The following is a 125,763-nucleotide window of genomic DNA, read 5'->3' as shown; positions in this document are numbered from 1 at the left end:
TTAAATCATAATCTTTATAAATATAATTATCACGTGTGATTTTATCTTTATAATTTTATAATATTAGATTAATAAATCTCATATATCAAGTACAAATTGAAATTTATATTTAGTCATATTCTCGCATTAAATATGAGAAGAGAATATGGACCAAGATGTTCTCGCAGTAACGCAGCATCGCGATGAAATTTTCGACACTTCGCGTGAAATTCGAATGACAATCGGAAAAGACGGAGATCGGCCGGACCTTTCTCTTTCCGATTGAGCGATAAATCAAGCGATATCCCGGAAGGGAGGAACCCTCTACCGAGACATTTGCATAGGGGAGATTTTGACCCTTCGTCTTGGTGAACGAAGTTACCGGTCAGTCGTCCAGTTTTAGGATCACCTGTCCCATGATTATCCGGGGTCAAGATTGCGAGAGGGATTTTGCCGGGAACGGGACCCTTGCACCTCGGTGAAACCCCCATATGCCCCCTTCTTCTCTGGTCAGTAGCATTCCTCCCCGTCGGATTCACCGGTCGGTCTTCGTTCGACGCGTTTACGATAAATTAATGGTTTTTCGGGGCTCTGGTCGGTCTCACGAAAATTCAAATCGACAACTGTCTCGTTATTATTTACGGCCGCCCGTTTCGAGTCATCGACCGTATGACATTGACGCAAACTGCATTCTTCGTTAAAAAGTTAAACATCTTCAAAAATTAAAAGAATTAATATGAAGTATCGATGTTGATTAAATGCAATCCATAAAAAAATCACAAAACTTATATTTCTTCCCAAAAAAGTAGCAACACATTTCGCTAATGTCGCAAAAAATAAAATTTAGATTTCAGACAAGTTATCAATATAATCATAGTGAAAAAATATATTAATACTGTTATTATAAGTTTAAATTACAGAATTTTAAATATATAATTTTTATACATTGTAAAGTATAATTATTTTCAATATTAGATAATATTAAAGTGTCGTGAACAGAACAAAAATAAAAAATAAATATAAATTATAAATAAAAATAATATTTAATCTTGCACATTTTTTTAAACATCTATATTTACCGGAAATTTATAAAATAAACTGTGTCGCGCGGGATCCTATTTACCTTTGATGACCCGAAAATGGACAATGGTTATCCCGTGCACGATCATTAACGATTGAGCACAAACCGGCGAGAAAATTTCACGATTCCGAGAGAGCTGAAGGAGAATCGGATACCAGTTCTGGAGGGAACGCTAATGGTTCTATATCAAACACCGGCCGGCCATTTAACCGCGCAGAAACTTTCATAGAGTTTCATCATTAATCTCCCGTGAAGTTCTCTCGTGTGTAAACAGCTTTATTGGCAGCTCCGAGGAAACAAATTCCATGATGGTGCGAACCAAGCGAATTGCAAAATTTCACGGAAAATGTTGCGTCGACGCGAGTCCATCGACTGCAGATGCCAGATGCAGGTGAGATCCGCATCAGTCATCCGTCGGACGAACGTTTAACCTTTTCTACGCGCTCTCGACAATGCTAAATGGAAAAGCTCCAAAGATGAAGAAGGGGGCAGCTGGTTAAATAAACGTTTACGAATAATGTCGGAAAAGATCGTTAACACATTTTTTAATTGATTGAACTAACTTGATTGGCTCCTTGTGCTTAAGCACAAGTGTAAATTACTGTAAAAATATTTAATCACAATCGTTATTTAAAATATATAATTAATTTTTTAAATTTAATTAAGAGACTAAAAAATCCGTAATACTCTTGTTATTTTGTATTAAATCTTGCGTTGTATCTCTATATCATACGATTAATTGTGAATTAGCATAAAACATTTTCACTACATTTTTTGGTAAGTAAAAAATTCACTATTTTTTCGTATAATTTTCTTTTATATTAAAAAAAATGCTTGCAGATTCATATATATATATTAAAAACTAAATGACGAATAATGCCCTTGTCGAGTGCCAAATATGATGCACCGGTAATGACTGAGATTCACGGGACACAAGTCGGCGCGAATGAGAGAAATACAGAGAAGACACGGGGGAGTTTTTCGAGTGGTAGAATGGCATCGGGGGAGACACGCCGGAAGGGATCGAATCGCGTTTCCCCTCGATTGACGACGCGCGTAACGTCGCCCGAGCGACATATGGCCGTCGTTGATTGCACCGCGCGGTTTCACTTTCAACCACGCTCGGTATACCGCGAGAGCGCGGTTTCGTATTCGTGGTAATGACCCGTTCTGACCCTCCTGTAACCACCCCGGCTTGAATAAATACACCGGCTACATGTTTCTTGAGCAACTATTTGATACGCGCGGGAAGGGTTTTCTTAAAATTTCTGAAATTATTTTAAATCGATTGCTATCATTGTCATGTGGATATCATTGTTTTAGATTTTAGATAACAATTAAAATCTTTTGTTATCTTTACATAAAAAATGTACCATCTGAAACTAACAACTGCAAAGATTCTTAAATTTAATTTAATTTAATTTAAAAAAGAAGTATTAATTTCTTTCAATAAGCAACCACTTTAATTTTTAACAAATAAACCTAATGTATTATACCTTTTCTCGCATCTTGACAAATTATTTGGTCATTAATTAATTATTTTAATATTATTTAATATAATTATACAAATAAAGACATATAGATTCAATTATATTTACTTGTGCAGTTACTCTATTTCTTTTATCTATTATGTACCTGATCTGGAAAATAATATCAAACTCTCATTTGTAATCAACGCATAATAATTAAGAAAAATTATGAAAAATATCAGTGATCTCTCTTATAAAAAAAAGAATATTAGAAAATATGAATAGAGAATTCCTTTATTTCGTTGTTTAAAAATTCTGCTCATAATTATAATCGAAAAAAGTCAAGTATTCTCATACGAGAAAATACTTCTTTTCTCTGCGCTTCTGCATTGATTGTAACGCAATAAATTGTGCGAAAGAAAAATTACTATACTATCAACGATACAGGCCATGCGTAATAATAAGAAACTCCTCGCGCACGATGGGGTGTTCTGAGGCACCTCCGTACACGAAGGGCGAAGAAAGGTACTACAAGGGTGGTTGCTGCCCCCTGGGGAGCCCATTGTCCGGAACACCCTGATTAAAAACCCATTCCCCGGTTCTGCGCTTTAACCGGATGTTCAAAACCGAAATCCCGAGACCGTTGTTCGATTTTCGGTACGCACTCTCGCAAAAAAGGAGCTTTGTAAATACAGGATTATTATTCAAGAAGCCCATCATTATTTAATTGCTGCTTGATATGAATACGTTAGGCAAATTTTCAGGATTTTTACACACATTGTAGGATTATGCATATAAGTATTACAAAAAAGCATGTATGAGAAAAACATTTTACATTCTCCAGAATATTCTGTTTCATACGCTATTGTTGGCAAGAATTCTAAATGTATGTATTTAAAAGAACTTGGTTGAAACAGTTAATATAGAATTATGAGATAAAATATCTAGAAGTTAAAGAAGCAAGTTATTATTTCTAATGTGCAAATTTTAGTTTCTTGCTAAAAATTGAAAGTCAAGTGTAATTTATGTCAAATATTCATTATAATCATTATCAATAACAATATTTGTTACAAAAATGTATAATACTTTACATAGAAAATGTAATAACACTATTTTTTAAAATTATCCCAAACAATCGCTTTAAAAGCAGACAAAAGCCTGATAAAATTTGTTATTTATTTAACTTCTGTAGTTACGCGTTTTGCTCGTTTAATTAAATCAAGAAAGAAATATAAAATCCAAATAAATATTATTTGCGATGTGCAGTAGATGCAGTACATCGAAGACGGCGGCAAAGATAGTCGATGTATAATAGTAACCCAAGGCAAAAGGAATATGAGCGACTCTGACAGACATAGTACGCTGCATGCCATACGTTAATTCCGGCGATAAAGCGCAATCTGTCTGATCGACGCGACGATCGCGCGTGATTATGATTGAGGATGATTAGCCGGGGAGAGAGGAGCGAGGCGAAAGAGAGAACGACGCGGAATCGTTGCGTCAACGTGACGAGCAACGCAACCCGTCGAAAGTGCTCGCCATCTACGGACGTCATTAGTCTCGTTGACACCCCTCGGTAAATAATTACCGGCGCCTCTCACGGTAGCCTAGCCTCCTTTGACTCTCGCATTATGTGCACCGAGCTATTATTTCGTATTGGAAAATTACGCTTACTACCGCGACGTTATTTTTGAATTATTTTATGAAATAATTGCACAAGAATTGTACTCACTTTTCGGTGATGCTTATCAGGCGGCTTGGCAGGACGACAATTACTAGTTGACTGGTATCTGTACAGAAAACAAAAGAAATGGTTTAGATTAGTTTACAGGAAATAAAAAGTATTATTATAAATTATGAATTTCTTTATATAAAGCGATAGATGTTAATATAAACTATTTTCATTGTTAATTTTAGCAGCAAAGTTCTTTACTTTATTCGTCCTGAAAAATTTATTGATATAATTTTCTTCGCACAGAGATAAATCTTCCGTAAGATAAATCCTTCCTTTCATAACATAAATACCCTTTTCAACTAAAAAAAAAGTTGTAAAAAAATTTGATGAAATTATTAGTAATTTTAATAATCTCTTCCCACATGAAGTGTATCAAGATGAAGAAGTCTTCCCATGAAAGTTTATTGGTAGATCATATATACGACGGCAAATTATGTGTAGATAACATGGCGTGAGTTGTCCATACTACTATATGGAAAATGTTCGCGTTACATGTTCCATAGTAATAAACTCATGATCTCGTTAACCAGATTAATGAACACAGTCCGCGATTACGTTCTCGCTCTTCGGCAAGAGAGAGTACTACCGGCACTAAAGTTCACAAAGACTTTCGAGCAGCGGAGTCTGGCGAACGGCTCGCACGATAAATTCCATTACTCATTGTGGCCGATCGTTAGTAGATACATCGCATGGCCGTTCGCGCGAGCACGGTATTAAGGACGGCGGCCCTATTTGTGGGGAGGCGCGAAGAGAGCGCGCGGGTCCGGGCCCCGTTGTAATTTGCATCTCGATTCAATTCCGGCTGGCATACCTTAAGGAGAACTTGTCCATCATTAGGTGTCCGAACGTTACTCGTTAACGTCGGGCGCTGATGAGCGTGCCGGTATCGATTGGGCCCCGCGAGAGTGAGAGAGAAGGACCCGCGCGATAAAAGGTACGGCGCGCCACGCGAGATTGCGGCGGAGAAATATTAACGAACCACCAAGAGAGGCTGACAGTAATGCTCCTTTAGGATCGCGCACGGCCGTGCATTAACAACAGGTGTTGCGATGCGACCTGACCCCATCCACGGAAATTTGGTTATCGATCGATCGCGATCGAGCATGAATTTGTTGCAAGTAAAAGGGAATTTCAAGTCAAAAAGATATTGTCTAATAATTAAAAAATTTCCAACTTCAATCTTAATTTTAATCTCCAGCGACTTTGCTCCGATATTTTTCTCGCCATGCTTCTTTGGGAAGTATTTTTATTAAAATAAAAATCTCGAATTGGAGATTTATTTTAATTATTTAATATCGAACCAAGAAAATTTGTGCCTTGTGCACAACTAATGAAAAATTAATTTCCTTTAAAACTGATGCACCATCCACGTTTGGCTTTCTAGTCTATTAAAATTTACATTTTCATGTTGAGAATCTTATTACATTCTTAATTGTTAATTTTCATTTTTGATCAGTTTCCTTCTCCTAAACTATATTGACATATTAATAATTTCAAAAAACATTTCTAATATCTGTAATTTTTCATTTAAAAAAAAAAGAAAATATCTTTATATATAATTAATTATATATAAATTAAATATAATCATATTTTTATATATGAAGAATAATATTTCCACTAAGTATAATAAATTTATTCATTTTCTCTTTTCTATAAAATATTGTTAAGTGCGTGTTATAACGGTGAATTTATTGAACGTCGTTAAAAAATATCTATGATTTCGCGATTATTACGCGTGATTTATTATAGGTGAGAAATCATGGATAAAAGACCCATCGCCGTGTAAAGGATATCGATGTGGCGTGCAATAAATAATTATCATGGCGCAGCCGGTATCGTAAAATAGTTCGACGCGGTTAATTAGGCAGCCGTGTAATTGATGAGAGGCGATCGTTCGAGTGCGAAAGCTTCTTGGCGTTTCGTTCTTCGATTTGTTGCTTCCTTCGACTAACGCGCCTGTCTGCTCGATTTTAACGGCTATTGAGGACAACATTCTTGACTCTAGCTTTCTCTAGTGTTATCGCTATTTTATACAAAAATGCGAAGCAACTTTAATAAATTAAATGTTTTCAAATGAAAAATTTTTCACGGTTTATTTTTAAAATATTTTAATAAAAATAATGTATCCTTTTCTATTTTTCTTTCTATAATTTATTGCGTAAATTGATTTGATTAAATAAAATGTAAAATTATTCCTCTTTGCGCTAAAATTACATTTATATAAAAACAATAAAAGAGGACATTTAAGAAAGATTATTTTAACGTGACTAATCAAGATGAAAAGAGAATTCAACATTTAAAATCTAGAAATTTTAAATTCAATCTTTATTGATCATATTTTTTTACTCATTAAATATTCCTGAATGTGTGTGTTTAAAATGTCAAATTATAATATAAAACATTTTAGGAAGATAGTGACAGTCTGAAATGTTTCGAGTTAACTTAATCGATTTGACGCGACAAACGTAGACTTAAACAGAAATGTTCCCTTGTTTCTAATATAGGGTTTTAACTTTATAAGCGTGACGACGGCAAACGGTCATGTTATATTCGTTGCAACGACATACAGTATACAGCTATTAGAAAGTCAATAAAGCTCGTCGAAGCCTAAGAGACATTCCGTTGCTCAACCCTTCGCGTCGTCCGTCACAATCTCCACGTCCGCGCGTCTTCGGCAGTATTTCATAATTAGCTAGACAATGGCGGCGAAGACTCGTGACAAAATCCTACGTAACAAAATCCCCTCCTATTATCCTTCCATCGCGCGGGAACGAAATGCGCGCGCGAGTGTTTTTCTGCTCCATGAATCTTTTAGTCGACGACGACGAAGACGACTCGCCAAACCCTAGCGGGAACGCTCCCTTGCGACCCTCGAAAAACGGTAAGCTGATTCAGTTGTTTACCGTCTACCTGTTCACCTGTGCGACTAAAAGACATCTTACAAAAGCTGAATTAGATGCAAAGAGAAGCGAAGAGCGTTAGCGCGTCGCACAAGGGGATGCGCATCTAAAAACAAGCGTAAGCACTTGTACCTTTTCTCGAGCACGTAACTCGTCATCTGACGAGGCAAGACAATTTTATATAAAAGAATTACATATAAAAAAAATTATGTACAAGAAATGCTATTAGCTTTTTTATTTTCGGAATATAACTATTTTGAGATGGTATTCGCGTATAGAAAAAAAATATGATGAATCTATAGCCGTATTTTATTTTCGGAATATAACTATTTTGAGATGGTATTCGTGTATAGAAAAAAATATAATGAATCTATAGCCGTATTTTTTTCATATTTAATCTCAAATATCTGATTCTCAAAAAGTCGGAGAAAATCTGTCGCTGAGTCTGGATAAAAAATAAAAAATATTTAATATTGAATGAAATACACTCGCTTTAACGCTTGTGTATCTCGACATAAGAGTTTGCGGCATGATCAAGCGTTTAGGATAATGTAACCAGCGCTTCCCGGCCGACGAGAGCAAGCGCGTACACGGGGAAGCTGGTAGCTGGTTTTCGGCGCAAGAGGTCATCGCGCGGTCGGCTCTTCCTTTGAGAGTGGCGAACGTTAATCAGTCGGCAGGGGGAGAGAAGGAGCACGGCACCGGGAGATTAATTAAGCCGTAATTACTGGACAGCCTCTCTAGTTGCTAATGGGCAACCCGATATCCGTGAAAGGCCGCGTAACACCGCATGAATAGACGGCCCGACCGCTGACCGTCAGCCTCGCCGATGATTATTGAGCCCGCTTCGATATATTAGCGAATATTCTGAAAAGTATCTATGATCCTCTTTCTACTCCTTTCCCTCCTCTCCCGTCTCTTCCCCCTCGCGGTTCCTCTCGATCGATCGCGCGAAGAGTTCTTGACTAAAAAAAATTCCTCTTAGAGTCGAAGATTAAAACTTGTAAAAGTCGATAATTAATTTCGCTGAGTGCAAATTTTGATGCTACAAAGACAAATATAATTTAATCGAAGAATATTACTTGATTTGAGTCTAAATTGCGTAAAATTAAAATTGTAGAAATAATTGCAATAATTGTATGAAAGTACGAAACTATACAAATAATATTCTCATTCTTATAAAAATATTAGACAATCATCATACTAGTGTCATAAATAAAAATGCGATAATTATTACAAGAATGTTATAATCAAGTCATATTAGTTTTACGTATATAATCTTTACTGATAATCAAATCAACGTATTAAAGTCAGGATAAAATCGAGAGATTCTCGCCGGATAGCGTCGTAGTCGAGGGTAGAAACACAAGGGAGATCGATTATCCTTAAAGAAAGGGAGGGAGAACAAGAGCCCGTAGGTCTGGAGAGAAGGAAGGGACCGTGGGTCCCTGTGGCGGACAACGACAGCGGCGACGACGAGATCCCGAAAGGTAATTACTCCGTGCTATGTATAAACAATGGCGCCCGTGCCCCTTGTTGCTCGTGAGAAACAAAACCACGGTCAGTCCGTGCGCGCCAGGTGAGGCCCCAATGGATCGCTCCGTGCAAATACCTGTCCGCAGTAACTGATATGCCCGAAGGAAGGGGAGGGAGACGACGGGGGCCGCCAGTTAGGTCGCGGAGATTATGCCTTTAACGTCTCGTGCAATGAATTACATAAGCATTAATCAGCAGGGTGGCCCGAGACCCGGCCAAAATCGCCCATAACCGAAACAATATGCCGGAGAAAAGAAGAACGGCTGGTCGCAGTTTCCGCTCGAACGATCTCGTGGCTACTTTCCAGTTTGTATTTTCTTGATTTATGAAAGTTGCGTGGTTAGAATTATGCGACTTGTCAGTTACATTATTTATAAAAATAATAATATTAACGAGACAATTTTATATCGCAATCTTTGTATAGATTTTTTAAGTAAAAAGTTGAATTTTAATTAAAAAATTAATATAGTAATTTTGTTTTGATCAAATTAGTTGCTAAATAAAAAAGCATTATAATTGATAACTATCGATATATAAAATTTATTCGTGAGAAAGGTGAGACGGGAAGGGAAGAGACATTTCTTTCTTTTGTGCTATCCGGAAGTAGCCAAGCGAAATCGACGAGGATCCAATCCCGGATCAATGTGAAGAAGCGGTACGCGATAATGCCCTGGTATACGGGGCCCGTCTTTGCCTTCCCTTATCGCGCTCCCATTTCTTTCCCGTTCGGCTGCATCTTCCGGCCGTTAAATATTCAAGAGAATCATTCCGCTGCTCTCTCATCGCTGTACCGTAAGAGGCCCGCGCCCCGACTGGCAACAATGAAAACGGTTGCATACTAACCACCCACACGTTAATCGTCAATCCTGTTAACGTCGCCGACAGGGCGGGCGCCTCTCCCGTGCCGAGGGATCATCCCTTAATCCGTTCATTCGCATCTCTGCAGCCCCTGAGAGCTATACCTACACCCACATGTACTACGAGCGAGTAGCTTCGAAACTTGCACCCCAACATTCGTCGCATCCCTCTTTTGTGTCTCTCTCTCTCTCCATCTCTCTGTTTCTCTTTCTACAGCCTCAATCTACAGTTTTCTCCTTTCATCTCTGGCTCTGTGGCCATCCTCACCCCTATTCCTCTTCGGCGTGTAAGCGCGTACGCGCAAATGCGTACCGTGACATCGACAATTCGTATTATTCACGCAATCTCGCTTGTATACAGAAGTGCTCTAAAACACTCTTGTCGAATTCTTTGTTTCAATTCAAATTGAATTTTTGCAGAATGACGACGCTAATAGTCATATCAAGTTCTAAGCGATTAAATATGTGAACAATTGTCTGATAAATTAAATTTCGTAGACAGTAAATAAATTTAATCAATAAATTATATTGTAATCTAATTAATAAATTTATATCAATTATACTTTGTTTTAATTTTAATTCGCGATTTATCGAGATATTTAATTCAAAAAATTATTATATTAAAAAGTTCTATAGAAAAAATACATTTGATAAAATGTTTATTATATTTAAATAAATTTTTAAGCAGCTTGTTCTGATTAATAAATAAAAACTGTTTTAGTTTATAGCATTAAAAAATAGTCTTCATTATCTATATCATTAAAAAAATACATATCTAATTAAATAATAATTTTATTATCAAGCGCTTGTTCATCGCGATTTATTCCCCATGCGCACGATATCTGGTTGCAATCGTAATCTAAATCTGGATGTAACATCCGAAGGCCTGAATAAACATCTCGGGATGATTTTATAAAATTTTATAAAATTATCAAGAGATCGGGATACAAGATTGACGACGTCGCATCGTGCATGTTATCGATTTCCTACGCTGAGCGCGATCACGTTGCCGCGAAAAATCGATTCGGGTGCCGGTGAAGCTCGCAGGTGAAGGCGAGACACCGGCTTGGAAAAAAAGGAGGATCTCTTTACGCGGCATCCTGCAAACGGCCCGCGACGGGTCAGCCCCGTGATGAAATGCGCACGCAAGTCATCGTCCGGGTCTTGTGGACCGCGCGCGCGTTTCGACCCCCGGGATCCATTCAACGTGACCTCCGATACGGGAGGAGGCAAAGGATCGAGAAGAAGAAAAAAAAAAGAGGGGAGAGAAAACGGGGACGCGCCTTAATAAACACGTCTTACAAGAACGCCGGAGTGCATAACCTGCACGAGCTAGAAACCGAGAGCGAGAATAGATACGCCCTTTCTCATTCTTCCTTCTCCGTCTCTCTATTTCGCTTCTCTCTCTTTCTCTTCTTCGACTCTCCTTTCACCGGGTAACACGGAACACAATGGATAAATGAGATTTTTTGCGAGCGATTGAGATCCGAGAGCGGAAAGAGGAGAGTCGCGGTCGGGATACAGAAGAGAGGGAGGATGGATCGGGGGGAGGGCATCATTGTCTCCCCGGGGAGAGACCGAGAGTGTACCGATGATAGGGTGCATCCCCCGGGAGCGAGGGCTCGAAGAAAGGGTTGACAGGGGAGGCGAAGCTTTTAATACTTGCGGTACCGTCCTGCCATTGTCGATAAAACGCATCGGCTGGATTACCATAAGTACACCATACCGAGAGAAAGAGAGAAAATGAGGAAAACAAAAGAGAGCGCCTTTACGTTTACCAAAGACATATCTATCGACCGATCCAAAAATTGTGCGAGATTTTCAAATACACGATTTATCCCGCTAGTCATAATTTTCAAAATTAAATTATTAATTTTCATTACTTTTCGTTTCAGAATTTAAAAAAATTTGGCTGTAAATAAGGGCAAAAATAAAGAAGAAAATCTTTATAATTAATATCTAATCATAAAAAATATATATATTTTTGCTGCATTATTTTTAATTTAACAAAAAAAATATTTCACGCAATGTAAAAAGAATATTTTTTAATGGAAAAATAATCTTTAAAATTTCATACTCTGCAACTTTTCATATCATATCAAATTTGCATGTTATACATTTAAGTTTTCTCTTCATGCATTCCTTCTATTAATTTTAATTAGCAATTCTTTTACTTGAAAGAAGAAGAAAGTTAAAGACAATTCCAAACTTCTTTTCTCTAACACATCTTTTGTATCTGTTTTATTACGTAATGTTGTTATTCATTCAAATGCGTAACACAAACGAATAATTATAATATAGCTCTACTACTTTTCTACTTTTTTTGATAATCATTTTTATGTATCAATATATTATCCCCAATATTTATTATACGATCAATGAACTGAATAAAATCGATATTTCTTGCAAATTTTAACATTTGGCATAAGCACAATGATTGAGGGGAATAATATTTATCTGTCATATTTTATTAGATCTTGTAAAAAATTTATATATATATGTACTATATATTCTTTTGTTGTTGCAGTATTCTAAATAATAATCTGGACAATATTTCGTGCGGGCAATAATAATTTAGTTAGTGTTAGATAAGCGTCTAACGTTACGAAGTGGGTATCCCGACCCAGCTCGAGGAGGAGATTTAAAAGGACCGTGATCCTCGCGTAAGGAGACGAGAGTCGAGCGGCCGGTTCTTCTCTTCTTTCTCTCTCATTCTCTTTCAGGATTGCCAAGGATCAAATTCATTCGCTTGGGTCCGTGTGCACGGCTCGTACATCAACCTGTCATAATTAATAGGGCCTTTTTGTGCGCCCCGAGTCTACCCCTGGATCTTAACACTTTGTCTTATATACGTGCGATGCAACGTACCGTGCGGACGGGCTATTTATGCTATTATACTATCGTCCGTACAAAAGTCGCGGACGGATGGTGGGAATGGGGGAATTTACGACTGCTCGACGTCCATTTCCGTGTTGCAGCCCCGCCAGAGTGCATCGTGCGTATTTCTATCTATACTAGACGACGGTGTTTCTCGGCGGAACGAAAGATCCTCGCGGGCGAAATCGGAGCAAAACAAACGGCGTTTTCTTCTTTTATCGAATTGCAAACTGCATCATATTTTATATAACGTTTTTTATAAATAGAAATTAAATAAATTATACTAATGTAATACTGTATGTATGTATGTGTGGGAAAGAATCTTAAATTATTAAATATCATACGAGTCATTTTTTTTTCTTCTTTTGAGAATCATAAGGAAGATTAAATACATGTTATAAATATACGATATTCACCCTAACATCAAATAATAATTTAATATAATTAAAAAATTTTTTTTAATGTTTCATTTTGACTTTTTAATTTACGAAAACGTGAAAATAAAAATGATTTATAAAAAGAGAAATATTCGCATAAAGCAGTGTAAATTATTCAAAACACTCAAAAGATTAATCAATGTGACATAACTGTATGCTTGCGCGATTATGAACATTGCAATTAATTCTATATGAAATTAAACATATAGCAACGATCGATCTTTCTCCTCTTCTACGATAAAATTCGCGAAGGTTGATGCCGCAACAGAGAATTTAAATCTCAATTCTCGGACCTGCGTGTTAAAGCAAATCGTGAAACCGTACTATTATAAATGAAGGTTCCGTGCTTTCTCAGTTTCGAGTTTACAAATTGGCGAACTGCCGACACGACGACAATAATGATGAAGTCGACGACGACGATAGTGTAAGAGCCCCACGGTGCAAGATTTCGACACCGGCGAGATTCGGGCACGGCTAATTAGGGGAGCCCTCCGTGTCATAGCGAGTAAATTAATTAGAACGCTGATTAATGCCGGGATATTAATCCGGGCCCCAGAATCATACGGCTTCGCGGTTTACTTGAGAGAGGGAAGATTATTTTTATTTTCCAAGTGTATACGAACATCTGTAATTATCAATGTGTCAGATATATTCAATAAACTGAAGACGAAGGAAGCTAATGATGCAACTTCCGCGCTAAACAGTTATTTTAGCTTTTGCATTTTCGATCTCTACTCAACTTATTAAATCATTGTGTACATTTTTTGCAATAGTAATTTTTATCTATAAAAATATTTGAATTTTGCGGCAACTAAGCAATTCGTACAATTGAACTTAGAGATTCAGAGAGATTTTTCGTATTCCCTCGAATATAATTTCCTCTTCTCGCTTATCTACGCGAGATCCAAGACTGCGAAAGGAAATTGCACAAACGGGCCCTCCGTATATCGTCTACACATCCGCATCCTCGGCTTTATCTTTTAAAAGTAATGTGGAAGGTGAGACTGCGCGTTTCTCGCGCTTTTCCCTCGCGTGCCAGCCGCCTCTCTTTCTTCTTCATCTTTCTTCTCCCGGCAATCGTCGCTGCTTGATGCAACGACCACTGACGGATGTACGGACGTACCGCAATCCGCGAGGATACGCCGTGGCATAGTACGTACGTACGTACATACGGTGTTACAACGTGCCATATGCCATATGGCTAATGGCTTCCGCGTTGCTAAGCGTCATTGATAGCAGCCGAACCTATAGTGGCGGATTCATGCCTGCCCATCTTCGTAAAACCGCGATAGCGTCCCTTGTTAAGCTTACACATCTCGGTTCCTCGACGAATAGGATCGAGCCTTATTTTCGCGCAGATACCGGCGATCAGATATCATCGCGGATATACCTTTGCCGTGTACGAGTCATCTCGGAAAGCGTAATAATAGACGCGATAAGATATAATGCGAAATAATATGTACATTATAATATCACGATACAATCGTATAGAATGATTAATAATTATGTGTAATGTTGTTGGAAGAGTTGTATGAGATTAACTGTCATATTGTTAGTCATATATACGTATATATATGAAAAGATATGCTTAATGTAATATATACCAATTGGAAAGAAAAAGAAAAAGATTGATAACATTGACGTCATCTTATTAAAAATTAAAATTAAAATTAAATTAAATTAATAAATATATGATATAATTAAATTAAAATAAATTGTTGAAGAAAACTATTTATAGATACCAAATATCATTATATCTTGAACAGATGTTAGAAATATTTTCTGACATATTCAATATTGCATTAGATATAGATATGAATAACAATGAAAAAATTGTAATAAGTTTCTTAGTTAATAAATTAACTAACTATTAATCTTCCTTATAATAGTTTGTTTTTTTAAAATTTATTATAAAGTACAAATACTCTTTCAATAATAAGTTATAAAATTATCTAACATGCATTCTCATGTGCACATTGCGCGCTAGATCGTCTTGAGCAAATCATTAATTTGAATTCGTAATAATTGATTCTTAAAATCAGCAATCTCATTGAGGGACTTGACGTTATAAATATTTCCGCAACTCATCAGATATGCAATCGTTTTTGTAAATCTAACGATTGTAACTCGCGACTCTTTCAGCCCTCAACCGCGAGCTTATTACGCAAATCGTCGATCGTAAAATACTCTCGCGATGCAAGCAACGATCCGTGGGAAAGATCATAGAAACTGTCGTCCACTTTAATCCCTATCGTTTGTTGCTATCTACGGGCCGGTTCGAGTCGCTATGCACTTCTATTGACTCGCGTCACGGTTGGACGTCGAGCTGGACGATACTATTCGCGTCGACTTCTTACAAACGAAACCGCGGTGTCATCTTCCTCTTCGGATTCCTCGACGGCGTGAACAATAAGCATCGACGTGACTATTTTCGGGCCTGATACGGCCAAGCTACAACTTCCGCCGCTTGATCGGATACATCGAATGCATTATTATGCATTTTATGCATACGTGTGTATGAAGTATTCAAATTCGCACATAGTATATATGCACATATGTACATTCGTGGAATAATTTAAGTAGTAAAAAATTCGTGTATAATTTAGACTTTTTTTTACACAGAATGCTATAAGTAGATCAAAGATTTTTTTTGTTATTTTATATTCATGTATCTCTACTTAATCATCTGTGATTTATTCTTCTATTTGTCTTTCATCTTAAAAAATTTTATTTCTAAAATAAATAAAATAGAATAAAATAAAATAATTATTTAAAGAAATATAAAATAAATAAAAAATTTTAATTTATAATTCTGGATCTTCGCAAATCTATCTATGGAAAAAAATGAGTTTTCGGACTTCTACTTGTCAGATCTATCGGCACGAGGAGTATAACCGTCGCGCGCGCAGTGACAGCCGATCGTTTCCTGGTATAAATATGCAACGTGTCACCCGGGGGGTCAGCAGCTCGGATTCCTCGATGGTCGGGTGCACATGCACATGCGTGCATATTCCACGGATGGGCCAAGAAAGAAAGAGTAAGAGAGAGAGAGAGAGAGAGAAAGAGCACACGCGTTCGCACAGTCGCGGCTAAACACGTGTGCGTATATGTATTATACACGTGTGCGTATATGTATTATATACGTGTGTGCATACGTTAATCTTCCACAATGGGATCCTCCACAATAGCCTTTGTCCGTCGTGCTCGTGGAAAGAAATGAAAAACGAGAGGCTCCTCTCGTCGGTTCCTTCTCGCTAGAATACTGTGCGTACGTGAGTCCGTCCTTCTACCGTACTTTCCTATACGCACCTTTTTGTGCTTTCTCTAGTTTCTGATATTTCCGTATTTCGTTATTGTAGTGTAGTACGAAACATGGTAAAATCTTTATCTTTGCTGTCATTGAGACATATTTTTATCTATTATACTTATCTGTCATGTTATTTTCTACATGCATTTGTCTTTCTTATGCGAGATATATTCATTTAACTCCTCTCTCTTTTTCTTTACTAAAAGAATATAATTAATTTTATTTTTCTCTTTATTTTCGCTACTTTATGTGACAATTTTTTTCTTTGAAATATTTATTAATATATGCCTTGATTACTTTAATAATATATACATTCTATTCATTGATAATTTATTTTATATTGCAATTAGATAAGAAAGATTGTTTTTTGCTAAAAATAAAAGTAGCGATAGTTTCTCTCTCTTGATGCAAGATCTAAATAAACTTCGCTAGCTCATTCACTCAATCTACTTCTTTGGCGTGCCCTTTCTTTCTTGGCCCTTCAATCGCACGGACGAGGTTGAGGGTGAAAAAGCGGCCCGTATGTGCACCAACGGTTTTTAGAGCTCGACGGAACGCGGTAATAGAGTCGGCGGCGAATCATCGACTGGAAAATCGGACCCGGGGCCGGCTCCTACTCGAACTCGCGACAAAAACGGCAGTGGAGCTTGTTCTGAGTTCCGCAATGTCACGCAGTCTGAAGAGAGAAAGAGAGCGCCGAAGGACGAAAAAAATTTCTCGCGGATCGTCGTGGGATAGTCGACCGGCCACGACAATTCGGGAGGGGGGACCCTCGTTCATCTTGGACGAGAATCGGTCTCGCTCTAATTGCGTTCGACCCTTCGACGGTTCCTCGATCAATGGACAATTCGTGACAGATGAGTACTCTTTCGTCGCGAATCGATATTCCAAACTTTGAGAATGCGTTAAAATTGCCGGCGCAATTATATGTTCAGTGAGCATATGATTTACTTTCATGACTGACAAAGATGACTACGTAAATTATGTTTAACATTTTATGTTCAATTTTATCCATTACTGTAACTTAATTTAAAAAATATTCTTAATAGAAAAATATTTTTTAGGAAGATTTATTATAAAATCTTATTATTAATCAGACTTCAGTAATCCCTTTCTATAAAAGGCAATGTTAAGTTGATTCTTGCAAGTATTGTTGCCTCTTTTCCGCGATGTTGATTGGCTGTCTGTATTCGCGTTGTGCGTTATATTCCTAGCATCGAGAAGCTGTCATCGCGAGAGTTAGCAGTTTGATAGTTTAAACAAAATAAAATAAAATGTTTTAAATAATATATTTTAATACTTTAAATTCAATTAATATTTTTGACAGTTATCAGCTGATGTCTGTCAAAAAATATTAATCGCAGATAAAGTATTATAACATATTATATTACTTACAAAATATTATTATTTTAATTATAATATGTTGTAAATAATATATGTTATAATATTACTTATATAATAGTACTTATTATATTTATTTTTTCCGCGATTAATATTTTTTGACAGAAATCAGCTGATAACTGTCAAAAATATTAATTGAATTTAAAGTATTAAAACATATTATTATTTTATTTAATTTTATCCAAAATAAAATTAAATAAAATAATGTTTTAAATTTAATATGTTATAATATTTAAAACTCGGTTAATATTTTTGACAGTTATCAGCTGATAATTGTCAAGAATATTAATCAAGTTAAAAGTATTATAACAAATTTAAAACATATTAATATTGTTTTATTTAATTTTATTGTGAACTAACTGTTAAACTGCTAACCCTCGCGATGAGCGATGACAGCCTCTTGATACTATGAATATAACATACAACGCGTATCGAGATAGTTGATCAGCATCGCGGAAAAGAGGCAACAATATTTCGAGACTTTCGAGAATCGACTTAATATGCCTTTTTTTAGAAAAGAAGAAAAATATATTTAAATAAATAGAAACGCAGCCAGAAATATATAAAAAGACCTATGTATCTATTTTACATTAGTAAAAAACAATGATAAAAAATACACTCTCCTTCTTTTCCTCTCGGAGGAATAAACCTTTTTTCTCTGATAATTATAATATAATTTGCAATAATAGATGTATCGGTGAAACTCTCTTTTATTCTTATTTTAATTCTTAGAAATTGTTTGATATCTACATTTACTTTTTTTTAATTTGTATACTTATTACACATTAAAAGAATTAATGTCTCAAATTAATTGTAATATTATATATAAATATATATTATATATATCACAAATTTTCACAAATACATTCATTATCTTAAAATTTTTTTAAATAATTCAACACTCACCAATGATGTGCAGAATTGTAGACAATGTTAATCTGTAAAATAGAAACGTAAATCTATAAAATATAAATATTATATAAAACAATTATTAAAATATTTAAATCATTTATTGAAATATTAAAATTAATTAAAAAATTTAAATATTAATTTTAATGTTTCAAAAAATGATTATATTATAATTAATTTTTGTTATTTAATTTAAGATATTAAAAAACTACATAATTTGCAAAGAAATATTTTTTAAAGATAGAAATAATTATAAACATATTTAAATTAAAATATTTTACCATCTATTTTTACTATTAAATATTTTAATTAAAATATTTAATAGTAAAAGAATGTAGGTACGCATTACATAAATAATTATATATCTCTTAAATATAATACAATGTAAAAATTGTATTTTATATATATACAAATATTTATTATTAAATTATTAAAAGAATTATCATATTTATTATTAAATATTCTAAGTATTTCAAAATATAAAATCCAGAATATTTTATATTCATTATTATACAACAATGTAAAAGAATCATTATCGCGAAGATAAATAGATAATCTCACAAGTAACAAACGAAAAGTTAAATAAATTATAAATTATATTTACCCTATCGTTGCTCTGACGTTGCCCGATGCCTCCCCGGGCCTCCTCCTCGTAGAAGCTTCGAAGCACTTGCACTCGCGTTACTTTTTTCGTTCGCGACGAGCGGCGACGCCCGGATTTTAAATATCAATCACATTTCGACGCGTTTCGGTAAAACGCGAGAATCGCGAGAGCTTATTCGCGCGCGAATAAAACCGATGCTCTGTTTTCGCGTCGCCGCTTTTTTCAAGGCCTACTTATCGGAAGAGGCCTCATCAAACGACGATGATGCGGCGACTCCTTCACGACGCACTCAGGAGTCGCCGATATTCCAAGAAATGGACACTACGACGTAGAAATCGGATCGACAACGCCGAAAAACTCCGGAAATTCGCGTCAAAAGCGCAACGGTAATCCGACTCGCCCGTGTAATGGCCGCGCATGCGTAATGGATTCGCCCGTGCAATCGCGATCACGATGTCGTACACGATTTCGCGACGCGATCGGATTTGTACGATAATTAAGCACATGAAAACAAACGTATAAACTCACACTCGTACTGTCGCGGACCGATGAGCGCGCAAACGTTAATCGCGAACCGAAAATGCACCTAGCTACAGACAGGCTTGTGCCAGTTACGAGACGCGCAGCACGCGAAGGCCAAGGTCGTAGTGGTAGAAGCCGCGGCATACTTCACTGCGAGCTCGGAGCTCGGTTCGGCTCGACTCGGCTCGGCTCGGCTCGACTCGGCTCGGCGGTCCGGGCAACTCTGACTTGATCTATAACAAATTAACATTTTATTCATACTTTTTGTCAGAAATCAGCTAATTAAGAAGTTAATTTGCTAATTAATTTTTAAAATAATAGTATGTTATAAAAATTAAAATAATATGTTTTAAATAATATGTCAATTCTTTAAACTCAATTAATATTTTTGATAGTTATCAGCTGATCTTTGTCAAAAAATATTAATCGCAGATAAGACATTATAACATGTTATTTATAACATATTACTATTTTACATTTTATAACATATTGTTATTTTAAAATTTAATTAGCAAATTAGTGCTTTATTAATATTTTTTGACAGAAATCAGCTCATTAAAGTGTTAATTTGCTAATTAATTTTTAAAATTAGAATATATTATAAAAATTAAAATAATAATATGTTTTAAATAGAATGTTATAGTAGTTTAAACTCGATTAATATTTTTTAACAGTTATAAGGTAATTCTATCAAAAAATATTATTCGAGTTTAAAGTATTATAACATATTATTTATAACATTATTAATTTTTTATAACATAATTTTATTTTAAAATTTAACTAGCAAATTAACGCTTTAACCAGCTGATTTCTGTCAAAAAATATTAATAAAGCATTAATTTGCTAATAAAATTTTAAAATAACAATATGTTATAAAATGTAAAATAGTAATATGTTGTAAATAATATGTTATAATGCCTTATCTGCGATTAATATTTTTTTACAAAGATCAGCTGATAACTATCAAAAATATTAATCGAGTTTAAAGAATTGACATAGTATTTAAAACATATTATTTTAATTTTTAAAAAATCAAAAAATATTAATAAAACATTAATTAACTAATTAAATTTTAAAATAATAAAATGTTACAAAATATAAATTAGTAATACGTTGTATATAATATATTATAATGCCCTATCTCTCTGCGAGAAATCAGCTGATAACTGTCAAAAATATTAATCGGGTTAGAAGAATTATGATATATTATTTAAAACATATTGTTATTTTATTTTTTATAACATATTATTATTTTAAAATTTAATTAGCAAATTTTCGCTTTATTAATATTTTTTGACAGAAATCAGCTGATTAGCGTTAATTTGCAAATTAATTTTTAAAATAATGTTATAAAAATTAAAATAATGTTTTAAATAATGTTATATTTTTGACAGTTATCAGCTGATTTCTGTCAAATAATATTGATTGATTTTATTGTTTCTGACTCGCATTTATGATTTTATGTTAATGATTAAGTGATTGCGCGACGAAAAGGCTAACCGTAGTGAGTAATTGTTGACTCGTACTACTTAATCTATCTACATTCTTACTTTGCGCATAATATAATTATGATATATAAAGTGCGTATTATTTTTTATTGTTTCTGACTCGCATTTATGATTTTATATTAATGATGAAAAGATTGCGCGACGAAAAGGCTAAATGTAGTGAGAAATTGTTGACTCGTACTACTTAATCTATCTACATTCTTACTTTGCGCATAATAAAATTATTGATATATAAAGTGCGTATTATTTTTTATTGTTTTTGACTCGCATTTATGATTTTATATTAATGATGAAATAATTGCGCGACGAAAAGGCTAAACGTAGTGAGAAATTGTTGACTCGTACTACTTAATCTATCTACATTCTTACTTTGCGCTAATAAAATTACGATATATAAAGTGCGTGTAAATAATTACTAATTAAATTTTAAAATAATATGTTAAAAATATTAAAATTGCAGTATGTTTTAAATAATATGTTATAATATATCTTATCCGCGATTAATATTTTTTGACAGAAATCAGCTGATAACTATCAAAAATATTAATCGAGTTAAAAGTATTAAATATTAAATTAACATAAAACCGAAGATTGGCGCGCACTTGTATTGTTCTAGTAATAATAAAATTTTAATGCATAAAATGTAATACAAAAATTTTATATTGCCATTTTTAATGAAAGATTAAATTAATCGTAAAATAAAAATAATTTAATAATTAAACTTTATTTATGCAAATCTTGATGTTTGTCATTTTAAATCTTATCTATCTTTGAATGTTATATATTTAATTCTTTATAAATTATTGAATTGTTTTTACAATATACACACACACATATATCCAGAAAGAATACTAAAAATAATAGCTTAGTGGGGGGAGGGAGGATTACATTACATCGGTTCTATTCCGAAAATAGTTCCTCACAAAAAAAGGATATCCCTGCTTCGGTTAATAGGTTCGATTCGTCAAAGCGAGACCGCGCAGTTGAGTAGAAGCATAATGACGAGAAATACGCAATATCTAGCTAATTGAGTTCGATAATAGGACGGCAATCGACGGTGCCGATAATAGCCAGAAACGGATTTCTAGCGTCGCCGTTAATTCGAAGAAGATCTCCTACTCGCGAAGAGGAAAAGAGCGGAGGAGAAGAAATCTCTCTCCGACTTTCATTAGCCCACCAAGAGATCTCGTACCGGCAAAGGCGTTAATCTGGCAGAATTAATCCGACTCCGGTCGGATGCTTTCCCTCGATATGCCACGAACAACGAGAACGCGAATCCGACCCTCGATTCCACGAGCTCTCCCTTCGATCCTCTCTCTCTCAGCTTGATATCGGTTCAAAGTGAACGCGCACCGAAGGGAGACTCTTCCACCTTTTGTCGTGAAACGTCCCGCCTCGTTTGTAAACGCTCTGTCGTGATACTTTAATTAACCGCGGAACGAACCCCCATTTCGAACAGGAATCCTGCTATCGTGGCTCATGGCCTTCGATAATATGTACCTATCACATTAAAAGTCTTCGCGAATCGTGTGTAATCATCTCGCATTTTTATGAATACAATAATGCGTCAGATTAATCGAAATCTAGCTAATCAAAAATCAAATTTATATTAAAATAAAATTCATTAATATTAATAATAAATCATTCTTTTTGCACTTCATTTGATATTATAATATTTTTAAAAATAATTTGAAGAAATTAATTTGATTCAAACTTCACGGAACATCCTATGGGGTTCAAGTTGCTTTCCCAATAATACGATCGGAATAAAATTCCCGGCAAGATGCTGATCGCTACAGTGCCTCGCTATAGCCGGCAAAGGCAAGTTTCCCAGCCAGCGAGCGCACCGGGGGGAGCGGCGACGGGCGCGTCTCGATGATTTTATTAGCCGGTAACGGTGCCTAATTCGACGCAAAGCCGCTAATCCGGCAGAATTAATCCGTCCTCGGTCGGTCGCTTGCCATCAATGTGTCGTCGCGGCGTGGCGCGACGATAGAGGGATGGGGGCGTACACCCCCGTGCCGGAGCAGACCTCGATTATCCCGCAGCCTCTCGACGAGCCCCCGCTTCTCTCCCAACCCGCGATCCACCCCGACGCGTTACGTACGCACTCACGCACGCGGGCACGCGTGCAAACTCTCGTCTCCGTCAAGTTCCGAGCGAGTTTGTCGAAGCCTCGCTCGGTCGCCTCCCGACAACAGAGACGGAGAGAGAACGAGGGGGGAAGAGAGAAAGAGAGAGAGAGCCACTTCAGAGATCTCTCCTGCGTATCCCCGCGAATCCCGCAGGATGTAGCGCGCGCGGGTGCGGCGGGTGTCCCGGGGTGAGACCCGCCACAATGCCCGAACCCCGAGAACGATGTCGCGTTGCTACGGTGACGAGAGAGCGCGGGAGGAGAGTCGCAAACGCGACTCGCCCGCGCTATTCGCGACGCGCGATCGAGGTGCATTATTAAAAGCCGAACGAGTACTTTGTAACGAGTTAAATGTGGCCGCCGTTCGCGTTCGCACCCTCGACACCCCGATGCCGCCGTTATACTTCGCGTTCCCGACACATGTACGCGACCACCCTCGGATATCTCTCTCGACATTAGCGACGCATACGTGAAATCATCCGCGGTTTACACGTGCGCGTAAGATTTGTCATTCCCATCATAAAGAAATTTATGAAATTTATTTGAAAATAGAATACACGAGTTATACATTTTTTATTCTGTACTGATAAATTTTTTGAAAATAAAAAATTATAAGTTGCAATTTTTATTTATAATACTATGTAACATTTAAAATTTCAGTCTAAAATGTAGTAATTGTAAAGATAATTAAAATTTGTTTTTAAAGAATTTTTACAAAACATGGTATCGCAGATATTTTCAAATTGTAAGTTTTACAATTAGTATAGTAAAGCCTTTTTAGTCACAATTATTCATTATTATATTAATTATTATTATCATCAGTGCAGAAGAATAAATCGAATAAGAGCATAATTCAAGATAATTTTTCTAAAGATTTACTTCGAGTGATTATTTTTTTCTTGCAAAGCTTTAATTTGCAATGAGATGGAATTCCACGATGATTACAACATAACAGATTTGACGGAGACTGCATAAAATCTGTGCTCACTTGTAATAGTAAAGAAACCTAATCTTACATGCCTGGATACCGCGGAAATAACGTTAGCCACCTACTCTCGCGTAATCGATCCATCGCTTCTGGGCGCGCGCTCGTTCTTATATGGTCGTCCCAATTACAGGCTCCACTGGCTAGAACGTTAATGATTTCATTTCATAAAATAATAGGGGTACCTTTCTCCTTTCGCAATGTCATTTGCTTTACGACCGAGCGGATCAATTCGTCGACATATGCGCGCAATAAAACACCCATTGGAATCCGAGAACGGGTTCCCACAGGCGTCGAGACAAACGGGCGGCCACCCGGTGCATCGTGTCGTTCGACATTTTCGAGAGCTTGTTCTTGCAGTTTAAATATAAATTTTGTCATTTTTTTTATTTTAGTTACTCACTATGCTATTATTAACATATTTTTAACGATATTATATATTGCATTCCTATTGATTTATCTGCTTGATTAGTCTGATTGGTTTCGGCGTGTTTTAGAATTATAACGCGGGACAAGAGAGTACAATAAAATATTTACTTAAAAAAATAAATAAAAAACAAAAAAAAATGATCGTATAGACTTTCTCCTCAAACTTTAATCTCACGACACCACAATGATACGGCATATTAATGTCACGTGCTTGGATCTACGATGACGACCGAGTACGATGCACCCGTGAAATTATTCGCGCACAATTTTATCGTTGCCGTATAATTTACAGGAACGGGCGAGCCTTTCGCGCGGCAACGAACAAGGGAAACGTCGCATATCGCGTTTTACTCGACTCCTCTCGCGTTGTAAATTCACGAGAAGCAGCCATGCGACCGGCTCGACAATACGCCCGAGTCTCCGTTGCTCTCCGGTGCGGAAAACGCACAAATACGCCATACTTGAGGCTTATTGCAATGTAAAGCCCAATGTCGCCACATTTCCCACAGTCGAGAGAAAATTTTGTCTAAAACGATTAGTTCTGGACGCGGTAATATCTGTCTCTCACATACGCCTGTACTTGGTGACCTAAATCAACGATAGAAGTTTGTAGGATAGAGAGAGACTATATTTGAACTTTTTTTTATATAACTTACAAAAAGAAGAATATTTATTAAAATATGAGATCTCTTTCAATGTAAGATTGTATTAACAAAATAATGTCATAATTGTGTTTAGCCATTTATAATTCGCTCAATTATTTATATCAATCGAGATATGATGGCGGAGAATATTTTCGCTAATAAAGTCATTATTTTCATGCGCTGATTTCATGGCTGCTTCAGGAAGAGAAGCATTGCGATTGCAGCGCAAATAGAGCTTCGTTCGCTCGATGATCGCGAACGCAAAAAGCCAGGTCCAAGTAATAGCGATCTATAAATTTACGTGGCGCAAAGGATGGTAATACATTATCGGTATTAGACATTAGCAAATGAGTAAAGTAAATAACAACGTCAATCCGCGACAGCGCTCGTATTAAGGTACTGCACGGTAAAACGAGATATCTCAGATGGTGCGCAAGAACGAACGAGGCTGGGGAGACCGCGTATATATGTATAAATCAGCGTAAGAAGCCTAAGCAGCGCAATGTAAACGATTTTACGACGACGTGTTGGCCGGATGTAAACCACTTAACCGAAGGCAAATTGACTATACCGAGGCGCAGTTTCGATTGGCGAGAAATCGATTATGGTTTCATTTTATTGGTCATTATAACGCGAGGACCAGACCTGACGCATTACCGAGAGAGCACGTCGGAGAAATCCCTTCCTCCTCTCGCTGCCGCTCTATTTGTCCGGACGTTGCCGCAAAACGCGTCGTCTAAAGAAATTTCTGCAGTATGACGGAAATTTCTCCACGCATTAATTTGCCCCATATGCATGTTCCTATATATTTTCGCATCTTATAAAAAAAATAAAAATAAAAAATTCTATATTTTCTCATATATCCTTGTTTCTTTTTATTTAATTTCAATAATCTTTGTATATAATCTTATTTTTATTTTAATCAAAATAACTAATCTTCTATGTATTTCATTTTTTTCGGATAACGTTACAGGAAACAATATTTTTAATTAACTTATAAACTAAATTAATTAAAAAAGGATGTTTACTATGATACTATATTTATAAAATAGTATGAATATTAAATATTTTTATACTGTAAAATAATACTTTTAATATCTCTGTCTATGAATTCAATAGATTATTCTCATAGGTTTCTTAAGATTTATATAAATAAATATCACTTCATTTTAAAGTAGATGAAGCTAACAAAGCGATATAATTCATAATGAGTTAATTATAGAAAACAAACCAATTTCTCTTCAATCTTTTTTTTTTCTAAAAATTTATTTTTACGATATAAATGCGAAATATAAAAAAATTTGTTTTATTCACAAGTGCGATATCAAGTGCTGAGTTTATTTCATGAAATGCGATTTAAACGGATTCTAATTGTAAGATGGCACGTATTCTCTCACTTCATTTCTCTCTCTTTTTCTTTCTCCCTCTCTCACTCTCTCTAAAATTAATAAAACAATACTCCATTATCGGACGGTGTTTCAGATAGGAGCGCTGAGAATATCAATCTAAGGAATCGCTAGGAATCTCGCGGACGCCCCGCGGATGCCCCGCGAATAAATTATTTTGCACTCCACGATGGCAATCACTGTGGTATTCATGCGACGCAAACGTCAGAATTACTGTAGCCGTTTGCGATCTGTTTTCTCATCTGCGCTTTACTCTTCTGTCTTTTTATGGTCTATAAAACTAATTTTCAAACCACATCTGTTTTATATATTTACCTATAATTATTATGTAATTTATATACATGTAATACATGATGTGTATAGCATCACAATATAAGAAATACAGAAAAAGATTTTATATTTTTTTCTAACTTATGTCTATAAGTCTAAAGATCTATAAATAGGAAATTAAAATTCCTCAAAAAACATGTGCCAATATAATAAATTAAAGAAAAGTTAATTATTATTATATATAATTAGTAAAGTAAAAAATATGTATTAGCCATCTAGTAGTGCGTAATGAACTTTTTTACGTTAAAAATATGTTAATAATTATTTATTAAAAAATATTTCGACATAGAGATGTGAATTTAGTGCAAAATGACATGACTCAAAACAGAATTTTCGTATTAAGCTTTAAGCTATTGATCCAAAGTTCGGGGCAAAAGCCGAGACCCGGACCCTCCATTGAGCAAACTGAAATACTTGTCACGTGTGGACATAAATAACTGTCGGATGTCGATAAATGTATTAAAAACTCGCGAACCGTGGCTTTATTTCATTCGTGATATTGAAGAATAAAAAATAAAAAAACGAGGGGTGAATGAGATTGGCAATGCAAAAATATTGTTTGCACTCAAATATTATTTTAAACTTCAATAAACTTTCAATATATATAATAGACATTGCAAATAATAAAAGATAGATGCATAATCATGAAATTAAAGAAGTCTTGTAATAAAAAATTGTCTAGTTTCTATAAAAAAGAGAAAGATCGAGAGAGTATTAAAAAGAATTAAACATTTTTTTTATTCCTTACTAAATAGTATAAATTAATCATATATTAAAATAATATATTAAATTTCTTCCTTAATATGTATATGTATACTCAACTAATATTAAAATTGGATATTGAAATATTAAAAATACATTAACATTTTTTAAAAATAATCTTTTTCAAATGTAATTTAAAATGTTTCGCACACGCATATACATCTTGGATATTTCTCTATTTTCTTCAAGGCATCTTCCGCATATCTGATATGCAATATTAACATAGATATGCCAATCACTATATAGAGAGGATAAGTAAAATCAATGCACGTGTCACACGTAATCTATATGGAAATTCGACACAGAATAACTTTCACCGCAACGATCACCGAATTCCATTCGGAATTCGGCCGCAAAGATTTTCTATATGCACAAATGTCTGCATAAAGCGGAAACATAAAGCGGAAGCGGAAATGAATCCCACAAAGTTGTCGACCGCACGCGGTTGGCCTTGAGAAGTCCGAGGTTTAGAGTGCGTGTATATGTGCGTATGTATGTTCCCTCTTCTGCAACTATATGTAATACATTCTTCTACTAATACCTATGAAAATGCATGGACATCGTCTCGTGATATAGGTATGTATAAATCGGACCTCGCATCTCCCTCCTTTGCCTCTTCGCCCGACAGTTTCTTTCCGGTAACCGACCCTTTCCGCAAGACGAATTCAGATTTTCCCGAATTTTGTTTAAAATGTTTATGAACCGTGTCCGGCGAGAAGGGTCGGACACCACACAGGAGTCCGCAAGTGTATGGAGACAAGCATTAGGAGGCAAGGGAAACGGAGCGGGGGGTCGAGGGTTGGAACGAGAAGAGCTCTCGAGAGGAGCTCTCGTTCGTCCCAAAAGTTTACGCAGCCGGACCCTGAGATCGGAGAGCCGAAGGTTCCCATATCCTGTGTCGCACGGGGGCAGTAAATCTCGCTAGGACGCAAATAAAATTCCTCGCGCGGCGAGCCGCCGGAACGGAAGGAGTGTGTGATCAGCCTGCGACTTTACGAACGGCGACGCGGTCAACGGCCCGGAAACCCCGAATCGCCGATTCGATTAATAGAGCAGCAAGATTGCAACATATATCTCTTCAAATAGCTGGCATAATGGAAACAAATGCATAAATTTTGTTGGGCAAGGAAAGCGATCCAAGTGATAACGCATTCGTACACAATATTAAAAACAAAAGAGTTTCTAAAGATGGACATTTGTTAATTATATATATAATCATTATTAAATTATATACATAATTAATTTATATATATAATCAATTTATTTATTAAAATTCTAATTTAATCTAAAATGTATCTTTCTTTTAATTTTAATAGTTAATAATTAATAATAATAGTCCACAGTTATATTTTCTGTCTTTTCGTAAGATTACTTGTCCCTTGCGCTCTGGACAAGTACATAAACGCTAGTTAGCACCCTGCTGCGATCTGTAGTGGGTGTGTTGTGACACCCAGAGCGGAACAAACAAACATCGTGTCCGTTCGAAGGGTACCACGATTGACCAGTGGCGAGACCTCGAGACCGCAACTTTGCCGGACACGAGAAGAGACGTTGTTTTTCCTCTTCTTCCATAGCCCTCCAGTTTCCGACGTATAAAGAAAGGGAGAGGGCCGCCCCTTAAAAGTTTCGACCGCGAAGCTAAATAGGAAACGATACACTCCCATGATTCGATTCCCGTTTTCCTCTCCTTTTCAACCGCACATTCTGTTCCTTTTCCCTCTCCCCCATTCTCTTCCGCGACATTAGGTCCGAGACAACGGTCGTTTCTATATCCCGGGAACTCTCGAATTCGAAGTCGTTCGTTCCGGCACGAAGGACGATATGGCGCGCGATGAATGACAATGCGCGACCCTTAAGATTAAATCGCGACGACGAGAAACGGCGGCCCAAGACCTTCGCGAATACAAGATATCGGGTCGTTTCGCAAGCGTGGCTTGTCACTTAGCTGAATTGCGTCACGTTTACTGTCGACCGGCAAGAAATTGATAACCGATATCAGCGGGGATATAATTAGATCGCCATCCGCGTAATAATATTTTAGTTACATATAAACTGCGTTTAACTTTGATTTTCTGAATTAGTTCTAAGTCCATTTCTTTGTCTCTCTTTCTAAAGATGCCAAACGTAGGCAGTTAATAATTAAAGTTGACAAGTATTAATGTAAAATTGATCATTATTGCTTACGTTTTAATAAAAAGGAACATCTAAAGAACTTAAATTGCGATAATTGAATTCTTTTTTATTTAAAATTGAATGATGTTATATTTATACTATTATATATAATATTATATTATAACTATTTGAGATTAATAACAATTAAAAGTCTGTTAGAAATATATCTTAATAAAATTCAAATTATGAAGCAATAGTTTAATCAACTTTTATCAATCATCAAATATATAAATAATTGTTGAAAAATATATATCAAAAAATTTATGCGAATTTATATAATTACAGAATTTTTAAAATTTTAACTTGTCTTCAATTAACTGTTTACATTTATGCTGCGAAACATCCGTGCTTTAATTTAAGTTTTTTGTTATAAATATTCTGAAACTAATCTAGAACGAAGCAAACGCGGCCGATCAGTATTCACGTATTCTAAAAACACTCGCTTACGAAAGTAACGGCGATAATCGAAGACGCGATAGAAAGAACGCTTCAACATGTCAACAAGCACTCAACGCGACAACGGCATGTTACCATGGCATGCTCATAATTAATGCGATAAGGAGCGAGCGAGCGTGAGCGCAGAAAATTCTGCTTGTGTGTTTTTAGGCGACCGATCTCTTTTACGTAAGCACCGCGCGAGCCTGAAAACGTCGGGGATATATGCGAGAGAGAATCATTTTAAATTTAATCGAACAAAACTACGCGAACTCTTGCGCTTCGCTAATGAAATAAAAGATCGTCGCACACATGCGAATGTTATCGCAGATAAATTCTTGTTGCGAGCACGAAGAAAACAGCCGTTATTAGCTCATCTCGTGAATAATATATGCCTTCACGAGATATCATGTGCAATTTGACATAATCGGTGCGATTGATTAGTCGAACATCGTCATCGGGTTTATATAGCAGAAAATTTGCAAGAATAAGGCAATCAAGAATTAATGAGAAATCATCTTATAAAATGCGATTTTTTTATATCTTTCATTCGTATGTTGGTTCAAAAATATATATGTGATGAAATCTCATTAAATAGAAAGCTAACTCGGTAATTTTCCATTAATTTCAGAATTCAGAATATAGTTAATTCGCTTTCTTGAAAACTTAAAAATTAATCTCCAAGTTTAATTATTTTAACTTTGATCTTGAAAAGTTCTCAAAAAAATTAAATCACTATTAAACCACTACATATGACACTGTGAATTTCTTTAATTTCACTACCTTTGTATATAGCTAAGAAATTTATTTACAGTCGAGGCGATCGTCTTCGTCGAGAGCGAAGAAAGTCGCTCGACCAAGAGCGTCAAACTGGCAGAAACAGCCGTTTGTGACCTCGGACCAACCCTGTGACCTCAACAGGGCTTTCGATGACTTTCTCGGCCGGCCGGTGATGCGCGACACGTCACACACGTTTCTCTCCGCGGGAATCCCAGGGATCGGAACCGGGACCGGGGGATCGGAGAATCGAGTTTTCTTGATAATCAAAATCCAAAAGCGAGTTTCGTCGAACCTCAAGCACGAGGTACAGGCCGACGTACGTTCGCTTCCGGGACGTTTCTCCTAGAGAAAACTAGTTCCCTCGTCGCGGGACTTTCGCCCGCTTCTCCCGTAATTGCCGTAGTCCTTACGTGCTGGACACTGTCCACCTTTTAGGGTGGGAACCTTCGCGAGGAAAGACTGGTCCGTGCTGTTCTCGAACAAAACGCTTCGCGCGCCGCTTCTCTACGAATACCTGTTCGGACTTACTACGCGGAAGTTGATACCTGATTCGAATTGCCATATCGACTATTGCGTTCAACGTACGAGTTAACGTATGGTTAACGTTCGAAATTTTTCGGATATTTAAAAATAAGGGGGAGCGAGGCAGAAGACATGTTATTATGAGAGAAAGAGAAAGAAAAAGAGAGAGAAAGCAGAGCAGTGATAAATCTTAAAACGCATTACGCGTTCGCTTTAATGTCATCTTAAGAAACAGAAATAATATAAGAAAATAAGATATCTCGAAACTTTCTATATAATTTATATATTTCATGTTTTATTTTCCACTATCATGAAAATATCATGAAAATAATGAATCACCCGCGTTTAGATTCGATGTCGTCAAAGAGAAGGAAAATTCCATCGACAACATAAAAACGATAGTTATATTAACGATAGATATCGACAAGGAAATGATGCAACGTTAGAATACTGTCAACATCAATGTAAATTAGAATGCATTTATCATTGAATCGGTACAATTATTATCCTATAAAGAAATTATAATTTTCCAGAAATAAAAATATTCGTTATTAAAATTTTCAGATTAAAAGAAAATAAATTTTTCAATATAATAAACATATGAATTCTTAATAAATAAAAATTGCTTATAAAAATAAAACTTTATAAATATAATTTTTCTTTAATTTACGATCTTATAAGCTGGCGAAGTTTTTAGAAATGTAACGACGATAAGTTTTTCACATGTCGATCGACGAGGGACGATTATTCTCGAAACCGTTTCTGCCATCGACAGGTAGCTAGGGAACCGACAGAAAAAAGAGAAAGAGAAAGGCACCTTGCGTCCTTCCTGCGCGGGTGGACAAGTGGCGAGCAGAGGGACAAGAAAGCGCAGCCTCATATTATAGCGAGAGTACGGGTGGGTGGCACTCGATGGGGTCCGGAAAGCCTGGGGCGAAGTGCCGAGTGCCACTTTACTCGGGGACCACGTGTTAGTTCGTGTCGGATTTCGTATTCTCCCGTTCCTTTTTTTGAGAAAACGTTATCTTCGTCTCTCGAAAATCGATTACGATTCTTACGTCGCACTCTTATACTTTGCCAACGATAGAGACACGCTTTATTAAAAAAAAAGAAGAGAGAAATATGAACATAGAGTATGTAGATGTTTGTAGCATTTAAAAAGAAAATTAATTTACATTAGAAAGTAAATTATAAATAACCTGCATTTTTTCAAGATAAAATAAATAGAAAATTATATATAATTTTAATATACTAATATAAATATAAATATAATTAGACAAAAAGTTTCTTAATTATGTACTTTAAGAAAATCTCGAATTTGAAAGGAACTGTATACATAAATAATACAAAAGAGAATAATTTAAATCAGATCAATTTAAAATGCAGTAAAAAAGATTAGACACACATTAATAAAATATTAGCAAGAGAAAATATAATAGGATGTAAATGTGTGAATACAGAGAGAAGAGAGAGTACCCTAAATATTCTCTCTTTCTTCACAGTCTGAATTTTATAATAAATTATTGAAATAAATTTTAAAAAATCGGGAACGGCCACAGAATCATCGATAATCCCTAAATTCAACGTGAATGCGGATCAGAGGGAAATGCAAAGGCGAACATACATCGCGGACAAAGATCGTATCTCCCCAAACGCATATCAATACCTGTGCTCGATGCACATCAGTCAATAAAGCCCCCCTTCCTCTCTGCCGATTTCGGGTCACACGGATATTTGGTCGATCCTCTCGCGTGTGTACCCTCAAAATGGGAAAAAGACACGGGACGCTTCCGCGGCGCGGCAATAATAAGGGGAGGAAAGTCCCGTCGATCCACGTCGCGCACGATGATTTCGGGGATCCGCAACGCGATTTCGCATTTCGGCGATTTGCTCGACGGGCCTACGTGCCTCTTATAGGCTGTATAGGCGCGCGCTCTACGGGGTGGTGTATCGCGCGCACGATTTTCACCCCCGTGAAACCCTGCCTTCCGCGACACGACCCTGTTGTGGTCGGCGCAGCTGTCCTGCGTCCAGATGTCCGGTTTTCGGGTACGGGACGGACTGCTCGCACACACTGTGAGAAAACCAATCCGAGGTTGGGCCCCTTCTCTCTCCTTCCTTTACATTGCGCCTTTTTCCTTCGTCCGTGACTGCCCCCTTCGCGAGCCCGTTCCCGTTTCCTTCACCGGATCCCCAGAGGCACATTAATTACCCCGCGAAACGGACGCTCCTTCGGCATTATCCGAAATTTAATACGCGGCTACACGCCCCGCCGCGCGCACGCACGCGTGTATGCAGTTACATATACAGGGCGATTCGTAAATATAAAATATTATAAGAATAAATTATTCATTATAAATATTCTGCAATTAAATTAATATTTTAAAAAGTTTTACTTAAATTTAAGAGACTAAAAATTGCTATTATATATATGCACCTTTGTTTAATTTGTAAAAAAAATTTATTTTTCATCGTTTAGAATTGAAAAAATTATCAATTTTATATATTTCATAAAAATATCTATGTTATATAATATTTAAATAATAAATTTATCTTAAATTAATTTTATGTCAGATTCGCGAATCATTCCCTGTATATTTTTATATGCGAAAAATTGACCAGCCATATCATCGGTAAAAATCTATCGAATTAAACGCAAACAAATACTATGCATTATAAGTTTCAAACGTAAAAAAATGAACTGAAAGTAGTCATTCTAAAACATATGTAAAATGCGATATGTATGAAATAAATAGATAATAGACATAAATATAAAAAAGTTAAAAAATAAAAATAAATATAAACACACAAAACAAAGAAATTGGTTATCTTTCTGTACGCATTTAAGCAAATAATATTCCGATAATATTTCAATCACTTCATTAATACCTGGATCTAAAATATTTCATTATAATATCATGAGAGGAAAATACACATTCTGACAATCGTGACTAATAAACTCACTTAATCGTGGATTAATCGTATACATATTTGTTAAGTATATGTGTGTTAAAATCTGGGTAGCACGTATGGCACATCACGCTCTTGAGGAATGAAAATTTTAGACAGGCATTCGCGTTTCGGTCGTCAAAATCATTAATGGATCGTAGCGGGACTGTGTGTGATCAGCCGCAAAGAGAATAATCGCGCGAAATACGCGGCGACAGAAAATCAAAGAGAATTCGTAGCAGGAAATGCGGCCATTATCTTCCGCATGTTCTTTCCGATCCTCCGAATTGCGGATCGATTTTGCGTTTATCCTCGACTACCGACGAGAGATGCAAGTCTATATATATATATATACAATACATGATATGGCCGAACCGATATCGCGTATCGACGATTTTTAGTCGATAGCCCGAACGACGATACTGTGAATACATGAAGTACGGTCGCTTTAAGTGCTTCCGGATATTTGCGTCGCATTGCACGTCGAAAAGGTATCCACGCGCGTCATTACATCTTCCGTTATAAACTCCGCGGAGTTATCTATCTCTCGGCTGCGAGAACGGCAAAAGCAAAGCTGTAAATATCTCGTAAAGCGCGCCAAACATCGTTTGTACCTTAAATGAGATTAAATCTTTAACGAACCTGAACGCGCCAAGAAAAATGAATAGGCCTGCAACAGACTATTTTAGTCCGCCCTTTTACCCTCCTCTCGCCTCTCCCCAACCATACCTTATTTCTTTCACCTGTTCGTTCGATCATTCACCAAATTTTGCTGAAGATATCGAAGAGATTCTTTTAACGATTCTCAATTAAGCCGTTCCTATTCGATGTTAATTATTAATATTGTCGTGAAATGTTTAATTCAGTGAAAAACGATTTCACAGATAATCGTATACAATATACTATCTTAATATTAATTTTTGCAATGTTATTGTTTCTTGTTCCATTTATAAATTCTTTTGCATATATAATAACATAAAAGCTAGAATAGCAGTTTTTACATTAATGACTTGTAAAATAAATTCAGTGATCATTCAATAATCATAATATTAATCTTATCGATCATATATTATCAGTAATGTGGCGAACGTTAAAATATCTTGAGTAAACCCCTTTGGGCACTTCTTTTATCAGGCTCGATATAACACAGTTAATATGTTAACGGAGAAAAATTCGGGTCCGCCTCGCCCGAACCAGCCGAAAATTGTGAAGACGGGCGATAATCGAGAATTTAGATCTGAAAAATAGTTTATCCCGAAACACTAGAGCACCCGAAGCGTCTGCTTTTATCGGCGCCATAACTCAGCGCTCTATCGCGTCTCGACCGCCCCATAATGAGCAACGCCAAATGCGCTGGCGATAACATAACACGGGGGGGAAAAAGATAGGAAGTAATTGGAAGCTTATATGCGGCACTTATTGTAAGAGCGTAATCTTAAGAGAGGAAAAAATGAGAGAAAGAGAGAGGCGGAGAGAGATTCTCAGCTTCATTGGCGCTAAATAAATAGAACACGACATAATCTCGCGACAAATCGCATACATGATTTATCTGAATTTGAGTAAATGAAATCATCAATCTCATCATCTCGCATCGTCTTACTTTCCTATGTTAATCACCATCGGACCAAGATATATATTTTGAAAGCAGTCTTATCAACGACGCGAGAACCCCGGCACTTGTCCTTCGTTAAATTTAAGAAATTCTAGCTCTTGTGTGATTACGCAACTCTTTCATTTAACTTTATCTCGCTTCTTTTATTTAGCTTCGAATTTCTTCGTTAATTTTATCTTAATTTTTTCCAACTTGATAGAACTTTAATATATATAAAAAATATAAATATTCAACGAGTAATATAAATTAAGCAGTTAACATATTCTATTTAACAATAATGTAAATTATATATAGCATTATTATCATATTATTGAAAAATAAACAAGAGTTACATAATTTCGATAGATTTCGACACGCGATAAATTAAGCCATTATTTGTAAAATATTTCGAGAAAAATAAGGAGATTAAAATCATATAAAAACACAATTCACTATTTTAGCATTACTATAGTAATCGTATGGTGGTCTTTGCGGAACAAAGCGACGACGAAAATCCAAACTAGTAAACGTCTTGCTTCTCGAGCAGGTCAAGGAGGACCTTTAAAAGCCTGTTGCCTCCCCTCTTACTTCCCATATCCCTCGCGTTTACTCTATATGCTTACCCCCGATGCATTTGGCCATTTCGCTTTTTTTTTTCTAGGCCGTTCTAAATATGCATTATCCAATTTAGTCCGATTACACGGGCCGGCCATGACGCACGGACTCTGCTACCCAATCTGATCCTCCCCGTCCCGATTTTTTCTCTCTCTCTCTCTTTCGTCTATTCCTTCAGCTCTTCCCTGCGGTCCCTTCTCTTTTGACGCGCACCTACACGTCCAACCGGACGTAAAAAGCTAATTTAAAAATGCTTAACGGCCGGGACACCCGAAACGAGCGGCGTGCTGCCAGCGTTGATTCACGGCGAACCGCAAATGCCACCGTGGTAACAATTAGGTGACAATCGGTTAACTCGACCCGGTATATGTATATCCTAGAATATGGTACAATTATATTTTTCGGCGTCACAAACGTTCTTTAAGATATAAACTTTTTTTAAATTAATTAAAATATAGTTCAAACTGCGTGATATATCTATAAGTTGAATAAAACTGAGAAGAGTATATAAAACGCAGTTATAATGTAGGTATATACAATATTTTCTAACTTTCTTTTCGCATGACTGCATCGTCTTTGTTGGCGTATTTTTTTTCTTAACTGCATTGATAGTTTGTATTGCAGATGATTATGACAGATGAGATTGTATATATGTATATATATGGAGAGAAAGTGCCACTTCTTTTCCGCTCATAGAAATCCAATAAAGTAAATAAGACGAAGCAATCTTGAGGGTTGCGGCATCATTATGCACTACGGAAAATTAACCCTTGCGTAATAAATAGTATTACAAATAATGTTTTTAATAGCAATATAGCTGAGTTGATTTCTACGATCATCAATCTTTAAATCCATATTTAATCGACAAAAGGAAACGCGCGATATATCTACAGTATAATCGTAATTAGCTAAGAGAAGATACTTATACAAATTTTATGATGCAAACTAGTAAAATTTTTTTAAAAATATTTATATATATAATAATTTATTTATGAAATCGCTAAAAAAAACTTTAAACTGCAATTATTATAGGCAATTCAAAAAAACAAAATAAATGTCTAAATACAAATATTAGTTTCATCCGATGCGATCGTAAGAACTGTAATTAAGAATTATTATAGCCTATTGACAAAATAAAAAAATATTGTTTTTTTAATTAAATAAAAATTAGCAAGGTTCAATATAAGTTGTGAATCTAGAGTTAAACCGGAGATAATAATCGGCGGTATAAATGAGTAATAAAAATGATCATCAGAACAAAGATCGCACGAGATCAAGACGACGGGTTATGCAATGCATGACACGAGATCAAATCTGCATCCTGACCAAACAAAAATGACTTGGCCGCCTGAGAAAAATGCGCATTAAGAAGAGACAAACGAAAGCGCAGCAAGCAAGCAGCGTGTGTTGCGCGAGCGGAAAAAGGAAAAAGACGAAGAAACTTGGCAAAGGAGCCATACATTTGCCACGCCATTAGTGCCAGGCCGGGCGCTAGCCATCGCCATTAAGTAGAGAGAAATTGATCGATATTGCAGCAACCGGCCGTAATAACGCAGCACCTAGTAGGTAATAATTAATCGCGGCCGCGCTGGCATAAAGGCTGTTTCCATATCAATCTTTTGCGTTGACGTGTTGCCGGAAACAGAAGCGAAAAAAACAGAGACAGCGATAAAACGGCCGTCGCCGATTATAGAGATGAAGAAACGTCGTGGAAAAACCCGCAAGGATCAGCTGAGATGTTCATACATTGTCCACTCCAAGTGGCCCATACGTGTTTCACAAAAAACATCACGGGAAAAACCAATTTCATTTCTTTTCTGCGACGTAAATATGCAGCCCACGTACTTAATTTTATATCAAACTAATTATATATTATTTAATTAATTTATTTCTTTAAACATTTTATTGAAAAATTTAAGAAAAGTAACACACAGAACTCGTGTTCTATTTGAAACGTTCTTTATTGCAAAGAGAAAGAGATTTTCATTATTTTATTTAAATTTACCCGTTTAAGAATAAAAATTTCTCCCAGTCACAATAAATACTTTATAGGAAAAGAAACTGCGCATCGTACTCTTATTGAAACTCTACATTAATATAGAAATAATTATATGTTTCTGAATATGCGATAAAAAAAGCTTCAACCAGTATTCTTTCCTACATTATAAAATAATTAGAAATAATTAGAAATAATGAGAAACTGATTAGAGAAAAAAGGAATGACAGAACTATCGATTAACCTTCTTCGAAACTACGTCGGTTGGGTCGGCCACCGTTTCACCTTCTCTAGTGGTGACCGTTCATGATTACGCGAACGTGCATAAGTGCGGAACCTCCTCGGCAAACAAATGACGAGCCATAAATACGTTAGCACCCAAGGTGCTAGGTAGGAGTGTCCGATATTAATAAGCGGTCATTAGGAGATATGGTCTCGGGGCTATGGACAATGGCGAGGGGGCGGGCGCGAGAGCGTCCGCGAGGAGAATAGATGCTGTAAATCTCGAGACCTGGTCTCTGCCCCCTTCTCTCTCCGGCTTTTGAAGAAATCCCTTCCCACATGACGTTGCGATCCGCATTTTCCACGATTTTCTACCTTTATTCCACCACTCGTCGGAACCCAGATCTCGCGTATTTGTGCGCGTCCCGAAAACCAGTTTCCTCGCTGCGGTTTGGAATTTCAATCGAGACGAACTGACATGATTTTCTTCGGAACGTCGTCATGACGAGCGCGCGATGACCTTTCCGAGACGGGGTGACAAAAACGATAGCAAAATAGGTCACAGTGTTATTAGATCGGAATCAGTGACGCGGGTTTAGTCGTTAAGGTAATTGAGTTGTTGACTCGACATCAGGACTGTCGCGCAAAAAAAGCATTGGTAATTTTTCAAACAACGACATACAATTTGAACTCGCCTAATAAGCGATTAGCTCCGATGTCACAAATCGAATGCGGCTTCGCAATAACAATAAGATGCAATAATGCAAAGTTAAATAATCTAAAAAAAAGTCATGAATTATATCAGTGTGTATAAGTTCAAAGTATGAAAAAAGTATATGTAATCTTTTTTAAGAAATTTATATAAGTTTTTTTTGTAAATATGAGACTGAATGTGACATATTCATTCTTTTATTACGAAAGTTACAAAAAGAATAATTGATATTTATTAAAACGTAACCTATATCTAATCTGTCAACGAAAAAATGAATTGACAAGTCATATATGCTGTTTTAAATTGGAAAAAATATATCGGAAAAGATAATATTTATTTTCAAATTCAATTTGCGAGTTCAGAGTTGAATGTACACTGCGATATGTCGCGAGCATCTTAGCGCTGTTCTCAAGCGTCGATTAATATACCAGCAGCCATCTCGTCGAGTTTCCCGACTACGCCTCGACGAGAATAGTTTGTCGGCAGGACATCGATCCGACGCGGCGAGGACGTTTCGTGACTTGCAGCACGCAACTTTCTTGAGACTCTGCAAGGTACAACTCGATCCATCCAGTTATCGGATGGAACGGTGCTCGAGTGACGGAGACGAGCTAGGGGGAGAGGGAGGATTGACTTTACGGAGATACTTGGAAACTCAAAGGACGAGAGCCACCTCGACCGAATCTCGAACTCTACTATTAATTACCGGCGCAATGCGTTATAATTAGCCGACGTGTAATCAGATTGTTGAACGGCGCGGATATCCGTCTGATCGTTATATCTAACGATCCCCTCGGTGACAATTCATTAAACTTGCATTACGCGGCCACGCCCTGATCGTATATAATTATCGCGCTGCCAAATCGCCGATTATTGTATCGTATTTTAAAGAAGAGAAAGTCACGGTTTGAGAAATTATTTTCCAGAAATTAAAGAAAAAAACAATCACCTTTAACTATATATGTATATAAACTGTGTATCCTTTTCTAAAAAAAGCCTTTTTTAGAAAGGGATATTATAATATTTTAAATTCAATTAATATTTTTGACAATTATCAGCTGATTTTTGCCAAAAAATATTAATCGCGGATAAGATATAACATATTTAAAATATATTACTATTTTAATATTTTCAACATACTATACACACCCCCATTGCCGCTATAGAATGTTATAAAATAAAAAATAAACAATTTCTCACTCACCGATACGTGCAATAGTTGAGTTGTAGTACACAGCATACATTGATCTGAAAACAAAATATTCAAATTGTTATAAATCAATTATCAACTAATTTCTGTCAAAAAATATTAATCGAAAATAAGGTATTATAACATATTATTTACAACATATTACTATTTTAATTTTCATAACATATTTTTATTTTAAAATTTAATTAGTAAATTAACGCTTTAATCAACTGATTTCTGTAAAAAAAATATTAATTGAATTTAAATAAACTTATATTATTTTTTTAAATACAAAGCCAAAGAATGGCGCGCGCTTGGGTTGTTTTAATGATTTAATGTATATAAACTTCTACGTATTCTTTTCAAAATTAGATTTAAGTATTGAATAAGATAACTATTTCCTAACACAAATAAAATTTTGTATGAAAAATCAATATTTTAAATTTACTTAACATGATACAAGATAGTAAATATATAAATTCATATTCTCAAAAAATTGTTTTCGTTAGTTTTTTCCATTATTAGTTTTTTATATATTTTGGTCAGCTGTTATTTAGACCATTAAAGATTGAAAATATTTATTAATGGCAATACCAAATATTTGCGCAAAGTTTTGGAGATTATCGGGAATCTAAACATCTCGCACAACATTTTGCATTGTTTTCAGTTGTGTGCTACGCAGCTCTCCACGTGCCATCGTGAATTGGTAATCCTGGGAGCACTTAGCGACCGAGCCAATCCTCGCGCTGATTAGTAATATTGTGGCCTGATGAACCGAGGGCCCAAGTTGTCGAGCGAGTAGGAGATGAGTCCGTAACCTCGTTACCAACCCGCGGGCGATACGACTACCCCAACTATAACGCGAGGATACGGTCTCGCCGTTAGGAAGCGACAGGATCACAGGACGAAGAGAGAAGAAAGAAGACAGAGTGACGAAGGAGAGACGAAAGGGCGAGAGAAATGGGCAACGTAGATGGATGGATAGATGGATACCGAAGGGAAGAACAGAGAGATAAATAGATAGATAGATAGAGAGAAAGAGAGAGTCTCCATCGGCCCCCGGTGACGAGGGATCGGAATATATCATTGAATTAATAACCAGTTGCACCGTCCCGGACTTCGCAGCTCAGGCTGGTTGAAAGTCCTAATAGTCAGTCAAGAGAGAGAGAAAGAGCGAGTCATCGCTCCGACAACGAAAGAAACTTTTATGACTTGTGGATGATTGAAATAAATTAATCGCCGCCGGTGGCCATCGTTGCGTGCTAACTATTTGCGCAGATCGAGCGTATCTTGTTACGCGAGTTGATGCGACACAATATTATTTTTTATTTTGTTATCTTCAGAGAAATCTAGTGGTAGCTACCCTCATTAATCCAATGAAATTATTATCATCTTTTACGTATTCAATAAATAAAGTTATTCACGTATAGATTGATACTGCAATTGTACTGTTGCATAATTAGAGTTCGATTTTGTATATAAACTTTATATTTTTCGTAAAAAATTTTTCTTCTCGATATGCGAAAAAGATTTTGATTAACATTGGATATTATTACGTAATTAGACATTAATGAAAAATGAGAAGCAAGTAATTCATATTGTGTATTAAGCATTGCCAATAAATATTTTATTTTGAATTTTACATAAAATTATACCAACACATTCTTCGCATAATTTTTAATAAGGAATTTAAAAAAACTCGACTTGGTGGAATTATCCGTAAAAATAAATTCGTTTGCCGATCGGTAGTATTTCGTAGATTTATCTATGCATCCACATGATCGAGCTCGTTGTCTCGGATCTTTCGGCCGAGAACTGTTAGGTCGATGCTTACGGGCACCCGGTGCACTGTATAACTTCGATCCCATTGTTCAGCAAACTTTCGAAAGCCGGGGACGCGCAAGTTGGCAGTCGACGCGAAAATCGATCCGACGATCGGAAAATAATGACCGGTGACGCGATTTAATGATCGCGTGCGCGAGTGAATGCGAAACCTGGCAGAGGGTCGGCTACGAAAAGATGTCGCGTACAAGGGTTGCGATTTGCGGCGCACCACGATTACGGAGAGTCGTAGAGAGAACGGCGGGCAAACGAGTATGCGTGGGGTGAGCCGCGACAATGCTCTAATCAAATGTCATGAATCGGCGCCATTATGCGCATCTGCGGCGTGAATTTATAAATATGCCTGGAGGCGGCCGCCTTTCGCCTCCCCCGTGAATACTATAGCTTCCAATGGCAACCTTTAATTCGACGAGGATTGAACGATATGCCGCGATTTTGCGTACGAGTCGAAACGTCTTTCAACTGACAATGAGCTTGACTCTCAGGCGACTTTGATTCGTCTAATTATTTGTAATAATTTAATAAAGTTATATTTTGTTGCAATATATCTTCATGATTCTACCTTTAGAAAATATCGTTTAAAAATATCTCATCTGTTTAAAATTGTTTCTTTCAAAAGATCTAAGATTTTATACTATGACAAAATTTTCCCTCGTTACGATAAAGGCATATAGAGAGCATATTTATAAAAAGAACTATAAGAAATTATACTTTAACGATTTTTTAGAGGATTTTCATACTAACTATTTTACGATGGAAAACTGTAGTGCGCGAATGCACGTAGAAAATGTAGGACTCGAACTCTCTTTCTCGCGACGAATAACAGACACGCGTGCACGTGATGCCTGGGCGTTGACAACTGCGACGAAAGCGTAATCCACAAAAAGTTAAAAACACTCGTTGCGACAGAAAGCAGAGATAGAGAAAGTGTGCAGAATTTAAAAAATTCAAAAATACCGCATACACGCATACACACACTGCGATTCTTCGCTTTTGCTGCCGCGCATGGTAAAAATAATATCTCGTTTAATCCGAGAAGTGCGAATCCCGTTGAAGGATATGTACGTCCAGCATGGAACACAGAATATGTCGGTTACCCGGAGCTTGATATGCACGGACTTTTACCCATAAAAAGAGGAGAGAAAGAGAGAGAGAGAGAGGGAGGGAGAAAGAGAGAGAAAAAAAAAGATATATAAATCCATCTCGAGTTCGGACAAAAGAAAAGCGTGAAGCCTAATATAAAAATCCCGTCGTCGTACTTTTTATCCAATCTGGCAAAAAAATTGTGCGTTTATAATAAAGGCGGCAACAAAGAGGAAGGCGATGTGCAATTAACATCCTGACATTCAATGTCCGTGCAAAGGCGTACTCCGAAGTAACAATGCAACTCGCGAAGTACATAAATCCGCGCATAATGCATACGCAGAAGAGCTTTCTCGCGATTTTTCGTTCCACTCTACGAACATATCAGCTAGACCCTGTGACCCGGCGATAACCCAAAGTCAAGGCCACTCGATCGACTCTCGAGACTTTTTGATAATCGTCCGAAGCGCGAAGGAGAAAAAGAAGATGAGATTTCGTCATCTATGCAAATGAGCAATCGGACTTCTTGATGCGATCATAATTAATTATAAACAAATAAATGCGGAGGAGTTTCTGCTTAGATAAAATATCTGTCACATATATCTCCTCCCGTTTTTCATAATTAAAAAAAAAACAGAGTATTGAATATATATATATATTTTTTAAATATGTTATTTAACTGAAAATGTAAATTTATAATTAAGATAAAAAATACAATCTTCAAGAAACCTTTATTAAGCATTTGCTTTATTTTTTTGTAGAAAAGAAAGACAATATTTATATTAATGTCATAATAAAAAAGTGCATATTATATTATATTACATATAATACTGTTATCTATAGCTGTTATTATTCTAGTCGAAGGAAACAAATATTTATTTACTCATCTTTTTAAAATAACGCGAGTTGTTTTCCATGTAATTAAAATTCTTTACTTATCGCTCTTCCAACCCAATCGTATCTGCCCTAGATGTTCGCAATTATCTAAAACGCAATTTAGAAAAAACCTAAAAATCATATTTTATATCAACGAATTTCGGTAATCGCTATTAAAACGAAAGATTAAAGTATCTCGTCTCGAGCAGGCTTGCTTGCAGCCTCAATCTTGCACAACAAGAAGCACGAGAATGAAAGATAAAGAGAAAAAGAAAGAAAAAAAAAGAATTCTCGTCGGTGGAACGCGCGCACGAGATACATATTTCGCTTTCACGAAGGCCTCTCGACCGAGTCCAAACACGAGGCGCGCTTTTTGAATACGGACCACCCGTTGCATTACCCGGCTTTGTGGTCGCATGCTCTTTTGATCTACCCCCATAATTAATCCACAGAGGTAACCGGAGACGCGTATGGGCGCACGGGGACCTACGGGGGCGGCTCATTCACTGACGGAGACTCCGGACCGAGTTATTGAAAGGATATCGGATGAGAGGGAGAGAGGCGGAGCGGGATAGAGCCAAAAAAAAAAAAGAAAAGCAAACTGCTGATTAACATTTTAATCAGCGCAAGTCACGTGCCGTGCGTTTTGTATCTCTAACCATAATGATCTGCCGTGACAATGCGTGCGCGGTAGCGAACACAGTTTCGAATGTCAAATAACGCCTTCATAAAGAGATCACATTTACGGAGAACGGATTACGCTCGCGAGAAGTTGCTTAAGTGCGTTTACGCGATTATAGTCGATCGCGAATTGCTATGCATATGCACAATGATGTGTACAGCAATAAAAGATGTTACGCGAAAGCGATATAACAAAGCAGTAAAGTATAAATATTTCTGTATAATAGTAAAGTAATAATACCTCTGTAAGAACATGAAATATATTTTATGCATGTCGACAAAATTTAATATTTTTTCAAAATACTCGATAGAAAAAATATAATTAGAGCGATCCAGAATTAATACCATTCCTAGAAAATGCAATATATATACACTATATTTAATTTAATTTAATAAAAATAAACTATTTTTAAATAATATTCGAAAAATTATTATAAAATAAACCGTATTTGAAATATATCGAAATATAGATCAAAAAATTAATAATATATTTTGTTAATCTCACAAAATATGAAAAATCAATTTTTAGACAAATTTAGAAGAAAAGAACTTGAAAATTATCGCTATTGAAAAAAAAATTTGCTCTAATACATAAGTTAAATATTGAATAATATAATATAAAATATTCTCTCATGTGACATTTAATTATCTCCTATCACTCTATTAATCTCGAAAATTCTATAATAAGTTCACATAACAAATAAGCTATTTTTGTCCGTTTAACTTCCAAGCTGCACATTCTCCTGATTTATAAATACAATTCTTCCTGACTAAACGATGTGATCAATTTTATCGGCGCACGCGTCTCTAGATTAGATCGCGATCACCTGTCGTCGGGAGAGAAAACACTGAAAGAGACTCGCGTTTGACCCGGCGCGACGAGGTCGATCCAGCAATTATCGGCGAGAATCAAGAAACGCGCAGCGGTCAGGACGGTCTGCATAGCGAATAATCGGGGCCGCCGTGTCTGTAAAGACGACGACAGCGTCGACATTTGCATCCGTAGCAGCTGCAGCGGAACGGTAACTCGGCGATTTTTACGACGGGGGCCAAAGTGCACGCGTCACCTCTGCCGCAATCCAATCGGACGATTGCTACGCGCATTGTCATCGACGCGAGTATACGCCGAATTAGCATAGGCAGTGCACATGCGTATTTATTCGCTCATTAACGCCGGCTGACCTCAGGCCATGTGGAGAAAAGGAAGCTGTGAGACGTACGAGAGATAGAGAAAGAGTGAAGAAAACATCGCGAAAGAAAAAAAAACATGCTCGAGAAACACATTGTATGCGAAGAATGCATATATAGATATGGAAAGATATTTTCCGTACACAACGCCGTTTTATCGGTTTATTATCATAAAATAGCTAAGAAAAAATTCTTATTCCAATGAGAAAAAAATTCCATTATGCTTATAAGAAAAAATAATAATTGCGTAATATAAAATTTTAAACATTCAAACGTCTTATTACTATACATCTATATTTTTTCTTCGTTTCGTAAATTTTATTTTCTTGTTTGTGTTATCTTTTCTAATCTGGCTCTTATTTTTTCCTGTCTCTCTCTCCCTCTTTTAATTTTTCTACATCCATCCTATAGTGTATGAAATCATATTCAAGATTAAATTTTTTCCACGTATTATCGTCGAAATAATTAATGCGATTGCGTTACATTTGTACGAGCCATGCAAAATCATAATAAACGCGCGCTCATGCTAAAAGAAAAGAGAAAAAAACAAAGATACGCACGCGGACCCCGATGATCTCTCGTCGCGATCGCGGAGGCCAGACGTACAAATAACGCTCGTAATGAGCCCGACCAAGAGAATGAGCGACGTATTGCGAGTGTCGCCGAGAGAGTTTTATAAATCGTTATTCAAGCGAGCGCGACGCTAAATGCGTTCTCGTCCGCGTGCATCGAGGATGCGGCTCTATTATCGAGAGTGCCGGTCGTCGTTATGCAACGGAGAGGAAAGGTCGCGTATTCATTCGTCGCGACAAGATGCATAGTGAGTTCGCGCGAGGAGAAAAATCGCGACGGTTCGCGCTCAATGGCCGTCTCCTCGACGGTCTCGCCAGGTGGTTTATGGAGCCGGAACGGAAAATAAGGTGTCGCGTCTATCAACCCGGCTCGGAAAAATCCGCAGAGCCCGTTTTCCCTCGGTTCTACCCGAGCCAGTTGACCTTTCGATGTACGGTGCACCACCAATTTACGACATCAGACACTTAAATCTGAATTTAAGTGTGCGCGAGCAGGATAATCGGCATCATTTTCTTCCGCTTTCCGATGCAATTATAAGATAAAATTCATTTTGTGTGAATCTGGTTAAATTTAATTTTGTAGGATAGTCGAAAGAGAAAATAATTAATTATATCTTCGTTAATCATATCATTATATTATATTTTCTATATTTGGATGGATCGCTGTAACCGACAAAAGCTGATATTGTACGTGATATTGAAGAGTAGTGATAAAATTGACGTTTAGTAATCGATTATATTATTTGTGAAAATCGATGTGGTTTGTAGTGAATTGTAATATTAATAGGATTAATTTAAAATTATATACAAATGTGTACATGTTACATGATTAAAGTTGAAATTAATCGAACATTATCTATTTAGATATATTCTCTCTATACTACATCGTGCACAGACGTTTTGGTAATTAATTCCCTTCACGTGCAAGCCATTTATCGAAGACCTGTCCACCACGTTCTCTCAAAATCTTCCCGGAATGTTCTGCGATACGAAACGGGATCTTACGAGGAGTAAAAGAACATATGACAGCAAAGACTCCGATTTCGGACTCCGACGCACGTGTTTCTGGCGTTATCGTCGACCAATAAATCGGACCGAGATAGTTCAAAATCCTGTTGACTTAAACTTAAAAAAACATCTGTCGATGCTGTCTTGAGAAAATCAGTATTATTTACATTATATGTCAATTAAAAATTGATATTCGTGTCACCCTTGTTATCACGAAAAAATAAATTGTATATACATAAAGCTAATCATTAATTATTGACTAAAAAGAAACGAATGTCAAGGAGTGCAAGAAGTTAGACTGCAAAAGAAGACGATGGAAATATTTCCGTTTTTTTTCCCGTCACTTTGTTTAGTATGAAGATCTGGGTCTCATTGGGTGACTCGAGCCAAATTAGAGAGGAGGCTACCAACGCGGGGCAAAACAGTAGTCGCAGAGAGCGAGAGGAAGAGAATAAATCGGAAGGGCAGAGAGAGCGCAAGAGAGTAAGAGGGAGAGGTGAGCGAGAGAGATTCCGCTTAAAATAGGGAGCAATAAATTGTCCACTATCTTCGCCGGGTTAAACACATTAAAGCGTCTTGAGATAAGACCGCCTGGCGGCCCGTTTGTTCGCAGGGTCGCCGGCGACCGGCATGAAGGACTGCGGCGTGTTATCCGCGCCGCGGAAAGAGGAGCACGCGGTATACGAAGAAGCGAGACGAAGAGAACAACCCGGAGAGAGAACCCTCGCTATTATTCTTGCCACCGGTGGTCGGTGTACACTCTCGCACGCGGACTCTAAGCACGGCCATCGAGCGCGCCTTCTAACGTACATCGGTCGACCCGACGGCCGTATCAGCCATGATTTCAAGGCATGCGCCGTATGAGACGCCAGGCCAGACGATCAGCAAGTATCCCTCTGTGAAAACATCCCTGGTGCTCAACGAGAACGACGCAGTCGCGATAAGCAAGGCCGTCTTTTCAAGTTTCGCGCAAGATGCTCTGGCAGACTTTCTGATCGAAGCGACATTGAATAGGATCGAATGAAGCACAAGACGATTCGTGCGGAGGATATTAATTTTGACTCGATTTTAAATGTAATATATTTCATAATTAAATTGATTATAAATTTACTTTAGCAATTCTCTTCAAGTTTATCCATTTTGGATAAATATAATCCCAAACACCGATAAAATGTGATATAGACGATTAGTAATTTCTGACATAATTAATTTTGTAATAATTTTAATACTTATAATTACTACAATCTTAATAAGCATCTCCTTCTATATTTTCAACGCAATATTAATAAATATTCGTGCACATTATTAAAACAATGTCCTTTTATCCCTCGCTTTAAAGAAATTTAAAAGATCGTTCTTAAAGCACGCAACGTCTGCCTTTTCTCGAATTGCATCTCGAGGAACTTGAAACAAAATAGGATGAAAAATCGCTCGCCAGTCGCGCAGGCTGCGACCGACGACATTTTTCTGTGCTGCCCGAAGGGTTAAGTTTAAGTTCGCGCGGATAATGCGGGCGACAGACGGCGCCGTTTTAGGATGGAAAACGGGGGTTGGGGATGGGGAGGCGAGACAGCACTGCGCGCCCGGTGCCATCCACGAATTCGCAATTACTCCGCAATTAAGAAGCGATTATTTTGCATAGACGAAGACGACGCACCGACGCCGAGTCGCGCCGCATGTCACCAAGAACTTACGCCCGAATAATATTTTAACGAGCCTCGTAATCCGATTCCCGTGCGCCAGAGGATCCTTCCGCTCGAGAGCCCGATCTCGAGCAGCGAGGAAGGAAAGGAAAAAGATACTTTGCATATTCACCACCCCTTCTTCTAATACCCATCCTCGAGACGATTAATCGAGCGGGATCCGCCGAAGGGAAGGATATTATCCCGTTCGATATATCGCGTCGCCACAGTTGCACGTATTGAAAGACACCGATCAAAAAATTGTTGATTGTTATTTACATATTGCACAAGACTTTAAACAAAAATTTTTGTATTGCAAAACGATCGCGATAAATAAAGCTATCGTATATTGACAGTTTGTTAATGGCTGAATAATAAACCAGTACGTTTGCTACGAAAAAATAGTGACGATGACTCCATAATCTAATTTCAGCAGAGAAGACTGCTTATTTTTTTTTTACTGTCCGTCTTGACACTCTTGACGCTATTATCGCGAAAGCTTGCAGACTTCAAAGCTGCAAGCAACATTGCTTCTCGGTATTTCGGTTGCCGTGCCCGTCGTAATGACAACGTTCCCCTTTCCCTCGAGCAGAGTCTTTAAATCGGTTCTCAGTAGTCGTATCGAGGTTGAATTATTCTTTTCGCGCCCTTCACTCTGTCAGTGACACGATCGCCTTAATGTAGTGATCGTAAATTAATTATGACATTTATAAAAATAGTTATATCAAAATGCAAAGTTTTCAAAAAAATATAAAAATCTTATATTAAGAGGAATCTCAAAGAAAAGCCAACAAAAAAATTTTAATTTGATAAATAATTTGTCTTAATTTGTTAATCCAGATGTTACGTATGCACTATATGTTTAGAACACGCAAATAAAAATTATTCCCTCTATAGAATTGTTGTACGCATTAACAAAGATAATAAGTATTAATAAATATTTATGGCATAAAACGAATAAAACGAGAGAAAATTTCTATCGTCAAATATTATTCTATAAAATAAAAAATTAAATTGTTGCTTATAATAATTAATAATAAAACTGCAATAGCATGCATTAAATATATTTCTACACTATTTCTAGGATTAAAGCAAACTTATTAAAGAGAGACTGTTAGATAAAGGATAGCACAAGACAATCATATTTAATGTGAGGAATTTTCCGCGAGATTCGATACGTAAGAGAATCGAGAGGAAGACGAATCAATTTCATGCGCAACATGTATGACGGTTACGAGCAGTTGCAAACGTGACTTGTGACGCGATCATGACAGATATGGAGCAACTGTATTACGTCGCGAGTGCACACACATATACACAACATATGCACCCGAGTCCATTAATTAATGGTAATAAAGCGCGTAAACTGCGCGAATAATATCTCTGTTTCCCTCGTTTCTTACTCGCGTTCTAATTGCCTTTCGGCAGTTTAAATATCTTCATTTTTTATCGCGATTAAAAGCGAGCACAATCTCGAAGTGAATCCAGTGTGTTTTTCTCGTTCATTTAGAGCGCTCATTTAGAGCAATTAAGTTAAATTCTTGGTCAGATTCTGCGCAAATATATCGTTTAAATAAATATTCTTTTATATAAAAAATAGCAATTCCTTCATTATACTCGCAAAAAATATGTCACTAGTTTATTATTATTTATTATTTAGATTTCTCCTAATGCAACATATAATAATTTAATTATGAATACAAATAATTGCGATTATATAATTATGTATATATAAATTCGACTTCTGAAACCGTATATATTGCATTCTACACTAAAAAAAGTTTCCAACAGTGACTCGGTGGTGCTGATTAAGCCATCAACATCTGCCTTTCTATCTGTTCTAAAGATAGAACAGCTACAAATCTACTTTCGCTATTTGAGTTCTTAAGAACTGAATTTACGACCCATGCGCACACGTCTTATCTTTTAAGATTTAGTTAGAAGATCTGAGATTTATGTTAAAACTAAATCTTTTTTAATCTTGAAGCGAAATTTTGAATTAAAAAATTCTTGATAATGATAATAATAATATTTAAAATCCACAAGACATTTTTTCGAGAAATAAAAAAAAGCTCCATTTCTTTTTATTCTCTCACAACTCATTCTTATTAATTAAAAGTTTTAAATTCATAATTGTCCTATTTTGACAATATAGCGTTTGATAAAGGGTTAGTTAACCATTTAAAAGATAAGACGCGATTTTACAAAGGTTCGACGTTATACAAAAGTTTGACGAAGCGAGTTTTTACATTGCCAGATACAATAGTCGACTCACGTTGCACGTAATACCGGGTAGTTATATCCTTACGAATGAACAAAGTGAGTCTCGCCATCCATTCAGCCCCTCTCACTAGTCGTCCCTCGCAAAGGACGCGCGTTATCCACCGACGGGTAACTTTACAAAGGGAGACAGAAAGAAATGGAGCGAGGTGGATGAACCACGAAGTTATCTCGGCGATTCGGTAATATCGCGACGGTCGACAAATTAGCGTTAATCCCGGGTCGTTAGCAAGATCGATGTCGGGATTTCACTTAAGGACAGCCGGGAACCGATGAAGAGGGGGAGAATCGTTGTCATTGCCATCGTCGTCCCACTCGTAATGAAGTGAGTGGACGAATGACCGGCAGATATAAGTCTCGGAGAGACCAGAACGAAATACGTATATATGTATATATTCCAGGAGATACACTGCGAGAAAGATACGGAAGAGAGAGAAAGGAGTTAGGAGAGAAAGAGAGAAAGGGATGGTTGACAGCGAGTAACTTGGAGCATCCTGCGCGATGACCACGGATCAATCTACTTTTGGTCGCCCACCCTTAGTCCGAGCTCTTGGTCTTTCTCTCCTGCCTTCATTTTATCCCCATCCCCGTATTCACGGTCCAAGGCTGCAAACCCGAAGTCCAACCTCGCCGGATTATCGACTTCGCACAGGGTCGCCGGATATATTCCGACGAGGACTTTTCCGGTTGAATTTCGAATTTCAATGCGTCTCCCTATCCTTACTTCTTCCTTCCTAAAATGCGTTGTTTCGCACTCATATCGAGAAGATTTCCGGAAATCTTTACATCGCGACTCAAACATTTTTAATTAAATAGTGTCGAGATTTACCATACGAAGAGTTTGAAGCAATTATGTGATAAATCATACGAGAATTACACATGAGAATAATAAACTTACATGTATAAAACTATGATAGCAGAAAAATGTTTTTAATTGTATTAATTTAAAAAAGAAATTTTTACTAATAATTTAAAGATTATTAAATTGTTTATAAAATATTTCCTCAAAAGAATCATACATTGACAAAGTATTAAACCATGAAAATAAAATTTTTGTTCGTTGTTCGAATTATATGTCATAATTAAATCTGCCTAAAGTATCTTTTTGTATATTTTACATATTCTTATTAATTATATTGATTAAGTTAAGATGAATACAAGAAAGAATAAAACAAAGTATTCATAAAATGAATACAAGAAAATATACAAATATAAATTATATTAAAATATATATAATTTATATAATATATATATAAATATACCCACATAAATATCTAGTCAAACAAATCTAATTATTTCTACGTGTGACACTTTGATTGTGATCGTTTTTAGTAACAAAAGGATCAAGAGAGAGAAAATCGCCGCGGCAGTAACAAAAACCTTAGGAACGATCTGAAAAAGCAAATCATCGATAACGACTCGCATATACTATCCGTGGAATGTCCGCTTCGCTTCGCGGTCGCCGGTTCTGTTCTCGAGAGGATCGTATCTCGCGGTCGTATTCCGTCGGGCCCCTCTAGGCCAGGCTATCTTGATCTCGTCGAAGAGAGCACGAGCGCGTCAGTCTCGCATCTGCGGATTCGGCACGGTTCGGCCTAAAAGGAGAAGAGCGAACCGATGACACGCCGCCTCGGGATGAAATCTTCTAAAAGGCTCGATCGGCTATTCCCCTCCGCGCGCGCGCCCAGCTTCATCATCGTCTTTTTCTTTCTCCTATTTTCCTACCTCCGTTCTTCCCCGCGCGAGCCTCGTCGGCTGCGAGAAGAGATCTTCTTATTCGTTCATTCGCCCTAACTTTTACGAGCGTCTTCCAGCGAGAGAGTCCCGTAATTGCCTCTTTAGCGGTACCCCCGGTACTTCTTGGTCCCGACCGAGGAGGCATCGGGAGATAGAGTCGAGTAGTTGGTTTCTCTCTCTTTCCTATTCTTCTCCCTTCGTTTCCTTTCTGTGTGTTCCTCCTTTCCCCGACCAGCCCTCGGCCAGTCTCTTCTCGCGCCTCGTTTTACTTTCGTAACCACGGTGTACCACCACGAAACATGGAAAGCGACGCTATTGCGAGAGAACTTTGTATCTCGTTTGACATCGTTGGAGTCTATACTACGGTGATGCACAACGACGAGAGTTCGCTCGCGACGACGGTACTGATAAAATCGAGAACGAAAGACGTTGGCCTCATGAAAACTTTCGACGTTCGACCTTCGAGACGAGCGCCTGATGACATCGATATAAATGTTTCGCGAGTGTAGTAACTCGTTGCACAATTATTTAAAAAACTATCTTTAAAATATATTTCTATACGATGAAAAAAAAAGATAAAAGGATTGAAAATAGGTTGCGAGCACTTTGCTCCAAATATTGCGGTGAATTGATTCATATAAAGTTTATTAAAAATATATGACGAGTAAGATAAATGTGCACATGTTATATGTAAAGTGTATTCTTGAAAAAAAAAAAAAAAAAAAAAAAAAAAAAAAAATGACTTCTGTTTATCGCGGATTTAAGTCAATTAGCGGTTACCGGACGGCAACCGCAGAAAGAATCAACCGCACCGCGAGAGAAGTCAGACGAGAAGAGACAGAGAAGCCGGGTATGAAACGTATCAATCGAAGGAGACCAGAGTGATCAATTTCTCGGGGAGAGAGAGATATACGGCGCGTGCTCTTCGACTTTGGCATCTTGCGGTCGTAATCGAGTAACACTCCGCGCGTCAGCGATACGATGCAGCACCGGAGGCGCCATTGCCGATATAGGGGCTGGAGAGTGTCGGCGAACGGGCAAAGAGCAGAACGGGGGACCCGAAGGGGGAAGGGTGGCGGGTGCAAAGAGCGAGGAGTGTATGCACTTTCTCGAAGCACCCACTCGTCTCTACACGTCGACGCGACTCCGCCCGTCCTGCACGTTCCATATTTCCCGTGACATCCCCCGCACGATGTGCTTTTAGCGCTCGAGTGTCCATGAATCCCCCCTTCCCGCCCCCTCTTTCCACCCTTCTTCATTTCTTTCTCGCTCTATCAGTCTTTCTTTCTCTCTCTTCCTGATTTCATGCCACCACGAATTATGGTATCCGTACGAATCACCTCTCATCTCCTTACATCGATCACAATCTTTATTCCATAGACACAATTCTGAATTTTATTCGAAACGGCGTTTCTATAATCGTTCGATCTGTTTCAAATTTTTAAGCAATTGTATAGTGATAAGAAAGTAATAACGATTAATGAACGAAGAGAAACATTAAAACATGAGCAAAGTAAGAGATGACAAAATAATTCATTCACGCCGCTAATTGAACAAACATTTAAATTATTCTGAGATTGTCTTCAAAGTACTTGAAGTGTTATCGTATAACATTGCTTTCAAAGAAAAAAGAGAAGAGAGAAAAAATTATCGTTTTTATATTAATTAAATAATTATTTTGCAATAAATAACAAATTTAAAAAGAAATTAAGGCACACACAAACTATGCAGAATTTATTGTAACTTATTCTAACTCTGTCTCGTATATGTATTTAAAATCTTTATTATTCGAGTATTTCACTATCTGAACAGAATATCTTCTAGAATATTCCTATTGCTATTGAAACAAGAATATTTTGCACAATATATTTATACTTCTTAAAAATGAGAATATACTTTTTCACTTTAAAGCATTGATGGTATTAAATAAAAGGCTTCGGTGACTTGAGGCACAAAAATAATGTAATTTATGTATGTAGTTAAAAGACCTATGTGATTAAGCAAATATATGATGTTCATAGACTTGTAAACAAGCTTCATTAATTTTATAGATCTCAATTAATATTCTTTATTATTATTCTTTCGAATAATAAATAAAATTCATTATCAAAAGAACGATTGTTTTATTATTTGAAAATTTATTTATTCAAATGTTCGTGTCTGTTTTTTTAATAGGTAAATTTTTCGTTTTTAACCAAATTTCTCGAATTCCAGTTACAGTAAAATTTTAATATACTAACTTTAATAATTGCGAAAAGAAATATATAAAATTTTGATTTAAAAATATTTATATGATACAAATGCGTCTATTGTAAAACGTCCGCTAATAATAACTGAAATCCCGGATGTTTCTAATCGGAAATTCAAACGGCGTGAGAAGTCATTCGATAATGATGTATATGACAAGTAATATCGCGCAGAGTATACCTTAGACCGTCCGAGAAGATACGAGCGAAATAATGTCGTGCCATTTCCTTATACGCGTTTCCGAGTGGGACGATAATATGTTGTGCAACGGCGGGCCTCGAAGAAGTTGTCCTCATTGGCATAACAAATTTCAGGTGCCCGAGGTGAAAATTGTCGATTGTAGTGAATGTGACCGCACTGCGTTTACGACCAGTTGGCTCGCACACTGCCTAAACAATCTCTCGGTGAAGCCCTTCATTTAAATAACAAATTATGTTTACGGCAAAGTTAGCGCGTCGTCGCGTTAACTATTGTGATTTCGATGGACAACTTTTGCGCCGAGTCTTATAAAATCTCTCTCATTGCGCGCGTTATCGAAAAATTTTTTAATTCGATCTCTTATGAAATTCTTAGTCGGAAAGAAAGAGAGAACGCAAGTGGATCCGTATTTACACTCGTCGAGAGCAGTTAAGCAAGAATAGTGCATTATCAGTTATGCTTTGTGAGCTCTTATCGGCAATCATGAAAATGTTCCAGCTCTTCCATTAAGCAATCGCCGAAGAATGGTGAAACATGCATCAGAAGAGACAAAAAATATTCATTGATAAAATTCTCTGATGTAATTATTTCAATCTATACGATTTGAAATTGCGTTATCTGACAATCGCGCGCAATGAACAGACGATGAACAAAATTAAAATTTGCAAGAATATATAAGCCGTTACTTTTGTAGCTCCTGGAGTTTCTTTTTCTCGCACTGTCGTTCTAAAAATCGCGTTATTTCCTAAAAATCTCTGGCGTTCCTCGCATTTGCCTCGCGTCAAAGACTCGCCATCATAAATCGCCGATAACGGAAGGCTCGATTCGGTTGCGAAAAATTGCTCGGCGCGATAAAATAAGCGCAAAAGTACCCGATACGAAGCCGCATCCTTCCGCCAGTATCCTGACAGGGAAAGAGAGAGAACGAGGCAGGATCGTGGAAAATACTTCGCGCGATACGGGAACTCGAATTTATCACACGCGCCGCGTTTTAACGGTTAACGCCTTTAAAAGGAAATTACATCCAAAGTAATATCCGTTGCGGCGCGTATTGAATTCGGCGCATGCCATTACCATTACGTGATTTAAATTTATTATCGGCCGCGATCATCGTCGGACTTTAAAATCGTCGCGTCAACCCGGCGACGCGCATCCGACGCGATGCACCGACACGGCGCTTATCCGTTCCTCTCTTGTAAATCGCATTTTGATAATTATATACGCAATAATAATAATATATTATATATCGTCAATGATAATTCAATAACGTAAAATATTAAAGGTCTAAAAGATCGAATCAAACTAATCCGTAAAAAAACCAATCGCGAATTAACAATAAGTATGAATTTTTCATTAGAGAATATTTTAACATATATATAAAATGGATGATACTGTTCCCCAATGAAAAGCTATATCCATATATAATTATACATATTGTATAATAAGAGCTATAATAAAAATAGATATAACAAAAAAGAAGATTACGTAATGCATATGTAAATTATATAACAATATATAAATATAATAAAATATACATAATAAAAATATATATATACAGAATTTTACAAGAAATAATCGAGACGTAAATAAGCAAAAGCTTTCCTTTTTATCATCACGTGAAAATTCTTTAAAATTTTTAGATGCGTGAAAATTCTTTAAAATTCTTTATAAGCGACATATCTTTTTCGGCGCAATCGAGACGCCTCGAAAGCGTGCCGGTTCGAATATTTGGTTGCGATGATCGATACATAAAAGAGGAAATTCGATATCGTTCAATCTACTCCATTGACGTATATTCCGCGGAAAAGACACTGTATAACCTGCTGACGTTGCATGCTACGACAATGAACTGGCGATGCTCACCTGGCTTTTTCAGCGAGATCGTTGAACGATACTCGTGTCAGGTACTCTTACGACACCTTATACGGTTGCCGATTTTAAGCCACTCAAGATAGAATCTATATAGAATTTTCCGAAAAATAAATGTCAGCTACAGAGCGTGATTTTTGTATAATCTACTCTTGCTTCTTTTTTACGAATATAATTTTGATTCAAATATATAATTCAAATAATTCAAATAATTAAGGATAGAATAAACCAACATCAATTTAAATAGGAATAAAACGATAAATAAATATATACAAGTAGTAGTAATTTTCGATTAATTTGTCTTTCTAATAGATTCTTATTTAGCATAAATTTGACTTAATCACTTATAGAATTATTGAGCAACTTTAAAAAAAATTAGACATTTCTGCATCTCTGAAACACATTTGTGAAGCAAAATCTAACGCCGATTTCCCTCTCTCCCTCTTTCTTTCTCTCTCTACATCTATTAATTTCAGGTGTCACACGCGTCGTATCTAGTTGAAAGATAAATGAAGTACATGCAATCACGTACTCTCGCCTTTCCCCTGAGCCGCAGAGTACAATATTTAGATAACTGTTCGCTTTGAGACATCACGACTTACGAGCCGCCAGGAAAGCCCACCGTTCGAGGGCACAACGTTCTCCAAGATGATCTCGCGAAAACGAAGAGTCGTAACAGATCGCGCGTCCCTAACGTCGCGTTTTGCTGTCTTGGCTCTTTCATCGAGACGCTCGCGACAAACTCATGCGGTTGTCTCGTGGTTGTTTTCTGCCAATGTTTCCGGCAACGTGCAAGCAACAACACACGCGTTCTAGACCGATAAATAAGCGCTGAATAGTGTCCACTCCGAAGGATAGGCGCCTTTCTCCGCGAGATATGATTGATCACACATCGGTGCGGTCTCTCCCTCTCTCTCTTTCTTTCAGATAACGCGCACCCGGTAATATTATTATATTTCGATGACGGTATGTATATATATATGACGACGCGGCGATTCCACGACGAGACGACTATCGACAGATGCTTTGAATCGGCCGCTGCATGGCTGGAAAGCGCCGCGACATAATAAGCCTATTGTAAGGAGTTCGATCCACGCGCCGCTCGAACAATCCTTTTCCTCCTCCGTTTGCTCGTGCAGAGAAATCGATCATGTTTCGAGAGACAAGCGAGCTCGACCGCGAGAAGAATGCTCGACTATCGTTTAAATCGATTTCCGCGATAAAAACGCGAGATCAGCAAGAAAGTATTCTAACGTGGAGGAGGCAGCGACTACCTTCTCGCGGATGACCTCGCGAGATTCTGTCGTCTGGATCATATTGCGGTAAATGCGTTACGATATTGGCCGACGTAGTGTTCTGGGATCGGTCGACGAGAAGAAATATAGGAGGGTAGAAAAGAAAAGACAATGAAGGGATCGAGAGCAGGTATGCGCGAGCGAGATGAAATAAAGCGAGGTGGAAAGAACGCGGAGACGGGGAGCCGTGCCGCGGCTATTTCTGAATCTTTAGTCGGTTTACAAGTAGCGGGGTCACGGGCCGCCCCATAAAGAAGCATGACTTACATCGCTGCTACGTGGGCGCGCACCACGAAAGTCTGCCATCTATCTCTCCGAAGCTTGCCCAGCCTCCCGCCTCTGGATGCTCATCCGTTGTTCCGCGGAAGAAAAGAGAATGGACGAAGGAGAAGAGCACGAGGAGTCTGGGCTTTGTGCCGGACGGAAGAATAGAAAGAGAAAGAGAGGAGAATCTTTAGCTCAACCCCGGCATAGGATCGCCGTTGCGACGCGTAGATGGTGAACGATCCTTACATGATCTCTTTTCTAAAATCAAATCCTCGTCGATTTATGCTATCTCCTTCGTTTTTTTTTTTTTTTTTTTTTGTTGTAATGTAAATGTGTTTGCGATTGCACTATCTTAATGATATGATGAAAGAGATTTTTTTTCATAAAACGCACATCGTTCCGAAATATTTAAAGATGTACAACTATATATTTAACACTAACAAGCGTGATACAAGAAGTAATGTGCAAAGATTCCTCCTCTAATGCAATTGATATCGTAATGTCTAGAGATATTTAAAAAAAAAAAAAGATTCGTATTTTTATGTTTTATATTTATATATAATGCTAAATATGTGACTGTTTATTTTTCAGTTCACGAGATCATAATACGATGATATGATATCTTCATCTCATACAAGTAAAACTCGATTAAAAGTCACAGTTATAAGTACGATATGTGAGATGAACTATCCTTGATATTATATTGCTGATATTATAGATTATAAATTAGTAATCGAATAAGGTAATAATGATTTTCATTTGACAATAAAAAATTAAAGAATAATTATTTTCAGAGAAACAGATGCAGGATATATCACGATTCATTTACTGGTCGATATCTCCCAAGTTCACAATGACTCGCGATTTCAAGTTACTCTCGAAAGAAGCAGAGAGAAGCGTATACGCAAAGAATAAAAGGCAAATGGACACGATATACGGAAATAACTCTACGGCCAATAATCCAAGCTACGAGCGAGGGAAGAAACGTCTATCTCGTGTCCCGCAGCCACGCCGTCTGGGTGACGAGAGAAAAGAGAAGAGAAGAGAAGAGAAGAGACGCGCGAGGAGACAAAACGGGGAGACGACGATCCTCTCTCGTGTGGCGCGCGACTATAAGAAGGAACCTCTTAATCGGAGACCCGGACCTCTGTACAGGGCACCGAGGTCTTACCCTCGTGGCTCACCCAGCGGCCAGCGGTGTATCTCGACGGGACTGACCTCCAACCTCACTACCCATGGGCCATCATCGTCGATCACTAGCGGAAGAGGAACGGCGCTCTTCGCGGTTCACTTCCCATCGGCTTTGCCCCGCATTCGTGTAATCAGGCCGACGATGACCCTTTAGCGCCCAGAGCGCTAAATGTACCCGAGGCAAGCGAACTTTTGCATGCTTCGTCTCTCTCGATTAAATGCTAAATGTGACTCGCGTGACTCTCGAGATGCAAGTATTCATACATTCGAGACATGTGCTACTAGCAGTCTTCATCGCGTTATTTACGAGTTACATTTTTTCACGTTGCGAAAAAAAAAGGATATTACATGATATCTCGTAATCTTATATACATAAATAGTCTGATTAAAAGAGAATCAAAGCTAAGGATCTTTCCCACATTTATTAAAGTAAATAGTTAAAATAAGTAAAAAAATATTTGTTTACATATTATCTTCTGTCTATAAAAGTTTAGCATAGAAATGTATATAATATAGTGGGATATGATATTTAATGGAATTTAATTTTCGAATATATTATATTATATTATATATTAATTATATTATTTAATTCTCGTAGAACACTTCTTTATTGCATTAATTCGATTTACTGTGTAAATGTGGAAGAAAAGTATCACTATTAAATGTTTAAAAATCACTAAGAATTCATACATGTTTCATGTGACTTGAATCGTCTCATTTCGTGCAAAAATGTACCGATAAAACTCGTCTGCAACATCTCGCAGTGACTCACAGGGGTTTCGTCATATAATAAGTTTACATTCCTTTTTTCGCAGGAATCGTTTTTTCGGCGGGCTTATTCCTTCTCTCGATTTTTTTTTTAGTCAGCTATGAAATCCAACTTTTGTCACAGCTTACCTAGAGGATGCGAGATCCGTTACTTTTTTAATCCTACTAACGCGTGGTTTACTTTTTTGTCTCTAATTCTATATCGAAATCGTCTCATTCCACCTTTAATTCTCTTCTTCCGGTCCGGTTATATAAACATGTCATGAAAGATGCCCGTCCTAATAAAATATGCCGGTCGCGTCGTAAATTTCGGTTTAACATAGATATTTGCAAGCCGGTGGGTTAAATGGAGCACTATTTCATCGAAACAACGACGTCGCGATGTGATCGATGTCGACGAAAGGTCATCAAGGCAATCAACGTTGATTGTCGCTATCGCAATTACATGATTACTCGCTGTACAATTATTTTATTATTTCCGAAATAGGCGTCAAAATCTTTAAGTTTTCGCAATATGAAATATGCCAATCTTATTATTATATATTTCTGTTTCTATACTAATTTTTTTAAATATAAATATATAATAAAAATGTATGCATTAACTTACTAAAAATTTATAATAAAAAAACATAAAAATTTTTAATAAAGATTAATTAATAACGTGCTAAAAAGTTAGAGCTATTATAAGTACATATATTGAAGTTTGAGTAATCAATATCATTTTATAACATATAAAAATAAAAGAAAAAATGTTTTCTTTTCATATATATACCACATATCTTTTTTTTTAATATGTCAAAGTATGAGTATATTCTTTGCTTTAAAATGCTTGAAAATTATATTTTCGACTCACACATTATTTTTGTAATTAGGTACTCGTATAGATCTTGATAATTGCTTTTTAAACTGTGTAATATCACATCGAAACTGATAGAAAGAAAAGAAGATAAGTTACTAAAAGCCACCCTGATAACTGATGATGCTATCTGCTAATTTTCATCATCCCCCAATTCTCTTCTCATTGCTCTATGCTCATCGCTATTTACGCGCGCGTCCGTTTTCCCCCAATAGCGATTCTCTATAACGCGAGAATTATACGAAAGTGCCACACGGAAAGAGAGAGGGGGAAGTAACCGCACAGTGGCACGGTCCGGTGGATGCACAATGTGCCAGAGAGACCACGAAGACAACAAATCCATCATCTCCGGTGGGAGAGAGGCTGAAAGGGCTCCGCGGCAGCGCACTCTGTGTAATTGTTGCTCCGGCCCTCAGTGGCCTGGTCTCTACCCCCGTACCATCCCCGATGGGCTATCACTCTCTCTCTCGCTCTCTCTTTCTCTCTAATATCTCTTGTTTTCGTCGTCGTCGTCGTCGTTATTGTCCTCATGGCCTCGTTCGTCGTTGCGATGACGGTCGTGTTTCAACCCACCACGTTTATTACCAAGTTTTACAAACGTTTAAAATATAACCCGCGAGAGACACGCAAATAGAGGCTATACCCAGAAGAAAACAGAGGACAAGGCAGAGCATTCGGGAGAAGACCGAAGGGGATATCGGAGATATAGTGACGTTAGCGTTTCATTGTTTATCCACCGCACTCTCTCTTTCTCCCTGCTTTAACCCGGCTCATTCTCTCCCTCGACCGTTCCTTCCTTCTCTCTTCGTCGCATTTAAATCGAGCATTACGTATGTGTCTTCGCGCGATGACACGGGCCATTGAATACCCGACTTTCGTCTCTTCTCTCCTCTCTCCGTCCCAACCTCAGACCGACTCTCCAAACCCTTCGCTCTTTCGAACAATCCCTTTCCCCTCTCCCACCTTCCATTCGCGAACAAACATGGAAACGCGAAAAAAAAGTATCTCTGAATGAGCACTACCTACGGACACTATGGAGTTTCCCTGTTATTAGCATCCACTCTGTCTCTCGGTGCACGGCCACGAAGCGAGCGGTCATTACGGAGATTGAAACACTGTTCGTTCGTTTCATTCCTCTCGTCTATGTTCCTATTCTCGTTTGCTCATTCGAGGTCGCGTAATCATGTGAAAAAAATCACGTAACGACGAAAGATGCTTTTCCGCGGTGACAGTTTTACGCGTAAACGCTCCAAAGATGTTGTAATTATTAAGTAAAATATATATTTATTAATAAATTGATATATAAAGCATTAAATTTTACGTTATAAATACTACATTAATAAATAGTAAAAAATTACTTTATATCCAAAAATTATTTTCCTTATTTTCTTTATAAATAAAAATTTAATATTTCTAAATAAAATACAATTAAAAATTTAATTTATTAAACTCTTCGCGGTCTAAAATTCTTTCACTATCTTATTCGATATCGGATTTAAAAGAAAGTTCAACTATAGTTATTTTGAAACAACAACTATATTCATGCTTAGTTTCTTGACGGCATAAATGTGATGATTTACACCACGTCTGATGGTTATCCGATAATTCATCCTATGCGAATGCGTATGGAACACGTGGGGTCTCGTAATCCGTCAGCGATGGTTACAGCAATACGATGAGAATCGTCATTAGTCAAGAATGCGTTGACTGCAGCGCTTATTCCAGTATTGCGTATCATAATAGCTGCGCATTATTTGTATGCATCTTCGTCATTTGTTATAAAAGTTAAATAATTCTAACCAATAAATATAAAAATTATTTTAATATCTCAATTATATAATAAAATAATATATGTAATATAATAATTTAATATTTAATTGGACAAAAATTATGTTAAAAATATTGCATCTTTAAGATTAAGAATATAAAAATATTATTAAGTATTAAAAACACAAATAAGAGAGAAAATTATTTATTTAAATATAAAATATATAGGAATATAAAAAAAGTAATAAAATTTAGTTTGAAATGCATATTTTAATCTGCTACGCCATTCTTTCTTGACGATTCACATTCGGTAAATAGATACTGAAACGAACGAACAATGTTAATTATAAAACAAAAAAAAATTTACTCATAATCTCTCGACCGATATAATTATATGAAGAACGCATTCTGTTAATGATCTGTCAATCTTCAAATCGCACTCTTATATAGAAATCCTAATTTCTTGCTTGAAAAATCGCAGTTTCAAGAATTAATATTCAAGGTTTCCAAAAGATATAATATCTTTGAACAATCGCAATTTTAAAAGTTATCGGCTTCTGTATTGTATAATTTTAGAAACGATCAGAATCTCGAAAATCTCAAAGGGGGGATCACGAGTCAGATTCTCCGATAAAATGCAGTTTAGCGCGCGTGCAAGAATTTTTAATCCGAATAATTTCGCCGTCCACGAGGCTCGCAGTTTCAGAAGTCCGCGATTTCACGAAACGGACACGCGTCCCGCATTCGGGGCCTTGCGAGCGCGAGAAGCGGACCCGTCGAGCCCGTGACAGCCTAAAGATCCTTCCCCGAGCTTGGACACGCAATTAACCGCCGGCTACACTTCTCCGGTAAGAGCGGGGCGAGGAAAACAGGGATTCTCAACCGACTAATCTGCGGGGCAATATTGGATATCCGAGTAAGCGCGAGTATCTTCGCGGGGTCTTTTCGCCGTCCGAGAAAAAGAGAGAAAGAGAGACACGGCCGGTGCGTCGAGCCGCGCGCCGAGATACGCATCCCCATAAAAGCTTCCATGCATGTCAAGCATTATACGACCACGTTACTATTAAATACGTCAAAGCCCCGTATGTTTATTGCATATTGGATGCCGTGCACTTCGGCTCGCCCTGCCGGTCCCCGTAACCCGAACCGATCGCCATTGTCGGTAAGGGACTCGGCCTCTCTCTTTCTCTCTGTCATCGTCCTTTGCCTCAAACCCATCGACCCTTCGTTCGCCGCCTCGACGGAAATGACCTCGGTGCTGTCTCCGCGCGTCCAGCCGTCCACGATCTCGCACGTCGATGCCATCGATAGGAGCCGCAGGACGCGTTGTAAATTATTTCGCAGTGCCCGGCCGGCATCGATCGCGCCAAAACATTTATATGCGTTCTCGACTCTCGACTCACTTTTCGCGACGATCTCGAACGAGATCTCTTCGAAAAAGCAGAGTATATAATTATTATAATTTCTAGATCGCTTTTTATTTTTTTAAACGCGAATTTAATGGAATATTTTTCAGACTGGTATCCCTTCAAATGTTTTAGGATCAAAGAAAATAATTATATTTTTCTTTGAAAAGATATTTTCCAATTTCACACTTAAAATTTGCAATGTTAGTCTGCAGGAAAGAAAAATTATAATTTTCAGAAAAATATCCTTGTTTTACCCGAAAACCGAATATCATAGCGATATCAGAGAATGACATTCTCACTTTCCTTCTTTCTCTCTGCTAGTTCGAGATATATCGACGAAATACAGGACACCCACCATGGATGATACTACAGGGTTTGATCGAAAAAAAAAGAACGCTCGAGCCCACTCTTATTATTCAGGATTTCGGACCGTTCGACAGAGATACGGTGAATTATGCATGGTCAAGTCCCGCGACGTCGCGCCGCGCCGGGCTCTTTCCCATGCATGCCATGCATATGCCGGGTGATAGATGGATGTGTCAATTTCATCGGGGCTCGGTATCGATACCAACCAGGGTTATCTTCATCGACTCGAAGATTACGATACGCGTCTAGATGCGAGAGCGAGCGAGTCATTTTCCTGGCGATAAATCTGCCGCCAATACTGATACAGGGACCTGAATCCGCAACCGTGAACGAACCAACCATTGAACATCGTTATCCTACTCGGACATTTTTTGTCGGCCGCGTAACGCATCATCGAACCCGCGAGCAAAGTGTTACCATCATCCGTTACGAGACCCGTGTCATAAAAGGAGAAGAGACTCAGCAGTCGTTGCATTTTATTAATCTGTTCCATGCCATGCGACTAAATTTCTTTTTAACTTCTCTTTGCTGTATATTTTATATTTCAATAAATTTAATAAAAACTATTAGATATTCCCTAAATTAGTATTATAAATCGGAATAGGGATAAATCGCATGATTCAAGTATTATATTTTTAATACAATTATCTACATCTCGTCAGGTCTTCGTTGTCATTATTTAAGATTATAATTATTAAAAATTCGAGACCAATAAATAAAATCTTTCCATCTAAGTTTTTGGTACACGTTAGGATGTGCAATTTCAGTCTCTCGACGCGTTTGATTTTTAAGACATAAATCGCGCGCGATACTCAGGACGAGTAGAACGATCTGTATAGAGTAGAGAACGCGAGCGAGAGGGCCGTTCTCTCTCCCTCCTTTCTTTCTCGTCTTGGAGACCACTATCGTAAAGTCGAAGCTTTATCACCTGCCGTCATCCGCCCGCGACGTAGATGAAAATCTCCCCTACCTCGGCAGGTTTTTTTTTCAAAGGTCGTGACTACTTGTTAAACGTCGTCCGCCGGTTCGTCCACTTACGCGCCGGCACTTACGATAGCATCGATGCCGCCGATCCTGATTTTGTTTAATTTTTCTATTAAAATGCGTTTACATTAATATACTACCGGTTTCCAGAGAGTTTTCAATCGGTCGCTTATGTGATTCAACCGAAATTATTGAAGTATTTATCGTTTTCATACATGCGATTGGGATATTTCAAATATTTTTCAAATAAAGGGGAATAATAAAAATCTCTCATACACACACACACACAAATTCAAAATAATACCTACTGATTTAATCTCATCGATATATATCTCGAAATGTTCATAATAATTTTTTATTCTTATTTCTCTCTTAATTTTATAAAAAAATTAAAACGTTCTAAATAAATGACAAGTTTCATTTATAAACACGTTTGTTTGCTCTAATGGATAAGTAACAATATAGACAATTAATCTGACACATGGAAATTTCATTTACTGACAAACTATTCTCTAACTTAGCTATTCTCTAACATATTTCGTTATGCCCAAGCGTTTCCAACTTATGAATACTTGCAACGGCCGTGCGAAACTTGCCGATTCTCTCTCTTTTGCTCTCTTTCTCTTTCCTTTCCTTCGCGGTTCGATAAACGCTCGGTTGAACGCGTCAACGCGGATTACAGCACGCCCAAAACACAATGACAAGCTCCTCGGGACCCTGCGACAAGGTCAGGTCACTCGTCGGATGGGCCCTAGGAAGGGCGCGCGGTATCCTCGGTACAAAGTGCTCCTCGTGCAGAATATTCAATGGAGCAAAAGAAATTAGAGCAGGGTGAAACCGACCGTGGCTATTAATCGATCGCCTTTTCGTAACGCTTTGAAGTCAATAAACTTTCGCAATTAATTAAATAAACTTATCGTAAAGTTTGCTAGTAAACAGAGATAGTTTTAATGTAAAAAGTGTCTAATAACTTTACTTCTGAAAATTTGTTATATTTAAAATGCAGTATTATATTTATAATGCATTATTATATTTAAATGCATGCATTATATTTAAATGCATTATTATATATTTATCTAAATATAATAAAAAGTATGAAAAAAGTTTTGAATATATTTATTACGTATTTTAGATATATCTTTTATAATAAGAACTTGACATTATATACATATATATGTATATGCATATCAAAATTATATAATATAAAGGTATATTACAAAATACAGAATAAAAATCGTTGTAATTTTATCTGTATATATTTCAAAGAAAATGAAGAAATTATTTCAACACATAGCTGCATTTTAATATCTTGCATCTGTAATTAATATGTTTATCTATATTATAAAATTACACAAATATATAACGTAAGAATAATTTTATCTACGGGATCAAAGAATGATGGACAATTTCCATTGGAAATTAAAGCATCGTTAAAAATACAGTAACGAGAAAATTTCATAAAAATAATATTTTATATGTCATTAACACTCTTTTCGTGAAATATGTTTCACGTATTTTGTCATCGATATATTGCATTCACGTATTATACGGAGAAAAAAAAAATCATTTCGCATCATGCTCTCTCTCGTCAGTGTGCATCAGGTGAAATATACCTGACGCTCATAAGAAACAAGTTTTCTTTTCGCATTACTTTATAAAAAAAAATACTAATCCCGTATATACCTAATAATGTTCATCGACCACCGGTTTGTCTCTGCACAGCGGTCAATATGACCCGGAAAAGATTCGGCACAACGGAACACACAGTGCCGTTCCATTCTCTCTATTGGGGTAGAACTCTCCAGTCACACTTGCATATGTAATAATGGCATAAAGCCGAGGGGTGCCGCGCCGCCTTTATACGGGGAAATTTACTATAAAGCTGGCAAAATCGCCGACGACGAGTCGCCCCTCGGCCCGTCCGGGCATACGAAATCTAAATGGTCATCGTAAATAGAAAATCCGTTTTTTTTTCTCCCTTCCCCGACCGCGCGTATGCGAAAAGTGCCGGAGTTTATTCATATTATGTCGCTGCCTCGTCGCAGCAACAACGTGTCAGCCGAGCTTTTCGTTAAAGGGACTACCGTATTCTACCCCCTCGGTCGTTCGCTCGTATTTTGCACCCGCGTAAAGCATCTACCACCGCGCGAAATCGTTATCGTTTACATATCGCGAGAGAAGTTTATCCTCAGTTATAAATCCCATTTTAGCATCAGAATTCGGCGTTATTCGAATAATTTAATATCATCATTTGTGGTTGAATAATTATATGCGACAACTATTATTTGCTTTAAGAATTTCTTCGAATATTTATCCATTAAACATAATAAATTATTCAAATGTATTACACGGAAAAATTAATTTTATTTCGTGACGGTACTCTTCGAAACTAAAATAAAAAGAATTCTTTTATATATCCATATACATTTAAAACAATAATTGTATTTTTACTTTAATCCAAAACTGCCTTCCATGCTATTCATCTGCCGCTGTTGTATATGTAAATATGTACAGACTTTAATTTCCGCGATTTTCCATCTTCCTATATTAATCCGACAGCTGTCATATAAATTTCTATTTCACAAGTAGCCACTGGACATTCAATTTTATTTTGATTTTTGGGTCATCGATTTAAATAAAAATTTATTTTAAAATGTTAAACTTCTTACTTTTAGAAATATGTTTTAAAAACATTGAAATATTCTTATAAAATATAATTTATACAAAAAACTATTACATTTAAAAGTAGTTTTCTGACATTCCCATATCTAAATACGTAAAATAAAAATAAAAATGTTTTTAATTAAAAATATAAAATATAATATATATATATAAGTTTTTATGCTTAATGCATCCACAAAGTTTCATCAAAAATCATGCAGTGTATGAGTAGATATATTTCTTATATAAGTAGTCGATCTATTCCTGAAATGATCATCAACGATACGAGTGTGGCATGTATCGCGCGAGGGCGGCCTCAACAAAGGAACGACAGAGAAACAGAGAATAAGCAGCGTGTATAAACGTGGAATTAATTTCCATAGCTCGTCGAGCCGGGATCCCAATGAATAACAATAAAGCGCGAGGGCAATACGACGTCACACGGCATATCCCACAATCCGGGACAGATCGTTACGCGCGACATTAACTTTCGGCTTTAGCCTCGTTTATGCTAATCTCGCCGGGGCATCTGTTTTCGCCTACAGTCCGCGAAACTCAGCCCGGAATGCGTTTTTCGTTCTCGTAACCCGCTCCGCCGCGCTTCTCTCGATGGTGGCTCCGTTCGTTTTACTTTATAATTCTCCTTTTTTATTCGGCCAAAACCGTCCGTTCAGCGCGACCACCGGTCAGTTCTGACATCATCGTCCCTCTTTTACCCTCGCGAGGGCCCCGCCGCGTGCGCAGGGGCCCCATGCATTCTCTGTCGCCCGTCGTCGTCCGTCGTCCTGGGTTCACGGGTTCAGACAGATGCGAGCTGAGCGCTAACGAGAACAATTAGAAGTTCCACTTTGCGCTAAGGCGCTCTCTCGGTTCCCTCTAAAAATAAACACGGCCACTTAATGGCTCGCTCCGTCATAACTCGCGCAGATGCGAGCCCGTCTTATATTATTCCCACGAATGGCCCCGCGTTTCTCCGAATATACCAGCAAAGTGCCACCAAACTATCTCTCCTTTCTCTTTCTTTCTCCCTTACTCTTTCGTCGGGGGACGGCTTCCACGCGCGACGTCTTTATCGGGGATCGTGGAATCGCCACGAGCCTAAAAATATTTTATGAACAAAAATTGCTAAGTCCGCACGCGCGCGAAACGCACGCAAAAGAATCTTTATTAAGAACACGATCTGAACTCGGAGCTCTCGTGAGCCATCCTTCCTCAAACGTCCATTAACGAGTATTAGGACAATTAATTTTTAAAAATTAAGGAAGTAAGATTAATGTAACAGGCCCAGGAAATACAATATACTTAAAAAGAACAAATTTGTAGTTTTTCAAAACTGCGTTTAGAATTTTAATATGTTTTAATTATTAATTAGCAATCTTTTTATCGAAAGTATGCCCGTATATTTTTTTATTTTTCACGATCAATCTTCGAAGCTTGAGTCGTCCGGAGAATGAGAATCGCGTTATTCGAAAGGCGATAAGTAATAATAACGGTTATCAGGCCATTCTCGGCTCGATGGTGCGTTTAGCAGCTCAGTTTCCTTCCCCGTTGCAAGCCTTATCCGACCACCGATATACTTATCTATAGTAATAATTCACCGAGACAGCAAGCTTTCGGTCCTCGGAGGAATCGTACGGTAGACTTAACGATCTTTCTATGAATCGATTCTCGTGGTGAGATTGCTGCAGCTTTTTTAAAAAGAATACTTGTCGGAGGACTTAATTCTTTTTTTATTAAAAATAATAATAAGTAAAAATATATTTTTAAAAATGTTTTTCAAAAAAGTTTATGTATGATATATTTAGCAAGTATCGAGAAATCTATTCTACTAATTAATTTTAAATAATTTTCTAACTGTATATCAGAATGTAGATAATTATTATCAATTAATGATTTAATATAAAATGCAGAAAAAATTGGACAGAAAAGATCTAGCACTCTAATGTTATGCAAAGAGTCGGCTTTAATATGTTCAGATTATCGATATCTTTTGGTAACTGTATCCAAATGGCAGTAGCTCGTATCACCGAGCATAAGCGCGTGCTACTATGCTCGGAATGTGTATTTAACTGTCTGTTTAATTGGACCTAATGGAGCGATATTAGCTATCCGTGTATTATGCGTTAAGCGTCAACTATCGCGGTGCATCTTGTGTATCACTAAGAGTTCCACTTTAATTTCTCTACTTTTATAATCTCTTTTAATCATTCTAAAAATAAGTTCTGTAAAATTTTGATTTTTAAGATCTGACACAAAAATAACTCAAATTGTAGAATATTAATGATAAATAAAATCAATGAATTAGAATAAATACTTATCTAAAAAAGATCAAAATGATTGAAATTAATAAAAAATTAAATTTTAAAAATTCTAAAATTAAACTGCTTAATAAAATTAAAGGAAACACACGAATTGATTTAAAGTAGTTTTCGAGAGCAATAATAGGAGTTATATAATGTGTGATCTTTTATATTTAATGATATATACTAGTGTATATTTTTATAGCAAATATTTTTATCATAAAAAATAATATTTAAATTTTCGAATTTTACTTTTTATAATTTTAATCTCATTTCACTTATTATCTTCGTCGGTCTGTCCCGATACTTTTCAAGACAAGAGAGAAATGGCAAAAGAGAAAAAGAAAAAGAGAAAGTGCATCAAAGCACCACTGCAATATATGTATAAGCACCACTCGCTTCCAATACGCGACATACGATTTCGCATATAACAAGATTCGCAATCAGTAACATAGGACATATAGCGTCATTAGCGCTATGAATGTTATAAAGAAATGTTACAAAATAAATAATTTCTCACTCACCGATACGTGCAATAGTGGAGTGGAGTTGTAGTACACAGCAGTTGATCTGAAAACAAAATGTTCAAATTATGTACAAATTTGTGTGTATATATATATAGAGAGAAATGCTTACTAATGCCTACAAATAATAATTATTTAAAAATAATTACTTTATAAATATTTTAAGAGAGAATCTTAAAATAAAGTTTCTAAAATATTTTATATGTATAAAAATAGTAAATATAATGTAAAATAAATTCCGTAGAGAGATGAAACAAATAATTTTGCCAATAGCGAATTAATAAATTAAGTATGTTATAAATTGTATTTATATGCATACCTCGTAGTTTCCCCGATGTTGCTCGATGCCTCCCCGGGCCTCCTCCTCCTCTCGTGGTCCTTCGTAGCACTCACGACACTCGCGAAAACACGAATAATTACGATCGCCCGATATTTTACACGGCACTCCCGACACGCGAAACTTTACACGCCACTCCCGACGCGCGACACTTTACACGGCACTCCCGACACGACGCGTGAATCGCATTGTGTATCACAATGCTACCTGTAACAAATAAAATACATATACATATATTAGAATGACCTTATTATTTCGCATTATAACATACACAATATAAATATGTAAGTTAGAATTAACGATAGATATATATATCCCCAGAAAATATCTATTGAAAATAAAGACAAAACTCTTATTTATTTATGAGTTTCCACGAAATCAGACGCCAGCTTCACACATACAATGTATTTTGAATAACAATAAATATTAATCAATCTATAGTAATTAATATAATATTATTTATATAAGTATTTTTAGGGATTTTTTAAAGTATCTTTTTTAAAATTATCTTTAGATAATCTCCTAACATAAAAATATGATATAATATATATATATATATATATATATATATATATATCTAATTTGTATAGAAGGAAAATTTAATTAACAAATCGTATCAAACGATAATTTGAGAAGTCTCGGCAAAATGTTTTCAGTCGCACGTCATTACAGCTGCAAAACGCAAAGTGTGACAAATGACAAGCATTAAAGACGATTATCTCAACGGGGAGCCGCGGCCATCGTCCGCATATCGTATCGCCTTTGGCGCGCGGAACGAAGCAGCCAGAGAAAGGGGCCCGTCATACAAAAAGAACGGTAACCGCGTACTTATAGTCATCGTTATATACGATGGCCAAAATATCTGAGAAGCAATGTAAAAACGAAGAAATCAGGAAAAAATATGTTACGAGAGAAATAAAACGAAAGATTGCGAGAAAAAGGAAATATCGATAAACGAGTTGGATCGAAGGTGAACAAGAGAAGATATATATAGGTATATTAATTTGACAAGTAACCGCTGGTTATTGCGGCTCTTTATTTCGATGTCGTAATCATCAATTTTGTTTCATAAATTGCAACATCCATTTCAAGAATAAAAGAAAGTGCAAAGAAAGCGAAAGGACAGAAGAAAGTACGAAGGAGGAAAGAAAAAAGGTGCGAGAACCGAGAAATAGATGCCGACTGGGATGCTGGACAACACAAAGAGAAAGAGATGAAGAACGAAAAAAAGAAAAAGGAAGAGAAGGAATTCCGATAAAGTACGCGGTAACGGAAAGTACGCGAAATTCTCCGCTGCAACCGCAACAAGAGCAAGAAAGGTCGAAAACAATTGCGGAATAGCCGTGGCTGATGCGACAGAACAATCGGAGAACGAAGAGGGAAGGAGACGACAAAAAAAAAGCAAAGCGAAAAGACGAAGAAAGCGAGATAGGAAATACAGCAAGTCTATACGAGAACGAGAAGAGCGAAACAGGAGGAACAACGCAAAGAGAACAGAGAATAAGGGAAAGAGAAGGGGAGGATACGATGGCGCGGGTGTATGTGAGTTATGGTTATCGCTAGCAAATATACCACGATTCTTCCGAAGAAGCCCCCACGTGTCCGCAGAAGAGAGGAAGCTCTCGCGGCGCAAAAGGGTTGCGGGTTCGAGAGAAAAGACGAGAATAGGAGTGGAAACGGCGGAACTGCGAAGGAGAGAGAGGACAGGAACTTACTTGGAAGTGAATGTAACTTTATTGTGAACTTATCGCTGTCAGAAGGCAAACAATGGTCCGATCTTCGCACCATTCGTCCTAGATCTGCCCCTGCATCTTCACCACCTCACGTAGTTCTTTGCTCTCTCTCTCTCTCTCTCTCTCCTCCCGAACCTCTCCCTTCATCGTATTCTACTCTCCTCCGCCACCGAGGAAGTTAGAAGGAAATACCCGAGCTCCGGCGCCGCGGTATATCGTCGCATCGCATCTATCGCTTCAGGGATCCGAAAGCCCGCAGAGCTTACCAATATGTAAACGAGTCGCCGACGGGCACCCTGTCCCCCTCCCCCTTCTACCCTTTCGTCCCCCTTGGTATACATATATCGACGTTACATCAGGCGAGACACACACAAATATCTCGCATGCCGGCCACATTTTTTTCGGTCCCCCACTTCGCGTGCGACGACTTCCCCAATTCGATGTCTCTCTGGTTGCAACCCTCTCCCGGATGAACCACGCGCTCCCTCGCGACATTCCAATTACGAATTCGACACCGACGTGTCTCCCGGTTTCGGGAACACACGTATTATCCCCCTCGTGAATGTATCTGTTGGCTGATGTCATCCAACTATGTGATTCCAACTGTGATACTTGCAAAGGTCGAATTTTAAGACAATAAATGTGATAATCATTTAAGTATACTATCTGTTTTTGAATTTATTACATAAGTCAAAGAAGCATCTAGTTTAAATTTTTCAGAATTTTTCTTACTATAATTTTTATGAAAAGAAATGCGATTATGGTCTAGAATCGCAATAAAATATGTAAAACGCGTAAAAACTATAAAAACTTCCTGTATAATTTTATAGTTTCAAGTGAATAAAAAAATATTTAAAAATTTCAAAAAATATCTTTATGATTAATTTTCTAGTACATAATTAAACAAATAAATATATTTTTTTGAAAAAGATCTCGACTTTTGAACATCACAATGGCAACAAAAAAGTGCATCAATATCCTCTTTATTTTCTTTGAAAACCAATCAAATCTCGACGAAAAATTGCACGGTTGGTGACCATTTCTCGTTAGTAAACGGACAACCGATCGTTCACACGCTAATCAGTCTCAGGGGTCCGATTTCTGACACGATCTTCCGTTTCACGGAAGTCCAAGACGTGACGAATCGCGAGGACGTGTCCCAAGCAGCTATTTACGAGGCGCAACACACCGAAGATTCGATGGCGATTCGACGAACCATGTTTTCTCACGAGTGAATTTTCCCGATTCCCGAGGGATGCGGTATATCCTCCTCTAGTTTACCGGGTGATTTTTCAGAGATTGACTTCGCGTTGCGAGACCAAGTGATCTTCACACCGCAATATTCACTTCCTTTGTCTGCATTTCTCGCACACAAGTTACATTATTATCCGATAAAATAAATATGACTACCGATATTTTGAACTAAACAGTTGCTAATAAAAAATATCTTTTTATCGAAAGTTCGATTTTTTCTTACATAACGATTAAATATGTAACGCGTATCGTCTTATATATGAATTCATTTCATCCATCTTTGTTTTTGATCTTCAATAAATATCTATTGAGAAATGCAAAGTTAATTACTTTCATGAAAAACAGGAAAAGTAAATTAGCGAAATAAATTATTGCTTATTACGAATGAAACATATAATTATGCATATTTTAAGTGATGGAATAAAAAATTGATTAGAAAAGTATAAAATGCAAATTAATTCAATTTAAACCAAACGGCTGTTCTAAGACTGACGGTCGCGTATTAACGGCGTATCTCGCCAAAGAACTGATTTTGCATGCTCGTAAACGCTCATCGCATCGGGATATCAAGATCCCGGACGTTTTATTGAAAGCCGGCGCGATTTCGAACGATCGCTCGGCTAAGGTTAAAACACCTGTTGACCGGTATCATCGTCGGTTTTAACGCGGCGGATTCTTAATTGGCCCGGCCTACCAGGCATTCGACAAGAACTCCAAACGTCAAACGCATCCATCGATTTACCAAGCTCGTAAATGATATAGTTTACGTTTTAACGCATGCCGTAAAACGAAAAATGCTCGTGCCGCGTGTCTCGAAGTCGTACTTATACTTCACTGGTTTTCTTTAACTCACGCTAAGCTACTTTTGATAATAACAGGATGCTTGCCTGTTTAATATATAGCTTCAATAAATATTAAATTTATAAATATTTACTGTGTATCGTAAATCATGAGTTATATAAAGATTCTGTATCTTATAAATATCTTTGTAATTTTATGTTCTTAAATGTTTATATGTTCATCCAATATGCAATAATTATTGAAACTTCAAAAAAATGATAAAAAGAAAAATGCATTACAACGTATAAATAAATTATGTAGAAAAAAATATTTTTTGACAGTTATCAGCTGATTTCTGTCAAAAAATATTATTCGAGATTAAAGTATATTATAACATGTTATTTATAACATTATTATTTTAATTTTTATAACATATTTTTACTTTAAAATTTAATTGACAAATTAAAGCTTTAATCAGCTGATTTCTGTCAAAAAATATTAATCAAGTTTAAACAAACTTTATATAAAAATATTATTCTTTTTTATATGACATCGAGGAATGGTGCACTCGTAGCGCGCGTTTGTGTTGTTCTAGTATAATATAAAATATAAACTAATAATAAAATAAAATACTAACCTAAGGGACCTAAGGTCAAAAAATTTATATTTATAAATTTTATAATCTCAATGCGGTTATCCTGTTTCCCTTTTTGAATGTTATATTCCGAAGGATTCTGCTGGCGATTTTTCCAAGAGATCGCGGTCATTCAAAATAATGAAGTTACACGGACAAATTAGAGGCGATTCCAGCACTGAGACGCGTATCGTTGTTTTCATCGTCTAATTAAGGCCCGACTCTTGCGGGGCCTTATATACGCGCTCCGCTCGCTCGCAGCCGCGTTGTCGCGCGTATGATTTACACGGGGCAGTTTCGAGAGCGGAGAAGAAGACACGTGCGATGAAGTAACCGAGATACGCGATGTTGTTTAATGTATAATGCTCCTAGCGAGCGGTCGCGGGATCGTGAGAGAATTCGTGTAAAAAAAAAAGAGCAGACCGTGTTATTTATCGACCGCATCCAGACTGGATAAGAGGAGGATAACAACGGGTCGCTGCACGTCGAGCGCGTTATAGTTGAGATATTTGTCATAAGACCGAAGACAATGTGACATGTAAGAATAAAAAGAAAAAAAAATGAAAGAATAAAGAATAAAATTTAATGTTAATACAGATAAGATAAAAAGTGCGAGAAGCAATCAATGTTTGAAAAACAGACATGAATAATCGATATATACCTAATATAATAACACTGCGTATAATCATTCTTCAAGTTTTTAAAAAATCGTCAAGTTAATTAAATTAATTCGCGATCGTGTGTTCAAAATTTTGCATTGTTAAATATTAAATAATAAGTCTGAATATTTCTTAATATAATAATTTTTTTTTAATACAAAATATCGCCCATACTGAAGTTTCAATCAATTCATATATTATTGTGCGGAATTTCTCGCGTAGATAAGCCGAATTTTCGACGACGTTATCAAGCAGATATTATCCGGGCACGTTCAAATTAGCAATATTTAATGAATAATACGTATAAAAACGGTTAATTGCACCGCGGTAAAAAGTGACCACCTACAAAGGCGACGAAAGTTTAATTGACGGAGGAGAGAATGCGAGCGCGAAATTTCGATCGACGACGACGACGACGGCATAAAGAAGAGCTCTCACCACCAATTCGCGCATTTCGGTTGACGGCACGATCGTACGAATTAATTTAATTCGATCCAACAATTCGCGCGCGCGGCGACGTCGTATAACTTCGGCCGTTAAACGCGCACTTAAAACGCGAGTTTATCGTACGAGAATCGCGACTACGTCTCTCTCTCTTTCTGCCGATACGCGGAAACAATCCCGCATTAATTCCCGCATTACACGCGTTAAAATTTATTACCTACCGCGCCGACGTTTCCGTGGAAATCGACGAGCCGTTAAATATCATTGTCTTCGACGAGATGATCGATAAATATACATGTCGTATCCTCTGCATTTTCCCGAAGATATTAGCGCAGAAAAAAATATGCTCTTGCAAATGCGTCGCGTTTTACGCGAGCAATCTATCTTATCGCGAGAATGGAATGTAAATGGATTATCGAAATTATCTTACGCGACTTTCTCAATCGACGACGAATTAAATTTGACAATTAATCATATATACGTTTCCGTTTTTGAAACCTCGACTTTTCAACTGAATATTCATTTTTCTCGACACATAGCGGCGATTTATCATCGCTGATTTTAAGTATCTGCATGATAGATCTACGACGCAGTCAAGAAATCGCTGTTCTGCCAATGTCATGAATTATGTTCTTCAGTTCTTTATATCGATATGTTCGCTTATCCTCATATTATCGCGAATATCCAGTATTAAACATCATTCATGTCTCTTTCTCTCTCACACTCTGTCTCTTCCTCTCTCTAAATACAAAGTAGGTATGTATTTGATCATTATATTATAAGGTATGTAAAGGAAACATCTACGCATTGATGTCGATGATACGTATACAAGAATTTCAATTTCTAAAATAAGAGATGTGTTAACATAAGTTAACATATGTTTAAAGGTATTAATTTATATTTAAGAATTGAAGTAGAGAACACACACATAAAGAGTATATTTATTGTGCACATGTATTGGACCAACGAGAAAGAACGAAGATGAGATGAGTTTCGAGAGAAAACACAGGTAAAACCAGACGGAAATATAAAAGCTCGACAGAATTGTTGGAAGACGGCGACCTCGGCGTTTAGGGTTCTAAAGGCTTCGCGACTATCGATGAAACGGCAATCTTGGAGTATTAGGCGCGATTCTTTCGCGCGCTATCGGCGCTGCAATATCGCCGGTCAGCCTCACGATACACCACTATTAATATCTCGGCATTACCTTGTTCCATTCTCAGCTGCTAGGAGCAAGAGCCCTCCCGACCAAGAAACGGGTCTCCCCTCGTCTCGTCTACGTATAGTACAACGTGCCCATTACGATCATTAGCGGCGCCGGCTCTTCGTATAAGTACGCGCCGCGGACGATCCTAGTGTAGATCGTGCGATCTACAGGGACCGCACGCTGCGCGGCAAAATGAGAAATAATCACCGCGCGATACCGTACGTCTTCCACCTCTTTGTCATGTCACCGGTGACATTCGGTCGTCACCAGGTACATGATCCCCTTCGGAGCCCGCGATCACGTCAAACTCATTCCCCGGTTCACCGACCGTGTAAGCAATTTAACGTCGCGTCGAGGACCGTTTCCATCCAACCTTTAACCCTTCGAGACAGAGAGAGTATAATGTACGCATTATTCTCTCGAAATTCTCTTTGAAATTTCGTCTTGTCGGAGTCTTTAATTTGGCGTAGAGTAGCGGATTTTAAAATTAGAGATACGGAAATTGTTTCTTTCCTCATTAAAAATATTTTTAATTTGTGATTTTTATAATATAAGAAATATTACTGATATTCATATCCAATTAATTCAAGTTAGTACATTCGAATTCAAGAGAGAAAGAACCTATAATCAGATAAGATATAATTTTAGATAAATCTATACTACACAGCAAGTTATTATATAATATATCTAAATTATTATAACTGGTTAGAGTCAGCAATCGCGCGAGTCTATCGATATTTCCGTTAAGCTACAAGGTATAAATGAGTTTACATCGGCGAGGCGGACACGCTGTCGATGAATTAATAGCGTACGGAAAACAGGCAACGGGATACGATCCTAAACGTGGAAAAGAAGCGGCCGCGGATTCTGTTGCCCGAAGGTCATCGATTCCCTTCGCCTCCATGACGGCTTGTGGCCAATCGATTATCACTACGGCTGCGTAAGAATGCGCCAAGAAACCGAGCGAGTCAGGAATCCCTTCCTAATCACGCACGCGGGTAAGGGACCTACCTATCTCCGGGCTGTTTCGTTTTTGCTAGCCTTTCGGCCAGCTCTCGAGGGTTATTCCATAACGCACCTTATAGGAGAGTTTCGATGTTACTCAGGCTATTATACACCCTAAACTATATCTCAGGCTCTGCATACGTGCCCAGGATCACATTGCACGATACTTCGACCATTGGGAATTTAGTTTCTAGCGTATTGAAGCGCCGAAACTTCAAATTTGATATTCGTAAATGCATTTATTTTAAACTTGAATTATTATCGTGATATAAAATCTGATATTAAAGTAAACATTTCATAAAGTATCGGAAAAATAATAAAAATTTAAAGTTTAACTCTTAATACAAAAAATATTTTTCTAATTTAAAGATGCAGTAATTAAAAAATGTTTTAAATGTGACACTTAAAATTAATCATAAGTATAAAAAAATGTTTTAAATTGTATTTATTAATCGAGTCAAAAATTTGGAGAATATATAATTCAATTATTAGTTAATATACTTTAAATTTAAATATAATTTTCAAAAAAATTATCAATGATAGCTTAATAAATAATTGCATGAAAAGACATTTATAACTATACATATTATAACACATTGCAAGTCACACAAATGGACCAATCCTCCAGCTAGCTACACCATTATGGCCGAGATCAATCAGAGAATCAACTGTTTCATATACGAAGGAAGCACAACCGACCATAACAAATTAATCTTCACACCCTTGTAAACTATAGACCGACGCGTCATTAATTAGCCGTTCCACGAACAGCTCGTAAAATCGAAGCTGGAAGAAGGAACATGATCCACCGCAGAGATTCCACTTCTCTACACGTTTCGTCGATCTCGCCATAATCCTCACCCTCTCGCCCTCGGAACTTCTCTGCTTCCGTTCCCTATATCCTTTGTTTCTCCCTTTTATCGCAAGAACATCCATGCCAGCATTATCGTGTTTTAGGAGGACACGAAATCGAGTGGAATACTGTCGTACGATTATAATTATTTCAAAAAAGAAACGCGTGATGTATCATTTTCCGGCGATTGATATAATATATAACAAAAAAATATAATTAAAAAATTGACAATTTTCTAATATATTTTTAAATTGAAACTTTCTAAACAAAATAATAAATTTTCAATAATTTTTTGATTAATTAATTTTATTATTTAATTTTATATAGATTACTTTTTATCTTTACTGTATCCATCACGTATTAAAAGTTTCTAAAAATTTCTTTTATCTAAATTATTTCTCTGATGCTCTATTTTCAGACAAAGTATCGACTGATAGAAGCACTCTTTCACAGTGAATAAAAATAGAAACTTGATGCTTTGAAACGTCCCTACTGGTGATAGGATACACCGCAAACATCGGTCGCACTCTACGTTCTTCGTGCGGTCGTTTACGCACCGCGAGAATGAAGTCAGCCGTAATCGCGTAACCGCAAAGCAGCCAATGCTCTACCGCGCGGTAGCCCTCTTAAATCGCCACCGACGGCGGAAACCGCGAACGAAATACACCGCGAGAATCGTGATCTCACACGGAAGCGTGGTTTGCACGACACGCGCGCGTAGCTATCATAAAAATCTCGTAAAACGATCGACAGAGGTGGTAACGAGTGACCTGCTCGCTTGTTCTCGACATTCGAAGAAACGTTTACAGACAATCATCACAAAGTTTTTTTATCAAGCGACATTCTACGTTTTATTAAAAGGAAGAGACACAATTAAAATTTACTATACTTGTCCAAATCCCTCTATTACCGTTATAGAAATTTTATCAAATAAACAATATTTCACTCACCGATACGTGCAATAGTGGAGTTGGAGTACACAGCATGTTGATCTGAAAACAAAATGTTTAAATTATATACATATTTGTATCTACATAGGGAAATGCCTACTAATGTACAATAATAATTATTTAAAAATAATTATTTTATAAATATTTTAAGAGAGGATGTTAAAATAAAGTTTCTAAAATATTTTATATGCATAAAAATAGTAAATATAATATAAAATAAATTCCGCGGAGATAAAGCAAGTAATTTTACCAATAGCGAATTAATAAATTAAGTATTTTATAAATTGTATTTATATGCATACCTCATAGTTTCCCCGATGTTGCTCGATGCCTCCCCGGGCTTCCTCCTCCTCTCGTGGTCCTTCGTAGCACTCACGACACTCGCGAAAACACGATAACTATAATCACACGAAGCGTCCGTTCGACACTCGAGAATCTCGCAAACTCGCGCGCGCGACTCATCAGCAATGCTACCTGTAACAAATAAAATACATACATATATTAGAACAATCTTATTATTTCGCATTATACATACATGATATAAATATGTAAGCTATAATTAAAGGTAGATATATCCGCGAGTCGTGCGCGAAACCAGATCAGGTTAGGTTGGGTTATGTTTGATCGTTGGCGTAAATTTTGCATCGAATTTCTCACGAAATATGCGTTTCAAACAATTGCGACTATATGTGAACGTTGAAATTATGTTTGTGCGATTGATAAATATCACAATACAAAGATTAGAAACGATAATGCTTACTAATTAATCACAGCGGGACGCAGCTCAACTACCTGGTACTCGCGGCGTTTCGGTAATGGCCGAAGCTACAAACATCGGCAACTTCACTCCACTAGCGCGCGCGCGCGCGCGCGATACTAATACATGACTTAATATTAATACTTAAACTAATTAATACTCGAAGGAGATTTCGTTTGAAAAGATATAATCGAGATTTAGTATTGCGTATGCACGATGCATTTCAGATATAGGTATATACATATGATGCATATATATATATATGTACATAAAAAATTTTGCGAGAAATCAATATATTATTTAATAATACCTGTTATAAATAGTCGTCGCTTCGACACTAGTCGTGAGTCGTTAATTGCTAAATATGAATCGTGTAGAATGATCGCGTTTGGCATTATTTCGATGCGATGATTTTATGTATTGCGATGATCGCGTTTGGAGTAGAAGAGCCGCGAGCCGCCGCGCACGAGCTTCGTCGTGCGAATGATAACAAGGTTATACCGCACGAGGTAAACAGCCGAGGGCCGTGCATTGTTGTATTGACATATTTGGCGCGCTATCGTCAAGTATTTAATTTACGATAATAATGCATGCAAGTATGTATGCATAATACATTGAATATATATTCTATTTCTTTCTTGTATTTTAATTTCGATTATAAATATAAATGAATTATATTACTTGTGCATTTCGACTCTAACGTTTATTCAAAGAACGAAACTCTCTTAATTCCTGTCTTAATTAAAGAGGATGTCATGTAACAATCGCTACCTGTAATAAATAATTGTGTAGAATGATTGCGTTTAATATAATATCCTAATAATTTATCGCGGCCACACTTCGTACGATAATAACGACGGAATGTCTCGCTTTTATTCGCGAAATGAGAAGACGATTGCTATATATCGCAAATTCCACATTTGTTTCCTATACATTTTATCCCTTCTATTTTTGATTTCCTATAAAGAATTTAAAGTGAATATTAAAAACATATAATGATCTTTTTTATGAAATTAAAAGTAAAAGAATTAATAGAAAAAAATATACGTATGCATATAAATTACATAGATATATTTTTACGTAATAATTATTTTAAAAATTAATTAATTAAATTAATGTGATAAAAATGTCATTTTTACGAAATTACTTAATGAATTTTTAATTTTCGTTCCAAGAATATATACTTCAAATTTCAATCAATAAGATAAATTTAAACCCTCGATTATAAATCTTATCTTCTATTTTACAGATCTTTAATAATTTCAGGCAGAGATATATTAGATAATAATAGAATTTTGTAGATCTCAGTTTCTTTGACTTTTTATGTCGATTATCATACATTTAATCTAATCAATTAATTGTTTAAAATATCTTTTTTTTTTCATATTTTACTGTAAAGCCAAATGCAGCGTATCTGGATATATTTTACGAATAATACATTATTCATAAATGTTGTCATTATTTTCCAATATTATATTACTTGTATTATAAAATATCACTTGTGTACGATATTATCATGAATTTCATCATTGAGAAAATGTTGATCGATTTGTTGTTTTTATGAAGCAAAATATGCAACTCATTAAACGTGAAAGGGTCAAAAAGCGCGACCACGGATCGTTCAAGCGTGTTCGCGGCGATAAACTCATTGTAACGCGGTAGAAAAACTGTTTGGTACGAGATTTCGAGAGCGGATAGGCATGACGTTGAGTCTTTGCTCTCGTGGAAGAGCGTGATATTACATTTGGTCACACTGCCGCGCAATATGATAGCGACGTCGCCTTGAAAGGGACCATGCTTTAACCGCTTCCGTAATTTGCCAGCCTCAAAGTATTCGCTCGTCATAGTGAAATATTTTTTAGTCAATTTTATTCGCTACAGCAGATCATCTCAATGGCAGACAGAACAATTGTTTTCCAAACGGACAATTCGACTATATTAAAAAAATCGTAAAGCTACGTATCTAATGTCAAAGTGACGAAATAAGTAAAAAAAATTGATATAATCTTGTAGAGTTAATGATGAATTATCAAAATATTACGTTATGATCTTTTAAACTATACTTATAATTATATCTACAAATAAAAAAGAAAAAGAGAGAGAGTATTTGTATATAAAAGATTTATAAAAGAAGTATTTCTTATCATTAATCACTGTGAAAAATGTATTATGTGTTAGAAAAGAGAAATAAATTCTTTCTATATATAAATGTTACATATAATATTTATATTAATATACAATGTATTATTGGATTTTTAGAAATTTTTAGATTAATCTCTCCGTTGAGCTATAATCCTGCGACTCGCGTCCTTTTAAAGCCAATGAATCGATAGATTGTAGTCGAAGTGCAACGTGAGATCGAATCGAGGGAGTCGAATTTTCGTGTAATATGGGATTGCAATTACCATATCACACGGAAGTTTCATATTCCCCATCCCATCTCACAATGCAATCCGAGACTATACAATCCATTGTCTAACCACGTTTTGGTTCATATTCAGCACAATCCGAAATTAGATCAGTAGAATCTCTTTTTCTATATGATTTTATGTCCTTCTCATTTATTTCTAGTTTCTTTTATCTCTAGTCTCTTATTCAGAAAAATCAGAACTATGCAAAAATATGATAAAAGTTAAATAAATTTTATAGATATTTGACAAGCTCCATTTGTGTGTAAATCATTTATAATCTTATTAATATCTAATTAATAATAAATTCTATAATTTTTAGAACATTGAAAAAATATCAAGAATAAAAAATTATATTTTACATTAAATATATGAATAAAAATATATATTTATTTTTTTCATATATTTATTTCAGGAATAGATATTTCTCATAGAGATACAAAGAAGACATGAAATATAGAGAAACGGGAACATCGATAGTAACCTCGTATCGATGAATAGTGGGATACATATAGCTACTGTGAAATTTCATCCTACTTTTGGTACCAATGGCATCGAGGTACTTGAAGTACCTAAGGACTCTGCAAGATAAATGCATCCCTAGAGTATGTCGTCTAACAACGCCCGGCATACTCGTGAAAAGTAATATCGCGGCGACGCTCGGCACAAGAAAGTGCTTTTATCGCGGAAAGTTTGTCTCGTTATCTAGCAAAAAGTGGCAAAGGAATTTACACGCGAACCCGCTGTTAGCAAGACGATACCGAATGCGATCCTTAACTTGGCGAAGCATGATAGGACAAAGACGCGTTATAAATTATTAATTAATTAACTCATTCGAGATGGAGAAAATTTATGTTTTGTCGTAAATCATATCTGTATACGTAATTTACTCATAAAATAAATAAATCTTGATTAAAGCACCTATTTTTAAAACAGCAAATTAAGGACAAAGTAAATTAACCTATTTTCTAATTTATTATCTTATTGTTTTATGTGTTAATAGGATTCTATTATTATTTTACTACTTAGAAATATATTTACTAACGTTTCGCACATATTTCTCACTACCCTTATTTTTTTATATATTTCTTGCTTTATGTGGATCATATCAATAAGAATTTATCGTAGAAAACATATGTTAAAATATGAATGACTATTGTTACATAAAATAATTATAATTTTTTTCGTCCCTACATTTTGTTGATTAGGCGAGTAATCCACGTAACGAGTTCCACATGGCAAGCCTTACGTCAACCAGGTGAATCTTCGTCATTAAATTAGGCGCGGAGATCCATCCTCCTGCCAGTAATAATTATTTAGCCATGATCTTAAGAGTAACTTAACGCAACGTCACCTGCGCTCCGCCATCTGCTAAATCGCTCTTGTACTTATCTTCGTAACGCATCGCTTAACGCTCAAGAAAATGTCATGGTGTAATATAGCTTGATTATCTCATTTTAGATGAAAAATTATCAAGTAACGTATACAAAATATTTTTTCAAAATTTTATTATATTCGATATCTTTAGAACGAATAAATTATAAAATAATCATCATTAATATTCTTGAGTAATATCATTATTAAAAGAGACCGAATCATACTTCGTAATACTATTTTAATATCTTTATCATAACAAATATAATTATTGATAGCAATATTTATATTTCACATGCAATAATAAAAAAAATATTTATAAGAAAATTTGTAACAAGATCATAAATTCATCTCATTTGATTTTCTTCGATCTGTTGTCAATCGACATATAAAATAAGCGTCACAAAACAAAAATTATAGAAAAATATCTAGCAACCCTATTATTCAGCTCGTAAAGATAAAGGCTTGTAAAAATTAATTTCTAATCAATCAAAATCATCGATTACATCTTGCAGATGAGTTCATCTTTCATACTTGTCACGACAATTCATAGAACAATCGCGTGCGCGGACGTATTACCGGAAAAAATATAAAGCTCAGTCGCTCCTAACGACCTTCAGATTTTTATTGCATCATTAAACTTCGCCTCGAAAGATGGCCTGGTCTCCTCGGGCGTTCCTCAGGAATGACCCGTCTCATTCAGCGTCCGCAAACGCTCCTCTCCTCACATGTTGAAATGAACTGGATTAAAAATATAATTTCATTCCCGGCGACAACAAGTTTACACCCTTTTATTGCGCTCTTTATGTTCCCGGATCTCAGGCGGTGTCATTGACACGTTTTCCCAGCCGAGGAATTCCGAATAGCCGAGGAATTATCGCGTGCTTTGACTTCGTGGGACTCGCATAATACTCTCACTACCACGAGTTGTAATTGTGAACCTCAAAATGTATTAATTACCATTTCGTAAACCTATATTTAATATCACTTGCGGTCAGCATATGCATCTATCTGCCACAACATTATTGTTAATATCATAATTCTATAGAAATAGAAGTTTTTCTCATCAATATCTATTAGCACATTGCTATTTTTGTCGTGTTTTAATACTTCACGATTTCTATAATAAAATGAATTAAATTTACAATTCTACAGATCTATATCTCAAACTTCAAATAAAATATGTTATTTTAATTTCATTTTGCAGCAATTGATTCATTTTGAAACAATTGAAAATATAAATATATAAATCTCTATATATTTCTCTATTTATATAAAATTAGAAAATTTTTTCTACAATCAGAGATTTATTTCTAAATAATTCACACGTCACGAGAATATTTTCAAAATAGTACGATACAAATTGTTTCGATGCAGCGTCGAGTTTTCAAGTTTATCTTGTCGCGTTTGGCTTCGACACGGAACCGATCGCGAGTTCAAGTATAAGTTTGGAGCGGGACAAGCCGAGACTCGGTGGATCGGGCGTCTCGTTGGTACCGGCAGGGCCAGGCCGAAGCACAGGCCGGACAAAGGTCAGTCGGGTCGTTGCACCCGCAGGCAGGCAGGGCATATCTCTGCGATGCTCTGCCACGGCTTATATCGTCTTGCCGTTGCATTGCCTTGTCTTGCCGTTCGCGAGCCTGCCAGCTAGCAGCCCTCGGCGGTTTGCCGTTTGCTAGCGAGATGAGCAACAATGTGACGGAGAGACTCTTTCAGATATCAAATATTTTATCGATTTTTCAGAAGAATATCTCGCGATATGAATCGCTAAATTTCAATTTTGAAAATTTTATTAACTATTTTAACACTAGTGCTCTTCGGAAATTTCTGGATCTTTAATTTTAAATAGTATTTTAGACGAAATTCTCTCAGAATCATTAAGTCGATTCAACTAATCATAATCTGTCCATACATATTTTCAGATTTCCTGATTTAAAAACAAAGTAAATCTAAAATAGACAGTAATAAAGTGTCAGTGCTAATATTTAAAATAGTAAAATTAAAAATTTTAAATTTTAAAAAACCTTCGAGAAATGCCTCTCAAAGTTTTTTTTTATAATTTATTAGTTCTAAAAATAATACATGTACTTTAAAAATATTCGATAAGAATACGAACTTTACAGTGAGAAGCATCACTTACAATACAAACACTTGATGAAAATTCTCGCGAGGATTATCTCAATATTAGTAAAGCCGGATTGAACTTTATTACCGAGCGTCATTAGGCGATCATTAGGCCGGAGTTCGAGGAGCCCGTTTAAAACCAAAGAGGACGAATGCACGTGGGAGTGCAACCACATACCAACGAGAAGGATACACATACAAATTCGACGGATCGATCAGATGCATTTCCATGTTAATTGGGGCACTTATATAGCGGGGTCGGTAATAGTACTCGGACCTCGGACCTCGGCAAAAAGAGGCCGCGGGGTCACGCTCGTTGGCCGCGGGGGCCCGTACAGGGTACAGGCCCTGAACACGAGCGGGCACGCGCGAGCAAACAGCGAACATACGCGTGCACGCGCATACGATACGCATGGCTCTCTCCCTTCGGGGACAGCTGATGGTACTTTATATATCGTCGTCACGGCGTCCGACGACGCGACGCCGCGCCGCTAATCACTGCAATAAGAGGCAACGTCGAACATCCAGCCGAGAACGGTCGCCCGGCTGTCCGGCAAAAACACGTTTCCATTAGACGGCCTATTACTCGACTCGGCTGCTGCTTTTCCTCCGTGCCGGCCTCACGACGATAAAACGAAGCGTACAAGCCGGAAATGCCGGATGACGTTGCGCGTCATAAGTTGTAAATCGAAAAGAATGCGCCGTTAAGACTATAGACCATGAAGGCAAATGGAATATGAGTTTTTGATAGAATTGCATTAATCCTTTCGTAATGGCTTAATCTGCCCGGAATGTACAATTAAATGATATATCGAACATATAAATATATTCTTGTATCTATAAAATGTGCACTTTATAAGAAAATTCGACTCATGCCATACATGTAAAATTAATCAAATTATAATCAAAGATATCTTCTAATGAAGATTCTAAGTCTAAATCTACAAAATTATAAATTAAAAATGATGACTGTTTATTTAATAGATTATCATGAGAAAGATAAAGAATAATTATCAAAATTATATCACGGAAAAATATTGTAATTATCTATTTAGTATACAGAGTGTTGAAAAAAGGGTAAAATTTTAAGGGGATTTAGTATGCCTGAAAACAAGTCGAAAAGTCTTAATAAACATAGATCCGTAAATGAATCGTTTTTGAGATATTTGCAATATCATAAACATTGCATAGATATGGAAGAAGATCATTTTGAGCATCTTCTTTAAAATAATAAGGTAAAATATTAGTTGTTATTTTTTGCATCAATTAAAATAAGAATACAAATTTAAAAGAAAAAATTAGAATTATAAAAATAAAAAAATATATAAAAAAATTAAAATATCTCAAGAACGGGTGTGTGAAGTTGGCACCCGTATGTTATGCTATCATAGTTCTGTTAAGAGTTCTGAATTATTTAGAACCATAGAAAGAGTTCTTAAAAATTTTTAGAAATAGTTCCGGTCATTACGATAACGAAAATTAGTTTCAAAAATAGAGGTGCCACTTCACATTTTTTTACACATCGAGTTCCAATAGTTTTGAGCAGAGTTTTAAGGTTCTTTTAAATAGTTATATAGTTCCTGATTATTTTTTTAAAGAGTTTTGCAATTTTTAGATAAAAAAACGTACCTTCACGTATCATACGTCGACTTGACATACATCGCAAAATTTCTACGTTCCGATGAATTTAAAAAATCGATACCTCGGAAACTATAACAGGTATGCGGTTTTCACGTTTTGTCTTGTCTTATCGAGTACGATTCAGAACTCGTAACGTGTCTTTCCCCAGATCTTGATATTTTAAAAATATCTTCGATATTGAAAATATGTTTTTTTATCTCTATAAAAATTGCAACACTCTTTCAAAAAATAATCAGAAACTATGTAACTATATTAAACAATTTAAATTTACTCACCTCACGGTTGCTCCTTTGTTGCCCGATGCCTCCCCGGGCCTCCTTCTCGTAGAAGTTTCGAAACACTTGTATTCGCGTTATTTTTTTTCGTTCGCGACGCGCGGCGACGCCCGGGTTTTAGCTATCACAATCTTCGACGCGTTTCGGTAAAACGCGAGACTCGCGAGAGCTTATTCGCGCGCGAATAAAACCGAAGCTCCATTTTCGCGTCGCCGCTTTTTTCAAGACCCACTTTTCGCAGGGGCTTATCGAACAAAGATGATCAAGAGAGCGACTTCGCCGCGACGTACTGAAGTCGCCGAAGGACGCAAGCGAGACGAATATTGAACGAGATTCACGGCCGACGAGATCAATCTCGCGCGTGCGATGTGCGATTACGATATTGGTACGTGCAACGCGATCGGATTTATACGATAATTAACCATCAAAAACGCTAATTAATACACTCGTCCTTTCGCGGACCGGCAAGAAGCGCGCGACCGTTCATCACGAAGAATCGAAGAAGAGCACTGGAGGTGGAGCTAGACTGGCACTGCCAGGTTCGGAACGCGCAACGATACGTCGCGCCGAGTCGTAGTGGTGGGGTATTGTAAAGGTCGCGACGTGGGAGCTCGGCGAATCACGTCGCGATTACATACCCTCACCAGGTCGTAGTGATGGGGGTATGTAGTCGCGACGTGATTCGCTGAACCTCGCACGTACGTTGCGTCGCGTTCCCTACAATGCCCCACCACTACGACTCGGCGCGACGTATCGTTGCGCGTTCCGAACCTGGCAGTGCCAGTCTAGCTCCACCTCCAGTGCTCTTCTTCGATTCTTCGTGATGAACGGTCGCGCGCTTCTTGCCGGTCCGCGAAAGGTCGAGTGTATTAATTAGCGTCTTTGATGGTTAATTATCATATAAATCCGATCGCGTCGCGCGTACCGACATCATCGTAATCGCGATCGCACACGTGAAATTGATCTCGTCAATCGTGAATCTCGCTCAATGTTCGTCTCGCTGCATCCTTCGGCGGAAGTGTTTCGAAACTTCTACGAGAAGGAGGCCCGGGGAGGCATCGGGCAACAAAGGAGCAATCGTGAGGTGAGTAAATTTAAATTGTTTAATAGTTACATATATAGTTCCTGATTATTTTTTGAAAGAGTTTTGCAATTTTTATAGAGATAAAAAAACATACTTTCAATATCAAAAATATTTTAGAAATATCTTCGATATTGAAGGTACGTTTTTTTATCTAAAAATTGCAGAACTCTTTAAAAAAATAATCAGAAACTATTTAACTATTTAAAAGAACCTTAAAACTCTGCTCAAAACTATTAGAACTCGATGTGTAAAAAAATGTGAAGTTGGCACCCCTATTTTTTGAAACTGATTTTCATTATCGTAATGACCGGAACTATTTCTAAAAATTATCAAAAACTCTTCCTATGGTTCTAAATAACTCAGAACTCTTAACAGTACCTACTATGATAGCATAACATAGGGGTGCCAACTTCACACACCCCTCAAAAACTGTTTATTTGCGGATCCAGATTTATTCAGGCTTTTCAACTTGTTTTTGGGCATACTATATTCCCTTAAAATATTTTACCCTTTTTTTCAACCCTGTATAATTTATAATGAGAAGCAAAGAAAATTATATATAAAATTATTTTATTTTTATGTAAAATCACAATTGCAAGAATTATTTTTTTTTTATATTAAATCACATAATGTGTAAAAGACTGAAAAAAGAATGATGCATTATATGTGCTAAGCCTCTAAACAAGCATTATATATAGCGGGGATTTGTCCTGCGAAATTCGATTGAATCACCTTAATGGTTAACACGTAATACGACATATGGCCTGTTTAACGTGCACCGATAACACTGACATAAATCCGCTGTCAACCAGAAGTAGTCGATATTCTCGTGAGTTAACCACGAACAAGTGTTCTACCGCGACAGGTAGGATATATATTCGTTCTTTTCCGGAAAGAGAAGGGAAAAGACAGAGAGATAAAACTTTTCTCAATTCTGGAAATGTTCCAACTATATAAAGCGGTGTACTGAATTAATAACACCAAATTAAATAACGGGATAATTAATTATGACGAAAATACCCAAAGTCAAGACTGAATGTCAATTAACAAGTAAAATTTTTGAATATATTAATATAAAAAGTAAATCTAGATTTAAATCTAGAAATTTAAATATGTATTATAGTATGATTATAATAATAAAATATATAATATATGTTAATACAATTTTATACAATATATATTATATTAATATATTAACTTTAAAATATTTAAATAAATTGAATAATGCAAATTAAAAACAATAAATAATAAGTAATAAAGTAGGAAAAAATTATTATGTTTCGAAAAAGAAAAAAAACTTAAAAAAGAATGAGATTTTTTAATCTTATCAAAAAATCATTACATTAATCAAAACATATTTTGTTAATTAATCTTCAAATTTTGCTTATGGTTCTAATTTGTACTCAGAATTTCTGATCATTATCTGACACGATATCATAGCTCTAAAAAATTATGACAGTCGATTAATGTCGATTATTTCACAAGAGTATTCTCGGACTTTCACACAAAATGTACTCTTTCTTTCGCAAGAGAATCCGCGGATAAGATTGAGGGACGAAGGGCGAAGTGGAGAACAAAACGGAGGGCAGGGCCATAGGTAAAAGCGCACCGGTACGGTGGTGATTCTCTTTCTCTATCTCTCTCGCCCTTTCTCTCTCGAGTCTCGAAGGCACGAGCCTCGGTAACAAAGGGCGATCTTATCTGGCGCACGGATCAAAACCAGAACATGGTCCCGGCATAGCGAGCATATCCGACATACCGCGATGCTATATCGCCCGTCCATCGTCCTGTCGTTGCGCGCGTGCACACTGCACATTCGTATGTGCACATACATGCGCATGTGTCGCCAAGGCCTCCCCATATAACACCGCCGCAACCGGCCCCCCGATACGATAGAGAGCATAATTCCATTGTGCTCTCGAATCCCAGAGGCGAACGCACGACCGTACTTTTCTCTCCTTCCGCTACTGATTAGAGTGTGCAATTCGCGCTCGAACGAACGAATGGCTCGGATATCGATCACAAATATGTCCACTGATGTACATATTCTGATACTGGAAAGTTAAGATATTTTTATTTCGATACTTTCATCTAAACACAAGATATCAGCTGATCAGAATTTATCGTCGATGCTATAATTATGACCAGGAATACGATCAATATTATCCTGAAACGCACATTTCTTTTATTTCCAATTACGTACTTGGAATGATATAAATTATAATTATTTTCTTTATTTAATTTATTTTAAATTTGCTTGAGTTTTCAATTTTTAATTTATGTCACGTAATTTTGTCATGATTTTTGCTGGGCTTTACTACCGCGCTATCTTGATATGTATAAATAAAAATATCTAATAGTTATTTTAATTATGATCATAAGTTTGATTCGTAAATCCGTAAAACTCAATTACGCAATGTTAAGATAGAGATTACGGGGGAGAATGTACACAATTCGCGTAGAAAATAATCATTCGAATGAATGGAGAAGATGGAGATGGCGACTCCTCGTCGGCTTTTCGATCGGCAACGTGATCGTAATTACCGTCTCGCGTTCGGACGTCCCCATTAGTAAAGCGTGGGAAGACGGGCGCCTCTTGATAAGCACGCCTTCGCTAATAACAGACGGAAACATAGCTGGCAAAAAGCAGAAACACGGTTAGCAACCAGGCAACCCGCTCCCGGTACAGCGCGACCTGCCTCTCGCTCTCTCTCATCAACGCGGCCTGACGAGGACGGGGAACACGGCCGCACAGCGCGGGAACAGCAAATTAGCGGAAAGCACTGGGTCACATCTGGACGGGACGAGCCCCAATCCATGTCCCGTGATTTACTGCCGCGCGCGCGCGCGCTCTCGAACGAGGTATGGACTTCATTACTAAATTACACGTCGTGCCAGCCACTGACGGATCAATTTTTATCCCACGATTTTCTCTCTTTCTCTCTCTCTCTCTCTCTCTCTCCTCTCTTCCTCTTTCCGCCGAAGCAATATCCACCGTTGTTAGATATATGGTAGGCATGTGCCTACCTCGATTACCACATTAGTACACTTCGTTATGCGAAGTGGACGTGAGCCGAAAGAGTTATTTAAGCTTCGTTGTAAACGGTTGTAATGAAAATTGCTGATACAGTGAAACGGCGTGGCGTATTTGCGTCGGGCAACACGGGGTTACGTGCCTGAACTTGTACTTCATAATACGGCGGGGTTGTCTGAGAAACTTCTAGAATATTTTACATAATTTCCCCTTAAACGAGTTATAAAGTGTTCGAAAAATAATGAAATTGTTAGTTTGTAAGTGTTTGTATATTATTACCAGATGTCAATCAAGTCGAGAAATATAATTGCGTGGAGTTATTTAACATTGAAACGCTTTATCAAAGTAAGCCGCAGTCAGCTAATGAAGTTTAATTAAGCTTAATTTCAGGCTTATACATTCAGTTGCCAAGGTATTAAATATTAAAATTTCAAACATGTGTGTGGATTATAAAGATCATTTCATTTAAAAATTTGAAAAATGTATTTTTTTTAGTTTAATGTAAATTTTCTACATTTTTTCTTATTAATATATTTATCTCTTTATCCATATAATTTTTTAATAAGAATATAGTATAATTAGTTCAAGAAATAAAAAATCAAGAAATAAATCTAAGAAATCTCGATTTACTCAATAACAATTAAAAGAAAATCTAATTTTTAATAACGTCAGACTATATAGATTTAATTGTGCAAGTTCGATGGCAAGTTTAAGGAAATTGATCGATCTATCAATCTTCCGCGAAACTAAGGACTTTGGACATTGGGCGGACAGAAAGCGGTAAACTTGTTAAAGATCGCTACTAGGATGTGGTGCCAGGACAACGGGACTCTGATACGAGGCTCGCGTAAGGTCGAGGGTTCGGGGAGCTCGATCTCTCGAACTCGAGCTCTCGAGGGTGTACGGTGTCGAGGCCGAGGGGACCACGCGGGGTATTAGCATATTAATTTCGCTGAGACTGCGACGCGCAGATAAAGCATCTTAGGAAGGCGAACTTCGGTGATGAATCAAGCTCATAGCCGCGGTAATTATTCAGAAAGTTCAGAGTTGCTACCGCCGCCGGGCGAGTCGGCCGCCCGCGCCTTTGCGGCACGAAACGAAACAAAAATATTTTTCTTTCTAGGACTTCTACGGCACCATCGCGGTGCACCATCGGTTATCTCTGGTTTCTTTGCTGGCCCGGCTGCTGCTCCGCTTTTCCACGCTCACGGAATTTGCATAACACCACAAACTCCTCGTCGAATTTGCCTTCTCGTATACCATCGAATATGCGAGTTAATACATCGCTTAATTGGCCATTTCTCTTTTTTAATGAAAAGAATTTAATTCAAATATAAATTATGAAAAATACTACGACAGCGCAAAGAATATATAAAATATTGTTATTACTTCCGTTGAACAATATGTTGAATAATAATATCTAATATAATCATTTCTTCAAAGATAAGATTCTTTGTATAGAAATATAATTAAAGATCAATAGATTCAAATTTGTTAAAAAACAGTGATTTTTTTCAATTTCGCGATATAGATAACGCTGCGTATTATAATTTTTACACGTTAAAGAAACATGAATTTAAAAACTATCGCGGAATGCTGAAAAATTAAGTAAATACAGTAATTCGAAAAATTCTCTCTATAAAGCAGCAGTCCGTCAAGCGAGAACAATGTTAATCTATTTACTTGCGACGGAGAGATCTCCCTTTCTTCCTGCACCAAAAACTCCAGTTTCCCCGCAAGTACTTGCCTTTATCAAGCTCGTATTTCATCACCGGTGTCCGTTTATGAGCGCGCAAGAAATTAACTTTTTCGCTAATTAACTCCCTGGAGCCGCTAACGAACTGTAGCGAACGCGTATCGCTTTTTCTTACTTCCCCCTCCGTAGAAACGTAGAAGCAGCAAAGGAAGCGCCCTTTTGGTCACGCGAGGATTTAATGAATGCCTAACAATCAGTTTCTTAAGAATTATTACAAAACAGCGAATTGCACATCACATAATTAAAAAAAAAATTTAATTTTTTGATTAAATTTATTCTTTGTTAACAATTATTAATTGTTTCTCTTTAAATAAAAACATTTCATTTCATATATCATTGAATAATAATATGTAAAATATCAATAAAGTAGGTATGTATCTAGTATATTTCAAATACAGAATCTCGCATACACGAGGAATTCTACTTCATTACTCTACTTTCAATTTGAGATTTATTTTAGTCATTTTTGATGAATTTTCTTCGATATAAATTTTAATTTGTAACTTTAATCCCTTCGATTTGTAACTTTCAGATGGCTGACTTTTTGTTTATCGGGAACGACTATAATGAAATAAACGAGTTTCCTCTCGCACACACATGAAAGTACCTTCCTAGTTCATTTATCACAGTATAAAGCTTTCGCGTCATTGACGCTTCCATCGCCTGCTCCACGTCGATGCGTTATGTAGAACTAATTATTGCCCAATGTGAATCACAAATTACCTTCGATGATATAATATAAAAATTCCCAGGCCCATTGTTCTTAATATACCGCTGCTGCTCCTCGACAGCTAAAAACTCGCCGTCGTTTCTCGACCACCACCGAGACCCAAAGTTTTCCCTGCGGCGATTTCTCTCTCTTTCTTTTGCGCACGGCCATCGCGAACTCATAAATATAAATCGGCTATTTTTCTAATTAGATCGTTAACGCGCGCGACCAGACAGATTGGAAGGTTTCTCCGGAAAAATAAACGGAAATTCACGGCATTCGATTAATTTCCAAATGAAGCATCAACGTCGACGTCAAGAACTTTCTTTCTCAAAGTAGTGCGATAATTTAATATACTGAACAAAAGAATTCAAATTTAAGCAATAACAAAACGCGCGTTGCACTTATCGTATTTTTAATTTGTTCTTCATAGAAAGATTATTTCTTGTATACATCGAGATTAGTTACACAAACAAAAAAAGCAATTAATTTATTTTCTGAAAATACATAATAAATTATCTAAAAAGATAAGATATGTTTTTCTTTTTCTTCTCAGGAATAAACATAAGCTGAAAATATTAACTAAGAATAAAAAGAAAAAAAAATATTAAGCTACATATTACCGTCATTTTTAAAAAGTAAGATTTAAAAAATATAATACAATATCGATAATATCACACAGTAATCTAGTATTAATAATTAAATGTATAGAAAATACATGAAAAGATGGATAAGCTGAATGTCAAAAATTTTCTTCTCAATTATGTAAAGTTCTAAATATTAAAAGAGATTTTTTAGCCCATCAAAGTATCGAAAGAATCTTTGTTTTTCTTTTCTATAACACCATAGTATTGATGGTCATCCCTAACGCATACATGACCGCCACATCGCAGCTGATACTACTGCGCGGGCACGCCTGCCTATTCTTCCGTTTTTTTTCCTTCGCTCTCTCGCCCTTCGCCCTCATCCCTTCGACGAGCGATCGCCACCACTGGCTAGCAGCACGAGAGTCAAAAGGCAATCGATAGTGGGCGGCCGACATTGACAGCGGCTGCCCTTCTTTCATGCATATGCTGATGTCACCCATACATTTCGCGGGGACGTCAGCGACGATGGCTATCGTGGTCCACGTCGGCACACGTCGTGAGATTAAATTTGTTATGTTGATTCGAAAGGAGATCTCCTCGCTCTCTTTCTTCGGCCGTGCTAGCCCGAGGATCGATCGCTCGACCGGCGCTTCGGATAAAGTCTCCCTTTCTCAAGAGAAGTACTCGGGAGAGAACTGAGTACATATCTTGGAACAATACTGTGAGGTCGGGCAGGGACGGAGGTTGCCAATGGCAAAGAGATAAAAAAGAGGACGTTTTGCAATCACTTAATATTAAGAAAGTAATTGTAATGTGAATAATGTTTTGTAAATAAGAAAACTAAAGGTAACAAATCATATGTTGGATAAATAATAGAAAAAAAATATCTTAAGCACATGAAAAAATTATTTCTAAAGAAACAGACTCATCACAAAAATATATAACCGATAGTTTTCCAAAACTAGAAATAAGCAAGATATATACAAACAAGCTGAGAATCAAATAATAATTCGCGATTTCTAATCGCGTTCTAATAAATAATGCATACCATATGTACAATTAATTACCGCTCACGCTTAAAGTAAGAAATGATGTAATACTTGTGAGAGAGTAATTATGAAATAACAACGCGCGAATGAACGCTAACGAGCGCGACGGAAGTAGTGCAGGGCGCGTTCGATCCGACGACGAATCGAACAACGATGTAAAAAGAAAAGCCGACGGTCGTCGACAATGGGGACGAAGAAGCATTGTCATTCTTGACTTTCGCGGACTCCGCGATCCTGTCCTCTCCCGAGAGGACTCTCGGACTGTCGTGAAGAACGGGTCCGCGCGGCTCGCGATGCGAATGGACTCTGCCGTATGAATGTGGCTTTTAATTATGTTGTGAATAGGAGCGCGTCTGCCATACAAGTCATACCGCGCGAGCCAGAGTTTAATATAACGCTCGTAATAATAGCTTTGTAAACGAATGGAAAAAAAGGATGGAAACGCGTCTGGAAAATGACGGGAACGTCTGCCAATGCTGGCTGCCTACCGCCGCCGCCGTGTGTTGTGTGTCGTCTCTCTCTCTCTCTCTCTCTTTCTTTCTGTATGGTATATGTGTGCTGCGAAAATGCATAATATAACCTCTCCGCTTTCGATGAAAAGCGTCGCTGTTATTTCTGTACTTCCATCCGCGTCAAAGGGCCGATTGCACGAATGGCTGCAAAGCCACTAGCGCTCTATCCGACATGCGGTATAGTATCCCTCTTTGAAACCGGTTAATTATATTTTCTTTCTCTACGTCGCAACTAGAATTGTGTGTAGAGTTCTCTAGAAGAAAAATTTAATCCCCTGTTAACTCGTTTTTCGGTCTCTCAATAAGTTACCTTTAATCACATTCGTGCAAAAAATTATACCTTAAAAGTGCGACTCTTAAAAAGTTTGTGAAATATATTTTGATGAAACATTTTTTGTCATAACCAGATTAGGTTTATAGGATAATTTTAATGCCATTGCAATTTTAAATCATTCTTTCAAAGAACTCTTCATTGAAATTCGAAAACAAAATTCGATAGATAGACTTCGAATTGACAGCACAAAAATGCACAAATAAATTATAGCGACCGGGCGACCGAATTAACAGCGGACGGTTTCTATTTATTTGCTGCGATAGTTTCGAGGTTTTTCTCGTATCCGATCGATAATCATCCGCATCGAACGCTCAAAAAAAGAGCGACGTTCGAGCAAGTGGGGTGCGTGATTGGTCTCGAAAGCAAAAACTCTGACTCTCGATTAGTGAAGATCAGAGGGCAGGCAGACCGACGCTACGAGGAATGAATGTAATTCAACATGATGTAGACTCATATGATGGAGACAAATGATTAAAGTATATTACATACGATCAAATTTAATATATTGTATATTGAGCGTTCTATCATTGTTTATTAAAAATTATTCGCTCAATAAAACATAGAGAGATTATAGCTTTTTATTTGATATCTATAAACTTACGTTGTCTTAACGAATCCACAAAGATCAATTGATTTGTTCAATAAAATATCCACACATTCTCGCTTCTACATATAACACCCTAGACTTTAAAGCTGTGTGATATTTCGTAAGATTAAATCTAAGAAGTGTAAAAAATACGCTGCATTTCCGCGAGAATAAGAGGCACAATGAGTCCTCCGAGGGGAGAACGAGAGGACGAAGGAAAATGACAAGGAGTATCGCTGGAATCATCAGGGCGTATCGTCTATCATCAGGCAAACGAGTATACTCGAGGACGCAGCACCGCGTCGAACTAATGTTTCATTAAGAAGAACAGCTGCGCCGTTGTCACTTAATTTATTAAGCAACGCGTTAGCCACTTGTTACGCCGCGAAACGGCCGCGCTCGCGGGGTTCCTCGCTTCGATGCTAAAACACATTTAACATTGTCACAAGTAAAGTTACTTTGTGAATACAATAATATCCCGCGATGAAAGAATATAATAGAGTCGGAGCAGCGATTCTGAACTCTTTGATTTCAGCTCCACCGAATCACATTTTAAAAGTTGTAAACTAGTTAATCACTTCTTATTCTTTCATGCTCAATTTTTAACTTTTTAATTCGACTTTAAGAAAATCCATTGCCTAATATTGATACGTCATGTTCCTTTTCGATTGAAATATCTCTCTCTCCCTCATTATCATATAAATTATATTTTTCACAATTCGAAGCTAAAGAAAAAATTGTATTGTTCATAAAATATATTGACGACATAGATACTTCGATCAAAAAATTCAGTTCTCGTTGAAAAATCTTTTCCAACTTTATAGATAAAAAAAAATAATCGGCGCAAGTGTCAAGAGTTTTAATCGCGGAAAAATTAATTAACCGAGGAATGGAACGTGTTGCGTTTAGATTAATACCAATTTCAGCAGCGGAACAACGCGGATTTTATATGCGTCTATTACGTTACCAGGGCTTTCATCCTGCTACTTCGCTGCAATCCTTAGTACGGGCGGCTACACGGCGACATAAAGTCACCCAAGAGCCGCGACAGCCAGAACGAGGGGGAGAGGCAAAAGGGAGAGAAGGGAGAAAAGGGAGAAAAAGGAGGAGGAAAGGAAGCTTTCCTGGAAACCTTTTGGTACACGACGAAGCGCGGGTTTTACAGCCTCGTCGCGCGGTCACAGATGGGAAGGCGCGATATAAAAACTGGGTGCGCGCGCGTATTCGTCCCGCAGGAATGCGGTTTACATACGTTCCCCTTATTCACGTTATATTCACGTCTTTTCCTCCCCGGCGAACTTTTACTCCCTGCCTCCCATCCTCCTCCATCATCACCCTTCGTCGCTCCGTATGTATTCGCACGTATGCGTTTCGTTTCCCGAGATCCTATTTTACAAAACTTATATATAGCTAGATCTGTCAATCCAATTCGTTATATCACGTTTGTTCTCGCACATAATCCAGTACTCAAATAGTCATCAAAATATGTATAGTATGTAGTATGTTATATACACAATTATTATATAAAATATATGTATAATCAGCAAACTTATTTTTTTCAATTTAATCGCGGATATAATGTTATAGTTCTTCAGTTTCTATGTGTTGTGTTGACTCATATTCGGTTCTCGCGAAAATTCTTACGCGCTAAGCATGAAACGAAACAAGCGTTAAGCGTTTTCGGTCACGCTCGCGTATGAAGATATAGCTCGGAATTGGTAACTCGGTAAAATGTAGTAACGTAGTAACGTAGACCCAGCTGACTTTCGTAAGCGGATCACGCGCACTGCTGAGTGCTTTACGGCATCACTTTTTTCCCGCGCGCCTACTTCTTCTTCATCTCTTTCGCCGCTCCATTCTCGACCGCCACCGCCCTTTTCCCGTTCCTCGGGGTCTCCGACTTTTCGTCGGATCATTTTTACTTTATCAGTTTCCATCGTATCTTATCTCTCTTTAAATGCGACACTTAATTCTCAGACTAAAGATTCTGGTCGTACTTTCACGTTATTTCAAAATTATTCAAAATCATTATTTATTCTACATAGATTGCGCGCAATTTTTTGCAGCGTAAAAAATATATTATAATTAGAAACAAAATCGTATTTCCTAATTTACTATTAATCATAAGAAATTCTTTTTTTGTTTGAAAATAATTTCTTAATTATTTTAATTATATTTAATTATTTTAAATATTCTCATTCAATATAGCAAAGATTGTCACATCATAAACTGTATAAGATTTGTGTAACAGACATAATATGTATATGTATTTTATTATAAAATTCTTCACAAAATCAAACAATCGAACATTCTTAATGTGATTTAAAAAGAATAAAAAGCTTTCTATATTTTTTATAATAATTTAATATAAGAGAATATTAATAATAATGCAATAATCCACGAATATAACCGGACCTAAGCTATCATCGGCAAAGGAACGATCACAAAAAACCATACGGCGAGCAGAGATGCAGGACAGACGAGTGACGAAGGGACAGAAGGAGATAAGGGAAATGTCGGGGAGACAAGACGGGAAGAAAGAAGCTCACGATTATGTAGACACGCGCGCACGCGGCCGAAGTGGATGGGGAACGAGCCACGCCATAAAACACGGAGAATCCGGGGCTTTATTTTATTTCATTCAATTCTTCACGGGCGACAACCGCCCCGAGAATATGGAATCAAGTTGTTACGTCGCCTTACGGAGGATGATGAGATCGAGGAGCCGAGGAACAGCAGAAGAAGAAGAAAAAGGAGGAAAAAGACCGGCGCAGTAGTAGATATCGGTAGTTTCGCCGCCCGAGGGAGGAAAGGGAGACCGCGGCATCAGGGAGACACATTCCGCATAACCAAGTGGCGGACACGCGCTGCGATAAAGTATCGTTCGCTCTCGATACGTACGATATATACGCGTGCGTGTATGTATTCTGTATGTGTTCCGGGTCCGCCGAACAGAGTTTGACATTATTGCGTTACGTATGCCGATCCGCGCGACAACTCCTTTCGTTAAGGCGACTCTAAAATTTTGCACCACTACTTCAGCCCGACTACGCGTGCGTGTATATACGTTTCACTTTTTCCTTCCTCAGCGGAAACTCGGCGGTCTTCACTATACTAAAAAGAAGAAGCTAGAACCGCGGTTACTGTGAGAATATTTATGCGATTGTTAATGATATATATTTAAAAAATAAAAGTGATATATATTGGACAATAGCTGGATCTTCAAATATGCAAAGCAAGCATCTTAATCTAAAGATGCTTTTTGTACTCGTATATATTTTTAGTTATCTTTATATATAAGAAAAAGAGAATTTTTTTATTACATGTAATTTCATCACAAGAAATTCTTCCTATGCCTACATATTCTATTTTAATAATAATACATCGAATGATACGTTTGACGAATTTTGCGACGAAGGAGGAAACGAATGAGTGACTGATCTTTCTCACCCGTTCGTCTGCTTCCACCACCGCATAAGATGGTCTCGTCTAGAGTGACGCACAACGAAGAATCGAATCGTATTTGCATCAAATGACTCGTCCGTGCGCGAACATAAACGTCTGTAAAGGCAGACGGGATAGAAGCTCGGTGAGTTACGTTCACCGTTAATTGTGAATCCATTCTATGATTTTTAGGAACGGTACGCATTTACGCGCTTCCCACCGAGGGAGAGGTCACGACTGTCCATCAACGGCAAGTGCGTGCAGTCAAATTTACGACCTTGCCATCTATGGGCTACGGAGCACCATATTTTTCTTCATCGGTGGATGATGATAGCGACAATAGCAACGGGATAGTCGCTAAAATATATGAATCGATAACAGAAATAAGTTCGTAAAGAAACTCTTTCTTGATAAATAAATAATAATAGATGTATAATTAATAATAAAAATATATTTTTAAATACATTTTTAAAAATATATTCTTGGCAAAATTAATAGGAATTTCTCAAAAATTTGTTGTCAAGTTTTTGTAAATTTATATCTTTTCTCATATTATTTATAATACACAATCACATTAGATAATTTGAAAATAAATTGATAATTAAATTTTAAATTAAATTTTGGATAAATCTAAATATAATTTGAATTTAAGAAGCAAGATTCCAAAAGATAAAATTTTATTACGTTTACATTTTTTTAAGCTTGATGAGTTTTAATTGAAAGAAATATTGGGAAGAATAAATAATTAGAAATTAATTCCGACTGATAAATTTTGTATATCTTAGATTAATATCTTAGAAAGAAGGTACGGTTTCAAAATAATATTATTATTTATATTGTACGAAAATATATCTATATGTATATAAATTCCTATAAATTCTTGAATGTGTAATATTTTTACTATAAATTAATGTAATGCTATATTTCATTCTTCTAAGAAAAATTCAACTCGTTTCGTCTAAAAAAAATTTTCTTCTGTCGCGGCACGCGCGCATACAATATTCGACCGCCTTTGGAGCAGCCGCTTGACAAATTGCGTCGTTTGGCTTTTAACCGAGCTTCCCACGCCCCGCATTGTTGTCGAACCGCCGTAAAATCGCCTCAAAATCCGCCTCGAAGTAAAGATCGATGGCACAAAGAAAGATTGGCGAAAGTTTTATGTAAATTTGCGCCGGTAGATTTTTTTATTTTAGTTGGACACATTTTTTTCAATTTATTAATAAGAAAATTTAATTTAATTTTTGCAATGCTTGTATACAATAAAAATCAGATGTCTTAATCAAAAAAAGCATTAAAACCTTGTGCATAATATCTTTAAACACATTATGTTTTTATTGTATATATAAAAAAATTAATAAAGAATATATTGAAATAAATTTTGAATCAATTAATATGTAAAATTATAAAATATTTTAAAGAACATTAATTATTAGAAATAAGAAATATATTTTCTAAGATAGGGATATTTTTGATGAATTATTAGAAATAAAAAATATTATGATTACATAAATTATTAAGAAAGATGTGATCTAGTTAGTCCACGAAGCGCTATAAAATTTTCTAGAATAGTTGTAATGTTAATAGTTGCTCTACCATAAAATATTACAGGCGAGTGACCGCGAAATAACGAGATCTGATGTAGCCGGCGGTCTTTGTAATTTCATGGAAGTCAGACGATTAGAACGTCTTTGCCGAGCATAGATAGAAATCTTGTGATCGCATCCACAGATCGAACCATCTGGTTCGGATCGTCACGCCCAGAATGCGTGACGCCGGAGAGCAATTTTAAGATACATTAAACGGGGAATCGTCACACCCGCCGGCAAACAATAAATTATTCACACCGGGCCACGTGACACGATGCTCCGATAATCTTATATCAATGCAATACGGAATTTTCAGTTTCTCCTATGCAATTCTGTGATTATCGATGCCTAAAGCAACCCTCTTTTCATCGTTGAAAAATCGACGAGATCATAATGGGATAATAATAGATTCGATATGAATTCACGATTGCAATGATGATATCGCTCGCGAATAATTCATTATCAATTTTTTTCATAATTTAGTATCAAATGTGACTATATAAAATATAACTACTTTGTAATATAAAATGTTAAGCTATATATTTAATCTTGATTCAAGATCTATTTTATGACTGGATGAACAAAATGAATGCCTCCTAACAATAAGATCTATATGAGGCTCTGTCAATTATAATACAACCGAATAAAATCAATACTATCAACAATAGACTTAACGATTTTATTTTATCTTGAGTTTATATTATAATCAATATTTTTTCTTTCTTTGATTAAACTAACAATAAGATATAATGCAGAATAGAGAAGAGAGGGAAAAAGAAGAATGTTCTTCCTAAATTTCCAAATACTTCGAAAAGAGATAGTTCTCTTAATTCGAACAGTAATTTTCTAGGATTATTTCTATCTCGATCTCTCGCGAAATAAACGGTCACGATAGAAAAACGAGGCAATAAATAAACGATATAACGACGTGTCGCTATTTGTCAAACGGTTCGTAAGGCGCTTTATATTCGAACAGACGATTACGTGGATCGAGATCACAGGGCATGACCCAGACAGGAGTTTTTCTTAAATGAGACGTTTAGTTTTCCCCCGAATCGGGGCATAAAACGTGGACGTAACCCAGTACGCCCACAAGCCGTCGCGCAGAGTTTTTCCATAGAGGACCCTTGCACGCCCATCAACGCCGGTCGCATGCCGACATTGTAGTCAATACACGAGCGCGACCGCTGTCCGGCATTGTCCGAATTCATATATACGGCAGCCGTTCGAGTCTCGTTACGTCTTGTCGCACGTCTATTTTAACCGACAGCGAACGCGTGTCACGAACAAAACGCTGGACAGAGGCGGAAATTTTAGCGCAGCTGTCATCCGCTTCTTTCCGCACGTCTTAGAATTAGAAATCGTCTGTTTAGGCAATAAAATTATTTTATCCATTGCCTCGTCTATCACAATCGCAAATTTTTTGAGATATATTCGTGACAAGAAATATTAAGATTTTTCAGAACTATAAATAGTTAATTAAAATATTTTTAAATAAGAAAATCTAATTCAAATTTATTCATTAATATCGATTCGAGCTTTTCGAGGTAGGTACGTAAGTAGGGCCGTCGACCTCGTCTTCGGTCGGATTGCGTGCTCGAAACGCATCATCCACGGTAGCTATCTGCACCGTCATTGAACCCTCTGATCAATCTGGTCAAACCAGAAGTCGTGGTCGATTGCCCGCTACCGAAGCCAAGATGAATCGGACGAGCCATTAGACGCTGCGATCCTGACAATCAACGATTGCTCGAGGCACACACGAGGGGATGCATTACACCCTCATGATTTATGTAATCCATCCCACTTCGATCCATGCATAATTCCTTATTAGAAGACCGAATATTTTAAAAAGATTATAGGATAATTCTATTTTTACTCTAATTCTTCTCTTTCTCTCTAAACTTTGTAAAAATAAAAAACTAAGGTTATGATAATTAATTTATGATTAAAATAGATATTCCAGCGACAAAACTTTGTAATTTAATTGCTTTAATTACGCTATACATTATTTCTATTTTTTTACATTCATTTCGCTTTCTACCCACTTGTCTCATTAATGTTAATTATATTATAGTGCCCCCAAAATTTGACATATGTTACTTTCAATACAAATAAATCGTATAGAGAACTTCCGGAAGGGGCGGTGTCACGAGTCGCGCGAGATCATTTTTCGTATGGTTCCTTGGTTTGTTGGACTGAAACCTTCTGGCAAGAAGCTGACGCGATCCGAGAGAGAGCATATGATAATATTTCTTGGACGTGCATGAGAGAAGGGGATATTTCTCGGATCCTGTGGGAATTTCACGTAGGACGAAGAAGGAAATAGAGAGAGAAGGGGGGAGCGGAAGGGAGAGAGAGAGAGACAAGAAACGTATTCGTAGGCGTCAGGAAGTGTCGGAGATCAGGAAACACCAGCTTCCACAAGAGCAATATCGCATCTGTCCAGTGACATCTAGCAACATGTGCGTTCAGCCGTTACAGCTAGTGTAAGTCTGTACCGTCACGCCCGTCATGCTTTCATATTATAACTAACCCACCTCATTTATATATATAATATATATACCTCGGGAAATTAGCATGTTTGCATAAAGCGAGAAGACGTTTATTCAACTGTCAAGATAATCAATTTCGATGTTTGAAAGATGTTTCAATTTTTTATTTCATCATTAGATTAATCTCAATTTATAATTTTTCGACTTTTTACAAAATTGTAATTAGGGTAATTGTAATTGTAAATTAAGATAAAAATTTTGCAATTGACATCAAGTACTTAATAGAAAGTCATTTTAATGAAATTTATAGATAACAGAATTTATAGAGTATCTATTTCAATGTGGAATAGATACTTCTAATAAAAACTTAATTAATTAATAGTGTTAGTAATTTGTTTTCTTTTGTTTGATAAAAATATACACTTATATTTTTTCTCAATATTAATGTTTAATTTTTTTTTTTAACGTTATTAGCTTTACGTCAGAATGTAAGATTTAAAATTGATAATAAAAAATATTAATATAATTAAAAACTTGTTAAAAATTATCATGCTCTTATTTTTTTCAAAAATGTATGTAGTTGCACAACAAAATACAATAAATATGGATCATACTATGCAACTTGATAATGCCATTAAAAATTCTTATAGTTTCCTCATTTTCAAATATCATATATTATATTAATAAATATCTATGGATGTGATCTATTCCGAAATAATATGCATAAAAGACTTTAAGACTTTAAAGATTTGAAGATCGAATTGCTGCAATTTGTGCGTAGAACGAAAATACCTCACGCGTCGTTGGTGCGAGAAACAGCCGGAGTCGCGGAACCAAATCTATTTAAAATTTCACAAAAGCGCGACAGTCCTCGTCCCAAAGTGAACACGCCAGCATACCGGCGACACGGTGTTTGGGATCAATAGGCCACTTATTTCTGTGCTCTCTTTTTTTCGGCCGCCTTTTCTTCGCCTCGTGCGCGACGCGGCGAGGCCTGCATTCACTTGGCTTAAGCCTAAAAAAGCACCCGTCCGTTTTCTCGAGCGCGTCGCAAAGATGTATTTATTTTAAAGGGCAAGAGGTACACATACTCGCTCGTTTGTGTCGCTCATGCCTCGAATTATCAACCACTTCATAATGAGTAAGCGCGATAAATCTTTGCACAGAACATATATTTGTAAAATAATATTGTCAGTCTTTCTAAATTCATATAAATAGCTCTGAATCTAAAATTATTCTTATTTTTATGATATTAAAATAATTCTGCTTACAAAAATATATACGCAATAAATTATTATTTTGAGATAATCACTTAATAATAATGATAATATCATAATGGAAATAATTGACAGCAATTGATAACAAATCACGAAACGTCTTGAAAATTAAAAAAAAATTTTAATTATATTAGTATTATTTTTATTTGAAAAAAAAAACAAAAAAAAACAAAGTTCTTCCTCGCCAAATATTTTTTATATACTTTCTCATAATTTTTTATAATTTTCTCATAAAGAAAATTAATAATGGCTCAAATTGAGAAAAATTATTAAAATCCTTTTTTTCAACACGATGATAAGTTGCTACAATGAAATATCCTTTATTTGCTCCCTCTTCTAAAGACACGACGGAGTAATTGCTACCCGAAATTTCAGAACGACAAACTGTTCTAGGAAGATGGCGATGCGTACGGTAGAGTCTCGAATACGAGATTGTTTTTTATGGTGCCGTTTCCAGACCCTCGAAAAAGTCCTGCGAGGCATAAAGATGAGATCTCAAGGAAGCCCCCTGCTTAACCTGGAGTTAGGTATCTCGACCATTAAGAGTTACGGAATGAGAATTACGATGCGTGGAATCGGTAAGCCGCAGCTTCGCCTTTTAAACACAATAGAGCTCTCGCAAGTACGATTTTACCGGAAGATTATCGCGCACAGTATTTACATGAATTTTGTGATCGTTCGAACCTAATTATAGAGTATCAAAGCAATGGATCGTGCAGGTGCTATATTCTACGTTGATCATCCGTCATTATGGCTAGATGCTTTCTCAGGATGAAGTCGCTTATTATCGTCATTAAATCCGTAAATCGATTGGGAAAATCATTAAAAGGAGAAAGGTCCGTATCAAAATATAAAGAATTGCTCAAACAAGAAATATATTTAATACAGGGATTAGTCTCTCTTCTATAAACTGCATTAAAATCGTTATATAAATCGTCTTTTAATAGACATTTAATTTGATTAAAACTAAACAAAAATTTTGATAAAAATTAATGGAAAAGGCTTTGTATTATTAAGATGTTTGATAAAAAAATTAAATTTGTATAGTACGACATTTTTACATACACATATATATAATTTTTATTAAATTTTTTTTTTAGTATAATGAAATATGCTTTCTTCTGTAAATTGAGTAAAATGTATAAATGATGTTAGTGTAACATGTTCATTAACAGTTAAACAAATCGCAATTGCGACATCATATTTATCATTCGGTTAATTAAATCGTTGCGATTAATGTTGTGCTGCAAAATTTAGCATGATATTCAGCAATAATTTTAATATTATGCACTTGTTTGCATACATGCTTTAAAGGAACATATGGCAAGTATTATATCTCAGATGTTGTGCAACATCATCCTACTTATATATATAGATACAAATATTTAAAATCTTCAAACTAATAATTTTTTAGAAGATACACGATTTAGAAATAAAATCGAATAAAAATCACCAGCAGATTAATATTAATATATGTCAATAAAAATGTTATTTTATTGTTAATGAATTCAAAAAATAAATGGTGTATACGCATTTATTTTCTACGTTCGTAGAAAATGCTCGAAACTACACCGACATTATAATCGCGTGTGTAACTAAAATGAATGAAATAAATTTGTGTAACTAAATTGAAACATAAATCACGTATATAATCAGCGCGATAAGAAAGTCGATGACATGTAGCTAAACGATGTTAACACCTCTTAATCGATGATGTGCGACACTTAAACAACTGAAAGTTGTGAAAAAAATGTCGGCATATCTGTTTCAATTTTTATTTGCATATCGAAATCGGAAAAGATGAGTGTTTTTTAAAAAAATTAGAGATAACGCGAGAAGGAATAAAGAAAGATGCGAATAGAAAATCCGAAACGTCAATGCTCGGAACTACACCGATGTTATAATCGCATGTGTGAATAACTAAAATGAATGAAATAAATTTATGTAGGTAACTGAATTGAGCTATAAATCACGTATTCGCGATAAGAAACTCGATGACAGATGGCATATAATGCGATACCGAAACAACTAAAAGTAGTCGAAAAACAATCGGCATACGTTTTATTTTTATCGACATACCGAGCAATGTTTGCTCGAGCGTGCTTTTTAAAAAAAGTAAAGATAACGCGAGAAGGATGCGAAGAGAATAAGAAAAGGATTCGAGAAGAAAATCCGGAATGCCAATGCACGAAACTACACCGACGTTATAATCGCGTGATTTGTCTCAATGTAGTTACCCACACAAATTTATTTCATTCATCTTACTCACACACGCGACACAGAAATTCGCACGAATGCCTTTTAAAGATTTAGAGATAACGCGAGAAGGTTGTGAAGAGAATAAGAAAAGAATACGAGAAGAAAATCCAAAATACCAATGAGATGCGAAATGTTTCGCGTCATTATCAAGTTTTAACGAATAATTGCATATATCTAGTAAATCTACAATAGAATGAATGAATCTTTTTTTTCAAAAATCGAACACCGTCTCGAAAAAATGTAAAGACCTGACATTATACCTTTAACGGAGCAATCATAAAATAATTAGGAAAAATTAATCAACACTATTAATAATTATTGAAACTTTTTATAAAACGAAGGAATATAGTCGTTTAGTCCATCTGTCATCGACTTTCTTATCATGCATACTTGATTTATGTCTCAAGTTGGGGTTACATACAAATTTATTTTATTTATTTTAGTTACTAAAATTATGACAGTGATTTATGAAATTATATGAAATGTAATATATAATAGTGTATTATGCAGACATACAAGAAGGCATATTTTACTTTAAAAAAATTGTCAATGAAAATTATATATGTGTGAAAAAAACTAAACAATTAAAAGTGGTCAAAAAAATATCGGCATATCTTTTTCTTTTCAATTTTTATTTGCGTATCGAGATCGGGGAAGCCAAAAACGATGCTTGCTTGAGTGTCTTTTAAAAATATTAGATAACGCGATAATTTGAAAAATTATATATTATTTATTATCAATTTTGCATATCAATATCAACCTATTGTAATATTTCGAATTTTATAGTTAAATTACGGAAAATGACAGGAACAAAAGAGTATTTTCGAAAAGTAAAAGCTCGCGCATCAGGATTAGGAGCGTTCTCGTGTATCCTTCAATTCGAATCACACAGGCGACTCCATTAGATCCCAAGGGCTCGCTCTTCTTTTACTTCTCCCAAATAAAGCGACAGCTAATCGATAGCAAGTTACTCACTGATACCTTGCCTTTTCGTGTGTCAAATATAAAATTCCGAAGACACTTATGATTTCTTTCGTAAGCTTTATCGATCAAATCCTTTGCATTAAAATAATAAACAATAATAGATAAAAAAAATCAAGGAAACATCAAAATTTTCGATATCTTTTAACATAGTTCTTCATATTTATGGTTAAAAAAATTATATGATTATAGACAAAAATGTTAATAACTGCAATACATGAACGATTGACCCTTTTTACCGTAAACCGCGATTCAGAGGAGATCTAGTCGCCAATAAGAGAGATACCCGACACTAAATTGAGAAACGCGATACGGTCGTGCGAAGGTATGCTGGTAGGAAAGTGTATGATGGAAACAATTTCTAATGACACACACACAACTGCGGTGCAGTCATACGGGTACCTAGCTTTCGTTTAACTGGAACAAAACTATTCTCACGAGGTCGACAAACCTTTGCTAAGACGCGATGACGCCTCGAGACCAATTCTCGAGCGCGCATGCGGGATTGTCGTTGAAAGTGCCGGATTTTTACGGGTCAAAGGGTGCCGTAACGCCTAAGCGCGCGGCCGACAGAACGTCTTCGTTCCAATTGAATGCTCATCGTCTCCGAAGTAAGTGCGATAAACGCGATGGACGGGGAGATACGCTGTTTTATGAGCCAGACAGGCTCAACCGGCGTTAGGCGCAACGCATAAAAGCGCCTGTATGTAAATAACAATAGTCTATGTGCCCACGTGTAGATTTTCCATACGTAATGCATGTAAATGTTGTGTAATCGATATATACGATCTCTTATAATTGTTTGTTGCATTTTCTGCCTCATACTTCTCTATTGTTCCTTATAATATACATATACTTATGTATCGAATCGCATACGAAAAAACATATCATTTCTTTCTCATATCAATCATTTCTAGATAATTTTCGAAGAGGCAAAATCTATATGCATATAATTATAATATAATTGAAAATATATAATTTAAAAAAGTCAGTGACGTTTTCTCACTTTTACAAGAAGAAACTATTTTTATATCTCGTTTTAATAAAATAAATAAAAAAAAATATGACATTTGATATGCTAATAATTATAAAAAGTTAATCTTAATATGTAATTAATTGTTTCATATTATATCTTTATTTTGTTGTATACTAAAGTCAATTTTATGTCATAAATAATATTAGAATTATTTTTATATAAGATTACATGTATAGAGACTTTATCACATTTGTGCCATACTTATAAAACTCGCAAAAAATCAAAATTTTTTTGAAAAGCTCATTTTATATAAATATATTATTGCTAATAAATTTTTAATAAGAACAGACAACGTAGAGTTAAGTATAGCGATAGATAGGAACTTATCAACGCAAAACCTTCTCGAAGAACGACAGTTTGGGTGGTCTGTAATTGGTTAGGTCCGTTCGCATGTTAGTAAGCAGTCGACTTAAGGTCTTTGTCTGCCAATTTAATCCTAAATTGAGTCAACCGTTTAATCATACAATGTCCGTTAGCAACCCATTACTCTCATATGATAATGAGCGATATGCGAAATGAAGTCTAAGAGATCGATTCGTCGGTTCGTCAAAGCGGAAAAGAACTCAACTATTCAAATTATTTTCAACGCTGGAATATAGGACATCTGTCAAGTCTCTTTTTTAATAAAATTACGTAGTTATAAATAAATTTTTACAAATTTTTACCAATGTTTTTAAACGTCATATAGTATATTATATATAAATAATTGTAGACTAAATTTTTATTAAAATGTGCGACAAATTCTCGAAAAAACAAGTCCTCTGTTATTTATTCTATAATTCTCTCAAAAACATTTTGAATATCTATTCTTAAATAATTGATCAATTCAGTTCATGATTAAATTGTCACAAGATCGAACACAGCTTACTAAATAATATAAGCCCGTGCTAATAATACGTGCGTTTTTTCGGTAAGCATTACGTAGCTGACAATGTCTTCCGCAAATTTCGAGATCTCGTAACAAGCGACACATAATAGCTTTGTCACTTCGTAACATTTCTGTGACAGTTTACGACGTGACGCGACGAGTGAGGTCGAAAAATGCGTGACGATTCTCTCGAATGAAGGCGGCAAGAAGTCAGTCGAGGTGCAGAGAACGATGACGACGACGTGGTCGAGCACGCTTAATACAGCGACGCAGCGGGTTCACTAACAAGATAATTAAGCCTACCGAGAACGTTCTCGTCCCCAGTTTTTTGCTGGTCGCGTGCTGATATCAACCAGAGATGAGTGAAACACGTTCGGTTTCTTTACGTTCCGTTGCATTCCGTCCGTGCTCGTTTCGACGATAATGCAAGTTACGATACGTAATTAGCTGCACACGCAGGGCGGGTACAGGAATCGTCATTTACCGTCGTTTACTGTACTTAATTTAGCTCTCAAAAAAGAAAAAAAAAATCATCAAGTGGTTGCTCTAATACGGTAATACCAAGGCTCGCGCATTAATAACAAAAATACGTCATAATAAAAAAACCTAAGATGCATAATATAGATTTTACAAATTTATCTAATAAAATTGAATTATATACTTTTCGCAATCTTTTTTTATATTATAAAAAATCTATAATATTTTATCATTCATTGATTATCAAAATGATTGTGAATCGAAAGGAGAATCAGCCTGACTACCATGAGAGCCTACAGCTGAGGAGCGTCTATGAAACGCGGTCTTTCCTCAAAGAGGACGACCACAGCGTGTCTACCATCATCATCGTCGTTGTCGTCTAACTTTGCGTAACTTAGACTCGACGCGAGAGTATAACTTTAATTGCAAAAGTTGGCCGCATTGTCTAAGAACACGGCTGACGTACGGCAAGAAAGCTCGCGCAAGCTCGCTCTTTCGCGCTGGCTAAAGTTTTCCGCACCGAGACGCGGAACTCGGCTGTTTGGTCGCTAGACTCGGGAGAGTATGCTCGGAAAACACAAGGGCGACGTCTCCCGGAACACGATACAATGCAGAGAAAGAGAAAGAGAGAGAGAAGAAAACCGCGCTTTTTCCAAAAGTTAGAAACGTGTAGATGCCCTCATATGAAAACTTGACGCGAGATTATGCAGTCGTGGTGATGTTAACTAAATAGTGATGTAAAACTTAAAAATACGATGTTAGGAAAGATCGTCTCCTGATTTTCAGCACTAATATGTTTAATTGTTGCCCAGGACATGTTATTAGTTATTCATGTTTGTGTGTGTGTGTGTGTGTATAAAATATATTAAAATTACAAAAATTTTAAACTTTTCTAAAGAATAAAGATGTGATATTAATTTAAATTATTTATTTTTTAAGACGTTGATGTAATTTTAATAATCTTTAAAATTATATGCTTAGAAGAACAATAGTATAAGAAATTGTTATCTTAACGTATTTTGAGTTTTCGATTTTTTCCAGATTCTGAAATAAATTCTTTCTCTCAGCGTTATTTTTTATTATTACAACTGCTGAGACGATTATTTTCGATTCTTAATTTTCGTATAATTGGAAACTAAAATTAATAAACAATTTTTTGGGGGAAAAATTATTAGATATACAAAATCTGAGAAAATTGAATATATCTACCTATCTGTTCCTTTTCACATATCTATATATATATATGTATCTAGTTTATATTGTCTACTTATAAAATCACAATTCGATTTCACAAAAGCTTGATTGACAGCAAGATATTTCACGTTATGGAAATAAATGTGTCGGATCTTATATTTTGTATGTTATCGGATCACTCTGAATCCTTTTGATAAGTGCCACAGAAGCTCTATACCTGTTAACGCTCAAGAATGACCACTAAAGAATGACCCTACATATCCAGGGCTATCGCTCGTTTTTATGTTGATCAGTAATTCGAGAAAAATCTCGACGCACAGAGAAGACGGATGCTCAAAACGGGAGATAGAACTAAAGGGAAAATGAGAAGCAGCGAGAAACAAGTGAAGAAAGAAGAGAGCCGGTCCTGGGATATTTTCACGATAGCGAGGTGAAGGAGATAAGAAGAAGGGTCCGCGCGTTGGAGCCCTCCGGGGAAAAATCGTCCCTTTCCCTTTTGAGAATCGGCAAGCAAGCGTACCGGGGATATTTTTCACCAACTATATTTAGAATAGCAAACGTGTTGCTTCTGTGCCGCGTACTAGCTGAATATTTCACGCCGCTCGCTCCGTTATTGGCGCCTTAGAGCACCGGATTGCACTCTCTCCTGCATCTCCGACTTCCGCCTTTGTGACCTGCAGCGTACGCGTATGTGCGTTCACTCGCGAAAATATTTACTAACGGTATCGATAGCGGATCTCAATGTTATAACTTATAAGCAGCATTTATATTTCTTATCAGTTTGAAGACGGTAAAATATTAAATGGCAAAATAGTAAAGAAAATATTTCTCCTTCGAAACATATTAGATACAAATAAAACGCGATAAATTTTATGTCATATATAGAAAAATTATTAATATCCTAGAATGGTATAAAAATTAATTTTTCCGAAAAGAGACTCTAAACAATGCTATTCGAGTTTGCTTCAAATTTTGAAATAAGAACATTATAATATTAAAATATTTCGGCATTATGAATAGCGAATGTAATTGCCGTGTACTGTAATATTTGTTAATTTCTTAATATACCAATATTTATAATACATTATCTTATAAATATGTTAATATTTGTATAATATTACAGAAACTAAAATCAATTGTTAAGTCAATTTATATGTTCGATAGAGCGATAAGTTTCGCTTTAGAATTGATGGATTTATATCGAGATTCTTTGTGTTAAAATATATAAAATTATATAACTCAATTAATATTCACCCCCACAATACGTCAACACAGTAAGTATCTCATTTTCATTATTTCGCTCAATTTATATGTACTAAACGTCGCTTTCCTTTTATAGCGTTATGTCGAGATATATCACGGTATCGTAGCATTCTGCAGGAAAATACCGTGATTCCTGGCACAAGAGAACATGGCAGGAAAGAGGACCTTTTGGGAGGACAGGAAAAGAGACGAGATCCGTAACAATCAGAGAGACAGAGAAGTAAAGTCTTAAGGCCGTTGCAAGGCGGAGCCCACGGAGGTGGCAAGGGCGGAGCTGAGTAAGGTTCCAGAGGCGTGATGTATCGACGGAATTCCAAAGTAAGAAGTTATACGGACTCGGAATCCGAGAGGAAACTCGCGCATCTCTCTAGACTTTTTCCTTTCTTCCGTTTCCAACCTCGCTTCTTCGCGAATGGCCTTTTATCCGATTTACGTCGTGCTGTTCAACGCTATCATTTACGCCGGTATTTATAATATTTTAACTGCTTTGTAGATTAATTAAAATAATTTTGAATTATTTAAATACTCTTCAATATACAAAATATGTAAGAAAAAAAGATCCAACTCTTTTTGCTAGATATCAAAAATATAAAACTCAAATATATTCAAAAAAATATAAGCAAATATAATCCACGAATTTCCAAAAATTTTAAATAAAAAATTTCTCGAATCATTTTCTCGAATTCTCAGTTTCCAAGGGTGTTAAAAATCTAAAGATTTCTCAAAAGTTTGAAAGCTCTTCTCATATACGCGAACGTCATCGTACGAGAAAAAGCGCGAAGTCACTATTCCATCGCGAAGGTCTGACGTTGAAGTAAACGCTTTCGATCGAATACGCTCTTTCGGGTTCGGATTCAAGTAATTCGGCGACCAATCCGTACGGCGCCGCTTTAGGTCGGCAATGTTTAAGGGCGGTTTTATAGTGTCCGGCGCAGAGGTCAACCTGGTCTCGGATACATCACCTCAGACCCCTTACGTCCCCTTGATGGATCGCCGGCTCCCTCGGTCCCGTCGTACGCAGTATTCGACTTCGATTTCTCATCCCCGACAACGGATTACGCACCAAATGGATCCATATCCATCGCGGTCGCGAGCGCGCGGCATCGATCATTTTTCCAGAGAGAGTGTGATATATTTAACATTAACCCTCGGACTATTATAATATTCTGATAACGGTAAGATTACACTGAATCAAATGTGGATCCAGATTGTAAGACACATTTCTTTTTAGAATTTTTTATAATAGTCATATATGTGTAATATAAGAGATGTAGACTTAAGAGATAAAGATGTACATAAGATTTTTATAGCCTTAGAGAATATATTAAAAATAAAATTATAAAATATAATTTAAAACATTGAAAATTGTATATTTAAATTTTATATTAAGAAATATAAGAGTTATATATTATGTAATTTTCTTCAACTTATGTATCTCTTTCTCTTTGATGATATACGTATACGTATATTGGGAAAATTGTTTAATATATGTATAGTTTCATCGATATATTTCGATATATCTCGAAATATCTATAGAAATTCCCTCGGCAGCAAATCAATTAAGCAACTTAATTTCAACGTTCAATATGTATATCGTGTCGTATCTTACGAAACACAGTTTAACTCTCTAATCTTAATAAATTTATCATCTAGCACTCACCCTTCGCGCCATTCCGCTGCTGCATTCAGTGATCCGCACATACACGTACATGGTTTCTGTAATACATACAAAAAAAGTATGTTAGCCAAAATAATAAAATAATAAAATCAAAATGTCAAAATAATAAAAATATTCTTTAATAAAATTTTTGATTATTAGCTATATTATAATGTAATATTTTTTTATCGTTTCGGTATTATTACTTTCAAACGATCAACATCAGACGAAAGCTGAAGGGACGCGTTTCAATAACGAGACATATCCCGTTTGTGACGCTATAGCGAGCTCCTGTGAGTGCATCGAATTGAAACGAGAGAGTCTTCGACTTTGATGTGGCGCATTCTCGCACGCGGTCGTGCTTCTTTCTCGTATCGTCGCAGACGTTTAATCATCGAAGATGCGAGCGGCGCCGTCGTATTTACACGAACGTATTCATTTCGGTCGGCGTTTCGTTGTCACCGTACTTTTCGTTTACTCTCTCGAGCTAACGTAATGACATCCGCGCAAATTACTTTCCGAATTGGTAGCTCCGGATCTAGTAATGTTGATAGATCACAGATTTCCGCAGAATTTACACAGATCTATGCGTTACAGAGGAGACTTACAGAGGAGAACCAACAAGAAAATTTGGAACCGATTATGGCGTCGATATGAACCTGATCAATATCATGAGCTATCACGAGGTGAGATTAAAGCTGCATAATCGACAAAATTTACAATAAATTTCGTATAAAAATAAACTTTTACTTGCATGTTAATTAAGAAAAAAAAAATATATTTATAATACTTTTCTATAATTATCTTACTACTTTAATTCAATAAAATCATTGTTGTCATCTCTCTCTCGTCGCCTTTTTTACGTCTTACACAGATCAACATAAAAATTATCACGTTACGCACTTTCGCATGCACGCACGTATGGACGTAGAAACACATCGGAATATATCAGATGGCATTTCGCTGTACGTTCCGCGACGCGCCCTATTCAAAGCCGCCCTAATAGAAAAATGTCACGGAATGTCGGAAATTGGAAAGCTTATTCATATTTTTTTCGATACACGTGCAATGTGCACGATATCGCGGATCGCGGCCGTACTTTCATTTCGCATGCCTAACGCGAGGAGCGCAACCCCTCTGCCTCACCCCGTCATGGGATGAGGAAAGGTGGCGGATGCCGCAAGGGTTCATTCAGAGACGGTTGGGGGGAAGGGGAGACCGCGCGGATTGCGCTGGTAAATGCAAACGGGGGATGATGCCGGTGAGAGAGCAACCCGCCATTCATGCATTTCATTTCTAGAAAGCAGCGTCGCGTATACATTATAATATATATATATACATACGCGAGAATGCACGTATTTCTCGCAACGAGCTTTTTCAATTTCTTCATCCCCCGACGTTGATACGCGATCGAAATGTCGAAGGCGCGCGGCTACTTATGCCACGATTACGTTTCAAAACGAACAAATTGGAGAAGATATTTTCAGCGATGAATTTTCAGCTATATGAGTCAGTTTTTATCGATATTTCTTAATTATTGAAAGAAGTGATAGACATATGTGATATTCTATGTCTTATTTTTAATAATTAAAGATATTAATGTGTGATATAATAGTGTAGAATTATTTTATTAAAAAGAATCTTTTTATTTCGAGTTTAAAAGATTCGATAAATTAGAAAAATACTTACAATTAAATAAATATCAATATATCATATTAAAATAAAAACACAAATAGATTTCAATATTTTAATCGCGAAAATTGATAAAATATATGCAATAAAAAATAAAGAAAAAAATTTTGTTAGCGGTATCTGATGTAGCGGGATGTCCATGGAATAAGTCACCAGTATATGTATTATGTTATTATTTTCGTGTCGGGTCATTGTCGTGTTTTCGTGTATGCTTATCTGTCCGTTGCCTCGATTTTATTGTATACTTTTGACGAAACGTGCCATGCCGTGATTGGCTTCATTTGAAAGGATAAGCGTTTTAACTGAGTGTTTATAAACGGCGACCGCTCGGTCGAACGCGTCTCTCTCTCTGAGAATTTGGAAGAGTAAGAATAATAAAGAGTTTCTACGAGTTAAAGGGAATAAAGAGTTAAGAGTTTGAACATAATACACATCTCTCTCCTATCGACATCCTATCGACTACAATTTAGAATAGAGAGTTATAAAAAATGAAGAAAAATGCTACATTAAATATTAAAAACAGCAAATTTTATGATTAATGTTACGTTAATTTAAAAAAAAGCAATTGTATGCTATTATATCTATAAATATATCATAATTATAAAATAATAATTAATAAAGCTATACAAAAAAATTAAACTCAATAAACTCAGCAAAACAGAAAATAAAAATCAAAAAGTGTCTCGATATTTAGAGTTATGTCAAGCGATGACGAAGACAATCTATTAGCAATAAGAGGTGACAGACGTTAGACCGGGAAGATTGGCCCGCTGAATCATCGCGTGTTCGCGTTTTCCTCTGGTTGCGCGACCTAAAAATAAAAATCATTCTTTCGGCAATGCCCATGTCACGTCTGGCAGAAACGAAGAACGCGAGGGGACACGAGGGAACAGACGCGAGAAGCGGCACCAACGGGCGTTGGAAATTAGACACACGTTTCATTTCCTGGAGCGACTGCGATTTCCGTCGTGGCTTCAAATATTGGAAATATCGCGCGGCAGCGTTCAATTTACCGCGCGATCCGATCGAGTTTTATAAGCGCGGAAAAAGCGCGAATATACACACTGACATCCGCCGCGAGGACTACGACGACGACGACGACGACGACGACGACGACGACGACGATTTCGCCGAACGTTTATCCTCGAAATCTCTCTGCTGAAAAAGCGTTATTCTCTCCCTCTTCGCGGGATGGTGATAAGTCGGAAAATTCTTCTCCTTAGTGAATGTGCCTAAATAGTAACCGAACGTATAGTTATCTCCGCGTCGTCGTTTTTAAAACGTTTATCACCAAAGTAAGAAATTATTTAGTAATATCTCTTGTGCTCTAAAACTTGATTAAACTTGACATAAATTTAAATTCATGATATCAGTTCTCATAGCTATCATAAATAGCTCTAATTTTTTTTCTCGACGAGAGAGGAAATCTATCTAGATGAGAATTGAATAACTCAAGAAATATATAAAATATAGATATATCGAAAAGAGGCAGAGTAAGAGAATCCGGAAGCGTTCGAGGGTGCCGAACGTCAAATCCAGGCATTATAACGCGCGATGAAGATGGGAAACGACCGGCGCGAAATGGAAGAGCGTGCGAGAAAACGAGAGAGGTCGACGATGCACTTTTATCGGCGCCATAAACACTAATATAATCCCGAGGCCTAAGAGAAAGAGAACGCGAAACGCAATAGACTGAGTGGTGGATGCCGACGCGCACACACACGCGCGCACACGGCGCACGGACATGGGTCGGGGTGTTTTTTAGACGAAGTGGCTTTTTGCGGACGACAGGGCATTTAAGGGAATTGCTCCCTAGCGCCTTAACTCGGGCTCTCGCTGCCCTTTGCGCCGAGGGCGGACACCGGACGTCCACGTCGTTTTAGCGCCGAATGCGTAAAATCGCATGTATCGATTTCACGCGCCATTAAGCTGCCGAACATTCTTGACGCAGACTCCTAATTTTATGAAAATTTTGAAAAAATTATTTATATGAAAGAGAAGTCGAATTAAAGTCGAAATTTCTGAAAACGAAGAAAGTTGGCTGTCTGCAATGGTCCGTGTATATTTAAGGATTACTTTTAAGGACTACATGCGTATATATATTGCATTTGAAATTTTGAAAGAATACAAGAGTATTAAAATAAATAAATGTTGTATAAAGAATTATACACAACATAAATGCACAATATAATGTATGCATAATATAATACAATGTAGTTAATTAGATCAAAGTGATACAAGATATAAAATTTTAGAATTAAAAATTTGCAGTGTTGCAAAAGCATATGGAAAGTTCCTATATATAAAAAATTGTATTTCTATGCGCGAAAATATATTTTTTGCTGCATTCAAAAATGCTCCTTTGACACATATCTAAAATTTGATCGAGATAGCGCAAATCGTTTTATCGGCTATAAAATCGATTTATAAAATTCACGGTACGCAACTCGACAAATCACTACCTAAAATCGTATCTTTAACCTTGAGTAACGGTGTACACCCTCTAATACGGGCCTTCCGCTCTTTCTGGATCACTCTCTGCTACCTCGTTCCCCTTAGCTTTAGTCTCTCCTTCGACACGAGAGGTTTATCCCCGTTGAGTTATTTATGCGATTTTAGAACCCATGTGCGCCGCCACAACCCCAACACTAACTGGATAATAATCCCGCCGGGGTCGCCGATCCACTTTAAAGTCCTATCCGTAAAAACCATCGCTCTTAAACATTTTAAACTTTCGCTGATAATGTTCCGCCTATTATAATATAACTTATTGGAACGTAAAGTTCTCCATCTCTCTCTCTTATCTTCCAATAAAAATATTATTTATAATACATTAGTTTATATATAACAAATTATCACTTAACTTCGAGATTATACTTTCATATGTATATCATAAAAAAAATATTATGTTTATACATGTCTTGTTATTATTAACAAATTTTTCGTGTTTTAAGTTTGACATTTCCAACACGTTAGTAAAAATAATTAATAAATATAGGAATAGAAATTATTGCATATCTGAATTTTTAATTTCCGTCAGTTAGTTCTTAACAATAAAAGATTAATGAATGTGTATATGGCAATAAAATATTAATGTACCAGCGACTTGTTTTAAAAACGCTGTTATTTTAATTTTGAAAAAAATAATAAATTTGAAATATTAATATAAACTTGATGTCTATCAATCTTAGAAATATAGTGTAAGCAATTAAAACTTCAGATAATAATACGCAAGTTAATTTCTCAAATGCAACTGAGAAGATTCTATTTCTGGTCAAAGCGGTGCAAACTGCTAAAACGATACAAGAGCTTTCTCGAATGTCTGGCTCGCTTTAAAACATGTTACTTTGATTGTAATGTCGCTTACTCTCCTCTACCGCTATCCTAAGACTCCTTGTTTCCTCCTTTACCTTTCTCACACTCTCAAACCGTCTTTTCCAGGCTTTTCCAACCCCTTCTCTCTCTCTCTCTCTTTATTTCTGTTCGTCGCTCTCTAACGATCACGGTCGCTTTTCTCGATCTTTCGCGAGGTTCACCCTCGTGTTCTTTCACTCTGAAATTTCTCCCTCTCGAATACGGTACTCCCGAAGACGCGAACAAGCCCTTATCGCAAATGACTGTTTCCGTCGAGTACAAAGCCATTTAGAAACTCTAACGGCGTTACGTTTTGCCACGATACTATGGGACAAGTGTCTAACGCGAAGGATAATAAAACGAGAAGGAAAGCATCTCCAGACGGCGGAGTCGAGGAGCCGTATTCTCCGACGCCCGGTTCTTCTCTCACGAAGGGGTCATCGTCGTGTCTCGTTCGTATATCGCATTGGTCTCTTCCCCTACGCTAACGATTATTACGATAGTCGTTCGATTAAACATCATGACGCGTCGCAATTCTCATAGCGGCGCTTGCATCCGCGTCGACTGATCCGCGATGCTCGTGCCTAACAATTCGTCACGACTTAGAATGTGCATGTGATGACGCGGATTTATCTACCATAGAGTTTGTTATAACGTCAGTAGAGGTGTCAAGCCTTTCCTTGATTAGAAACGTCTTATTATTCAGTTATTTACGCTAGACGGATTTTGGCGATGACGACGCTTTCTTTGCTGGAATGTTACTACGTTTGCTGCTGTCTATTATATGTCATCTATTATGTGTGACGTAAGAATATAATCAAGTCATCAAAAACTTTTTTTATTAAATAATACTGGCAGAATCCTCTTATTGCTAAATTATATAAACGAAATAGAAAAACTATAAAAATAATAAGAAGCATTTATATATTAAAAATTTTAATGTACGTCGGTTTCTCTACTCTATATATCTATACAAATTAAATTAAAAAATGATATAATAATATACTCAAATGAGTAAAATCTTTATTTCTATCGTGTATGTTGTATCGTGTTGTAGTTTTCTTAAATAAAAAAATAAAAAATGAAAAATATAAATAACATAAGAAAATATAAAAGAATTATGGCAAATATTTATTAATGATCCTATAGACTATATAACACTGATTAAATTTAATTAATTTTTTCCTCTAAAAAAAAATAAAAAGGCTTAATATTCACATTTATTGTAATTGATATTTATCAACGATTTTTTTATATTGTTGTTTGTTGTTTCTTATATTGACGAACCAGGCCAACGTAATTTATCACATGCAGTGCGAATATGCCGCATCTAACGGCTGATATCAACAGACTCGCGTGCGTCTGCTACAACGATATCGCTTACAAGGCTTACAGAGGAGTTCGCGCATACGAGTTCGCTAGAGTGTATCCAGCGGGTACAACTGTCT

The 125,763-nt window shown here is 36.5% G+C and overlaps 1 protein-coding gene and 1 long non-coding RNA gene across 2 annotated transcripts; one reads left to right on the top strand and one right to left on the bottom strand.

Annotated features, from left to right (window-relative positions):
• Nucleotides 1–4,264: 4,264 nt before the first annotated feature.
• Nucleotides 4,265–81,635, bottom strand: LOC145941008 (uncharacterized). Its single transcript, XM_083046753.1, has 7 exons — nt 81,421–81,635; nt 72,966–73,134; nt 72,647–72,692; nt 41,011–41,054; nt 19,093–19,847; nt 18,486–18,517; nt 4,265–4,319 (listed from the first exon to the last, which is right to left on the bottom strand). Exons 1-5 carry the CDS (start codon nt 81,633–81,635, stop codon nt 19,704–19,706), a joined length of 618 nt encoding a protein of 205 aa, XP_082902879.1. The 3' UTR covers nt 4,265–4,319; nt 18,486–18,517; nt 19,093–19,703.
• On the top strand, nt 47,024–49,355 carry LOC145940778 (uncharacterized). The gene is made up of 2 exons (XR_014426072.1): nt 47,024–48,741; nt 48,859–49,355. It is a non-coding gene; the product is annotated as an uncharacterized LOC145940778 (long non-coding RNA).
• Nucleotides 81,636–125,763: the final 44,128 nt, after the last annotated feature.

This window comes from Prenolepis imparis, unplaced genomic scaffold, assembly GCF_030444845.1.
Source record: "Prenolepis imparis isolate NDT839.2.m4 unplaced genomic scaffold, iyPreImpa1.0 SCAF_9, whole genome shotgun sequence".
Taxonomy (NCBI): domain Eukaryota; kingdom Metazoa; phylum Arthropoda; class Insecta; order Hymenoptera; family Formicidae; genus Prenolepis; species Prenolepis imparis.
The sequence above is the reverse complement of the archived record's forward strand: the minus strand, read 5'-3'. Positions and strand labels throughout refer to the sequence as shown.

What these genes read in the sequence shown, in the direction of transcription:
- LOC145941008 (XM_083046753.1), bottom strand. Translation starts at nt 81,635, where the DNA reads ATGGATGTTCTTGCGATAAAAGGGAGAAACAAAGGATATAGGGAACGG. An exon ending in TCGGTCTATAGTTTACAAGG is followed by an intron (nt 73,135 to 81,420) that starts GTGTGAAGATTA and finishes TGCCGTGTAAAG; the next exon opens with TGTCGCGCGTCGGGAGTGGC. An exon ending in AACATCGGGGAAACTACGAG is followed by an intron (nt 72,693 to 72,965) that starts GTATGCATATAA and finishes TTTTGTTTTCAG; the next exon opens with ATCAACTGCTGTGTACTACA.